Below are 142,418 nucleotides of genomic sequence, written 5' to 3'. Positions count from 1 at the left end.
CCTAGTCGTCAAGTTGGTGGGCCACAATCTTAGCTACACCCTTCGTCAAGAACTATTTGCGGAGCAAGTGGCAGCGAGAGATGGGATATGGCCAAGCTGGTAGCATGCTTAGTATTTTTAAGATAAAGTTGCTGAAAACCAATCATTCCAATATGCATTCCAAAGGGATTGTGATGGAAAAATAGCAACCATATTTTAGGCTGATGCTAAAATGGTCGTGGATTATGCAAAATTTGGTGATGTTGTTAGTTTTGACACTACTTTTGAAACAAACAAGGAAAGCAGGCCTTTTGATGTCTTTGTTGGATTCAATCATTTTAGAGAAACTGTAGTTTTTGGTGCTGCTCTCTTGTATGATGAAACTTTTGATTCCTTCAAGTGGTTGTTTGAGACCTTTTTAGAAGCTCAAAATGGACAGGAGCCTAAAACATTTTATACAGATCAAGATGTTGCAATGGGAAAGGCAGTTGCAGTAGTGTTTGGAGAAGCATGGCATGGATTGTGCACCTTTCATCATGCAAAATGCTGTCAAACGTCTACATGAAGAGGCAAGTGAAGAAGAGAAAAAAGAGAAGAATAAAAAGAAGAAAGCAAAGAAAAAGGAAACGCATGAAGAGGAGACTGACGATACAAGTATTCTATCAGATTTTAGTGCATGCATGTTTGAGTATGAAGACATTGCAGAATTTGAACAAAATTTTCCCCTCATAAGGCAAAAGGTGAGAAAGAAAACTTGGTTGGATAATATATACAAGTTGAAAGAAAAATGGGCTGCATGTTATATGAAGGATGTTTTACATTAGGAATGAGAAGCACACAATTGAGTGAGAGTTTAAACAATGACTTGAAAATACATTTCAAATCTGATTTTGATATGATCAGGTTTTTTAAGCATTTTGAAAGGGTGGTACAAGGAAAAAGGAAGAATGAGTTAGATTCAGAATTTGATTTCAAGGAAAAAGTTGCCTAAAATCTTTATGAGGGTACCACCACCTATGTTGGTGCAGGCTGGCAAACTATATACACCACCTATATTTGAAGCTTTTCAAGGATCCTTAGCAGCTTGCACCAAGCCATAGGATGGTACTAATGAATATCTAGTAGGAGATTTTACCTTTCAGGAGGAGTATAAAGTTGCCGGTGATCCTTAGAAGCAAACAGTTGAGTGCAGCTGCCGGCAGTTTGACAGAATTGGGATATTGTGTGGCCATGTTATTGATTTGATGAATATTAAGTTACTACAGTCACAACATGTGTTGAAGCGATGGACACGAGAAGCACGGAGTGGAACTATACAAGACAACAAAGGAAGAAATATAATTTATTTAATTTACAGGGACCACTCACAAATGATGTTTTTACTCAGTTCTGGTGAAGTGTGCAAGCAGAAATTTTGCAATCACTGTAGTTGGTGGTTCAGCTATATATGTTTTGCCATTTTGCAACTTGAGCATCCTGGGACTTCGCGCTTTTGCCTTTTTGCAAGAAAGCACCTTTTTGGCCTTCCTAGTACTTTATGGGTTTGCAAATAAGCAACCAAGTGTTCAGTTCTAGAAGCATAGTCATTTTGCAAGCAAGCACTCATGGAGCAAAGGTTAGTGTGTTCTAGATTGACAATACTGGAATTGACTTTCTTTTTTCTTCACTGAAGTTTCCTGTTGTTGCCCTCTTGTAGAAGGTCATGTGCAGGCGGTAGTGCCAGCACCTGGGCATGGCCGGTTGCCCTCTCCATGGTGGTGCAACACCTGAGCGTGGTCGTGGCTGTGTCTGGGACCCTCGGCGGTGCCGGCGGCACCGGCGGCCCGTCGAAACCCGAAACCACTTCGCATTAGCGGACGGCAGGTCTAGACGACGGGAACAAGTGAGGTGCGGCACCCGGCGATGGCGTATGGCGGAGAGCGAGGGCCGGCACCCGGCAACCGTGGACGGGGGTGAGCGAGCCGCCACACCGGAGGCGTTGTCGGCGCCAGCGAGATGCTCGGCTCCCAACCGCAGCGCTGTTTTTTTTCTTCTGTAAACTGTAGTGAACGCTGAACATACCTGCTTATTTGTTTATGGGCCAGTCTGGGCTGTACCGCTGTACGTGTGCTGCTCCATTACTGTCCCTGCACCAACGCTGACTCCTGCATCTTCCAAACTACCTGTACCTTGCCTATCACGGAACTTTGACCAAACAGTATCCCGTCATCCATGTCCATGGATGCTCAAGTTGCAAAATCCCTGATGAAGCTAGCTGGCTGATCGAGTGGAAAGCAACACACCCGTCACTACGCCTTCTCAGGTAGATCGCATAGAAACTGCAGATCCGCTTTGCAGTCGGAAAGATGCGGCCGATGGCGATTATCATCAGGAGGAAGCCGCAGCAACGTCGGCCGCTAGTGAGGCGGCACCTGTGCCGCTGTGTGCGGCATTCGTCACGTCCGGCGAGGTTGTCTCTTCCCTGTTTACGTGGAAAAGTCAAAACGCCTAGCGTTGAACAGTCAAACATGGTGGACATGCCGCATGGCTGACGTGGCGGGGCTCGGCTGGGTGGGTGAAGGACTCAAGGTCAACCAATCCATCCGCAGCCCCTCCTGACACGGCGGCCATGTGAAGATCGAGGCTCCAGCTCGGATGCAGCACGCCACCTGAAGATCGGGAGTTGACTGACCTTGCGCTGCCACGATTTGCCTGCACGGGCACGGTGATCTCCAACGTAGTACTCTCCGTTGGTATACAATCGCGCGCCCATCGTCTTTGCCCGCTCTCGTGAAACTTTTGGCTGCCGCTCGCATGTTCCAACCCTTCCAGTTTTGAAAACCGGCATGTCTTCCTTTCCTGCCGCTCCCACCATCAGTTTTGAAAATCAAATTTGGACGAACACCGGTGGTGGTCCTATTTAAACTACCCATGGAGGAAGGAAGCCATCTGTGTTCTTTCACATCTCTCCCTTCCAGCCTTCCTCCAATGCAGATCCAAGCAATAAAAGATCTACGACGGACTTGAATGTTGAGCCTATAGATTGGACTGGAGTACGGGTATGGTGTTGGGTGCAGCTCATTTTTTTTGAGAGTTTTCTTCAATTTTTTTTTGAAACAAACCGGCAGGAGAGCTGCCAATTATATTAAAAAGGAGAAGGATCCCACACAGGCTAAAAAAATTGTACAGAAGAAAGAATACCTCTATGCACAGACAAGAAACATGAAGAAAACTCCTGTAAGAAAACTACTACAAACATACATTACGCTCAGGCTAGCAGCTTGGAAAGGTGCTTTGCTCCCGCCATCATCCATCCTTATGCTTCGTTCTTTATCCGCGTAAACACCCCGGCCACCGTGACTTCCTTTCGCTCAAAAATTGTCTCCATTGATCTGTAGTTATGACCACTGAGAGCCTCGGTTCTTATTTTTTCTGTTGTACGTGTTGATCATCAACAAGAATGATCTAGAGATGGCAAAGATTTGGGGGGGTGAGAGGGGGGAGGGGGGGAGGGGGGGAATGTATGAATCTGCTAATTTTGTCGAAGGAATTGCGGTGCCGGAGAGGAAGGGATACTAATGCGGTAGTTTCAGAGTCTATCGCCGGATGAACAGACGGGGGCAACGCTGCTGCATGCAGCCATGCGAACGAACGCACGCCTCGTCCCGAGAAAACGCGGCACCGGCTCCTAAATGCGTACTAGCTACTTTTCCAGCCGTAACACGTAGATGAAAAACGAACGGAGTATTTGTTTTGGTCACGAAGCAAGCAGTTTAAGCTGCCTGGGAGGAAACGGTGTTGCGGCAGCGGCACGGAGGTGTGGAGGGCCCGTGCGTAAAAGCAGGATCTGACCCCCGCATCGCTCAACTTGCGACTCGGGCAGCGATCAGCGTGGCCACCGCCGGCCTCTCCACTGCGGTTCTTCGATCCAGCCGCTACCGGAGGCAATCTTCGGAAGCCCGGCGGATGGTGGATGGGACGGCATTCAACATGGTGCTACTTCTCGCGATGATTTCTTCAAACATATAGTCGATACTCCCTATATAATCCTGGAGACTGGAGTCACCTTGGTTTCGACTCACGGTATCGCTTTCTCTAATTTGGATCCTACGGATTTTTTGCGTGTGCCATATTGGTCACTTCGTGACAAGATCATCGTGAGACGATGAGAGCTCGTGGCCGATCGTAGTTGGTCAAGACTGGGTGATATGGTAGTATTGGCTCGGAAAGAAGGAAATGGCAGCACCGAGGGACCTCGTCTTGATGGTACCATTTTGGTACTGATTTGTCAGCTCCGGGGAGAAATTCTCATGGTTTGACCTTAACTGGTTGTACCTGGCAATGGTCTTGTTGAAGGCATTGTTTGGGTTTGAGAGATTACTCCGGTGAAAACCGTTGGTCTGATCTTGACTGATTGGACTATGGCAATGATGGTACTTGTACCATTTCCTTGTTGGAGGCGTTGCTTTCAGAGAGTCTTTCTCGTGGTCCAGGTGCTGATGTGGATGTGAACGAATTGAAGATTAAGTTGTGTGTTGTAGCTTGTTGCAACATGGTATTTGATGCCATGTCTTTTTCCTTTTTCTTTTATCTTTTATAGGTTGTGTGCATCGTAGCTATGCAGAGGCCAGGAAATGATCTAGTAGGTTTGTATCACCTTGATGTAACCGTCTAAGATTAATGAAATTTCCCTTATGAAAAAAAAGTAGAACCTAGATTACCATAAGCTTAGGGGTATACGTGGAGCATTCCGCATTCTTGAGGCCGGGCCTTGTGACAGGGCAAGCAGGGGTGGCCAGCCCTTGCCGAATGGTAGGTCCAACGGGATTATAGAACTCTAGAGCAAGGTAAAATCTCATGGTGGTAGATGCACTTGGGGCTGTTTGGTTGTTGCCTAAGCAGACACCAAGCAGCTTTGCTAGGTCTGCAAGCAAACAAGCCCCTTGTGTTTCGTGACGCACCTGGCACCCCAAGCATCAGGGCCGGCCCTTCATCCACATGATCGAGTGGTGCTCCATCTGCTGAAGCGTAGCTGTAACCTTTTGTGATGTCTAGGACCGAATCAGATGGTTGTTATCCTTTTAGGAGTGTATATAGGCTGTACCGAACTGAAGCTGGACTGGAGCCACTTCAATTTGTCGCGTTTGTAGAACTCAAAATGGTACTGATCGAGCTAAGAAAGATGTTCCCTTGTGCCGTGTGCTGTCCTTTCCTGCTTCCGGTCAAATGTCCTTTCCCTTGTGCTCCAGCGCGTTGGTGACCATGGCACCTCGCCTCCTTGCCTTGCAGGGAGAAGATGGAATGAGGAAGAAGAAGATGGAATCGAGATTAGTTTGGAACCCGAGCTGTTATTTTCAGGCGATTTCTGTCTCCTCTAGGCTCCTGTTTGTTTCTGAGATCGATCAATACACGTGGATGACTCCGCTGCGGCCCCCCGACGCAACCCGTTCGTCGGCCGCGATGCACCACGCGGGCGCCAAGGGGCCAAGAAGAGGGCCTGCCGTGGCCGCTGCTCTGGAGGCAGAGCACTGCCCTGCATGACGGCATCGTCGCCGACGTGGTGTTCTGGCGGGGTAGGCCGTAGGCGCCCGGGGTCTGCGTCGAGCTCAAACTCGATCGGGGCTGTCTGCGCCTGCCGCATCGACGCACCCCGCGCCTGTTTCGAGTGGAAAGCGGCACACCCGCCAATACGCCTTCTCAGGTATATCGCATAAAAACTGCAGATCCGCTTTCTCAGGTATATCGCATGCTCGGCACGGAATAAAAGCCCATCGGCGCACGCATCACACTGCAGGTAACTGGTCCAAGCACCGCTGCACGACGCTGGTGCGTGGTGCCTATACGGCGGCCATGTGAAGACGATCGAGATCGAGACACTCTAGCTCGGATGCAGCGTGCCATCTCAAAGACAAAGATGGAGACTTCGACTCACCTTGTGCTGCTGCAGTTTGCCTGCTCGATCGGGCACGCTGTGCTGATCCCAACGTACTACTACAATATTTTTTTTACGCTACTAGGAAAAACAGCTTTATATAGTACCGGTTGGTAACGTACCGTTTTCGCAACGGTACTGGTAATTCGATACTAAAGGGGATTCCTTTAGTACCTATTGACGTTGATTTTTGACACGTATTAGGATCAGCATCAAAGAGAGGAAAGTGGCCAATGCGGATAAGCAAGAAGCTACGGTTGAGGGAATCAGCCGACAGAGCTACAGTGTTTCGGCCAGTTAGCTGAGGGAGTCAATGAAGACTGACCGATTGGGAGCCGGAGCGGCTTGGCCGATGTGGGCCTAAAATGGGCTAAGACGGTGACCAGATGAAGATGAAGATTGGCCCATAGAAAAATAGTGATCGACTCCGATGCGGGTTGTATCGTATGTAAATATTTGTTATTTTTAAATTAGCGATAAAATAGGTGTCTTGTAAGGCTTGTAAAACAACACAATCATCATCAATACAAATCTACTTTTCCACGTAGCTTTACTTTCAAGTCGGCGACTTCACCAAATACTTTTTCTTTTCACGAGTTCATGCGAGTTGGCAAGGCAGCATCAATACGATCTCCGGCCAATTTGTAAGTTCCGCATATCGAGTAATATCTAAGCTTTAACTTCAGACGCATCGCTATTGTTTCGTTTAGATTTATTCACTAGTTATCTATATTTACTAGAATTATAGGTTTTACCTGTTATTTTAGTTTTATCACCAGTTATCCAGCTTGAGTCACAAACTGTCAGTTTTATTAATATTTTTATTTATCATCATATAGCCGATTAGATCTGTTCCAAGTGTTGTCTCCGTAGCATTGTTTAGGTTACTCCAGTAGTTTCTTTTATAATTGCTACGTGATCATCGGCTGTTTCATAGTCGGTCATCTCTACGCTAATTCGGCCGATTCGCTGATACGTCCTTTGAAATAGATCGGAACTTTAGCCGATCGAAACCTTGGAATTTAATACTTTTCTTTCCTTGTCAATCAACAGGTCAGATTGACTAGCACGCCGTGCGAACCGCACTAGGACGATAACCCAAACAGGAGCTAAGCAGATTCTCCCAGATCGTGTGTCCAACGCTGAGAGTCATCGTCCGAGTTTTAGTGTCAACACACTTTTGGCACGCCTGGTGCGACGGAAACAAGATCCAACATGTCAAAGGCTGCTGAAATCTGAGATGACAACGTCATTGAAGTCACCAAGGCAGATCTCAAGGATGACCAGAGGGATGAGTTGGCAAAGGCTATGGAAGACTACAAGATGGCATGCCTGCAATCCTACAGTCATACCAGAAGCAGGGAGCCTATCAAAAAGAGCGCTCTTCCAACTCCTCGCTAGATCACCATCGTCGAGGACTCTAGGAAGATGTCCGAGATGATCCAGCAGTCTGTTTACCAGGCTATGATCGATCAGTCCAAGGTGATGACTCACACGGTGTACAACACTGTCATCAGCTCCATGGCCAATGGTGTGGCACAGGGATATCAAGGACCAGCTTACACACTTCCTATCAGCACACCGGTCAGAGACTTTTCGGTGGCACCCAACACGCTCCAATCGGCTCCACAGCCGATGCACATGCATACCGGGGGGGTACAACGCCATGTTGCCCCTGGGTTATAGTGGTACCCCACCTTTCCAATCGCAAGTACCGCTCCACCCTACACCTGTCCCTTCCGTGCAACCACCGGTGATGACGACGGCGCAGTGGGGGATGACGAGTGTACCTGCTGATTTAGATCCATCCGCTGGTTACGGGGTGCCTCCAGGAGTTCACACCCCAAAATCTTCGGTACAAATGTCATTTCCATCGGCCTCTCGGCCGACAGATCAGCAATATCAATAAGCTGCTCCAGAAATCGGCGGGGGTAGGCGTGCAGGATCCTTTCAGAACTGTAGTGCCAATGTTGCTGTACGACGAGGCAGCAGAGTCACTACATTGAAGGGTCCTGCTTGGCGGTGGTCTTCTCGGTGCGGTGCGCTCTGTTTCTCTCGGTTCCTTGTCAACGTGGAGTCACATCTGGAGACTGTCGGGGGTGCTGTGATAAAATCTTCGCCCTGTGTTTCTTGCGAGTCAAGTGTTAGTGTGCTCTACTGCCGCTGTTTTAATGAAATGGTACGATCGCGTTGATGTCACAATCCAACCGGTAAGGTTTAGCGGTGTTTATTTTTCTTTCTTTTCTTTGTCCTGCCTATGGCCTCCTAGGGTTGTAGTTTTGTGTTTTTTTCTGCTATATCAATAGAATCTTGTACTATCTCGTACGGTTCATTAAAAAAACTATTATATCTCTGGAACTGTTAAGGTATTTAAATTTTACCGTTTTGTAGAGTAAATTGTACATGTTCATCCTTTTATTTCACTGGTGTGATTAGAGTGAACGACCGTATTTTTTTATTTACTTTTTGAAAAGTTAGCTCAGCGGGTTATGCAAAGTTCATACTTCATGATCGTGGGGCAGTTTTCCATGATTTTAGTATGCCAGAATGACATATCTGTCAAAGTAAAGCAAACATGATACCCATGTAAAAGTTTGCAAATTAGATACCCAACGAGTAGGCTCGTCACTGGTATCTATACCCTCTCCTCAATTCCACACCCACTTCAAATGCGGAGGGTATGGGTGAAAAATTATGTACCTGTTGAAGGTAAGTGTGTTGGCGCTAGAAATCGGTCAACCGAATCCCAGCGGCCGACACACGACCCGGGAGAATCTGCTTAGCTCCTGTTCGGGTGAATGCCCTGGTGCGGTTCGCGCGGCGTGCCAGCCAATCTGACCTGTTGATTGGCAAGGAAGAACACGTGTCAAATTCAGTAACTACGATCGGCTAAGTTTCCGATCGAGAGAGCTTATCGGCAGATCGGCCGATTTACTGTGGTAAAGAAATCGGCTACAAGATAGCACGATCCCTGTAGCCTTGTAGATAGAAAAATATTAAAGTAATCGGTACAAGGTACGTAGTAACAGCACTAGGAAAAGATCTAATCGGCAACAGATGGATCTGGCAACAGAAAGTAATGAAAGCCGATACTACCGATTCCTGGCGGGATAACTGGTGATAAGAACTAGGAAAACAGGCAAAAACCTATGAATCTAGCCGATATCGATAACTGATGAATAAAATCTAAACGAAACAACAGCGATGCGCCGGAAGTTAAAGCTTAGATATTACTCGATAAACGAAACTTACAGAATTGGCCGGAGATCAAGATGATGCAGCCCTGCCAACCCGCACGAACTCGTGAGAAGGAAAAGTGATAGCGAAGTCGCCTGCTCGAAAGTAAGTACGAAGAATAAAGTAACTTGTTGTATTGATTGATTGTTGTGTTTACAGATTTTACAAAGGTAGCTATTTATAGCCCCGTACAAATAATCTTCCTAACCGACTAGGACTCTATCTCTAATTCAAACAGAAAACAAATATCTACAAGTACAATCCGTGCTAAACTAATTACCCCACGCTTCGTGGGCTGAACTCCACCTTATCCTTCCATCTTTCCAAGCCCATACAGGCCCACCTTAGTCCACCTTCCTGATCGGCCGATCTCTTATCAGCAAAGGATTGCCGATTGGGAACCTGGCGTATTCACTCTGAAGCGAAGTAAAAGCCACTTGACCGATTCCGCACTGTAGCACCTTTTGGCCGATTCCCATCCGAACTCCTTCAATTTCTTTCTTCTTTGGCGCCGATTCTACTGATGACGAAATCCGGCGTCAACACATGCCCCCCAGTTTCGGAGTAAAACATAGTCTTTTACTTCGAAATTCTTTATAACCTCTCCTCCGAAACGGCCGCAGTGAAAATATCCTTCCGTTTCGCGGTCTCCCGGCTGATCATTGCAATTTTTTGAAACGGGCGCCCACGACAGCCACTACCCCGAAAAACTCGACGCGCCGGTGCAGTGAAAATTCCATCTTTACCCTTTCTTCAGGCACCCTATAAATACCATTTCACCGCAACTCATCTTCAAGCTCGCATCTCCTTTTCCAGCGCGCGCACCTCCTTCTTTCTTCGTTCTTGCCATCGAAGTCTTCCAGTTTCAGCTCCAATCACTTCTTCCCCTTTCCCTTCAATGGCGACTCCTTCCGGTAATTCCCCAGCACGCGGTGCTCCAGGGACAATGCCCCCGGTGGAGGTAGCGCCTTCGGTAACAGTGGCGACAACCGTAATTCCATCCACAGATGAAGGAGCTTCATCAGAGATCCCAATGGCGACCCCCATTGCTACTCCATCATCCGCATCTGCATCGGCGACCACACCGATTACTCAGAATTTTATACCGGAGGTAAATACCGAATCTTTCTTCTATCGGTAACGTAGTTATCTTAGATCTACTCTTTATATTCTTATGCCTCTTTTCCTCTTTTAGGCGGTTAGACATAGAATTACTATTCATCTCACGGGTAGTCCTGGCCTTGTTTGCCTTGGCCCCATGGGAGATCCGGACCCAGCAGACCTCATAAACTTGGAAACTGATCGGATACCTTTCAGATGATCTGATATGAACTTAGATCAATGGGCCAGCACTTTTAGATCTTGGCCGAATGAAACCCCAGGTTGGAGGGAATGGTACCAACGGGTAGCCGCGTCAAAGAGCATTTCGTGGGATGAGCTCAAAATCGGCCAATGTATCAACCTTTCCCTGTCGCAAATGGAGAAAAACGAACCGCTAGTGATGGCGGCTTCCTATTTTTGGTCTGACGCACTTAATGCATTCTTATTTGGACACGGTCCCATGACCCCCACTCTGGCCGATGTGGTCCTCTTGACCGGCCTGGACGTATCCTCCCCTGACACGCCTTTCCAACTTCTGACCGTACCATCACATCGGCTGGACACAAGAAGAATCGGCGGCTGGAAGGGTTTTATTAATGATAATAAGAAGACCGGTACTGTTGATAACAGGGAGCACACCGCTTTCCTGATGATGTGGCTAGAAAAACACTTTTTCTGTGGAAGAGCCGCCGGCCCAACAACCAACACCCAATCTTTAGCCGAGGCACTGTCTAGAGGAAACCACATTCCTCTCGGGAAACATCTTCTGGGTGCTGTGTACCATATGCTCCACCAAATCGGCACAAAACTTTCCAAGGGAGAACCAATCGGCAACCCAGGAGGGCCTTGGTGGTTCGTCAACCTATGGTTGAATCTTTATATGAACAGGATCACTCGGCAGCCAGTGGACCACATGACATTTCCCAATATTGAATCGGCGGAAGACCCTACCGAGCGCCGCCGATGCATGTCTTATGGTGAAGCAGCATCAGCTTTTCCAGGTTGTGCGTATTCCGCTACAAAGGTAGCCGAGTACTTTCGGTGCTTTTACAATGGATTTAATGAGGACGCAACTATCTGGTTTCCATACCAGCGAGACATTCCAATCTTCGAGCTCCCTTCCTGCTTCGATTCAACTTCTGGCCGGTTTGATGAAGATCTCTATGAAGGGTTGATCAAGCCAGGGATCCTACCGGCCAACTTCTTCTCAGGGAAGGATGCCCCTACATACGAATTCTACAACCCTTCTGCTGCAGCACGACAATTCGGCATGGGTCAGCTGCCGATTCAGGTGTACTTTGCTGGCAAAATCAAGTTTAGAGATGATCTCACATCTGGCCTAGATTTCAGTCGGTTACGAGACCGAATCCCAGACTCCAGTACAATTAACTTGAACGACTGGCTAGTAGCTCCATTTGCTGTCCAGCCGTTCAAACTCTGGTGGGCTGATTGGAAACAATTCCTCTTCTGCAACTCAGCATCGGCATACTGCAATCTTCTGGACCCAGCCAACATTGATCCAAACGCCGAGGTACTTCACATAGCCGATTTTTATTCCCTTTTATTCCTCTTAACACGATCGAGTACTAATGATTTTATTATTTTAGGCCGGGAATCGGATCCCTCCAACACACAGCCGCAGCGGACGACTGATAGAGAGTCATCCATACACTACTTATCCCCTTATCGGCTATAACGCCCCGTCTGTTGACGTGATTACTGGCCGATCGAAACAAGTTCATAAAAGGACTACCAAGAAGACCAGTCGCCGAGTCCGGGCTCGTACGGGATCGGCGGATCTTCCTGTGAGCGTATCGGCAGAAACTTCGGCCGTACCACCTCCTCAAGTCATTCAAGGTGCCGATACTCAAATCATGACGCAAGCTGAGGCGGCCGCCGCATCGTTGTTGTTGGAGGCCATACAGGTAAAACTGAGTTGCGCTGCCTCCGATTATTATTTTTGATATTAACTTTTCTTCTATCTTAAAACTGCACAGAGCATCCCTACAGAAGTACCACAATCGGCAGCAGCCCCTCCAGCTATTGACGCGCCCCCGTTTCCTTCCGTTAAGGTATAGAACTTCTCGTACCGATTTCCTTTGGGCATTCACGTACCGTATTTATTCAAACTTCTGACACAGGCCATCGGCACATCAATCGCTCCTCGATCGCCGATTTCTTGTCAGGAGGCTGGTCCAAACACTGCGCCGATTATCGTGGAGTCCTCTTCATCTGATGAACCCATGGCGCAGGCCCCCGAGCAAGGCATGGCGGTTTCTCAAGTGCAACATGAGGAGATTCGCTTCAAAATGGTATTTTTCTGTTTCGGCCTCCATCTTAGCCGATTTGCTCTTTCTTACAGCTGGTTTATTTCTTTTCTTTATTATCTTCAGGAACAGGATACCCCCGACAACAGTCTCTTTTCTTTTGCGGTCACCCTCTCTGACGACGAAGAAGTTGCTTCTCGCCAAGTCGCCTTGAGTTCCGTTCCTGATGACGTCCGAGCCAAACTTTCCAGCATCCGATCCCTCCTTCAAGGGGACTGAAGCGTCCCCACATAAGTAGAGACTAAATGTGATCCAAATTATCAGTCCCAGGAGGCTGATAACACATTTATTCAACAGATAGTTCAGAAACCGTACAACTCCCGAAGGAGCGGGCGGGCAAGCCACACCCAAAGCAAGACTAAAGCGATAACAACACAAATCCAAGTTGCAGTCCAGTCGGACTCCGGGCTGCAATCGGAGCTAAGCGTCAGCGGAAGCATCCTGCAAAAGGGACCAACACCACAGGCAGCGTTGGGTGCAGACGCAACCTCCTACTCGAAGTCCTCGGCGACGAAGTCCGGATCCTCCTCTGAAGTAACAACACAAGGGTGAGTACAAAAGTACTCAGCAAGTCCAACCCCATCCACGGAGGGGGATACAACAGAGTATGCACAAGAATAATCAAGGAGTAAGCTGTGGTTTATTTGCAGTAAAGCTGGATTTTAGACACATGCAGGGTTCCATTTCAAAGAAGTTTCATAAAAACAGTTTAATAAACAATATATCAAGTGGGGTTGATCCTACACAAAGGATCCAAGTTTTATCGCTACCGGACTCCCCGTCCGCCGTAGCGCACGGCACACCGGCCGGACACTTCCAAAATTCCACACACCCACACACGCGGTAGAATACCAGACATTCCCAAAAGCTAGTTGTGTGACCGAGCCGTAACTCGTCCAATGCCGTGGACACGGCTACCCGGATAGGTTTTAACTCTGCAGAGGTTGTACACTTTTCCCACAAGTAGGGTACCGTATCGCGAACACCTTAGTGTCGGTACGGATCCTAACAAAGCCATTACCCACCTTAGCCAACACTGACTAGTCAACGCGAGAGCGCTCAAGGGGTTAACAACCCAACCCCGGGGTCGTAACCGGGACCTAAGTCACCAAGAGCTTAGTCCTTTTCCAAGGCCTCCCGTTGCTCACCAGCACACCTGAAGCCTAGCAGTTTAGCTAGTGGGATTTATGCTAAGCCGTTGCCCATACAACGGTCGAGTGGTTGTACGATGAGGGAATTAGGCAGGATGACACATCAACTCGGTCCTTAGTCATGACGAGATGGATATCTCCCACACTGCTCAACCACTGAGGTACGAGCCTGTCAATCCGGAGTTCCACACAAGAAACACCCATCCACCTCATCCACCACCTCCCTTGACACCCGAAAACCCAACTTCTCAGTTAAACATACTCACACATTTATTTTCCGAGTAACAGGTGTGGTCAAGTTTGAATTTGGATAATGAGTTCCTAAGCATCCTAGCAGTATTTACCACCTAAACAGAGCAACTCATATTTAGAGATAAACATGGGACACCAAGGAATAGTCATAACAATCAAGGGGTGGCTATCCAACCATGTCTTGCGATAAAACAATATGCATTTTATAAAACAGGCCAATAGGTTGTGTCTGAAAAACTGGGTATTAAAATATGCATCAAAGGGTGAGATTGGACTTGCCGTTCTCAAAGCCTTCCGGGAGCTCCTGCTCGCGGTACTGGTCCTCGGGCTCGGGCTCGCGGTCGAACTCCTCCTCGCGCTCCTCCTCGGGTACTCCGCGATCTACGGCACACACAAACGAGCACACAATAAATAAAAGGAGAAAGGGTTTTACCCGATGAGCTCCGAACAGGAAACATGAACGGAAAATAGGTAGGAAGGGTATTTTCGTGGGATTTTGATATGCCTCGGTGGAAATATGTGAGGGAAGGCCGTGGTCGAGTTTTGGGTTAATCGGAGGAGGTTTGGCGCATGAAATGACGGGTTAAAGGAGTATTAGGGGCTTTAAAATGGGGTTTAGGACTGAACCGCGAGAGTAAGGACCTATCTGTAATTATTTTTGGAATGGTTGAAGGACCTATTTGCGAATAAGGGAAACTAGTGGGCTGGATTGCGAGGAGAGGGATTTACCCCTTCTTCTTCCTGGAGACAACCAGGAACTTGAGAGGAACAATGGCCGTCGGCGTTCTGGTGGTGAGAGTGAGGAAGACGAGGTGCTCGTGGTGAGGGTGTGGAGGTGGAGGCTCGGCTCCTCCTTTTATAGGCGGCGCGCGGACGGGCGAGGGCCGAGGTGATGATGGCGGCCGGACTTTTGACCGGTGGCGTGCCGGAGTGGTGGAGCTCGTGGATGGCGTGGCGGCGTGGTCGTCGAGGCCACAGGGGCGGCGACCGGTGACCGGCGACACGACGCGACGCACCGAGCCAAGCGCTAAACGCCAAGGCGCGAGCGGGCGCGGTACGGACGACGTGACGCGGTGCGGGCGCGGCGCGGCACGGGCTCGGCGCGGCGTGGGCGCGGCGGGCGCGGCGCGGCGCGCGCGCGGGCGCGCGGCCCGACGCGGCGCACGGCCCAGCGCGCGTGCGCTGCCCAGCGCCTCGGCGCGCGTGCGCTGCAGGGGGGGTGGCCGGCGCATGCAAGTGGGTGGGGTGCCAGGAAGTAAAAGAAGAGAGAGAAGAAAGGAAAAAGAAAGGGGAGGAAGAAGGAGAAGGAAAAAGGAGAAGGAAAAGAAAGAGGAAGAAAAAGAAAGAAGGAAGAGAAAGAGAGGGAAGGGAGGGGAAAAAGATGGCGAAATTTTCGGGATTCGACTGCGCGCGGTGACGGATTTGACGGGCACGCGGCGAAAATTACGGGGAGTGGAAAATGGAGGATTGACGGGTCGGGGCCAGGACGGCGGGTCCGACGGAAGGGAAAAGACTTGACGGAGCTCGGCGGTCGGAAAAATTTTGGAAAGTGTTTTTAACGAGTGATTTAACCGGGTGTATTTTGCGGGCGTTACAAACCTACCCCACTTAAATTGAATCTCGTCCTCGAGATTCGGCTGAGTCCTGAACAGATGGGGGAATTCCTTCTTCAACGCATCCTCGCATTCCCAAGTGGCTTCTTCCTCACCATGCCTACTCCACTGAACTCTGCAAATTCGTACTGCTGAATTCCTTGTCCTTCTGGTGACTGTGTCCAGAATCTTGACGGGTACTTCCTGATACCGCAGATCTTTCTGCAAATCTATGGTTTCCACCGGTATTTGCTCTTCTGGTACTCTCAGGCATTTTCTCAGCTGGGACACATGGAACACCGGGTGGATATCCGACATTTCTTCGGGCAACTGGATACGGTAGGCCACCGCTCCAATTCTTTTTAGCACCTTGTAGGGTCCGATATACCGAGGGGCCAGCTTTCCTTGCACTTGAAACCTCCGGGTACCTCGGATCGGAGAGACTTTAAGGTACACGAAATCCCCCTCACGGAAAATCAATTCTCGTCTCCTCTTATCTGAGTAGCTCTTCTGCCTAGATTGTGCTGCTTTCAACTTCTCCCGAATTTCAGCTACTCGCTCTTCTGCTTCCTTGATAAAGGCAGGTCCTACCAGGGTGCGCTCCCCCACTTCTGACCACATCAACGGGGTTCTGCACTTTCTTCCATAGAGAGCTTCAAACGGTGATATGCCTAAGCTGGCTTGGTAACTGTTGTTGTACGAGAACTCTGCATATGGTAGACTCTGCTCCCAATCCTTGCCATAAGTAAGGACACATGCCCTCAACATGTCTTCCATGATTTGATTCACCCTCTCTGTTTGGCCATCGGTCTGGGGGTGATAAGCTGAACTAAAGTCCAGTTTGGTGCCCATAGCCTTATGGAGACTCTTCCAGAATCTAGAGGTGAATTGGGTCCCTCTATCCGAAACAATTCTGCTAGGTACACCATGCAACTTCACTATGTTGTCCACATAGAGCCGAGCTAGCTTTTCTCCACCATAGGTGGTCCGTACGGGCAAGTAGTGGGCGACCTTAGTGAGTCGGTCCACTATCACCCATATGGAGTCATTCCCTTTCTGAGTCCTGGGCAATCCCACTACAAAATCCATGCCAATCTCGTCCCATTTCCAAACTGGAATGGGTAGTGGTTGTAGCAACCCAGCCGGCTTCTGATGTTCGGCCTTAACTCTTTGGCAAATATCGCAATGAGCGACGAACTGGGCTATGTCCGCCTTCATCCCGTTCCACCAGTACTTCTGCTTTAAGTCCATGTACATCTTGGTGGATCCAGGGTGGATGGAATATGCTGAGTTATGGGCCTCATCCATGATGGTTTGCCGGAATTCACCTTCCTTGGGTACACAAATCCTATCCTTGTACCACAAGGTTCCCTTTTCATCCACTCTGAAGTCTGGGGCTTTGTTTTCTCCGGTTTGCCTGCGAATCCTCACCAGGTCCGGGTCCGAGCCTTGGGCCTCTCGGATCCTTTCTTCTAGGGTGGGCTGAACACTTAGCTTGCGGCTGGTATTCTGAGGGATGATATGTACATTTAATCGGGCCATTTCCTCTTTTAAGTGGGGGTCCTTAGGTCCGATCTGCCCATGGGGTTTCCTGCTTAATGCATCCGCTACCACATTGGCCTTACCGGGGTGGTAGTGAATTTCTAGATTATAGTCCTTGACCAGTTCTAACCATCTTCTTTGCCTTAAATTCAGATCTGGTTGGGTGAAGATGTATTTTAGGCTCTTGTGGTCAGTGTAAATCTCACACTTATTCCCGATCAAGTAATGTCTCCAGATCTTGAGGGCATGCACTACGGCTGCAAATTCCAAATCATGGGTGGGGTAATTTTGTTCATGGGGCTTCAGTTGACGGGAGGCATAAGCCACTACCTTCCCATCCTGCATCAGGACACACCCTAACCCTTGGCGAGAAGCGTCACAATAAATGACGAAGTCCCGCTGGATATCCGGTAGGGTTAACACTGGGGCGGTCGTTAATCTCCTCTTTAGCTCCTGAAAACTCCTCTCACATGCCTCGGTCCAATTGAACTTCTTGTCCTTTCTGAGTAGCTCTGTCATAGGTCGGGCTATCTTGGAAAATCCCTCAATGAACCTCCGATAATATCCAGCTAAACCAAGAAAACTCCTGATTTCACTAACATTGGTGGGTTGCTGCCAGTTGGAGACGGCTTCCACCTTCTCGGGGTCGACTGCTACTCCTTCTGCAGTCAAGATGTGTCCAAGAAATGCCACCTTCTCTAGCCAAAATTCACATTTACTGAATTTAGCGTAAAGTCGGTGGGCTCTCAATCTTTCCAGCACTACCCGCAGATGTTGCTCATGCTCTTGGACACTCTTGGAGTAAATAAGTATGTCGTCGATAAAGACCACGACAAACTTGTCTAACTCTTCCATAAACACCTTGTTCATGAGATTCATGAAATAAGCAGGGGCATTGGTCAGTCCAAAGGACATCACTGTGAATTCAAACTGGCCATACCGGGTAACGAAAGCCGTCTTCGGGATATCACTCTCCTTAATCTTGAGCTGGTGGTACCCTGATCTCAAATCTATTTTGGAGAAATACTTGGCTCCCTTTAACTGGTCAAATAGGTCATCTATTCTAGGAAGGGGGTACTTATTCTTGATAGTGACCTCATTTAGTGCGCGATAATCTACGCACATCCTCATGCTTCCATCTTTCTTCTTGACAAAGAGCACTGGGGCTCCCCACGGGGATGAGCTGGGTCTGATAAAGCCACTCTGCTGCAATTCACCTAGTTGTTTCTTCAGCTCTGCTAACTCAGACGCTGCCATTCTATAGGGCCTCTTGGCTATAGGGGAGGTTCCAGGGATAAGGTCGATCACAAACTCTATATCCCTATCCGGGGGCATTCCAGGTAATTCCTCAGGAAAAACATCCGGGTATTCACTCACTACCGGAACTCCTTCTATGGCTTTGGCTTCCATGTTAAAAACCATTGGGTCAGTCCCACTTCCCCGGGTGTGGCAGGTTACTTGTACGCCATCCTGATTAATTAGGCGCACTACCTTATCAGCACACCCTATGTGTCCATCATGTAGGCTTAACCAATCCATTCCAAGGATCACATCTATTCCTTTAGACTTAAGTACTACTAGATCTGCTAGGAATTCTACCCCACTTAAATTGATCCTTACCCGGGAACAACCTAGTCGACACTGGATGTCGGCTCCAGGCGTCCGGGTTATTAGGGGTACCTTTAGTAGTACTGTAGGTATGTGGTGCTTATCCACAAAGCTTGATGATATAAATGAATGTGATGCTCCAGAATCGAAGAGTACTGTTGCCAATACTGAGCTGACTAGAAACTCACCGAGTACAACGCCCTGAGCTTCCTGAGCCTCTTGCGCGCTGATGTGGTTGACGCGGGCTCGTCCAAACGACTGTTGGGGCTGTCTCATCTGCTGGCTGTTGTTGTTGTTGTTGTTGTGGCCGGGGTTGTTGCTGCGGACGGGAACACGGTTGGCTCCTGACACCGCTGCCCTTGGCCCAGTCACTGCATTGGAGAAGGCTGATGCAGCTGGCTTGTTGGCGTAGGGGCAGTTGGCAATGAAGTGCCCTGGCTCACGGCAGTTGAAGCATGCCCTGCCGTTGTTGGTGACCTGACTGGCGCTGTTCTGTGGGGCCTTGACAGGGTTCTGGCTTCTGAATGGGGCATTGGTCTGATGAGAACCGGAGGCTTGGGACTGGGTCCTGTACTGCATGGGAGCTTGGGACCTGGGCATGGGGTAACCAAAGCTCCTTGGTTTCTGGAACCTGTCCTGCTGGTGGGTCTTGCTGTCCAGGAACCGACGCTTGTTGTCCCTCCTTTCATCTGCCTTGGCCCTTTCGGTCAGAATGGCCATGTTCATCAGGGTGTTGAAGTCGGGGTAAATCTGAGGGGTAAGCAGGGTCCTCAGTTCTGCGTTCAAGCCCTTCTTGAACATGTCTTGCTTCTTCTCATCTTTGTCTACCTCTTCTGGAGCATAGCGGGCCAACTCCATGAACTGATAGGTGTACTCTTCCACAGACTTGTTGCCCTGGCGCAGTTCACGGAATTCATCCGCCTTGCGCTTCATGGTAGCTGCAGGAATGTGATAGCGGCGGAACTCTGTCACAAACTCATCCCAGGTGATAGTGGAGGCATCCTGGGCGGCCGTGCAGTAGTTCTCCCACCAAGCTAAAGCAGTCCCAGTGAGCTGGTGTGCAGCCAGGAGAACCTTGTCCCTGCTCTCACAGCCGAATGGCTCTAGCTTCCTCTTAATGACCCGCAGCCAGTCATCAGCGTCCAGGGGGTTGATGGACCCGCCAAAAGTGGGTGGCTTGGTGCGGAGGAAGTCTGTCAGCTTCTCATTCATACCCTGTCCGCGGGGCCTCTGGCGAGTGATGGCATTGGCCAAGGCTTCCAGCAGCAGGGTCTGGTTGTTCATGACTTGTACCAGGTCAATGACCGGTGGGGGCGGTGGCTCCTGTGCTCCCACTTGACTTTCCCCCCTGCCCTCGGGCTGATTCACCTCCTGTTCCTCATGGTGCACTATTGGTGGTGGTCCCTGCCTTTCCTGTTGTCTTTCGGCACTGGGAGTGGCACGTGCCTGACTCGGGGAGGTCCTGGTGGCACGCTTGGGAGGCATCTGCAGATTGAGCGAACTTTCATGAGTCTTGGATTTGGATATTAAGGTGATGTTTAGTTAATTATTTCGAATTTTCGAAGAGACAGAATCCACCTCCTGTCGACAAGCACACAGACTAACAAACAACAAGCACAAATGATTTTATTATTTTGCCGGGGCGGTTACAACACTTGGGGTAGGGCCAAAACACGTGCTACACGACCGGTACAACAACACAACTAGGGGGGGGTACAACTCTAGACTCGGGGCAGCTTCAGGAGTACAACTTGGACCACGGACCATGACGACTCCACTCCCTCGGGCAAACTCTGGGCTGGGCACTCTACTCGTGGGACGAATCTGCACACTGCGCGGAGTGGTCTTCTGGCGGAATCAGGAGGGCCAGCACTTCATCTCTCAGGGTCCCACCCGTGGGAGGGAGCTCATTGGCCACCTCAGAGTCCCTTTCCGAGGGCGGTGGTGCTGGTGTGGCATCGGGGCTCTTCCGCTTCCCGGACCCCTGGGCAACAGGAACTCCATCCAAAACTGGGGCCTCGTCGTCCTCCACGATCCGCATCTTCCTCCGCGTGCGGTCCGAGCGGTGGGCCTCCTTCAGGGCCTGCGCGTGCTGGTCCTCAGCCTCTTTGAGGGCCTCGACGGCGAGGGCCTCATTGCTTTGGGCGGCCGCGGCTCGGGCCTCAGCTGCTGCCAATCTCACCTGGAGCCTCCTCACCATAATCTCGGCGTCCTCGGCTCTGCGGATCTGCTGCTTCAAATGAGCGGCCTGCTCATCGCAGAGTTCATCCAAGGTGAGGAGGTAGGCAGCCATATGGAGCACGGTGGGGTCATCCTCGCGCTGTCCACGTCCTTCCAAAGTCCTCACCCGGGCCAGCCAAACCGGGCGGTTCTTCTTGACAGGCGGGTAGAACCTCATCGGTGTGCGTCCGATGTGCCGCTCGTAGATCTGGCACAGGTAGCGCATGGCTTTCCAAGCTGCCGCCTGGTAAGTGTCTTTCCGCCGGAAACCAGTGGCAGACACATTCCAAGGCTGAATGTCGGGGAAGCGACTGCTCCTGCCCACAAAGATGGTCATCTCGCATCGGAGAGTCCCACGGTCCTCATACTCCCTGCTGGAGTACTCCGGGCGCTCGTAAATTCCGAGGCGGTCCATGCAGGCGAACAGCAACCTGGGAAAACCGGGCTCCTCCAGGCAGTGGCTGTTGGTCCATCCATCTTCGGCCATCTGGAAAGAATCGGGGTGTAAATCAGTTTTGCAATTGAGCAGGGGTAGCAAGAAATTTTGTAAATCATTTAATTTGGTCAAAAAGGCTTTTCCGGTCCTAATGGTTACGTCCTACGGCCAACGACGGCTCTGATACCACCTGAAGCGTCCCCACATAAGTAGAGACTAAATGTGATCCAAATTATCAGTCCCAGGAGGCTGATAACACATTTATTCAACAGATAGTTCAGAAACCGTACAACTCCCGAAGGAACGGGCGGGCAAGCCACACCCAAAGCAAGACTAAAGCGATAACAACACAAATCCAAGTTGCAGTCCAGTCGGACTCCGGGCTGCAATCGGAGCTAAGCGTCAGCGGAAGCATCCTGCAAAAGGGACCAACACCACAGGCAGCGTTGGGTGCAGACGCAACCTCCTACTCGAAGTCCTCGGCGACGAAGTCCGGATCCTCCTCTGAAGTAACAACACAAGGGTGAGTACAAAAGTACTCAGCAAGTCCAACCCCATCCACGGAGGGGGATACAACAGAGTATGCACAAGAATAATCAAGGAGTAAGCTGTGGTTTATTTGCAGTAAAGCTGGATTTTAGACACATGCAGGGTTCCATTTCAAAGAAGTTTCATAAAAACAGTTTAATAAACAATATATCAAGTGGGGTTGATCCTACACAAAGGATCCAAGTTTTATCGCTACCGGACTCCCCGTCCGCCGTAGCGCACGGCACACCGGCCGGACACTTCCAAAATTCCACACACCCACACACGCGGTAGAATACCAGACATTCCCAAAAGCTAGTTGTGTGACCGAGCCGTAACTCGTCCAATGCCGTGGACACGGCTACCCGGATAGGTTTTAACTCTGCAGAGGTTGTACACTTTTCCCACAAGTAGGGTACCGTATCGCGAACACCTTAGTGTCGGTACGGATCCTAACAAAGCCATTACCCACCTTAGCCAACACTGACTAGTCAACGCGAGAGCGCTCAAGGGGTTAACAACCCAACCCCGGGGTCGTAACCGGGACCTAAGTCACCAAGAGCTTAGTCCTTTTCCAAGGCCTCCCGTTGCTCACCAGCACACCTGAAGCCTAGCAGTTTAGCTAGTGGGATTTATGCTAAGCCGTTGCCCATACAACGGTCGAGTGGTTGTACGATGAGGGAATTAGGCAGGATGACACATCAACTCGGTCCTTAGTCATGACGAGATGGATATCTCCCACACTGCTCAACCACTGAGGTACGAGCCTGTCAATCCGGAGTTCCACACAAGAAACACCCATCCACCTCATCCACCACCTCCCTTGACACCCGAAAACCCAACTTCTCAGTTAAACATACTCACACATTTATTTTCCGAGTAACAGGTGTGGTCAAGTTTGAATTTGGATAATGAGTTCCTAAGCATCCTAGCAGTATTTACCACCTAAACAGAGCAACTCATATTTAGAGATAAACATGGGACAACAAGGAATAGTCATAACAATCAAGGGGTGGCTATCCAACCATGTCTTGCGATAAAACAATATGCATTTTATAAAACAGGCCAATAGGTTGTGTCTGAAAAACTGGGTATTAAAATATGCATCAAAGGGTGAGATTGGACTTGCCGTTCTCAAAGCCTTCCGGGAGCTCCTACTCGCGGTACTGGTCCTCGGGCTCGGGCTCGCGGTCGAACTCCTCCTCGCGCTCCTCCTCGGGTACTCCGCGATCTACGGCACACACAAACGAGCACACAATAAATAAAAGGAGAAAGGGTTTTACCCGATGAGCTCCGAACAGGAAACATGAACGGAAAATAGGTAGGAAGGGTATTTTCGTGGGATTTTGATATGCCTCGGCGGAAATATGTGAGGGAAGGCCGTGGTCGAGTTTGGGGTTAATCGGAGGAGGTTTGGCGCATGAAATGACGGGTTAAAGGAGTATTAGGGGCTTTAAAATGGGGTTTAGGACTGAACCGCGAGAGTAAGGACCTATCTGTAATTATTTTTGGAATGGTGGAAGGACCTATTTGCGAATAAGGGAAACTAGTGGGCTGGATTGCGAGGAGAGGGATTTACCCCTTCTTCTTCCTGGAGACAACCAGGAACTTGAGAGGAACAATGGCCGTCGGCGTTCTGGTGGTGAGAGTGAGGAAGACAAGGTGCTCGTGGTGAGGGTGTGGAGGTGGAGGCTCGGCTCCTCCTTTTATAGGCGGCGCGCGGACGGGCGAGGGCCGAGGTGATGATGGCGGCCGGACTTTTGACCGGTGGCGTGCCGGAGTGGTGGAGCTCGTGGATGGCGTGGCGGCGTGGTCGTCGAGGCCACAGGGGCGGCGACCGGTGACCGGCGACACGACGCGACGCACCGACCCAAGCGCTAAACGCCAAGGCGCGAGCGGGCGCGGTACGGACGACGTGACGCGGTGCGGGCGCGGCGCGGCACGGGCTCGGCGCGGCGGGGCGCGGCGGCGGGCGCGGGCGGGCGGCGCGGCGCGGCGCGGCGCGCGCGCGTGCGCGCGGCCCAGCGCGCGTGCGCTGCCCAGCGCGCGTGCGCTGCACAGCGCCTCGGCGCGCGTGCGCTGCAGGGGGGGTGGCCGGCGCATGCAAGTGGGTGGGGTGCCAGGAAGTAAAAGAAGAGAGAGAAGAAAGGAAAAGGAAAGGGGAGGAAGAAGGAGAAGGAAAAAGGAGAAGGAAAAGAAAGAGGAAGAAAAAGAAAGAAGGAAGAGAAAGAGAGGGAAGGGAGGGGAAAAAGATGGCGAAATTTTCGGGATTCGACTGCGCGCGGTGACGGATTTGACGGGCACGCGGCGAAAATTACGGGGAGTGGAAAATGGAGGATTGACGGGTCGGGGCCAGGACGGCGGGTCCGACGGAAGGGAAAAGACTTGACGGAGCTCGGCGGTCGGAAAAATTTTGGAAAGTGTTTTTAACGAGTGATTTAACCGGGTGTATTTTGCGGGCGTTACACATCGGCCGATTAGTAGAAGATGCTTCGCCGATTCGGCAGCTCTTCAATGACGTCAGCGGACGAGTACCAGAAGAGGCGGAGGAGGCCCTGGCGCCGGCGGCCTTCATCGAGTCTATGAGGATCCCGGTCTTCAGAGCCCTTCGTCACATGGCCGATCGCGCCAAGCTGACCAAGGCTCGCGAAGAGGAAGATGCTTTCAAGCGTCAGGCTCAAGAGGCGAATCGGCGTATCCATGTCCTAGAAGATTCCCGTCCGGCGATCACAGGAGAGATAGACCGTCTCAAGCGTCGGAGGGCGGAGCTTGCCAAGGAAATGGAGCAAGTGATCAAGGCAATCAGTGCCGAAGAGAACAAACTCCAAGAGCTACCTTCTATTATTGCCGATTTAACACGGAGAGGCAACGCTTTGCTCACGAGGCACTGAGACTCCATCGCAGCGCATCGGAGGTTCCTGGATCGGCGGAAGAAGACCAACGGGTACTTGACTCTGCCGATCAGATCCGGCGTCGGGCCATCACGGCTATCGATACCCTTCTGGGTAATCTGTAAAACACTGACCGTTTTGTACGAATCATTTACTATCTTCTTTGACCGCCCCTCGCGACGCCCTTTCTATTTATTGCCTTCTTATTACCGATGGGACGTAGCTTTACCAGATTTCCACGCATTCTTTTATAAATACCAACCTCGGCGCTTACTCCTAGTAGCATCAATCTTGGCTCTCGGTTCGACTTTTCTGCCCCTTCTCATCGGTGCAATTTCTTCGCTATGGCCTCGTCGTCTTCTTCTTCCTCTGTTAACCAGGTGAAGTTTTTGACCTCTACCTTCCTTTCTTTTTTAGGCCCTAAGGAAGAGAATATCCTTCCTCATTCCTTCTTTGTTTCAGCCTCAACGTCTTAGCCCCGAGCTCGTGCGCGCCATTGAGTGCATTCATTCCGAAGATCCATTAACGTCGGAGGACAAGATGCTGATCGTGGCTCACCGAGAGGAGCTCCGGGACCATATTACCACGGAGGCTCGCGTAGTCTTGGATTCCGTAGTGAGTGAAAGTAACCATCAATCTCCACCTGTCAGGAGCGATCGTTGTGGCGTTCTTGAAGACGACATCGCCACGGAGGCCCGAAAGATCCTGGATTTCGTGGAGAGGAACGGCAGCCGGCGACCTCCCATCGACAGGAGTCATCCACTCCCTCGGCAAGTTGTTCTTGAAGATGCGGGAGCGGGGACTTCGCGCCCTCCCGTAGATCTCCCCCGTCAAGTCGAAGCGGAGATTTCAACGAAGGCCATAGAAGAAGAATACATCCGACTCATGATAGAGTTAGGTCGGGCTGAGAGGGAGCGTAAGAAAAAGAATAATTAGTTGCTGTATTTTTTGTTCTAAGGGCGACTTAGTGTTTTGTCGGCCATGTAATCTGTCGCCCGTACCGAATGCATGTAATCGGCTATTCCAGTCGACTTTATGTATATCTCAAAACCGAATAGTATCGGTCATGTATGATTATGTTGATTCCTTAGGCGCCGACCCATATACTTGGGTAATATCTTTTTAAGTACCTCCCATTCAGAGCTCTAGTGAATTCTTCTCCCTCTATTGTTTCTAAGATATAGGCATTCCCTGGAGCGCATCTGCCGATTTTATATGGCCCTTCCCAGGTAGGAGACCATTTGCCGAATTTAGGATCTTTCGACCCGATCGGTAGTACCAGCTTCCATACCAAATCTCCAGGGGAGAACTGTTTGACTTTGACCTTTTTATCGTACCACCTGGCCACTCTCTTTTTATTCTCTTCGATACTTATTAGAGCCCTCAATCGTTGGCCTGCCAAATCATCAAGTTCTTCCTTCATCAGAGCCGAGTAGTCATCGGCCGACAACTGGTCCTGAAGTGAAATGCGCCTTGATCCTGTCCTTGACTCCCATGGAAGTACTGCATCGTGACCGTATACCAACTGATAGGGGGATAACTTGGTAGCCCCATGACAGGCCATTCTGTATGCCCACAGGGCTTCGGTCAAACACAGGTGCCATTTCTTCGGGCATTCTTCGATCTTCCTTTTGATCAACTTGATTATTCCTTTGTTGGAGGATTCTGCTTGACCATTGGGTTGAGCGTAATACGGAGAAGAATTTAGCAATTTGATGCCCATATCGGTCGTGAATTTCTCAAATTCTCCCTATGTGAACATTGTTCCTTGATCGGTTGTTATGGTTTGAGGGATACCGAATCGGTAGACGATATGATCCCTTACGAAATCGGCCATGATAGCCGACGTCACGGTCCTTAGCGGGACTGCCTCCACCCATTTGGTGAAATAATCGGTAGCAACCAGAATAAACTTGTGCCCCTTGCTCGATGGTGGATAAATTTGGCCGATAAGGTCTATTCCCCATCCTCTGAACGGCCATGGTTTGATGATGGGATTCATGGCCGATGCGGGTGCACGCTGGACATTTCCAAACTTTTGACACTCCTGACAACCCTTATAATATTTGAAACAATCTTCAAGGATCGTAGGCCAATAGTACCCATTATTTCTGATCATCCACTTCATCTTATGTGCTGATTGGTGAGCTCCGCATACCCCTTCATGGATTTCTCCCATTAGAATCTTGGCTTCTTCTGTCCCAAGGCATTTAAGAAGAACCCCTTCGATCGTTCGGTAGAACAGATCATTTTCGAGCAATACGTACTTGGTAGCGTGAAAGCGTACTCGTCGCTCCACCTTTTTAGACGGATCCTTTAGGTAATCGGCAATTTCTTTGCGCCAATCGTCAGCTGCAAGCTCTAAGGCCATAGCGCCTAGAATCGGCCGATACCCAGATGCGTGTTGAGCGAGTTTGTTTGCTTCCTCATTGCGGTCTCTTGGGACATGCTCGATTACTGCCGATCTGAATTCTTTTAACAGCTGTAGGCAATCTTCGTGATGAATTCGTAATATGTCATCTTTGCACTCAGCCCTCCCAGTTAGTTGATCCACGATTAACATCGAATCTCCGAAGACCTCGACAGAATCGGCCTTGACTTCTCTCAATAATCGTAAGCCTTTTAATACAGCTCTGTATTCCGCTTGATTATTTGTGGAGGCGGTTTCTATCGGCAGAGAAAAATCATATCTTGCCCCCCGAGGCGATATGAGAACGATGCCGATTCCCGATCCGACTCCGCATGATGACCCATCAAAAAATAACTGCCAAGGCGCTAGTTCCACGAAGGCGATCTCCGGCCCACAGTGCTGTGCGACGAAATCGGCCATGACTTGACCTTTGACGGCTTTTGCCGATTCGTACCGTAGGTCAAATTCTGATAAAGCTAAAATCCATTTACCGATTCGCCCTTTCAGCATCGGCAGTGACAGCATGTATTTCACTACGTCATCTTTGCATACGACTATACATTCTGCTGACAGTAGATAGTGTCTGAGTTTGGTGCACGAGAAGTAAAGACACAAACACAAACGTTCTACTGGAGGATATCTTGTTTCGGCATCCAGGAGCCTTCTACTAACGTAATAGATTACCCGCTCTTTGCCTTCAAACTCTTGGACTAGAGCCGACCCGATAGCCTTGTCATCGGCTGATAGATATAGTTTAAACGGCTTACCCGTTTGAGGGGGAACCAGGACTGGGGGTGAGACCAAGTATCGCTTGATGTCCTCTAACGCCTTGCGCTGTTCTTCTCCCCATATAAATTCCTGGTCTGGCTTCAACTTCAGAAGTGGTGTGAACGCCTGAATCCGTCCAGATAGATTAGATATAAACCTTCTGATGAAGTTTACCTTGCCGATTAGAGACTGTAATTTAGTTTTGTTCTGTGGAGCGACGACTTTGTTGATGGCCGCTATGGTCTTCTGGTTGACTTCTATACCTCGTTCGTGCACCATAAATCCTAAGAACTGTCCGGCGGAGACGCCGAAAGCGCATTTGTTGGGATTCATCTTGAGGCCATGCTTTTTGGTACACTCTAGCACCTGCCGCAAATCGGCTAGGTGTTCTTCGTGGCTTTTGGACTTGACCACGACGTCATCGATGTAGATCTCCACCAGGAGGCCAATGAGTTTGTGGAAGATATAGTTCATGGCTCTCTGATATGTAGCACCAGCATTCTTCAAACCAAAAGTCATCACCACCCACTCGAATAGACCAAGATGTCCTGGACATCTGAAGGCCGTTTTGGGTATATCCTCTTCGGCCATAAGTATTTGATTGTATCCGGCGTTTCCATCCATGAAGCTAATAATTTTGTGCCCCGCGGCAGCGTCGATCAGTACATCGGCCGTAGGCATAGGGTAACCATCCATCGGTGTGGCCTGATTAAGATTCCTGAAATCAACGCAAACGCGCAGCTTCCCGTTTTTCTTGTACACTGGTACGATATTAGAAATCCACTCGGCATAACGACATTGCCGAATAAATTTTGCTTCGATTAGCCGAGTTATTTCGGCTTTTATGTCTGGTAAAATTTTAGGATTGCATCGCCGTGCGGGTTGTTGGTACGGCCGATACCCTGGCTTTATGGGTAGCCGATGTTCAACAATAGATCGATCTAATCCGGGCATCTCGTGATACTCCCACGCAAAACAATCCTTGAATTCTCTTAATAAATTTGTCAATTTACACTTGTACTCTGGATCTAAATTTGCACTAATAAAAGTCGGCCTTGGTTTGGTTCCGTCACCTAAATCTACCATCTCCAAAGAATCGGCCGACGTGAATCCGTGTCCCAGCTTCCCGTCTTCTCGGGCGAACTGATCCATCTATTGTGCTTCTTCGGAGCCGACTGCTCGGATCGGCTGTAGGCCAAAATCGGTGACCTTCAGGAAATCGGTTTCCCACACTCTACCTTATATGCACCTGACGGTTTCGCAGCTCCATTGCTGTGCGTCGGCTGCTGCGATGCTGTACGCGGAGTCGGCTTTGACCACTTCGATGTTATCGCCGACCCATTGTACAAGGCATTGATGCATAGTTGACGGGATGCAGCAATTTGCGTGTATCCAGTCACGGCCAAGAAGCATATTATAGGACCCTTTGCCATTAATGACGAAAAACGTGGTAGGAAGGGTCTTACTGCCGATGGTGAGGTCGACGCAGAGGGCACCGCGAGCGTTTGACACCTTGCCTTCGAAATCTTTGAGCATCATGTCCGTCCTGGTCAGGTCGTCGTCGCTCTTTCCCAGCTTTCGGAGTACGGCATATGGCATGATATTGACGGCGGCTCCTCCGTCGACCATTAATCTAGTGAGGGGGCGACCGTCAACATGCCCTTTAAGGAACAATGCCTTCATATGTTGTCGTTCGTCGTCTTCGGGCTTTTCGAACGTAGCCATCATTGGTTCTAAAGTCAACCGTGCTGTTTGTTCCTCCATCGCCGATACGTCCTGTTGATCGGCAGGGGTCATGAACTCTATCGGCAATATGAAAACCATACCGATTTCGGCTGCCGATCCATCGCCCGCCGACTCATCGTTGCCCTTGTCGTTTCTTTTGGGGCGCCATACTCGAGGCCTTCCTTGCTCTTTGTCCATCGCGCTCTCTTCTTCTTGCTGTTCCCATTGGCGGAGGCGTTGGACTCTTCGTTTTTGTGATTTGGTTAAACCGTCGGGGCACCATCTGGGGTTTATTGGCCTCCCTTCTTTCCCGGCGCGTTCCCATTCCGGTTCGCGTCCTAACGGGTTCTCGTCCGTTACCCGAGCATCGGCCATGACTTCGAGCCAGCTGTGAACGCTGGCTTTGCTATTTGATCGATCGTGTCGATCGGTTCTGCCCCCCTGCCTATTATGGCTCCTACCTTCTGACTGATCATATCGGTCACTTCTGCCCCCCAGCCGATCACGCATGGAAGGGCGCTGATCCTCTGGGTTGCGCCAATTCCTGTTGGTCGGTTCTTGCCTTCCATCTCTGGAGCGAGACCTGGTGAACGGCCGATTGCCCCGATAGGGACCGTTGCATTCCGGGCAAGTATCGGCCAATGGTAGTCTGAGGTTATTTTCCCAACAATGGATGAAGAATGGGCATCTCCAGTGCTCCTCGTGCCGACGCATTGCTTCCTCTCGGGACCTCGAACGTTCATGTTGGCGTTGATACTTTTGGAGCAGGAACTGGGAAGTAATGCGTGGACCATCTGACTCACCATCATCGGCCTCCATCCGTCGCTTTCCCTTGATGTCTTCAGACGTAACTTGATTTCTGGGATCGACAGCGCCACTCTTTTTTGCCGATTCGGACGTCAGCACTTTTGTTTGGAGAGAATTCCTCCCCGTGTCAACCATGTTAGTAGGAAAAGGGTGCTGGTCGATTTTCATTGGTTTGGCCGGTTTTGCCGGCACTTCAAACTTGAGTCTGCCCTGCTCAATGGCCGACTGTATTTGTTGCCTGAAGATTTTGCACTCGTTGGTATCATGTGACGTGGCATTGTGCCACTTGCAATACTTCATCTTCTTCAACTGTTCGGCAGAGGGTATCGTGTGGTAAGGTGAGAGTTTAATCTGCCCTTCCTGGAGTAGAAGATCGAAGATTTTTGTCAGCTTTAGTTGTGTCGAAACCAAACGCTTCCGGCTCCTTTTTGCCGAACGGGCATGATATCGGCTTCTTTCCCTTAATCCACTCTGCAAGTCCGATTTCGGTGTCTTCTTCATCCTCTACTTCTTCCAGGAATGCTACTTTCTTCTGGAAATTCCTCCTTGGATCGAATGAACGCACCTCTTGCCCGGACAATCGGTGGACGATCTGACTCAAGCTCTCGAACTCTTGTGAAGCATATTTTTCTTTAATGTGTGGCAGCAGGCCTTGGAAGGCTATATCGGCCAACTGTGCATCGGTTAGAGCCAGGGAGTAGCATTTGTTTCTGATTTCCCGAAACCTCTGTATGTACGAGGGTATCGGCTCATCACTTCGTTGCCGGAGGCTAGTCAAATCAGACAGCTTCATTTCGTGGACTCCAGCATAGAAGTACTTGTGAAATTGCCTCTCTAGATCGGCCCACGTGATAATCGAGTTTGGTGGCAAAGTGGTGAACCATTGGAAGGCCGATCCAGACAAGGATGACGAGAACAGCCGTACCCGCAGAGCATCTTGTGTAGCTGCCTCTCCGCATTGGATGATAAATCTATTCACATGTTCCACGGTAGAAGTATCATCCATCCCCGAAAATTTGATAAAATCAGGAACTTTGTACCGATGGGGAAACGGCAACAAGTCATATGTAGATGGGTATGGTGTCCTGTAGGTATAAGTTTGCACCTTCGGCTTCAAGCCGAATTGTTCTTGCATCACTTCCGCGATTTGCGCCGCCCAATCTGGTTGTTGCTGGGGAATAGCTGGCGGCGGGATCGGCACATGCTGATAAATCGGAGGCTGGATGAAAGGAGGTTGATGAAAAGGTGGTATCTGAGTATAAGCCGGTGGTGTAGTAAAGGACGGCTGCTTATAGGCACCACTTGTTTCATCATATAGCATGAGTTCGGACGTCTTGTTGACCTCCGGAGCGATAGGATGGTATGGTGGTATGATCGGCCGAGTGGCCGTTTGGGAGGGTATCTGGAACGGAGGATTTCCTTGGCTAACCGATTGATTCAAACCGGTCGTGTTTAGGGGTGCCCCCCAGGGTAAAGGGATAACTGGAGGGAGTGGTGCAGAGGACGGCTGGATGGAGCCGTATCCCAAAGGAGTTGATGATGTAGAAGCACCGGATCCTCCGACAGAGGATTGGATCGGCTGAGAAGCCTGATAAGCCTGATTTGGTGGAACCGGCTGAAAATACGTAGGTCCCCTGTACCCTTGTGGTATACCTCCCGCAAAGAGTTGACGACAGCATTGTGCACCATGTTTGAAAGTACCGGGGATTGGTTGATGAAGCGTGTGAAGAGATTGTTGAATCATATCGACATTTTATCCGATCTTCTGAAATTGTGATCTGGCGGGAGTAGGGAAAGAGACTTTTTAACAGTTTCCCCGCTCCTGGAACGACTGAAGGATTTCAAACAAGTTCTACGGACTTGCTCCAAATATTGATTCAGATCTTCTTTTTGGTCGTCCTTTAAATCTGCTTCCGTCACTTCGATGACGTTATCTTCGGAGACTTCAGCAGTTTTCGACATGACAGCGGTTGTATTGGTCCCACTGGGCGTGCCAAAAGGTGTTGAATCAAAATCCTAGCGGTGGTGGACCCTGCATCAGCACATGAAGACCTGAGAGATCTGCTTAACTCCAGTGCAGAATACAAATCGGCGCGCGTGGTGTGCGCGGGCATGCCAGTCAGTTTGACCATTCAACTGACAAGGAGATGATAGTCGTTGTGAAGTCCGAGGCTACTGGCCGATCAGGCCAATATGATCTTTGACGAGCGTGAGTAATCCATCGGCCATCCAGCCGATTTAATATATTCTGCAATAATCATCGGCCATGTGGCCGATAGAAAACAAGATGCTATTGAGTTGCCACTCCACCATAGCTAGAGCCACAAACCGATGAGATTGAAACTAAACTCTCCACCAATATCTCTAGATGAAACCACAGCGATGCGCCCGGTAGTTGCAGTCTAGAAATATTTAGCAGGATGTTAATCTGAACCCCACCAACCGATGAATCCAATCATAACGAAACTTAATCCCAACAGCACTCGAAGGGGTAACCAAGATTAAGATGCAACAGGCTATTAAGCGATCTGTCATCTATAATGAACCGATCTAAAACTAATTAAAGCAAACTTAACGGCAAGATGATAGAACAGATAAATACCAGCCGATGCAGACTTAATCAAGGCAGGATAACTGGTGAATACCGTAGATCAAGACAGAAGCGATGCGCCGTAAGTCAAAGATCCAAGATACTCGATAACTGGTAGATGAAACTAGACGAAACCATAGCAATGCGCCCGGTGGTTAAAGCCTATAACACCTGGTGACGGAACTTGCAGCTCGCCGGAGGTCGAGGTCGATGCAGCCCAGCTTGCTAGAAGGAACTCGTCGAGAAGCTACATTACTCCTACTCCTAGGGCAATGACGTGAAGCCGAAAAGGTAAATAAAAGATAAATGTGTTGTATATTGATCGTGTGATGATTACAATGGCCAGGATCCTTAATATTTATAGGGCGGATGGCCTTTGACGTTACATAATTGGCATTTTAATCACGTACAAGGTAAGTCACGTACACAATATTTTCTAATCAAAACTCCAACCCTTCAAACTGATCTATTGTTTCTACTGCCGGTGAATGTATCGGCTCAGAGTGGGATCAAGGTATCAAGCCGATGAGGTTCTTATATTTCAAGAGGAGTCGATGTGGCTTTGGATATTGCAATTAGACACCATTGGCTCTAAAGGCAAGCATCGAACTTCTATAATTAGTTTCGGAACATGAAGCCTTCGTACTCCGAAACTGGGGGGCCTGTGTCGACACCGAATTATTGGACTTCTATAGTTAGTTTCGGAACATGGAGCCTTCATACTCCGAAACTGGGGGGCCTGTGTTAATATCAAAATTTGGAAATATGCTGTGAAAGGAAGGAATCGGCCGATGATGCAAAAAATGACGAAATCTCCTAACTAAGGATATTTGCGAGCTGGCTGTAGAGATTAGGAACATGTGCATGAAGAAAGAGAAATTAAGAAAGCTAGAAGATTAAAGAAGTCAACGCACACATGTACACGGCAAGAGTTCCAACAGTCTGGCATGCACGTGCGGGAGGTTGTTTTATAGAATAAAATATTTTGGAGATAGAGTTGGTTAGGGATAAGCTTGATTAGAGATAGAGTTGGGTTAGTTAGAGATAGAGTTTTGATTAGAAAATATTGTGTACGTGACTTACCTTGTACGTGATTAAAATGCCAATTATGTAACGTCAAAGGCCATCCGCCCTATAAATATTAAGGATCCTGGCCATTGTAATCATCACACGATCAATATACAACACATTTATCTTTTATTTACCTTTTCGGCTTCACGTCATTGCCCTAGGAGTAGGAGTAATGTAGCTTCTCGACGAGTTCCTTCTAGCAAGCTGGGCTGCATCGACCTCGACCTCCGGCGAGCTGCAAGTTCCGTCACCAGGTGTTATAGGCTTTAACCACCGGGCGCATTGCTGTGGTTTCGTCTAGTTTCATCTACCAGTTATCGAGTATCTTGGATCTTTGACTTACGGCGCATCGCTTCTGTCTTGATCTACGGTATTCACCAGTTATCCTGCCTTGATTAAGTCTGCATCGGCTGGTATTTATCTGTTCTATCATCTTGCCGTTAAGTTTGCTTTAATTAGTTTTAGATCGGTTCATTATAGATGACAGATCGCTTAATAGCCTGTTGCATCTTAATCTTGGTTACCCCTTCGAGTGCTGTTGGGATTAAGTTTCGTTATGATTGGATTCATCGGTTGGTGGGGTTCAGATTAACATCCTGCTAAATATTTCTAGACTGCAACTACCGGGCGCATCGCTGTGGTTTCATCTAGAGATATTGGTGGAGAGTTTAGTTTCAATCTCATCGGTTTGTGGCTCTAGCTATGGTGGAGTGGCAACTCAATAGCATCTTGTTTTCTATCGGCCACATGGCCGATGATTATTGCAGAATATATTAAATCGGCTGGATGGCCGATGGATTACTCACGCTCGTCAAAGATCATATTGGCCTGATCGGCCAGTAGCCTCGGACTTCACAACGACTATCATCTCCTTGTCAGTTGAATGGTCAAACTGACTGGCATGCCCGCGCACACCACGCGCGCCGATTTGTATTCTGCACTGGAGTTAAGCAGATCTCTCAGGTCTTCATGTGCTGATGCAGGGTCCACCACCGCTAGGATTTTGATTCAACACCTTTTGGCACGCCCGGTGGGACACGGTTATAAGACTCACATTTTTATTACAAGAAAAAAGCATCTTCGGCAGCTATATCAAGTTCATCGGCCAAATGATTGTTCATGGGCTTGTTAGAATTAATTCAATATAATATTTCAACAGAAGCAGCCGATGTAGCGATGGAAGAAAAGGCCAAGTCAAGTGTGGGTGGAACCAATCAAACTATAATGTTGATATTGGAAGTCGATAAAATATGTCTATCAGCTCATGTTATTCAGAGGAATTTGATGCCAGATTAATTATGGAGGAGACCGATACGACATCGACACCATTATTTCTTACTGCTGATGTTATATATTGGCCAGTTCAAGGGAAACAAGCATCGGCGGGCACATAGTAGCCGATGTAGTTTTTATTATCGGCCAGTTGAAAGGAAAGCAAGCACCAGCTAGCCCATGGAAAGAGCCGATGGAAAATATTTTTTCCAAAGAAAGCAAGTATCGGCAGCCGATGGAAGATTTTTCGGTCGATGGAATATTTTTCAGCTGATGGAGACTTGTTTCAGATGATGGAAGATTTTTCGGCCGATGGAAACTTGTATCAGCCGATGGACAACAAAGAAATATAAAAAGAAGAGAGTAGCCGATAGAAAGTCCCTGCCGAAGGATAAGAAAGAAAGAAAGAGAAAAAGAAAGGAGCAGTCGGCCGATTGGGAAAAGAACAGATAAAAAAACAAGGAGGCAGTTGGCCGATGGGCAAAGGAACGAGTGAAAGCAGTGGGCCGATTGAAATAAAAAGGGAGAGCAGCCGATTGAGAGCAGCCGATTGGAGAAGCTCCGGCCGATGGACAGAGACTTAAGCCAGCCGATGGTCTCGCTGATGGGCAAGAAAAAAGGGAGAGCGGCAGGCCGATGGAAGTCTCGCCGATGGGCAACAAATAAATTAAAAAAAAGAGAAGAAGACCGGCCGATAGAAACTTCAGCCGATGGGCAAAGGGATATACGAAAGAAGAAATAAAAAAGTTACGTCGGCCGATTGAAAATTGCATCAGCCGATAATGCTATTTCATATATTTCAGCCGTAGTTTTTGTCTCAGCCGATGGCGTTGCTTGCTATATTTTAGCCGATGGAGTAAGAGGATCAGTTACAATATTTTTTTTAAAAGAAAGCAAGCATCGGCGAGCATAGTAGCCGATGGATTTGTATTTCAGCCGGGTTTTTGTTTCAGCCGATAGTACTACTGGCTGATGGCAAGTCCGATGAAGTAAAAATTGCATCGACTTATTGAAATAAAAAAAATAGTATCAGCCGATTGACTGCTTGGCAAATAAAGAAAATTGTATCGGCTGATTGGTTCAAGAAAAATAGTATCGGCTGCTTATAGAATTTATTGGATATTAATTTTGAAGCATGAAATATTCATACTTCGAAACTGGAGGGCCTGTGTTGACAACAAAAGCTTGCTGGTTACTGCACCAAGTTTTGGTGTCAACAGACTGATCTATTGTTTCTACTGCCGGTGAATGTATCGGCTCAGAGTGGGATCAAGGTATCAAGCCGATGAGGTTCTTATATTTCAAGAGGAGTCGATGTGGCTTTGGATATTGCAATTAGACACCATTGGCTCTAAAGGCAAGCATCGAACTTCTATAATTAGTTTCGGAACATGAAGCCTTCGTACTCCGAAACTGGGGGGCCTGTGTCGACACCGAATTATTGGACTTCTATAGTTAGTTTCGGAACATGGAGCCTTCATACTCCGAAACTGGGGGGCCTGTGTTAATATCAAAATTTGGAAATATGCTGTGAAAGGAAGGAATCGGCCGATGATGCAAAAAATGACGAAATCTCCTAACTAAGGATATTTGCGAGCTGGCTGTAGAGATTAGGAACATGTGCATGAAGAAAGAGAAATTAAGAAAGCTAGAAGATTAAAGAAGTCAACGCACACATGTACACGGCAAGAGTTCCAACAGTCTGGCATGCACGTGCGGGAGGTTGTTTTATAGAATAAAATATTTTGGAGATAGAGTTGGTTAGGGATAAGCTTGATTAGAGATAGAGTTGGGTTAGTTAGAGATAGAGTTTTGATTAGAAAATATTGTGTACGTGACTTACCTTGTACGTGATTAAAATGCCAATTATGTAACGTCAAAGGCCATCCGCCCTATAAATATTAAGGATCCTGGCCATTGTAATCATCACACGATCAATAATACAACATATTTACCTTTACCTTTCGGCTTCACGCCATTGCCCTAGGAGTAGGAGTAATGTAGATTCTCGACGAGTTCCTTCTAGCAAGCTGGGCTGCATCGACCTCGATCTCCGGTGAGCTGCAAGTTCCGTCACCAGGTGTTCCAGGCTTTAACCACCGGGCGCATCGCTGTGGTTTCGTCTAGTTTCATCTACCAGTTATCGAGTATCTTGGATCTTTGACTTACGGCGCATCGCTTCTGTCTCGATCTACGGTATTCACCAGTTATCCCGCCTTGATTAAGCTTGCATCGGCTGATATTTATCTGTTCTTTCGTCTTGCCGTTCAGTTTGCTTTAATTAGCTTTAGATCGGTTCATCATAGATGATAGATCATTTAATAGCCTGTTGCATCTTAATCTTGGTTACCCCTTCGAGTGCTGTTGGGAGTAAGTTCCATTGTGATTGGATTCATCAGCTGGCGGGGTTCAGATTAACGTCCTGCTAAATATTTCTAGACTGCAACTACCGGGCGCATCGCTGTGGTTTCACCTAAAAATATTGGTGGTGATGTTAGTTTAGATCTCATCGGATTGTGGCTCTAGCTATGGTGGAGCAACAACTCAACAGCATCGTGTTTCCTATCGGCCGTATGGCTGATGGTTATTGTAAATTATATTAAATCGGCCCGATCGGCCGACTCCATCGAACTTTGAGAGAATTATCTCCACCTTGTCAGTTGAATGGTCAAACTGACTGGCACGCCCGCGCACACCATGCGCGCCGATTTGGATTCTGCACTGGAGTTAAGCAGATCTCCCAGGTCCTCATGTGGTGATGCAGGGTCCACCACCTTCAGGATTTTGCGTCAACAGTACCCATTAGAAATGGAAGGGTACAATTAATCAATTGGATATGTATATACATGTAGTCTAAATTTAATTATCCATTGGATATGGATGAGATTGGGGAGGGTAATGAGTGGATAATAATTATTTAGATTTGGGTGTGAACAAGGATAGGTTTGTCCATAACCTTCCTAATGGCAGGCTTAGAACAACTTCAGCAAAGCTCCTACTTGAATCCCTACTCAAAAAGTAGGAACCAAGTGGGTTTGCCCATACCTACTAGTGGCAGGCTTATAGCAACTCTAGTGAAGCCAACTCTAGCGAAGCCCCTACTTGAGTCTCTACTCAAAAAGTATGGACAACTGAGTTTGCCCGTACCCTTCCTAGTTGTAGGCTTAGAATAACTTCAGCAAAACTCCTACTTACTGTTAATCTTACCCTAATATTTTTTAGGGAAAAAAAACTTCAATAACCTATCTAAAACTTCCTAAAAAATTAGATTGGCAGACGCGGAAAAAACGCTGCTCACCCCGCGTATTTTCGTGACGACCTGGGTTCCCCAATCCCGCTTCCCGCGGGCCGCGTCTCACCCGCGCTTGGCCCCGCATTCGCAATAGCGGCGGCGGGAGAACTGCCCCTCGCCGACATCCTGATCCGCCTCCCCACCCTCGCCGATTTCGACCGCACCTGCGCTTCCTGCCCCGCGTTCCGCCGCGTTATCACCGGCCACTCCTCCCTCCGCCGCCTGCATGCGCTCCAGCCCCCGTCGATCCTCGGCACCCGCACGTTCTTCGGGTTCCACCCCGCCGAGGCGCCCAACCCCTCTGCCCCCGCCGGCCCCTTCTGGATGGTGCGGGATTCTGGATGGTGCGGATCTCGTTCCTCCCCAAACCGGGATTCTGGATGCTGCGGGAGCTTCTCATGTTTTCTGGATGGTGCGGGAGTTTCTCATGTTTCCACGGTGAGAAGGACAAGCGACCCCCGGTTGATGCTCACGCCCTCACCGGCGTCCACGTCTCAAACATCATCCTCAACTCCGTCGCGCGCTGCTGCGCCACCGGGCGGCCCGAGGGGAAACCACGCCACCGCACCCGCTCGTGGCGTGCTCCTGGTACCAGATCGCCGACCACTCTCCGCTAGCTCGGCGACTGATTTTGACGGATGGAGGAAAATCGCGGTGCTGCTGGAGATCGCTACGCGAGGGAGCTCTGGTCACGGTGGTGGAAAAAAAAAAAGCAACGGATCCTACCAATACGATTGATAGCTTGGGCTTATATATTTTTAGTTAATTTTTTTTAACATAGTCTATGATACCTCGTTTCGGGGAAAAAAAAATTTAGGAACTTTTGGAATTACTCTAAGAGAAAAAAAACTCACTCCAAGGTAAAAAAAAATCGCTCCAGTAGGGTTCCTAGCTGGGTCCCTACTCCAAGGAGGACCTACTTTTCTCCTCTTAGCCCCATCTCCCGCGTGCGTGTAGGGACCCTCCTCTTTTGTCGTTGGTCGTTTCCTCTACGCACGCCAAGCCGGAACAAGCACCGCCGCCGCTGCCTTGCTCCTCTTGCTCCATTGCACGGGACCGCCGCCTTGCCCCCCCCCCCCTCTGCGCCACCGCACAGGCCCGCCATGTCACCCCCTCTCCTCCTGTGTCGGATCTGGCACGGGGGAGGACGGCATGGGTGAGGGAGCGGCGCCGTATTGTTAGAGTAGGGGTTATTGCTGGAGTTGCTCCTACCAACGAGTGAAATAAAAGGATGGTACCTATCGTTTAAAAGCATATCACTCCGTCATCTGAGAGCCAACCGCGCTGTCCATGGCATTGGCACTGAGACCAACACCAGTGATCAAAGGAAGCCCCATACAATTTCATCTGAAGTTTCCCAACCCAAGCTGTTTGGCCTTGTCGTCCCGGGCCTGTAAAGCTTTACAATCATGATCCAGCTTAGCTTCGAATTTGTTGATGCCCAGGATTAAAGTAGATAGTCCTTAACTGTATGATGTATCGAACTAAAATTGAAATCGATATCTTACTGTGCATTTATGCGGCCCTAAACTAGATTTATCATGCTTTGAGCAGTGTCTAGCTAAAAATATGTTTCTGTATGTAGTTTGCGCCTTTTTTTGGCTCTACATGCATCATCTGCTTCGTTTAGAATTTTTTTTCCTACTCCAGGTGCAGATATCTCGAATGTAGAGGTTGTATGCCATGATTCAACTATTCTGAAATTTCTCGAACATCTAGTTATAAAATGACCTGAAGTATGAAGTCTGGCAGTCATTTGCTGCTATTACTAGCATTTGAGCTGCATGCTTATGCACAAAAAACAAATCTATGCAAGTCGAAAAGTTAAAACATGGTGGGGAAATCAAACAACTAGCTAACCAAGAGACAGTTGACTCTGGTGAAACCCACATCTGAGCAGATCTAACGTGGTGTCAAGGCACTAGAGGGTTTAACATAAAATCAATGAGCATCTTAATTTTGAATGGTAAGTATGAAAGTATGAACACAGCATGAATCTAGACTGAGATGAGATTCCAGGATCATCCTTTGCTGCATGATTTATTGATATGATACCACAAACATATATGATCAAAACTGACTGCAATCAATCAATTTTATATACAACTGAGCTCATATACAATCAAATTGGAGACTAGCATATGATCAGAAGTATCTATGAGCTAAGAATGTTCAGGAGAGCAACCCTGCTTTGAATCAACCTCCTGAACAGAAACTCAATCCCATCTTCAAGATCTCCTATGCTGCGCTCAAGCGCCTGCAACTGCCGCTCCTCACAAGCAACCTTCATTTTCTGGAACTTCCTGGAGACGAGAGACCATTTGCTGCCACCGGGGCTGCCAATTTGCTTCGGCAAGAACTGCGACATAGATTCAAGTAGAGAGACAGCCGTCTCTCTGGCTTCAGCCAGCAGCATGACCAGCCTGCAACTGCAACCTTCAGCAGTAGCTTTGCTGCCCATCTTCTTCAAAGGCTTCTGCGACTTCTTTGCCAGACGGATGAAAGACTCAATCTTGAGCTGGACAGACGCATCGTCTCCCCTCTTAAGAACCAGACGCAGCTCCTGGACGCTTGTCTTCAGCTCTGCCAAGCTCTCTTGCATGGTGTTGCTGAGATCGATCAGTGCAAGGGACCTGTCAAGTTCTTCCTCTATTGTCTTCCTTTCCCGGGTCAAGGCTTGGTTGCTGGGCAAGCACATCATCTCCTCTATGCAGCTGTAGACATCACCAAGCCTCCTCAAGCCATCGCACGCTGTGCCAATGGTTGCAGAAGGCGAAGAGATGTGCATTTTCAGGGTCTGCAGGTCCTGCTCCACATTGAGCTCAGTGGAGTAAGGCAAAGAGGGCAAACTCGTAGACCTTTGATGGCAAGCCATATCAGTAGTGGATGATGTGATGAGGTACTTCTGTTTTCTGTATAGAATGGAAGACAAAGGAGGGCTCTGTTTTGTTTGTGCTCAGCCCTTGTGATGCACTATATTTATAGTCAGGAAGCAGAATGCAATTGGCAAGCCACCCCAACCACCATCTTCCATCTATTCTCAATAATGAGTAGCTCCCGTGCTGTGGCATAATCATCGGTTCTGTTCAGTGCAACAAACACCAATAACTGACCCTAACAGCATGTGTTGTCTCAAGCAATTGGTTGCAAGTCATATGCACGAGCAGCGGAGCAGGTGACTCAAAGTCCAGGTTGGCAAGCTACAAACAGAAGGAAATTAAATCTGACATGTGAAGGATATGTATTTGTTGAGTGACCAGCTGATTTCACCTTCAAACAGCTGTTAACTGATCCTCAACTTCTGACAGTTCCACATGCTGACCTGCATCTCAATCCTTATGAGGCAGTGCTGCCGTGCATCTGTTGTCTTGAGCACCATACTCTGCCTATACATCACAGTTGTTAACAAATTAGTAACAAGTAATCCCAAATATGATGAATCAGATTAACGGATAAATTAGTCCTATCAAATCATGCTGTTGTCTTGAACATGGATTGCCAAGCATTCGCATGAGTGCTTAACTGAAATATAATACAGATCAGCAAATCTCAAGCAGAGCACTGCAGAAGAAAAGGAATGCCAATTATGTAACTGTCTAACTGATTTGTCAGTTGAAAGAATATTCAGTATCTTATAGTTGCATTGCACCTGCTCTCAACCCTCGTGCAACATTGTTGGCATGTCCCTGCTATATGCAACACAAACCGCCACACATGCGTTGCAATTCTTAACAATTGTTCCTGCCTTTTCTTTTGATGGACGAGCTCAGTTGATGGATACATTTTCAGTCTCAAATCAAATTAGAGCATACAGGATTTGCAGAAACTATTCAAAATGTCTCTTTTTTTCATGTGAAAAAGAGAACATGAGCTCATGGATCTTAACATGGGACATAGAAGATCATGGATCAATAAAAGTTAAAGTAGATAATTACCAGCTTGGCCCCTAAAAAAAACTACCATCTTCTTGCTAAATTTATGGGATAAGGCAACAATCACTAATACTTAGCATTGCCAATCCATCATTCTAGGCTATAGGATGGGCTAGATTCCTGAGGGCAACATTTTGAACAACAGACTTGAACAAATTGACAAGTTGTTAGCAACAGGTAAAGACGACTAAGCCTCCATAAACGAGTATAATGCTCAACCTCCATAACCGTGTTCAACACTCATATTGCTGGCAAGTTTCATCTGCCAGAGACAAGATCATCACAAAGGGATCAGTAAGTTGAATATGATCCGAACCAAATAAAATATTAGGGACTATTGCACACTGTCTCTATTGCAAAGATCTGACCTGTTGATAGCATGTGAGGAAGTGACTTGACTATGTCTAGTTCTTGCGCACCTATTGATATATACAATAAAACCGTGCATGTGCATACTAGTCAGGCTAATTATGACTTATGAGCTACAATGTACTATCACATGGCCTATTGTCAATTGCTGTGAGGTAACATGGCCATTTCAAAGATCAAAGTAGTGCTTGGCTGTGTAAACACACAGCTAAAAGACAATTAGTAAACCAATGTTTGCCTACGTAAGTGATTATTTCTTAAAGAAATTCGAAGGAAAAGTCTATCTTGAGTTCTTGACTGACACACTTCATGTTTCAGCCTTTTTAGGGGAATTTTATCTCATTTATAGTTCCTTATATAGTTATATCCATCATGTACCTGATATAAACTAAATTAGAATAACATTCAGCTAATTGAAATCCCAGCTGGCAAGTTTTGCTGAAATCAGAAATCATAGTGGGGACATGTTTAAAACTTTTCTTCTTCAACTATTCAATTTATGTACAAACTAGAGGTTTGACAGTTCCTTTAAAAGGAGGATGCGCTAAGAATGTTTAGGAGATAAACCCTGCTCTGGATCAATCTCCTGAACAGAAACTCAGCACCATTCTCATCTCCCATGGTGCGCTCCATGCTCGCAAGTCAGAACTGTTCCTCCTTGCAGCCAACCTTTCCTTTTCGGAATCTCTTGGAGACAAAAGACCAATTACTTGCATCGGTGGTGACAATATTGTTTGGCAAGAGACCCGATGTGGATTCAAGTAGAGAGATAGCCATCTCTGGCTTCTGAAAGTAGCCTGGTCAGTCTGCAGCCTTCAGAAGTTGCCTTCTTCACCATATGCACAAAACACACAATTTTGAGCTGAATAGATACATCATGTCCTCCCTCTAAACATGTTTGCAGCTCCTGGATAATCATCTTCACCTCTGCTAAATTTTCTTGTATCACATTGCAGAGATCAATCAGCAGTACAACTATTCCAGCTCCTCCACCATTTTCCTTTGCTGGGGCATGGAGACGGCAGTTTGATTGCTGGGCAGGGATATGACTTCCTCTATGCATGTATAGATGCCTCCAAGTATCTTCAAACCATCACACATTGTGTCGATGGAAGCGCATGAGGAAGAGATGCAGGCCTCGAAGTTCTGCAGCTCTTTTGCTCCTTTGGCCTCAGTGGAGAAAGGCTTAGAAGGCAAACTCGTCCTCTGATGACTAGCCATGTTTGCAGTCAAGGCTGCGTGATGATATAATTCTGTATAAGATGGAAGATAAGAGAAGAACAATACTCTGCTGGTGCTGAACCACCGAGTACCCTATTACAGGCAAAAACCAGAAGCAATGTCAATGCCAAGCCCATTGGACAAAGAATCTCAGTCATGCTTTGTTAGTCGTCAATGATAGACTACTGGAGCATTTTTCTTCAGCTGCATAACCATCTGTCTCCAAGGCAAGTTGATATTGTTTCATCTTGTTACAGAAACAGATATCAATGAGTGAGCTAAAAACATGTGATGCCTCAGCTATTGGCTGCACGGCATACACATGTTGCTTGACTTAAAATCCAGATTGGCAAGCACAAGCAAAAGAAATGTGATGCAAGATATGCAACGGAGTATTTGTAGAAGGAACAGCTGTCACCTTCTAACAATATGCCAATTAGGGTTATCAACTTCTGATGGTTGCACCTGCATCTGAGTCCTCGTGCATTCTTGTTGGGATGTCTCTTCTATATACAGCATGATCCACCACACATATATTATAATTCTTGTTGGAAGCAAAACCTGCAGTTCTCCTTGTTAGAGCACACTAGCTAGTTCTCTTCAAATGGCATATAATTAGATTCCACTTGTACAGTCAAACCATTTCCTCTTTTTAGGGCCATTTGCTGCTCCTGGATGCTCATATTCAATTCAGTGAGGTGCAAGCAAATGAAGCTATGTAACTGGTGTTTGTTGAAAGTTACCTGTAACATGATCCACGACACTATGCATATGCGTCTGAATTCTTTAAGGATATACTTTTGCTGTCATGTTACAATTATTTCAGGCAAAACAACCTGCCCAGCGGGTGTCCTATTTTCTGTTGTTAGTAAAAGGAGCATTGACTCTGATTTAGGTACCTACTTTCAAGTTTAGCATGAACTATCCCACCTCATGGAGCCGCGCGCTGGCATGTCCCAACCATCCATAACAAGATCCATGATAAAAGGATCTCTTGACAATCTGAAAGGAATTCATTAATAGAAAGACTACACATATAATTGAATCCTTACACAATTAAAATTGAGTTGAACAAGTAAAGGTTGTGATGCAGCCGCATTTCAGTTTCCGGAAGAAGAGAAAAATGATGGCACTGTACTATATGTCTATATTCATGTCTGAAGCTCCTAGCTATGGATTTCTCAAAACTGTAACATGAATTAATCTTTGGATTTGGCACATAAGGTAAAGTAAACACATCATGTACTGCATCATGCCGCAAGAAAAAGAAAAAAAAGCACATGCTATGGGATTGACAAACAATTGCTGGTAGGATAAAGTCTGTTTATGCAATGTCAATGTGACATCCGTCTTATGAACATCATATATCCAAGGAGGACGAAGATCTACAGTTGTGAGCGATGACAGGAGATTACCTGTGTTGCGCAGGGCAGGGATTCGATTGCGCTCCCTACTTCCGAAAACTCCATATACATCCCATTTGCAACCGCAATTTCATCAAATGCTGCTCCAGTGCTCCTCACAAGAAACTTCCCCCTTCTGAAATTTACTCGGGCTCAGCAAGAAGCTCACCACGCTTTGCTGGGCAGCGGCGGTCACCTCCCCTGCGCCTGAAATCGTCTTGGCCGTTTGGGAAGTCATCCTCGCCTCAAAGAAGCCTCGCATTGCCGGTTCCGCGCAGATCTAGAGCGAGTGAGGAGAAACGGCTCGCCGGCGGCGAGACCTGAGGAGACGAAACGGTTGCGGGGAGGTCGAATGGCACTGGAAAATGATGGGGCCACAAAGGTTAAATTGTTTTTAAAGTAAGGAAATTTCAACAAGGGCATTTGGTCTAGTGGTATGATTCTCGCTTAGGGTGCGAGAGGTCCCGAGTTCAATTCTCGGAATGCCCCATTTTTATTTGTCTATTTTGTTTTTTTTTTTGCAGAAAACACGTTATTATATCTGTACTGATGCTACCGTAGTTCAAAATTTCGAATACAAACAATAAATATGAAATCGACTTCGACGATTCTTTTATTAAAGATTCCATAAAGGAGCTAGCACACAATGCAAAAATTTATGCCTTGAGCGATTCAAAATATCAGCTAACAAAAAAACCACATGTAGTGTGGCGTGCTCTTTCATATAACTTACTACAAATCTACCATGTGCATAGACGTTTTGCTACAAATCACATTATGTTGAAAAAGAACAATTTTTCGAGGCATGCAACATCATGAAAAATTGAAAATGTGTTAGGCTACTCTGAACAGAAAAATTCCTGCGTAGTGCGTACCGTATGGAATTGGAAATGTTGCATGCTACTCGAGAATGGCAGTTCTTTCGAATTGGTAAGGTAAAAACCGAGTTTCTGCAAAAGTGAAAAAATTGACTAAATGAATGGCCAGCTTGGCAGCTTCTTTCCTGCTCATCTCGTTGCTTCCATAAAAAAGAAAGACAAAAGTGCACGAGGTGTGTGAGATCGTACGAGACAAAGGCCGCTCTTTCGTCTCATTTTTTTTTTCAAAAAAAAAAAGGCTGGATTCATGTGAATCTACGCCACAATACAGTTGTTCCTGTCCTCCGTTCCATTTTCGAGACAAGTACATCGGCATGCATTGACACGTAATCATGAGATGACTTAACAAATAAATTGTACAATAGATTGTACAATAGGTTGTCTTTTTAAGTTGTCTTACAATAATTCTATTCCCTTAATTTGTGTATAGAAAAAAAAGAAATATTATAAGTTTTATGCAACCACAACTCGTACAATAGTAAAGTAGTCATCTCGTAGTCCTAAAATCTAGCCTATGAGGTGGTTGTTTCGTGAAACAATGATCTCTTTCTCTCTCATCATCCTTCCTCCTCCACATCAGCAAAAATCCTACATGGCATTGCATTAGACGACCTATGAGACTGCTGAAGTGTAGCAATGTACTTGCGGCTGAAGATGGACTTCACAAAACCACCACCCATATCGTTAACAACTCGTTTCCTTTACCGTTTCCTCCCTTTTATTCATTTTTAATTTTCTTTTCCATTTACGAGCTTAGGAAAGGATCAATCTACCCTTGCTTATACATGTACGATGCAAGTACCTGGTGGGATTGGATCGATCCTGCACATATGCATCTTCTCTGCCCCCCCCCCCTCATCTGCCCGTCCTCCTAGCCACTGTCGCCCCTACCCCCACCAGCCTCCTACTGGCCTCCACCCTTGTCGGCCACCTTGTCTCGTCGCCCCTGCCGGCCTCCTAGCCATCTGCGCTCCTGCTCGCTTTGTGGCCGCCTCTGACCCCCCTTGTGTTGGAGGTATGCCCTAGAGGCAATCATAGAGATGATGATATTCTATTTGTATCCATGATTTGTATATTGTGTTCATTGAATATCCATTAAAGGATACTTGAATTGATTTGCAATTATGTGAATTGTATGTGAAACTCTTTACTTGTATGGTTATTCTAAAGTTGTCCCTAGTTGGAGTTCATGTGAGGACACACATGAATATTAGACTAGCACATGTATTAGTTGATGACTATGTTTCACAAGTCATGGACATGGAGATGTTGAACTAATAATGTGGACACATGTGGAGATATGTGCTAGGACTGACCCAACACGAGAAGTAGTTCTCTCTTTAAACAACATATACGCTTTGTCCTTAGACCTGAGATTGTTGCATGTATTCAAGATGTGGATCGACCTACTTAGGGGCTATCAAACGCTACGCCGTAACAAGGTAGTTATAAAGGTAGCTTTCGGGTTTGTCAAGAAGCATGCTATGAGACATGGTCAATCAAGATGGGATTTGCCCCTCTCTGATTGAGAGTGATATCTCTGGGCCCCTCGAGTGATCGGATCCGAAAATGCATGGCCATGCTACGTATAGTTAAGAGTTAACCTACAAAAGGATTCCGAATCACAGGATCGAGAAAGAGCGGTCGGCTTGAAGCTAGACCAAATATCGTGAGGCAAAGGGAACAGCATGTATATTATGTTGTGATGGTTCGTCTGATATGATCTTCGTGTGCGTATAGGAGTTGGCACATCTTGCTAGAGGCCGCTACTGACTATTGGGCCGAGTAGGAGTACTCGGGCCATGTCTATACGTATCCGAACCCATAGGGTCACACACTTAAGGGGTTGGAAGCCCAATTCGGATATGATCAGAGTTAGATTAGGTTTAGAAGTACTAATGGGCCTCGGACCCAGAGGCCCGTTAGGAACCTCTATAAATAGAGGGGTGGGGGCGCCCTAGGGTTGACACCTTTTTGGCGAAACACATCTGCCGCGCCTCCCACGCCCTCGCCTGTTGCAACTCGCGGATCTAGCAGTCCGGCTTGCGACGCTTCCTCCCTGCACGTGTGGATACCTTGGAGGTGTTGCGCCTGCAGCACTTGGACGAGCCGCCGACGAGCCACGACGAGCCGCAGCACGAGGACGATCTTGTTGCACGTGGACGAGCTGCTGAGGAGCTGCTGGACGTTGACGTGATCGACTACGTACGACTACGTTGATCGACTACGTACGACTACGTTGATCGTCTTCACTGCATCAACGCAAATCTACATCTTCCGCACCAGTAGTGCGTCGAGTGGTAATCCCGTGATCCTTATACGGCAGTTCTTCCTGGTTTTACGCGGTAGAAATTTTGATTTGCGCTAGTGTAGCCTACCTCGTATCCCAACACCTTGCACGCTGCCTCTGCTGGCCGCTGCCACCTGATGGCCTGGCCGCTGCCCCCGCTGGGCACCGCCGCCTGATGGCTAGGCTGTTGGCCCCCGCTTGCCGTCGCCACCTGATGGCCAGGCTGCTGCACCCTCTGGCCGCTGCCGCCCAATGAAGGATTGATTGGAACTGATGTTGTACTGGACAGAGGTGGACCATGCTCTTCTTGCTGGTGAAGAAGATGCAACTGCTAGTGCTTCTGTAGAGTTTTCTTATGCTTGTGCAGGGAGACAATTTTATTGTGCTTGTGCGGGAAGAGATTTTTGCAGTTCTGTAAGCCAATAGAGTGCTAGCCGGCAGGGCCGTCCCAGCATAAACCGAGGCCTGTACGGAACTAAAATAATATATAGTATAATGTATTACATAGAAATATGATACATTAAGAACCATACCTATTTAATCTTGGTTGCATAATCTTTACCTGAAGAGCATCGCTCTTTTGGTGTTCCTTGAAATGAAATTTTCAATAATAAACTCATATTTAATCTTCTCCAATATGTCACTCTCAAGTGCTATCATGGCCAAATCATTAAATCTTTCTTGTGTCATCGTTGAAAGACTTCAGTAGCTTCAATTTAGAAAAGCTATGTTCTGCTGATGCAACAATCACAAGAATAGTCAAGAGAACTCTATATGCAATAGTAGCATTGGGAAAATAATCATGTTACTTCAGAAACTTTAGAATTTCAACAGGACCCATATTTTCTTCTGGAAAGAAATCTTGAAGAAACATTAACTCCACATACAGTTCATTATCATCAGATTTACCATTTCTTGTAAGGGCCGCCTCAAGACTTTCGCAAGAAGATTTGAAGTTATTCTTATCCAATGACTTCCATGTGTTCGAAGTAAATAAGAAATCAAAAATATTTCGGTAACCTTGATACTGTTCAAATTTGGTTGTAAGTGAGGAAATAGCTTGATCAACAATATTTAGAAAATAGTTGATTCTAAATGATTCCTCTGCAGACTGTGTGGAAGCATTTGTATCATCTGGGTTCTCATCTTTCTTACGAAACTCTATACCAATATTCTTCTCAAGTGCAATTCCTTTGGTTGTCTCCAATGCATCTAAGAAACCAGTTTCATGTACCTTTTGAAGAACGCAATCAGCCCCTCCACTTCCTCAATAGCAACATCAATAAGCATATCTTTTGATTGCAACTGTTTGCTTACTATAAATTAATAGCATATAATACTTCATACCAAATTACTATTGCCACTATAAATTCATACTCTCCAAGTTGTATTTGCCAGACCTTTAGCCTCACCACTTGTTTTTACATCATTTTCAATATTAGATACCTGAGATTAAAAGAAACAACATATCATTAGATTTAGACAGGGTCAAATGAATTACGACATTATCAGTATAATATGAAAATATTGAATACCTGAAGTAGAGCCACTCGGATATCTGCACATTGAAATCTAATAGCTTTAACACTTTCAACACGACTCTCCCAACGTGTAGCTGACTGACTTGAGAGTCCACCCTATTATGTTATCTTTGAGAATCTGCCATTTCTTAGTGGAATTAGCAATGTTGTGTAGATGCATTGGATGATCCAAAAAAATTCTTTAGCTCTACCACAATTCTTGGCCATGTCACAAAGTGTCAGATTAAGGCTATGGCAACCACAAGCAGAATAGAAAGCTCTAGGATTTACGTCCAAAATTTTTGTCTTTACCCCTTTGTTGCATCCTTTCATATTTGACCTATTATCATAGCCTTGTCCTCTCACATCATCTATATTAAGATCAAGTTGCTTTAGCTCATTCTGTAGCACATCAAAGAGTCCTTTTCCAGTCATATCGCTTACATCTGAAAATCCTAGAAAGGATTCTTCAATGGAAACATGACCAGAAGATGTATTCATATATCTTATAATTAAAGACATTTGTTCTTAGTGACTTGCATCAGGGGTACAATCAAGAACGACATAGAAATACTTTGCACTCTTTATTTTCTTAATAATTTCAGACTTAATAACAGAAGCAAGCATGTGTATCAACTCATTCTGAATCCTAGGACCAAGATAATGAACATGCGTTTCATCATTTTGTAATATGACGAACATGCTCTTGAATAACTGGATCAAATTCAGCCAACATCTCTACCAAACCCAAAAAGTTTCCATTGCTATCATCATATAGTTTGCTGTTACTACCACGGAATGCTAGATTATGCTTGGCAAGAAATTTTACAATGGCCACAATTTTGAACAGAACTTTTCTCCAGTAGTCCTTTTCTTTCTCAACTTGTCGCTAAGCAGTTTTATCAATAGTTTGATCCTTTTGCAGTCTACTACGTGGCTCATACCAAGCGGTCATATTTACAACATGATCAGCACTTGTCTCATGCTCTTTAAGTCCAGTCTCATGCTCTTTAAGTCTAGTACCAAGATGTGCCCAATCACTATACCCCTCATTTGCCAGATAACCTTTTCGGTTCCCTTTTGTGAATAATTTACAACTGAAGCAAAATGCTCTATTGAGCTCTTTAGAATAACAAGCCAATCCCTATCGCAATGCTCTCCATTTGATAGTACTCTAGTATAGAATAGTGCAGAAAACCTTCTAGAATATCTATCCCTAGTACCTTTCTAAATTGATAAGTCTCTTTTATGTCCCTTTTTTTGCTAAAATGTCCATTTATTTTAATCAAGGGAATCCCAATACCTAGGATCAATATATCAGGCTGAAAAGAATCATCAACATCCTCAACGAGATTAGTATCCAAATTATCGCCATTATTATCGATTTGCTCATTTGTGTTGTCATTAAAAGCTTCATGTATCTCAACATTATTTTCAGTCTCTGTTTGCCCATCTATAGGATCACTGTCAGCATCATCATCAATTAGATGACTCTAATTAATTGTCTGATTATTGGAGGACACTCGCGATTTTTTTCTAATAAATCTATCCATAGCTCCTTTTTTGAGATTGAGTTAATTCTTCCATCCTTTGTTTTTTCTTACGCTTTTGGTGACCTGATTCAAATTTTCTAGATCGGTTTGCAGAACACATCATTACTAGAAAAAGAACCTTTAGTACCGGTCCCAATCCCTCTTCTAGTACCGGTTGTGCAACCGGTACTGACCATCCAGTACTAGAGTTAAAAAAAAGAAAATCACCCTCACCCCCACCGGCCCGCCCCCCTAGCCGCCTCCTCCTCCTCCTCGGCTCCCTCCTCCTCCGCCCCTCCCCACGCTGGTCCCCTCCACCCCCGCCTCCTCCTCCTCCTCGGCTCCCTCCTCCTCCTTGGCCCCTCCCCACACCGGCGACTGGAGGGAGGAGGTGTGGGGAGGCCGAGGGAGGGTGCGCAAGAGGGAGAGGGAGGGAGGGAGCTGGTGGAAGGGAGGGAGGGAGAGAGGCACGGCGCCGGTGGAGATAGGAGTGGGAGGGAGAAGAAGGAGGGGGGCGGCTCTGGAGAGGATAAGGCCATGCCGGTGGGATCTGAGGGAGGGAGGAGCCGGGCATGCGCATGCGCAGGAGAATAAAGAAGCGCGCGTGGATCAAAGCCGTAAAAAATCTAAGTGTTGGGCGGTGAAACCCTCTAGTACCGGGTGGAACCCCCATTTGGTAATAGAGGGGGTCCGCGAGATCTCAATTTTGAAACCGGTACTAATGCTAACATTAGTATTGGTTCCAAAAACAATCGGTACTAAGGTTAGGGATGAGAGGTCATTTTCTAATAGTGCATGGCTTTGATCTTGATTCTTGGAACATTAGTCTAGACCAATCCATACACATGTACACAAAACATAAGAAAATTTTGATTCACTAATCCACGTGAAGCAATTTAGAATCGATCAAGTAAAGAAAAATAATATTATCTTGTGATTAGCTTGTCTTGTAGCACTCCTGTCCAGGAACCAGAAGGTCTCACGGAGTCAAGCTCCACAGCTCCACGCCTCCTGCTTCAAGCCTCTAGCGGACGTGCAATTCAACGATTGACGATGACAACTACCAGTTAGCAATAGTAGCGGCTGGCGCAACTATGCCCTAGATTGAAGCGATGACGAGATGCACTATTGGAAGCCGTGGAGCTGGGGAGACGAGCGGACAATTGGCAAACAGGCACTACGGCCGCCGACGGGAAAAAGAGCCTTTGGGCTTCGGCCTTCCTTCGTGAGTCAAATGAATAGGAAAAATAAGTTTTGGGTTAGAAATTAGTGAGCTTGATGTACTGTAGACCTGGAAAATGGAGGCTCCCAAAAAATGGAGGCCCCGAAAAATGGAGGCCCTATACAGTTGCATGGGCCGCACACCCCAGGGACGAGCCTGCTGGCCGGCAGCGATCGCGCATGCGTCCTAGCCGGGAAATTTTTTTATTTTTATATATTTATTTTTATGATTTTGCAGAAATAAATAGTCGAACCAAGAATTTGTAAATAGACTTATATCGCTGGACCAAACGACGATAGGGGTCCTTTTGCCGATTGAAACGGCGGTTCACCGGTTGAAATTGTGGAAGGGTACCGGCTGGTACGTGCTGCCGTGTTTCGCCGGTTGAAATGACCGTCATATCATCGGGGCGGAAGGCGGTTAGGCCTGCAAACACGAGCACAAGGCAGCAGCTTTAGCTCTTATTGTTTTCCACTCAGGCATTGATTGCACACATTGTATGTCCCACCCAAACTTTCTCCTCCTTTTATCGGGCGCTGGTCTGCTCGTAAGTGATTGCTGTACAGTGCTCCAACAAACCTGAAGCGACTACTCCAGTGCTCCTGCAAGCACGCAGCTGCTCGTAGCAGCAGCTTTTAGCTGCTATAACCAGCCTGCAGCCTCAAGAGGTGTTTGGATACGAGGTGCTAAATTTTAGTAGGGTCACTTCGGATGTTCGGATGCTAATTAGGAGGACTAAACATAAGCTAATTACAAAACTAATTGCACAGATGGAGTCTAATTCATGAGACGAATCTATTAAGGCTAATTAATCCATCATGAGCAAATGGTTACTGTAACACCACATTGTCAAATCTTGAACTAATTAGACTTAATAGATTCGTCTCGCGAATTAGACTCCATCTACACAATTAGTTTTGTAATTAGACTCTGTTTATACTCCTAATTAGTATCCAAACATCCGATGTGACAGGTGCTAAAGTTTAGCAGGGGTATCCAAACACCCCCGTTGTAGCACTCATCTATCACTTGTACAGCTAGTGAAAAAGCACAAAGCGAGCAGAGCCACTGCAAACGGCAGGAAGGCGCCGCCTGCCGCACGCTACAGCACGCAGTGAGTGGCCGGTGGGCTGTGGCAGCCTCTGCCACCATGCATATGGGGACTCGGGCGGGGGGCCTGTTACCGCCAAATGAGTTGGCGGAGGCGGGCGGCATTAACCGCCATTTCAACCGGCGGCACAAGTCTACTTCTATTTATTTCTGCAACTTCCAACTTTTTAAAAGAAATATGTTTGAGCTTTTGACTTTTCATGCTGAGAAGCTACCATGAAAGTCAAACAAATAGCCCTAGCTACGATGAGCGGTTGGGCTTAGGACATGAGATGGAAGCCCGTGGTGGAATGGACCAGTTACTCTTTTGGACCTATTTCAAGCTTGAATTTATACTTTCTACCCCTGAAAAAAAGTCAAACATACTTGTTTACAACCTTAAAAAAATTTCAAGATATCTATAGGCTTACCCTTACCTTTCCTAGTCTTACTCCTCTTTCATCATTAACCTGCTTGCTTCTTTGTACATTCACATTTTAGAAAATGTTACTTCCGTGTAAGATGATAATTTTATCTACCTCAATTTTCTACTCAACTCTAAAACAAGTATTGTCTTGGCTTCCACCTCATGACTACGGGAGTGGAGGACGATAGTCAGTGGAGTGGAGGACGGTGGCTAGAGGCAGAGCATTCAACCATCGAAGGTGGGTAAGATACGGAGCGTAGAAGCATGGCAACGATGTTGAGCTCCTAAGGTGCATACGAGGGCAGCGGAGCGCGCCGGCTTGCGGGGCAGGCATCCATGGCGGAGCCCATCGGGCACACAGGAGAGGGGGAAGAGGTGTGGCGGGAACCCTCTGTGACTTTTTTTTTCTTTTCTCTTTTTTTTTCTCTTTGGAGACTTTGTTGAAACAAGTTCTACATAGTTTTTTCGAATCTTACTCGTAACTCTTTCTTTCCGATTTTTGCTTTTCATGTTCTTGTTGCTCATCATATTTTTAAAGATTTTTTTTCTAAATTTCATCACAATTTTTTTCCAAATTCAGACTTGTGTTCAAAAATTTCTTGCAAATGTTTGTTTTCAATTTTTTTCCATTTCCTCTTTCTCAGAAATTTGTTATCAAAATTTGCCACAAATGTTTGCTTCAATTTTTTTTGTTTTCCGCAAATGGCTGTCACAAAAATTTGTTTCATTTCTTCTTTCTCATAAAAGTTTCTTTGTTTTAAAAATTTGCTCCGCATAATTTTGCTCCCTTATGTACCCATTATCTGCAAATCATCCTTTATTGGTTTATGCAAATGCATGCAAACGAGTAGAAACGACCGACAAATGTCCTGATTACTTATATTTTTGAAGGAAACAAAAATGATACGATTTTAAAACGTGTGACGTTAGTATTCCGAGAATATTTGAAATGAAGCTACACGATTAAAACACATCGTCGCTAACGATATAAAAATGTGTTTAAAATGATATTTCAACATTAAACACGTCAAGCCATTCCATCGACAGCTCACCTACCGGCGACGCATTGATTATTTTAAGTAAATTGGTAATAAAATATTATAAAACAATAAAGCATCAGGCTCAGGCATATAGACAACCAAAGCACGTACCCGTAGTTGACTTTCATTAACTTGTTAAAGATGCTTTCAATAGTTTCCTCATCAAGAGTTCCTAATCTACGCAAACCAAAGCGGCACTTCGCCACTTCGGTAAAGAAAGATGAATCAGGAGATAGAGCACTCCTACTTGCCCATCGGAAGGCTCAAGCTGCATATAGCTCCTATTGGAAAAGGTTTCACTCTCACTGAATTCAGTAGGCATATAATCCACACCAGCCGTTCTTTAATCTTTCTGTTCTTCTGCAGGTGAAGTCGGGACCTTGCTCTTTGTTCATGGCTTCCCTGAGGTATGGTACTCCTGGAGGCACCAAATGGTTGCGGCTGCAGCAGCTGGGTTCCGTGCTATTGCTCCTGATCACTCCGGATATGGCCTCTCTGAGCCACCTCCTGACTTAGCACAAGCATCATGGGAGGGCTTGATGAAAGCTCTCCTGGCCATTCTTGACTTCCTTGCCATTTCTAAGGTGTGTCTAAACTACTTAATTTCTGCCATGTCTGCATTGAGGACCATATAATAGTTTGTGCAGATTGAGTTGTCAATTCTTATATATCTTGATGATTTTAACAAAGATGATGAGCAGTCTTCTCTTCAAACTTTTAAATTTAGTCTCCTGTACATCTTGATGATTCTGACAAAAATGACATGCCATCTTCTCCTAGAGATAATAACTACTCCTTCCATTTCAAATTATAAGCCATTCCAACTTTCTTAGAGGGTCAAAGTATATCTCAAGTTTGACCAAATTTATAAAATAAAGTACTAACATTCATGATATCAAATAAGTATCATTACTTTCTTCATTAAATATATTTTTCTAATATATATATTCGGTGCCATAAACTTTTGTGATCCTCTCTATAATTTTGGTCAAACATAAAATGGTTTGACTCTCTAAGAAAGTTCGAATGACTTGTAATTTGGAGTGGAGGGAATAGATCTATGCTATATGAATACAATTTGGTGTGTTAGATGTAACCTAGGAACTTAGGAATGCTATACAATGATTACATAGAGAAAAAAACAGAGAGAATGACTTCAATAAGGCAGGCAAAATGAATCAGTTGAAAAACTAATTCCAGATACCTTAATACCATATGCCAACTTCAAATCAACATTAAGTCTAAATTAGTCCTACCCGATAAATTGATAGATATGATGATAGTCATATTAATTCATTATAACTTGTTGATCATTGAGCACTATGTAATTGTGTCCTAACTCCTTCCTCTTCAACACAAGTCAGGTCTTCCTTGTTGCAAAGGATTTTGGTGTCAAGCCAGCATTTGATCTTGCCCTCTGTCAGCCAGACCGCGTATGTGGTGTTGTTACCTTTGGAGTGCCTCCTCTCGTGGAAAGCCTTGGTTTCAGCGGACTTCCTGAGGGATTCTACATATACAGATGGAGGGTAAATATATAACTGAGCATTTTCTTTCATAAGTTCTATTCTTGCCATTAAATTGCATAATTGCTAGATGCTCCTCAGACTTCCACAAACCACAACATTGGCACTAAAATCTGAAACCACGTTATGGCCTAGTCCTTTTATGAAGACGTCGTATTCCTGGGCTTTTGTATTTGAACTCTGAAAAACATTTATTGTGTGGCTGTTTTACCTAATTAGGAGACTGGAAGAGCAGAGTCTGATTTTGGCCGGTTTGATGTGAGGAGGATCATGCGCACAATCTATATCCTCTTCTCCAGGAGTGAAGTTCCTGTTGCCAAGCAAGGACAAGAGATTATGGACCTCGCAGATGACTCAACACCGATGCCTGAGTGGTTCAGGGAAGAAGACCTCTCAGCTTACACCAACCTGTATGAGAAATCAGGTTTCATCACGGCCTTACAAATTCCATACAGGTAAGAAATATATACCAATACCTAGTTGAAGCCATGACAAACATACATGTCTATTATAGTATTATTTAGCCTTTCATTGATATGTCAAAATTCTACAAACTAAGGTTGTCATTAACAAGCATATTTTTATATCTTAATAGGACCAAACCTGCAAAAGCTGAATATGCTAAGCCAAGGTTTGAAGTGCCAATGTTTGTGATCATGGGTCAGAAGGACTACATCCTCAACTTTCCAGCACTGAAGGACTACATGTCTAGTGAGAAGCTGAAAGAAATCACCCCAGATCTTGAGATCACTTACATACCAGAAGGATCCCATTTTGTTCAAGAGCAATTCCCTGAACTTGTCAATCAGCTTATGATAGACTTCCTTTGTAAACATGCATGAGGTAGAAGCAAGGGCGTAAATGAGGTGGGCAGAATATTCAGTGACAGGCGACCAGTAAGGCACCACCAATAGATTAGATGCATTGCATTGTTTTTCTCGATAAGACTTGACTTGATACCTAGAAATCCTCAAGAGATAGCCACTTCACCTCATCATCGTTCATGGCTCAAGTCACTACTTGACCAAGCTTAGTACCTCGTTGCAAATCTCTTACTTGATCTCTTCATTCATTCAAGTCATTATGAGTTTAGCTTTGCTTTTGACATCAACAATAATATCCCATTTGAAATCCGCTTCAAATGTTTGTTCTTGATTGATAAAGAGTTTCTTATAAGTTGCAAGCTTCCAACAACAAGGCCAATAAATAACTCATGTCCTTCTATTATATGCACATGAAGTCTTGCAACTATCCATTTATGAATACTGTTATTCTTTTCTTAATGATCTCTTTACTTTATCAAACAAGCTATCGTATAATTTGGAGACTTGTAGGTCAACCTTCATAGAACACATCCCCAAGTTTCACTTTACTCTTGCTTGCCGTTGATCTTTTATTTGTATCATGGGATCACACACTTGCTTGCTATCTCCATTGTGAGCCATGTGATACTTATTTACAACATGAGTCAATATTACAATATGAGTATAAGAATACAATCCTACTCACAATCTTAGGCAATCCGAAAAAATTCGGGATGTTACATTTATGCTTGTTTAGAGACAGAAAAATATGAATCACAGATCTAGGTGTCCCACTTCCAACACGTTTTGTCCCCTCCTTTTCTTGTTCATATGGGGCCACTACCGATTCAAACAATCGAATGTGTCTTGTTCATAAGAAAGTCCATTTCAAATTAACAAGAAGACAACACTTACAAGCGGTGAACAAGAAATATGCCCATATATAAATAGAAAAATATGAATCACAGATCTAGGTGTCCCACTTCCAACACGTTTTGTCCCCTTCTTTTCTTGTTCATATGGGGCCACCACCGATTCAAACAACAAAATGCACCACCGATTCAAACAATAGAATGTGTCTTGTTCATAAGAAAGTCCATTTCAAATTAACAAGAAGACAACACTTACAACGGTGAACAAGAAATATGCCCATATATCACAATATCACTCTGAGGCCTCTTGTTCAAATCACTGGTACCGTGATGAAAGTTCTTGCCAACCAAATATTACTATAAGTGGCCAACACATGAGTAACATTACCTTAGAGATACTAGATCTTAGTACTGGCAGTATTCCTGGTCTAATACAGAGAACTAACAAAAGCACAGTAAATTTTTCAGTTATTGAGGGAGAATGGAGAATTCCTATAGAAAGAATCACCACAATGACTGCAAGAGAGGTTTTAGCAGCAACTGGAGTAATCATGATGTATACAGCTATTGCAAAGGCTATGGCTAAGGATCCTACTGCATTCAAAGATAGCCATATGGATATATTATAGTGCATGTAGCGCATCGGCAACTCAACTGTAGGTGTTCCAGCGAACACAAGGCTTAGGACAGCTAACGATGAGCAGAAAAAGGCTAATGTGTTTGCCATCATGAAACCTTGAAATTGTTTTACTCGAGCTAGAGTTGGCGTTCCTCCGTTAGTGTGGTCATCAGCTATGTAGCCCCCAGGTAACGCGAAAGTAGCACCAAATGCCATCGTTGTAATTAATACTAAGCCAACGCTAAGGAATTGTGTTGAATTTGACACTATTGCAGAGCCCTTTTCCTCATTCTCTGCTTCAGATTGAGGACTATACTCTTCCATATCAGCATCCCGTCGAGAAATGCCACGAGTAGCGTTGGCAGCTATTAGTGTTTCCTGTATCAAAATTCGTGAATTCTGCAGAGAGGATATATAGAAATATTAGTTTGCTTGAATTTTGTTCAAAGTTTATGAAACATGTGAGAAATTTTATTTTCCACTTAACTATATTACCAGGAGACAGTACAGTCCTGTGGGAATAGTGTTAATAGAAAATTCTAGCGGGGTATGTTTCTTGTTGTTTGGTAAGTTGAAGTCCACCTTGTTATTGACAAACAGGCGAGCGAAAATCATCCAATCCCCAACCTCTACAGCTAGATGTAGAGCAGTGTTCCCCTCAATGTCATGCTTGTTCAAAATTGTTGACAATGCCGGCGTTTGGCATGCATATGCAACTATACTATATCTCTTCTTCTTGACGGCAACATGAACAAAAGTTCTTCCATCAGAGTCACACAATCCGGCACATCCAGGAAACATTGTGACCAAAACTTTGACTGCTGAAAGTCTACCTGCCGAGGCTGCAATATGTATTGGAAACGACCCTTCTCTGTCCGGTTGAAATGCTGAATATGCATCTGCTTCCAGTAATTGCCTGGTAAGTTCCAATGGTTGTTCAGATATGTTCAGAAGTGTTGCAATAGCTTTTCCCTTTTTAACTGGCACTGCATAGAGGGGAAGCATTCCACGTGTCACACTTTCTAGTGACAACGCAAAGTGCAGCGGCGTGTTTCCATGTTCATCTTGCTGTTTAGTGAGTTGCTTGTTCCATTCCAGAAGCAATTTTGTCATCTCTGAAAGGTTGTCCAACGGAGTCTTATTAGTGTTATTATTTAGACGACAATAGAAAAATAGTGAGATAAGGATTCCTCTCCCCTATATCTAGGCGAAGGATGTTCATATTGCTTTCGGATCGGAACTCCAGGGATTACAATTTCAGTCTGTTGTACACCTACCGGTTCTAGTTGTGTTTTGACTGACTCACCAATGAACAACATGACCACAACATAGGACAAAACCTTTAAGTCTTTTCAACCTTGTCATTCTGCATTACAGATTAATTCTTATTTGGTTGAAACTTGGAAGAACTCGTTTATGGATTAGCTCTACGATTAATATTGACATCTCGGCGCAAGTCCTTTTCAATTCACCATTTCAAATTTTCTATAGAAAACTAGATCAGCCCCATATTTGAGTCTCGAATTTGAAAATTAACCCACTAATCTTTTACTTCATTATAAAATAAAAAATGGGATGGATCTACATTTGTTGAATCCACTAATTTATTAATTGATTTATAAAATTAAAAGATTGTAATGGGATGGATCTACGTTTGACTACATTAAAAAATAGATATAGAGGATGGGTTTATATTCTGTCAGCAAAGATTATAAATTTAAAGCACATAATTAAAAGAGCACATCTACCTTTGCCACTTATAAAACAGCTTGATCAAAGATTCATGAGGCCAAACTAAGGCCCACTTCCACGTTTTTCCTAAATCTTCTCTCATTCCCTCTCGGACCAATTTAAAATTGCCTTATATCTACTCCCTCCGTTTTTATTTATAAGGTGCCTACGCATGTCAAGATTCAAACTTTGCAATCTTTAACCAATAATTTAACTAAAAATTATTTTTATACTTTACCATGATTATAAGTTTATAACCATAAATAATATAACCTAGTGAACTAAATTTCTGGGAATAAATAAAATAAATTAATAATGAAAGTGTTATTTGGAATATCGTGTCAAGTCATACTATACTGTAAAAATAGATGGAGGGAGTACAAAACAAAATTTAAAGAACACGACTTCTTTAGGGAAATGTGAGTAATTAGTATTGTGCATGTACCTTCGCTTCGAAGAACCGCGGCATGCAAGGCATTTTGTCCACCCGGTCCGGAGCAGGACAGCTGGCTGTCCCTCTTGTGCAAGTCCCGTGCAATGGCATACCGGCGCAGCGCGACGGCTAGGTACAGCGGCGAGGAGCCGGCGCCGCCGTCGGGGACCCTGGCCAGACACGGGTCCGCCGTCATCAGCACGTCCACCGCCCGCACGTCGCCGGCGCGGATCGCCTCGTGAAGGGCCGTCTCCCCGACCCCGTTCTCCGTCCTCAGGAGCGCCCTCACCCTCTCTTCTCCGGCCAAGCGGATGAGAAGGGTGAGCATCTCGACGTTGCCCGCCCTGGCGGCGCAATGCAAGGGCGTCTTCCACCCCTTGTTGCGTGCTTCCAGGAGGTGCCTGGCCTTGCCGTGGATCACCTCGGCGCTCCTCAGGTACCCGTCGCCGTCCCCGGCGGCGGCCACCACGTGGAGCGCGGAGTCGCCGTCCGAGGTGACGCCTTGCAGGAGCAACGACGGCGACGACGATGCTGGAGAGCTCGCCGCGGCGGTGCTGGTGCCCCGGTCGATTTCGACGACGATGGCTGTGTCTTGATCTTCGCTGTTGAGGAGGCTCGTCAGCTTCGTGTGGCAGCCGTGGCATGCCGCCACGAGAAGCTCGGGGTTCATGGGTGTAGGTGGAACGAATTCGATCTCCACGGCATTATTCAGGCTGCTAGATCGCTCAGCTGAGGTTATAGAAGCCGCCATGTTTCCAAATGGCGCGTGCTGGTGGACACGACACTGGTAGAAAACTGAGCATTAGTCCCGGTTGGTAAGGGTCATATCTCTCGGATATCCATCCGGGATAAACCAACCGGGACAAAAGGGGGGGGTCTTTAGTCCCGGGTATTTTAACCGGGAGTAAAGGACCCCCTTTAGTCCCGGCTCAATTCCAACCGGGACTAAATTGCGCTTGCATGGCACTGGTGACGCCTGAATTTTTCATGCATGCATCACGTATACGTATAGTAGTACCGCGGCCCTTTTAATTTGTTAACCTTGTAGTTGAGATTTTTTTAGAATGAATTAAATCAACTAGTATTTAAACGAATGGGATTTGTAATTATACAACTACTATATATATACACAATCCTTATACACAATTCATATACACAATTCAACTAGCTTAATTAGTACAAATCGATCATATATACAAATAAATCAAAGTATCTTCCTACGATCTTCCCGTCGTGGTGTTGCTGAGAGGAGTGTCTAATTGTCGTCCATCGTAATAAAATTCTCCTCTTGGATTTACCACCTCGTCCATTATGAATCCAATGAGACCTTCACATATTGCCGCTACTCTTTCTTCCTTCAAGAGTCCTTGTTGAATATTTAACATCTATAATTTGGAAATTTGTCAATGTTACATGAACAAATACATATAAGGAGCTAGAAAATAATTAACTAGTAATATATTTATTTTACGTACTTTAAAGTTGTGCGGCGTCATCTTCGGTCCCTTGGGTCCCAAAAAACTGTGCATGTGCTCACAGATGTAGTAGCCACATAGGTTATTCCCGGGTTCCTGTCTTAAGCACTTCAGTGCGGAAAAAAATAAGTTATGAAATATTCGTGTTATACAATGTAATAAATGTGCAGACTTCATACGTACCGGGAAGTCTGTGTTCCATGTAAGATTTTCTTTGAATGGACCTTTGTGTGTCCTTATGAATTGTTTCCATGCGCTGCGGATTAGAATAATGAATGACATAGTGTAACAGGGATAAAATTTAGGAAATAAATTTTTGCATAGAGATAAAGGTCCAGAATTATTACAAGCCTAGCATGTCTTGCAATTCTTGGTAGTCCACCGGATCTTTCCGTAACGAATCAAAGACAGTGACGTGGCTTCTTTCAGGCTCAATTATAATAAGGATCCAGTGGAAGCTGCGTGCGTAAAATGTTCATGCATATTAGAGCTAACTAACATGTAGAGATAAGGAAAAAGACATCGAAAGTAGACGGTATACACACACTTACTTGAAGTTGTATGGAAGTAGTATGAAATCCTTGAATGTTTGTTTGTGTAGGAAATTGTATATTTCGGCAAAGGTTTTTTCCGGCGCTAATTGTATCTGTTGTTGGTTAACTACAGATGGATCCATGAAGCCTACATGTAGGTACGCCTCTCGGCGGCATGTCTGAATTAGCATCCTACATGAAATGGAAGATGAAGTTAGTACGGTGACGCACGCCAAAATTTACATGTAGAGATAATAAACGGACACTTACAGAATCCAAGCGCTGATCAGAGAGACGTCCAGGGCATCATGATGGTACACTTCGTATATATCCTTGAAGTCTAGCCACAGCACTTTCTCCCCTTCACCGTGAAAATCTATCGGTTTTACCTTCATGCCGATCATCTCCCTCGATTTGGCGGATGCCGTCATGTACCATTGATGGAATTCGTACATCTTTGTTGACAGCTTCCATACCATTGCCGGCTTCACTAGAGGCTTGCCTAGCTCATAAGGCCATCTCGGCTCAGGGGGCGGTGCAGTTGGCGTCTCGACTTGCCCTATGCATTCATCAAGTCCCAGACCTGTTTCTTCCATGAACTTCAATATATTTGCTTGTTGATCCAAGGGCATTGCTTTTACCCGTTGAGCATCTTTCTTTGACAAATGGCTGAGGTCGGGGACTGAACCGCTGGAGGATGATTTTCCTTTTCTTTTATCCTTTTCATCAGCCTTTACTAGAGCCCGTTCATAGTTTGACAAGAGTGGTATCCTTTTCTTGGCTCCTTCCTCCATCCTGATAAAAAAGTTTAAATCCCGCCGACTTACTGGCGGTGGCTCCATCTCCCTTGCCTTTTTTAATTCGGCTTGTTTCTTGAACCACTCACTGGCCTCTCGTTGGATTTCTGCCCACTGTTCCGCATGAGACATTGCCTCAAAGCGTTCCTTGCGAGCCACTTCAGGGTCGACCTTTGTTTTCTTCTTTCGAGGCTGTCTTTGCTTGGGAGGCGGTGCTCGTGACTTCTTGAGTGGTGCTGCAGGTTCCTTCGAGGGGGCCGCTCTTGGTGCCGGCGACGGTGATCGGGGAGGGGTGTTGTTATTGTCGTCGTCGCTCCCAGCACCAGGATGTGGTGGAGATGGAGACCTTGATATAGATGGAAGCGACGGTCCTGGAGCAGGAGATGCCGGTCTCGAGGTATGAGGAGAAGGTCGCTGCTCGGGATCTACGGGGAGCGGTCTTGAGGTCTGAGGAGATGGCTCCGTGCGGGAAATAATGATGTAGCGTTTCTTCCATAGAATGATCCCATGAAGCGCATCTGCCAATGTCTTTTCCCCGTCGCCTCCCGGGAAGTCGAGCTCTAGACCTTCATACTGGGCATCTACTATTTGCTCGACGCAGACGCTGGCGTAGCCTGTTGGAATGTCCATGCCATGACTGCTCTGCCCTGCCAGCGTTGGTAACGCACTCCCGTACGCTACCTGTACATATAGCAGAAGTAAACAAGTTGAACTCCGATCTCGAGGCCTGGATCAATTGACAAGATTGCATAAATATTATGTATAAGTATACCTTAATAGTGAGGTTGCCGACCGGTGCATGCAGCTCACATGAGGTCCGTTGCGTGATGGCATCCACGGGGAACCGTTGCTCCTCCACGGGTAACCTGGGCGTCTGCGCATCGGGGACCCCTGTAGAAGCACAACTGCTCCCGAGGCGTTGAGAAGGGCTAGCGGTGTGAGGATTCGGCATTGCTCCAGATTGTGCCAACTCCGCAACTGCGTCGGCCACCCGCCGATTGATTTCATCCACCATTCGTTGTTCTAGCATCTGCCGCCAGCTCTCCTCCATCTGTTCCTTTCTTCGCTTCCGGCTTCTGTAAGAGGCGCTGTCGCCTCGGAAAGCGAACTTCCACAGAACCACCCCGAACCCCTGGCAACGTCCTGGGTGCTCTGGATTACCGAGGGCCAATGTGAGCTCATCATTTTCTCGGTCCACCCTCAACCTCCCAGCCTTGGAATCTTCAATGTTCTTCATGAGATGTTCGGCCTTCTCACGTATTGTGTCATTGAAAATCAGCGTCCCATCCTCTTGGCTTAGGGAGCCTCCATGAGCGTAGTACCAGTTCTTTGATCGTTCGGGCCATTCAATAGTTGCAGGTATGATTCCCCGTTCGATCAGATCTTGTTCCATCTTTCTCCACTTGGGAATTGCTGAGCCATACCCACCTCGCCCCAAATGATGGTGGTAGCCCTTCTGACTAGCATTTGCAACGTTGGTCGTGATCTTTTTCACACCTTCTTCACTCCTCTTGTATTCAACAAATGCATCCCAGTGGTCCCTCAACTTGGGCCACGCGTTGAAGTCTGGAGTTTTGCCCTTCTTGATGTAGTGGGTGTCCAGCATCTTCTTGAATGTCTGGAATTGAGTAGCCATCTTCTTAAGTGTCCACGCTTTGACATCCTTCTCCCTATAATCTTCGGGGAATGTGAAATGCCTCTTCACGTCTTCCCACAGCATATTCTTTTCTGTCTCTGGAAGGGCGTACGGATTATCGCTTCTGCCCTTCCATTCTCTGATGCTGATAGGCACGTTGTCCCGGACGATTGCCCCGATTTGACTAACGTACTTCTTTGCGACTTTCTCGGGAGCAACCGGCCTGCCCTCATCTGTAACTTCGGTGATGACAAGCCTCCCTTCCATCACCTTTGTACGACCTCGGGTCTTCTGCCCTTGTGTCGATCCGGAGGGCTAACAGTTTAAGATTCGTTAATTAGTACGTACTAGTAGCGGTGGCGTGAAACAATACAAGAATGGTTGTATATACCTCGCCGGAACCTTCCGCCACGGCAAGTTGTTGCTGCGGCTGTTGCTCTTCATTCACATCGGCAGACATGTTGAGGAACATGTCCGCCTGGGTGCCCTCTTCATCCGTGTATGATAGTGGAACGTTGTCGCCACTACCATCACCAGCGATTATCTGCTCCATGATATACCTTGCGGTCTCATCGTCTGCCATTTCAACTATTGCTGCAAACATACATGGAATCATACATGACAGTCATAGAAATCGTCTTAATACAAATTTGTATATAATGACAGTCCGGAATCATACATGTATATAATGAAATCATAAAATAACATGAATCGTACAAAGTCCGGAATCTTTATACAAATTTCTATGAATTTATACAAATTTCTATGAATTTCTACAAATTTCTATGATTTTCTATGAATTTCTATGAATTTCTACAAATTTCTATGAATTTCTATGAATTTCTATGAATTTCTATGAATTTCTATGAATTTATACAAATTTCTACGAATTTCTATGAATTTCTATGAATTTCTATGAATTTATACAAATTTCTACGAATTTCTATGAATTTCTACGAATTTCTATGAATTTCTATGAATTTCTATGAATTTCTATGAATTTCTATGAATTTATACAAATTTCTACGAATTTCTATGAATTTCTACAAATTTCTACGATTTTCTATGAATTTCTACAAATTTCTACGAATTTCTACGAATTTTGACGAATTTCTACGAATTTTGACGAATTTCTACGAAGCGGGACGGCGGCGGTCAGGGCGGCGGAGGCGGGACGGCGGCGGTCAGGGTGGCGGAGGCGGTTCACCGGAACCACGGGCGGTGCCTAACTGGAACCACGGGCGGTGCCTAAGCTACTACGTTGTGATGGGCGGCAGGACGGCGGCGATCACGGCGGCTACTCGGCGGCGATCACGACGGCTACAAGGCGACTCTCACGGTAGCTACTCGGCGGGACGGCGGCGATCACGACGGCGGGACGGTAGTTAACAACCTAACTACAAATCTAACTTAACAAACTAACTAGAAATCTAAAAATCTAACTTAACAAAATTAGAAATCTAAAAATCTAACTTAACAAAATTACAATTCCATCTAAAAAAACAAAATTAAAAATTAAAAGAAAACCCAGCTCTCCCGGCGCACCGGCCGGCGCGGCAGACGTCTCGCGCGCGGGGCGGCGGCCGGGGCGGCGGGACGGCGGCGGCCGGGGCGGCGGGACGGCGGCGGCCGGGGCGGCAGGACGGCGGCGGCCGGGCGGCGTGCGGGACAGCGGCGGCCGGGGCGGCGACGAGGACGAAGACGACGACGGCGGGACGACGGCGGCCGAGGCGAAGACGACGACGGCGGCCGGCGAGGGGCGACGAGGGGCGACGAGGGGCGACGAGGATGGAGCCGGCGACGAGGGGCGATGCAGCCGGCGACGAGGTGGCCGGGCCGGGGGCTGGGCCCGTCGACGGACGAGGAGGGGATCGAGGAGGGCCGGCCGGGGGACGACGATGGCGCAATGCGGGACTTCGACGGCGCAATGGGGGACGACGACGGCGGCGGCCGGCGAGGGAGGCGGACGGGCGGAGAGCGCGGGACTTGCGAAAATTTCGCTAAGTGTGGAACTGGCGGGGGGTAGAAGGGAGTACAGTGCTTTTAACCCCCCCTTTTATCCCGGTTCGTAATGGCACCCGGGACAAAAGGGCCTTTTGTCCCGGGTCCCGTCACCAACCGGGATAAAAGGCCCCCCCCTTTTATCCCGGTTGGTGACGGGACCCGGGATAAAAGGGTGCGCTCCCAGGGCGGGAGACGAAACGTACCCTTTTATCCCGGTTGCCGTTTGCAACCGGGATAAAAGGGGGGCCTTTTGTCCCGGTTGCTGTTAGCACCCGGGACAAAAGGTCCTTTTTCCTATTTTTCTTCTCCCGCCTGTTTTTTGGAAATGGATTTTATTTAACCTTTTCACTGCATTCCAGGATGAAAAACAAAACCTTCTTAGATTTTGTACATGCAAAAATATATTTAATTAACGAGTAAATTGACAATAAGTATGAAGTAATCATTATTTCTATACCAACTCATGTAGCCTGTAAAATATTTATTTTACTGCATTGCTGTGATCAATAAATTATTCAATTAAATTATTTGAATGCGCAGAAAAATCCATGTTAGTATGTGGTTAACAATGTTCATGTATATCTAAAAAATCTTCACCTAACAAATTTAATAACACATGAAATCATACATAGGGTAAATTACAAATTGTATCAATTAATACACAAAGGTCATGCACATTTAACGCATTACAATACAACGTTGTAAAATTTCTTCTTCATGAAAGTTCCTTGATCATGATCGCGGCGTAAGTACGGAGCCTCTTCTTTGGACAGCAGGATGCTTGGATCAACTTCAACGTCGAATGGAGGCATGCCATCACACTGATCATAATCATCTGATTGGTCTGTTTTATCCTCGACTCCCACGATTTTTCTTTTACCTGGAAGAACTATGTGGCACTTTGGCTCCCATGTCTCTTCTGGATTCCTCTTGGGTTTGCTGCACATGTCCTTCACATAGAACACCTGATGCACATCATTGGCAAGTACGAATGGGTCATCACTGTATCCAGTCTTGCTCAGATCTACTATTGTCATTCCGTACTGATCTTTGGTGACGGCAGTTAGCTTCACCCAATTGCAAAGAAATAGAGGGATGTACAGCGGTCCGTATTCGAGTTCCCATATCTCCTGTATGAAACCATAATACGACTCCTTGCTATTATTTCTGTCCATGGCATCTATGCGGACACCACTATTCTGGTTCGTGCTTTTCTGGTCCTGGGCTCTCGTGTAAAATGTGTAACCATTTATCTCATAGCCTTGGAATTTGACGATTGTGGTAGCAGGTCCCCTGGCTAACCAGGCAAGCTGTGGGTGAATCTCAGAGTTACCCATAACTTGTTGGCGCAACCAGGAGGGAAAAGTTTCCATGTGATGACGGGTAAGCCAAGCATCGGATTTGGTCGGGTTTTTGGAAGCTACCATCTGCCTGTGCTGCTCGATATACGGAGACACAAAGGATGACTGTTGTAGAACAGTGTAGTGTGCCTTGTCGAACAAATTAGTATCATTGCTCAAACTTGATTTCCTTCCAAGGGTGCCCATTCCTCGGAGCCTCCCCTCGTGGCGTGAAGTTGGAACCCCAATCGAGTCAATTGAATCAATAAAATCAACACAAAACTCGATCACCTCCTCTGTTCCATATCCCCTGGCGATGCTTCCTTCTGGACGAGCACGATTACGAACATAGTTTTTTAGGACTGCCATGAACCTCTCGAAAGGCCACATATTGTGCAGGTATACAGGTCCGAGAATACCAATCTCTTTTACTAGGTGAACCAGTAAGTGCGTCATAATATTGAAGAAGGATGGTGGAAATAACAACTCAAAACTGACAAGACATTGCACCACATCGTTCTGTAGCTTTGATAGCTTGGATGGATCGATTGCCTTCTGCGAAATCGCATTGAGAAACGCGCATAGCTTTACGAGCGGCAACCGGACATTTTCGGGTAGAACACCCCTCAGTGCAACCGGAAGCAACTGGGTCATCAACATGTGGCAGTCATGAGCCTTGAGATTTGTAAACTTCTTTTGTTTCATATTTATTATTCCCTTTATATTCGAGGAGTACCCAGACGGGACCTTCATACTATTCAAGCATTCAAACATGCTATCCTTCTCCTCCTTGCTGAGAGTGTAACTGACAGGACGTAAGTAGTGCTGTCCATTATCTCTCTTTTCCGGATGTAGGTCATCTCGTTGCCCCATGGCTTTCAGGTCCTGTCGTGCTTCCAATGTATCTTTTGAGGTTCCATAAACACCCATGAAGCCTAGCACGTTCACGCAAAGATTCTTCGTCAGGTGCATCACGTCTATTGCGTTGCGAACCTCTAGGATTTCCCAATAAGGTAGCTCCCAAAATATTGACTTTTTCTTCCACATGGGTGCATGTCCGTTATCATCGTTCGGAACAGGTTGGCTACCAAGTCCCTTTCCAAAGACTACATGTACATCCTTCATCATCTCGAACACACGCTTTCCATTACGGTGTGCAGGTTTTTTACGATGGTCTGGCGTCCCTTTGAAATGCATCCCGCTCTTTCTCAGCTGGTGGTGAGCAGGGAGAAATCGACGATGACCCATATAGACGACCTTCTTACAGTGCTTCAAGTACATGCTATCTGTGTCATCTAAACAGTGGGTGCATGCCCGATATCCCTTATTTGTCTGTCCTGAAAGGTTACTCAATGCAGGCCAATCGTTGATGGTTACGAACAACAGTGCTCGTAGATTAAAGATCTCTTGTCTATCCTCATCCCACACACGTACACCTTCTTCCTTCCAGAGCTGTAAAAGGTCATCAACCAACGGCCTTAGGTACACGTCAATGTCGTTGCCGGGTTGTTTTGGGCCTTGGATAAGCGCCGGCATCATAATGAACTTCCGCTTCATGCACAGCCAAGGAGGAAGGTTGAACATACAAAGGGTCACAGGCCAAGTACTATGACCACTACTCAACTCACCGAATGGATTGAATCCATCAGTGCTTAAACCAAACCTTATGTTCCTTGCTTCACTTTCAAAGTCTGGGAATGTTCTATCAATTGATCTCCACTGTGCCCCATCTGCGGGGTGTCTCAGCATCTCATCTTCCTTACGGTCTTCTTTGTGCCATCGCATCAACTTAGCATTCGCCTTGTTCCTGAACAAGCGCTTCAAGCGTGGTATTATAGGGAAATACCACATCACCTTCGCGGGAACTCTCTTCTTGGGAGACTGCCCCTCGACATCACCAGGATCATCTCGCCTGATCTTATACCGCAGGGCTTCGCAGATGGGACAAGCATCCAATTCCTCGTATTCATCACCACGATAAAGGATACAATCATTAGGGCATGCGTGTATCTTCTGAACATCCAATCCGAGAGGGCAAATAATCTGTTTAGCTTCATATGTTGTGGACGGTAATTCATTATTCTCGGGGAGAATCTTCTTGACAATTCTCAACATCCCCTGAAATGCCTTACGGACACACCATTTTTTGCCTTCCATTGCACAAATTCTAGTGTCGTACCTAGTTTTTTATGGCCCTGCTGGCAACCTGGGTACAACAATTTTTGGTGATCATCTATCATGCGCTGCAACTTTGCTGCTTCCTTCTCAGTTTCGCAATCTCTGTATGCATCTCGTATCACCTGACCAAGGTCATCAGTAGGGTCATTTTCTGCAAACTCATCTTCATCAGCCTCGCCCATTGTAGTACCTGCAAAAGCTTGGCCTGCAACCCAGTCCGGAATGGTGTCATCTTCCTCCTCCTCCTCGCCATCTTCCATTACAACCCCTAGTTCACCGTGCTTGGTCCAAACCAAATAGTTAGGCATGAAACCGTATTTAAACAAGTGGCTGTGAATAGTCCCCCAGGAATCCTTTGAATACTCCTTCCTGTTATTGCATTGGAAGCATGGACAACATACGAACCCATTCTCTGGCTTGTTCGCTTTTGCCACTTCGAGAAAATAATGCAAGCCATCAATAAACACCTTTCTCCGCCTGTCTGCATTATACATCCAATGCCGGTCCATCTGCATCGTATTACGCACGAAAATGGATTACACTTGACAATGGATTACGCGTGAAAATCGATTAAAGATCCAAACAACATGGTACAATACAACAACATGAAGATCCAAATACACATATTTAAATTAAAGTCCCAAACACTGCATAAGTTGTTCAACTTGAAGAGGGCGGCACCGCACTTCGTCATTAAAGAGGTTAGATGCTACGGAAAAGGGGACACGGTCACGATGTCCGTATCCACTCTTTCTCGGTCACGATGTCCGTATCCACTCTTTCTCGTAGAATCGAACCTCCTTCTTGACATACGTTGCTGCTCGGCGGAGAACATCCTCGGCGAGATGAACACGGTATGCAAGTTCAACAAGTAGCAGAAGTCATCTATGTACAAAAATTCTTTCCTTACCACTACAGAAGTTGTTGAACTTGAAGACCGTGTTCATTTCGCGAGGATGTCCTCAGCTAGGCGGCACCGCACTTCGTCATGAAAGAGGTTAGATGCTACGGAAAAGGGGACACGGTCACGATGTCCGTATCCACTCTTTCTCGTAGAATCGAACCTCCTTCTTGACATACGTTGCTGCTCGGCGGAGAACATTCTCGCCGAAATGAACACGGTATGCAAGTTCAACAAGTATATGGATTTAAAAAACCATATTGAATTTGATAAGATAAACCGTCTAGACAAGGTAGCATATGGATTTAAACCACTGCAATAATGCATACTATATATGACACATCAATCTCCCTCACATTCTAGCTCAAAATACCTCTCCATTTTTCTACTTCATCATCACATTGTAGCAAATAATCTTTCCATCTCCAAAGAATAAATCAAAGCATAACACGAGGATGAAGTAGCAAACCTTCGCATTACTTGTGTTGCCCGAGTGAAATTCCCACGAAAATGAGGGAAAAAACTTCGGGCAGCACCTCCCTTGCTTGGGCACCACCGGAGAGTAGGTGAAGCTCAGCTCTCTATCAATGTGCTGGACTGCTCGGGCTGGAGGAAGAAGAAAGTCTCTGTCTCGGGATATAGTGGGGGATGAGTTTTAATCCCGGTTAAAAACTCCAACCGAGACAAAAGGAAACACCTTTTGTCCCGGTTGGAAAGTTAGTCCCGGTTGGAGGATCCAACCGGGATAAAAGGGTTTATCCCGGTTGGATCAACCGGGATAAAAGGGTCCCGCCACCGACGGCCCCCCGCTAGCCGTTGCAACCGGGACTAAAGGGGGGCCTTTAGTCCCGGTTGCAATTACCAACCGGGACTAATGCTCCCCTCCAAATTCCCGCACCCCGGCGCACCCCCTTTTGTCCCGGGCCACTTTTAAACCGGGATAAAAGGGGGTGGATCGAAAGTCAGTTCTCTACTAGTGCGACATGCATGGATATCAGTGTATCACTCTGTTGCAGGCTTGCAGAATGCAGCCTATGGACTGTGGTTACTCTAACTTCAAGTAAGGAATATATGCTTTGTACATGAGAATTTACGAGTGCAATCATGTCCGTTTGCTTTTCCCCTAGCTGGATTGCATCAAACGTAAGCAAATATACCTTGTTTTTATTGCATCAGATAGCACGCAATGAATGGGCCCGGTAATAAACTATTCAAGGTAAAGAGCTAATTGCTCTACCAAATCCGGCTTGGTTTGCGGGAGCCAGTAAAAAAAAACTGGCTTCATTAGTTTCTACTCCTCCATGTTCCAAATGGGTCATTTTGACTTTTCTACGTTCATAAATATTATTATGCACTTAGACATACACTATATCTACAATTTGGAATGGAGGGAGTAGTTTATTTGAAGGAGTGGAATATTTCCTAGAAACTGTTTTGTGAAAAGAAACCTTCTCAAACAGGGTCTAGATTTTGGTTCCAGCAGGAACTAGGTCGCAAATCAGATTTCAAGGTAAAGGGAATATTTCATTCAAACCTATTGTTGATAGATATTGATACTTGAAAACCAGGTGCCAATCTAGGGAATTTATCAACTGCGATTCACTTTACCTTGTGAAGATGAGCTGCTGTTGCCGGCCATCTCGTTGGCAATGATGCAATGGTGACGGTGTGCGTGGTGAGGTGTTGGCGGAGTTGTGGACGAGGTCGTTGACGGCGAGCGGCGATGACGAGCGCGGTGGTGGCGCTTCGCGTCGCTTACAGCGTGCAATAAATCGGGTCTTGCGTCTAGGGATGTAGGTGGTTATGGCGGAGCACGGTGACTCAGCCGTTGGGCCGAGTCCGGTGGAGATCAAACTAACATTCTCCCCCTTGATCTCATCTTTCATTTAAACTCAGACTTGAACTTAACTTAGCACCCATTTCATCATAAATCAGTATATAGAGCATGTCTCGTCATAATAGTTAGTTACGTACTATCAAATTCGACAGCTACAACACACATTTCCACTTTGAAACGGATTCTTGTTCTAGGCCTTTAGTATCCAGCGATCATAGGCTTTCTCCGTAGACCCATGCCGGCTAAGTGTTCTCTGAACACATTGGGCAGTAAGCCTTTTGTAAGCGGATCCGCGAGCATTTCTTTTATTCTTATATGCTCTAGACTTATGGTATGATTCTGGATTTTCTCTTTCACAACATAAAACTTAATGTCAATGTATTTGGCAGCACCACTTAACTTATTGTTGTGAGCATAGAATACTGTTGGCTCATTGTCGCAGTATATCTTGAGCGGTCTTTGGATGCTGTCTACCACTCTTAACCTGGGTACAAATTTCTTTAGCCAATTTGCCTATCCCGAGGCCTCATAACATGCTATAAACTCTGCATACATAGTGAATGATGCAGGGACAATTTGCTTGGAGCTTTTCCACAATATGGCTCCATTTGCGAGAATGAAAACATAACCTAATGTCGAATTTCTATCGTCTACATCTCCCGCAAAATTTGAATCTGAGTACCCTTGTATCTCTAGGGAATCAGTTCTTGTGTACATTAGCATGAGGCCTTTTGTGCCTTGCGCATAATGCAATGCCTTCTTTACCATTTTCCAATATTCTACACCTGGATTGTCTTGATATCTGGATTTCTTGGGGTATCGTGCTCCCCTTAATCATCTCATCCTTCAAAAAGACAACGTGTCTCGTTTCTACAAACTTAGTGTATCTGTCAGGACAGTAGAAACGATAATCTTTTGACTTCTCTAGGTAGATAATGAAATGGCAACTAACTGTCTTAGGATCTAAGTTCCCAATATTAGGGTTAAATACCTTAGCCTCAACTGGATAGCCCCACACACGTAAATAATTTAATGAGGGCTCTCGTCCAGTCCATAACTCATACGGTGTTTTAGACACCAACTTACTTGATACTTGATTAAGAATGTGAATAGTGGTTTTTAAAGCCTCCATCCACAAACTAATCAGTAAAGTGAAGTAGCTTATCCTACTTCTCACCATATCCATTAAGGTACAATTTCGTCTTTCAGCTACTCCATTCTGCTAAGGCTCGCCCGGTATAGAATATTGGGCAACTATGCTATTTTCCTGTAGAAACCTTGCAAAAGGTCTAGAAACTTGGCCATATGGGGTATGTCGACCGTAGTACTCCCACCCACGGTTAGATCTTACTATTTTAATCTTTAAACTATGTTGATTTTCTACTTTAGACTTAAATATCTTAAATTTATCCAATGCTTCTGATCATTATTTAATTGGATAAATGTAGCCATAACGAGAATAATCATCTGTGAATATTATAAATGAATCATAACCATCCAAAGATGTCACAGGAAATGGTCCACAGATGTCTGTGTGAATTATCTCTAAAATTCGTGCGCTTCGTTTGGCGTCTTTCTTAATTTTCTTGACGAACTTTCCTTCAATGCAATCGATGCATTGCTCTAAATCTGAAAATTGTAAAGGTGGAAGAATTGATTTCTTAATTAATCGTTCAATTCTTCCTCTTGAAATGTGGCCTAAATGACAGTGCCATAATTTTGAAGATACGTCATCAATTTTTTTTCCGCTTATTTCTTACATTCATATACGATGAGACTTTCTCATTCTCAGCACTTACAACATTCACGTTCTCACAAAGTAATAACAAATATAACTCGTCTTGTTAGAAGGAAAGACCAACACACTTATTATTAAACTTGATTTTACATTGTCCATCTCCAAAATGACAAGCAAAGCCATCATTATCTAAGCGTGATACACTTATTATGTTTCTACGCAAAGAGGGTACATAAAGAACATCTCGAAGATGAAGTACAAAACCATTGACTGATTCTAATGGGAGTTCTCCAATGGCTTCGACTTCAGCTTCAACTCCATTCGCTATTTAATGCTTCTTTCTCCTCTTTGCAGGGTCCTCCTCGTATGGAATCCCTGTAATGAATTTGTAACATGAACAGTTGCACCTGAATCAATCCACCAAGTAGATTTTGCATAACTTAAATACAAGGATTCATCTACAAATGTAATAAGGTCCTCACCTTTCTTACACGGATGCTTCAGGAAATCCACACAGTCCTTCTGGTAGTGTCCTTTCTTCTTGCACCATTTGCAAGTGTCCTTGTCCACCACCTCCTCATGGTTTGATCTTTGATGGTGATCAATCATCAGAGCCTTCCTTTTGCCATAGAAGAGGACGCATTGTTCCACTGAGGTTTCCCTTGTGGCTTAGAAAGGTCCTTTTCTTATTTTGCCTCACGTAGTTGATAGAATCACCACATAAGCTCTTGATTCTGTCCTCTTCTTGCACGCACATGGCAATCATCTTCTCAATGCTCCACTTTTCTGGCTGTTGGTTGTAATTAACAGCGAAAGCCTCAAACTCTTTGGGCAGGGAGGCAAAGATCAGATGGACTACAAACTCATCCTTGAGCTCTATGTCCATGGGCTTGAGTTTGGAAGCCATGTTGCTCATTCTTAATATATGCTCCCTTATACCACCACCAGTATACTTTTGAGTAACAAGCCTCTTGATAAGAGTGCTTGCGTAAGCTTTTGAAGAGCCAGTAAATTGACTCTCCACCTTTCTTAGGTACTCCCTAGCGGTGGTGCATTATGGGATTGCTCCCCTTATAGCCTCCATAATGGTGCTCTTAATCACCATAAAGCACTTTCTAGTCGACTAGTCCCACTCTACACGATCAATGTCGTACTTCATTCTAATTGGTGCATGATCACGCACCCGAGCGTTAAAATCATCTTCGCTTTCATTGTCGGCCCTCACGGGATCCACATGAGCTATGGGATAAGGATCAGTAAGTGCTACATCAATGTTTGACAGTGCAAGCGCCATCTCAACTGACTCTCGCCATGAGCCATAATTTCCTCCATTGAGGGGCTCTACGGCTGAGATATATCTTATAGAATTGCCTTGTGAAGATGAGTTGTTGTCGCCAGCCATCTCGTTGGTGATGATGTAGTGGCGACGGTGTGTGCGTGGTGAGGTGTCGGCAGAGTTTTGGACGAAGTCATTGACGGCGAGCGGCGATGACGAGCGCGGTGGCGGCGCTTCTCGTTGCTTACAGGACGCAATAGACCGGGTCTTGCGTCTAGGGTTGTAGGTGGTTATGGTGGAGCACGACGAACTTTGGTCACTGTGCCCCTCCCCTCCGGCCCCCACCTCTCTATTTATGTGCGCTGTGCGATGGGGGCCCGCAACCATGAGTTGGTTGTGCACCCCCGATCAGGGCGCGAGATAAGGGTCGGACTGGGCCGAGTCCGGTGGAGATCAAACTAACAATTGTGTCTCACTTTATCTGGAATGTTTAGGGGTTGGAACTTGCTGGTCCATGTGGTTATGTAGGAATGATTTGCTTTTAGAAAAAAGATAATACTTTTCACTTTTGTAGTTTATCTACCTAGTTACTCCGTATAAACTGATAACTTTATACTTCGACTATCCTCTAAACATTAGCATAGATTTTAATTTGGTTGCAGTGCCATCTTGATATTTGGTGTAGGTCGCCAATAATTTTATTTTTACATGGACACATGGATGGCAATCTATTTTACAGATTACTTGTTGTAGTACGTTGATTTTTTTCCCATCATATTGTAAGGTCGTTTCTTGTTTTTTTTCACTTCTATTTAATAATTTTGAAATTAATAAAAGATCCTATTTTGAAAAAAACCTATATATTTCAAACATAGAAAAATGATAGAATAAAAAAGGAAAATAAAAAAGGCAAACCTGCCACTCATAAGCCTTACATGTAGGGCCCGCATCTTTACTGTCTAGTGACCAATGTCCACTAGTCCCAACCAGAGTCAACCACCGAAGCTCCCAAATCTGTGTAGGTGCAACCGTGCCGAGTCCAAAGGAACTAAACAGAAGTGGCCAGGAACATGCAGCAGCAGATTGAGCACAGCCATCTCCCCATCCGAGGCCTCAACCTCCACGTAGCCCAAGCAGGCAAAGATTCCTCTTGCTCGCCGTTGAGCTCAAGATTTCCCTTTTTTTTCTTTTCTTTCAGACATAGCGCTCAAGATTCGGCAAGCCGACGACTGTCGTTTTTTGTTTCAGGGGAGCTGGGGATGGTGGTGTTCTTGCACAGCTTCCTGAAGATATGGTACTCGTGGCGCCACCAGATGCTGGCCGTGGCCGCTGCCAGGTACCGCACCGTCTCTCTGGACTAGCGTGGTACGGGCTCTCGGATCAGCCGCCGGAGCTGGAGACGGGACGACCTGGTAGAGGATCTCCTCGCCATCCTGGATGCCCTCTCCATTCCGAAGGAATTACTGCTATTTTTTGAAAATCACTGTTCGGATTCCACAGGATCTGCTCTCGATTGGGGAAAAATGTTCTTGGTAGTGTATTGTGGTGGTCCTTTTAGCAGAACACCGAGTCATAGTTCTGGACATGATGGGTGGAACCATGGAAGAACGTTGTGACAGAGCTAAATATTTTGAAGGGTTTGGAATCAATTTCTTAAACCTCGGATGACTCGCAAGGAAAATTTAGAAACTTTTAATGTGGATAAAGGAGGGTTTTGTGGAAGTAAAGAATGTATACAACAAAGGAGGAAAAGGAGAGAAACGCTAGCAAAAGGGACGAGGTGTGCTGAGCGGAGAGAGGAGCCTCGCCCCTCACCGCCGGTGACCACTCCGGTCCCGGCGTCCACCTCCTCCCCCTTTTCCACCGGTGTTCACCACGGCCTCAGCTTCCTGGCGTTGGCTGCCCTGGTCACGCTAACCCCCGTGCCACCTTCGACGTCTATACCTTTACCACTACATCCTCGGGTTTCTTGGTAAGAAGCCTCCCCTCTTCCCGCCAAGTTCGTGGCCTCATCTGTGAGATGACAACGGAGGTTCTCTATGTGTCTTCAAACTAGGTGATGACTATCTCTCTGGTTCACCATGGTTGCCTCCTCTAACCTCTTCACTGGGAACGTCTAATCTCCCTGTGTTTTTTCTTCTTGAGCTGTGACCCTCTGCGCTATGGATTTCTCTAAAATGGACTTTGAATTGGGCAAAACCTTTAGTGCTAAAGTTTTTGATCATCTGGGATCTCAAGTTAATGATAATGGGAACTCAGCAGGAGAGGGTTTTCCCCTGCTAGTTTCATTCAGCAAAAATAGATTCCAATTGACCAAAGACTCAGTGAATATCTGTGTTCAATCAATCTTGGGGGAATGACTGCTAAATTCGTTGCAGAGCAACTGGAAGATCAAATTTTTAAATTCAAAGTTCATTATCGGTAAGTGGGCTTTCTGGTCTCTGATCTCTATTATATTGAATGCGAATTTTACAAGCTGGCATTCTTTCTTTGCAATGATGGGGGTTTTCAAAAGGCTCTTAAATTTGCCAAAATGGATTCTGGTCCTTCTTATGCCTGGCAATCTCCTCGCTCTAGGAATTCTAAGGCCACCTATGTTGATGTGGTTAAAACTGTTCTTTTACCCCTCTCGGGTGCTAAATGAACTCCCCTGGGCAAAGGAGTTTATTAGTCCACCAACAAGAACCGTAGCGGAATTTCAAGGAATGCTCAAGAGAATCTTAAACTAAAGAGCTCAATGTTCTCAAGATTGAAGTTTCCCCGTAAATCGGTGTTTCAAAGGTTGAGTTCGAATCCAATTTCTCCAGATAAATTCAAATCCAGGAAGAGTCAAAGGGCTACATTGGACGTGGACCGAGAGGCCCAACTTTTTCGAAGCCCGCTACTGTTGCAGACCTTTCCATTAACTGCAGGCGTTGCTTATCTCCCAACCACCCTTCATCCGCATGCAAAACCCAGATCAGGTGCTAGCGCTGCAACCAAGAGGGCCACGTCTTCTTGAAGAAGTGTGGCTTTTCACACTCTACAAGATTTTACGGCACGATTTAACTCAGTGACCAATTGTAACTTCTTATCAGTTATTCCAACCACTGCTTGGTCTCTGATGTTGGGCTCCTTTGGTTTAGAAAGCAGAATCCGCAGCATTCTCAACCCAATAGCCAAGGCCCGATAACCTTCCCTTCCATAGAGGCACTTGGACGAGCGGTTCATGGAATACAAACAGTTCCCGACCCTTCGGCTATCTCGCCCTCTCTGTCTCCTCCCCTAGCAGTGCAAAAAACCCCCTATTTCCAATGTAGCTAGTGATGCCGACGACATCCTCAAGTCGGAAGCCATGGCCTTCCTCAATGTAGACCCTACACCGTTGATGCTGCCGGGCTTCGCCAGGGTGCTCGTTCAGGGGAAGCCCAAGTTCACCAGGGTGGTCAATCAGCAGATGGCTCCGGCCAAGAGGACATGGTGGTCGTCACCATCACCGACCTCCCCCCTGGTGAGATCCCATTCGCTGAAGTGAGAAACATCATTCTTGGTCTGCTTGAGGGGCAATATGAACTCCGAGTGATGGACATTCAGAGATGCCTGTTTCATAGGGCTCAGGCATATGTTCAGATGAATAGGGTCACTGATCGAGATGCCTTAGTTCACCACAGCCCGCATCAGTTCCAAGGTCTGGATATAGAGGTTGTCAATCACAATAGGGGCCCAAATGCTCGGAGGGTTCTTTTTAACAGGGAATGCTGGCTTGTACTCATAGGTTATCCAATAGACACACGCAATGTTGAAGATATCCGCGACACAATCAGGTCTTTTGGAAGGATGATATGCTGACAGAAAGACAATATCTTGGCCAGACTCATTATGAAAGCCAGGGTCACTGATTTAGAAGACGTTCCCCATTACATCATGCTGACAAAAGGAGATGACTTTGAGGGGGTTTCAATCACCGTCCAATGCAAAATCATCCAGCGAAACCTCCTGGGTGGACAGCTTCAAGATGAAAACATCCCACCCCCAGGCGTTGAAGATAATTTCATCTTCCCGGGCATTGGTCCAATGCAGGTAGCACCATCAGCAGCAACAAACTCAACAGGACGAGCAAATTCAGCATCTCCAGGCCACAGAGCTTATCCCTAATCTGAATGAAAATCCAGTTGAAGAAGCCTAGGAAGAAGTTCAACAGAATCTGGACGAGGCTGTAGAGCCGATGGAGGAAGATGGCAATGAGGAATAGCAAGAGGAAATGAACCTGCAATTGAGCCTCTCGGTGCCACGAGCTTCACAGTCCTCTTCCTTGAGCAGTGGTGCATCTCAGGACTCTGAAGCCAGTGTGGCTCAGAAGGCCCATGGGCAGGGCATCCAAGCCCAGCAGGAGCCCAATCCAGTACAGGAAGACAACCCCCAACTGGAGGTAGATCAGGGCCCTCTAAATGTTAATGAGGGTGTGGGCTAGGAGGATCAACAACAAGCCTTGCAACCAGTGGAGGATAATGATGAAGTTAACATGATAGTGGATCAGGATTATCTGCCTGAATTCCTCCTAGCCATCTAGTAGCCAAACAGCAATGGGCCTCACTTCATTGTCAACCTTAACATCAATATGGCCCTAACCAGCATGAGTAGCACCTTTAGGGGCTGATCCAGGATGGTCTGACAGGATGAACAAGATGAAAAATGGTCCCAAACCTTGCCCTGACATCTACAGATTGTGGGCCAGACACTTCTCCGTAGTGGGGAAACCTGAACAAGTCACCCAGATTCCAACAGATTGGGTTGCTTTCTTTGTGATGATGCTCATGTCACTGGCACATTTCGAATGGGCCAAAAACTTTCTGAACTCCCAGGTCTGGAGATTCATGTTATCCTGCTCCACCACCTTCTCTACCTTATCCTTTGCCATCCCAGCATCCTATCCGGTTGGAGAAGAACTTAAGTGTATTTCATACAATAATAGCAACATGGTGGCTAACTCCAGCTCCTCCCAGCAAGGCTCCAAAAACATCACTCCCCAAGTTGAAATTGAGGTTAGGAGAAGCCCTAGGATTAGAAACCGCAATGAAGGCTTCAAGCATTCAAGCTATGACAACAGAAACTGCCTTGCCTGCGTGGCCACTCCTCCAACCCTACCCACCAAGACCATGAAAAATATTGGCTCAGATTTCTGCAGGATTAGCAGTGATGTCTTAACAGATGACAACCTCAATAACAAAGGCAGAAGTAAACAAGAGATTGGCAGTCAGAAGTTTACAAGGAAAATCATCAGCTCCAAGAAAGAGAAAGCTAAGAAAAAGATCAAGGATGCGGAGATCCAGGAGCCGCTCAAGAAGCCGAAGAATTAGTAGAATGATATCTACTAAATTCATCATCAATGTATCTTTATCTTAATGGGTGTTATGGATATTTGGTTATTTTGTAATGCCTTGGGGGTGTGGACTCTTTTAACACCCACAATTGCTGTCTGGTGGGCTTTTGTGGACTTAGCAATGCTTTCTTGGTTGGTATCTGTGTTATATTGGGGCTGAATCTCTATTTAGCACTCTCTTATACTTCCTCGTTATTTATGGGTAATATCCGCATCCTTAGCTGGGATAATACTCTAGGTTGGGTCTTTATTTGGGATCTTTCCGGATGGAAAAACATTTTCACTACGGTGCATCCGATCGGCCTCCCAAGACAATCACATGAATCAAGACACGCATAAAAGAACTTGGAACATCTTATCTTGGAACATTAGGGGGATCGATGCTTCTGAGAAATGGGACGTGGTCAAGAGCAAAATCTATGAATCGAAGTGTGACATCCTTTGTCTGCAGGAAACCAAAAAAGAGTCCTTTGATATTGCTTTCATCAAAAAGCTCTATCCCCCACACTTGAATGACTTCATGTTCTTGCCCTCAATTGGAAACTCTGGAGCAACATATATACTTCCAATTTTGCTGGTGCCTTGGAGTTTGAAAACCAATTTGCACAGTCAGTTAAATTTTCATATGACCTGACAGGAGATAATTGGATCGTAACAAATGTCTATGCACCATGCACCTTAGAGGGAAAAGCAGCATTCCTACACTGGTATAAGCACATAGATATGCCAGATGATGAAAAGTGGCTCATTGTGGGTGATTTCAATCTCAGAGGAAGCCAGAGGATAGAAATAAATCAGGCGGCAATATCCAAGAAATGTTGGCATTCAATTCAGCTATTAGCAGTCTACAACTAGTCTACAACTAGTTAAACTGCCATTAAAAGGATGCAAATTAACATGGACAAAGAAGCAACAAAGTCCACTCCTAGAGAGACTAGATTGGTTCTTCACCAGCAATTCCTGGACTACTGCTCTCCCAAACACATATGTCTCAGCGTTGTCCAGAGACACTTTAGACCATACACCCTGCATTATTTCAGCAGGTACCAATGTCCCAAGGCCCAAAGTTTTCAGGTTTGAGAATTTCTGACTTGAGCATGAACATTTCATCCCGGTCCTGAATCATGCATAGAGTTTACCAAATCTGAATGGGGACAACACCAAAAGAATAACTGCAAAATTTAAAAATCTCCGAAGAGTTCTGAATGCTTGGAAAGCACAGCTTCCAAACCTAGCTGCGGCAATTAGAAACTGCAAAGATCTAATTCAACTCCTTAATGTTATGGAGGAAACTAGGGATCTGACTTTAGAAGAATGGAACTTCAGACAAGTAATCACAACAAACCTCTAGAACCTCCTTCATCAACAAAGAATATATTGGAAGCAAAGAGGGACATTCAAGTGGGTCAAATTGGAAGACGAATGCACTTAATTCTTTCATGCCAATGCATCTATGAAAAATAGGAGGAACACAATCACATCACTCATTGACATCTCTAGGACAAAAATTTCAGATCATGAGGCTAAGGCTACTGTGGCGGATCCACTTCGAATTTGCTTGATTAAACATGATTAGGCCGCTTGATATGCGACACTCATGCCTTAACCAAGTAAACACGAAGTGCTGTCGGATTTCATCCGATTTAACCACTTGAACAGGACCGAATAGCAAACCCACACGAAGGTGAGCGGTTCCAGAGAATACAACAAGTCCACTGAGTTAAAAAATTAACCATTTAGTTTGGCCATAAAACAACATCAGAGTTTACAAGGTTCAGAAGAAAAACAACAGAAGGTAAACAACTAGCGGAAGCTAACTCGTCGGGGTCGGACATCCCGAGTGAGGCCATCCGGGACGTCAGTGATCCCTCTCCTCGCCGTCCGAGGAGGGATCCCACTCAACCGTCCAACCCGGAGGGAGTTGGGGCGGCCAAGTGCCAGCGGAGGAAAGCTCAGAGGTAGCAACTTCACCTGAAAAAGAAGAGCCACAACACGGCTGAGCTACTAAGCTCAACAAGACTTAACCGACAGGGAGTACGCTACTCCACCACTTCTAGACATGCAAGGCTCTTTGGCTGAGGGGTTTGTTTGCCAAAAGCGCTAGGTGTATCCCTACTTTCAAGTTTTAGCTCCGGTTCTGAGTTCACTATCCGGTCTAAGTTTGCAACCTATTCTAAGCAACCATAGAACCAACCAAAAGGTGTATATATATCATCATCAAGACCATGTCATCATCATGTTCCTTTATTACTCAGGGTGACATAGCGATCAAGCAATCTCAAACTGTGAGAGGCAGACGAATCGATTTGAGTTTCTTAACCATGCATGGCGAATCTAATCTCACGACATCCGCGCACCACAAGGGTCGCTTCCTGTGTCGGCCGTCCCCATCAATTCCCAGGCGCGTGTCAGGTCCAAACTTCCCTTGGCATGCAATGCTCCACAGTCCCGGTCTCTACTTTACTGTGACCGCACTTGCACCCACATGATGCACCATGGGAACCTCGTTCCAGGGACAGCAGGGGTATAAGCCACGCCCTAGTTCAATCAGGTACTAGGCTTCCCCATCCCATACTAGGTATGAGATTAGTACTTTCAAACACTTAATCACGAACACCACCACTGTCGGGCCTTAGCAAGTTTCATAGACAGACGGGGCGATCAACCGACCACCAAAGGGTTACCCAACACCTTGCCCCATCCATCGTCCTTATAGTTGTTACAGAAGAGGAAACAACCAACTCCTACAACTCACGAGTGACAGGAAATCACTCGGCTTTTACCATTTCCTATTTGAGCAAAGCATCTACTCGGTCCAACAGCTAGTGTTCAGATCGAGGGAGCTAAGTTATGCATCTATGGTTCCAAACAACTCCTATACGTAAATGCACAAGCATGATAAAGAAGGCATGCGCAAGTTTGGTAAAACACAGGGGATTCATGCATCCGGGGCTTGCCTTCGAACAAGGAGGAGGGAAGCTGCTCTTCTGCTTGGGCGGCTTCGGCTTCTGGAGGCAGGAGCTCGGCTACACCTTCATCTTCTGGCGCCGGGTGCAGCTCGTAGAAGCCGTCGGCGAGACGCAGCTCTACACGAATGCGATGCATTAGTTAGCATTTAGATGGTTATTTCAACAGCAACACTTGCAAGTTTGAGCCCAGAAACTTGCGACAAGCTACAGGAGGGTGGGGGTTTCGCTTGGGATGGTGGAGATCAGGATATAAGGGTCGGATGGGAAGGAACTTATGATCTGACCCTTAATCTAGAGGAATAGATGTGCTAGGGGTCCTCAGACTTAACGCTGAAAAGTCCCCAAGTTTTACACATACACCCTCGGTTCAAGGAAAAAGATACAGCCGAGCCCTCGGGCGAGGCGGAGAAAGGTCGGCGGAACAGACAGGGTCGGGCGAGACGGAATCGGGGTCGGGCGGATAGGAGGGGTCGGACGAGGCGAACAAAGGGTCGGTAGCTTACCTTCATCTTACAAATGAGGCTTGGGGTTAGGAAAGAACAGGCTTGGGCGGAAAGACTAAGGCTTGGGACAGCGGCGAGGATGTCCGGTGGTACTTCGGCGGCGGCGGTGCTTCTTGTGGACCACAAGCAAGCTCTTGTGCAGCACAGGGAGCAGTGGCTGGTGGATTGGGGAAGGTGGTGTTTGAGCGGAGAGGAGAGTTCCTCAGACTTAGGCGGTGGCGCTATGAGCACGAACAGGGAGCAAGCGGGAGGGTAGCGATGGCGAAGGGGAACTCCGACGGGGCTCCGGCATTCCCTTTTATAGCTGTGCGGAAGAGAGAAGGGGGAGAGCGGCACGAAGGCCGGGGAAGAAGCGATGGAGTGCTCTGCCGGGGTGGCGATTGAGCGACGAGGGCGGTGGAGCAGGGCTTCGGGGATGACACCGGCGGTCATTGGGCACCGATGACAGGGCGGCGCAGGCGCGGGTTTGCCGGTGATTGAGATTTGGCGGAGGCGGGCGTCGTTGTGCGGTGGGTCTGATGGAAGTGATCGGGGAAACGGTGCTAGAAACGAGGGCGCACAGGTGAGAAGACGGGCGGCTGCGGTCGCGCGGGCAAGCGCGGAGCAACAGATTGTTGGGGCGGAGCTCTGATAGGGCGGGAAAAGGAGCTGTCGCTGCTGTGGTCTGGGTTGGCGGAGGAGGAATCGTCGCGTAGCGAGGACCGGGGCGGCGCGACTGTGGAGGGGCGACGGAAAAGACGGGCGGCATCGGGCTCTGTAGCTGGGATCTGGTGATGTGATGATGGGCGCGGGCGGCGAGGTGCTGCAGAAAGGGTAGCGGAGGAGCTTCCGCTGCGATTGGGGAAGGGGGCGCGAGAATCCATCCGGTCGTGGCCGGTGACTAGGCGGAGCGGTGGGCGTCAGAGGAGTTGAGCCACGCGGCTAGGGAACTCTGAAGCAGGCATGCAACTCGAGTGCGCCTATCGCGGGAGATTCTGGAGAAAGATCTCGTGGGTCCATCGGTCAGTCTCGGTGGTCCACGCCTCAGATTGAAGGGAGGCGTTGTGGGAGGGCTTAGAAAGATCCGGCGGTGGGTTGGGGTCGGCGGGGTCGGAACTGGGGGAAACGGCGAGGGGTCGGGTCAAGGGGGTCGGGACCGAACTGGGGGTTGAGCACTTAGACTCGGTAAAGCTGAGACAGGGGATCAGGGACTCGGATTAAGATTAACGTGGAGGATTTTTAACCGAGGTCGTTATAGCTACACTACTCTGGAATACCTATAAAGAAAGGATGGGAGTCTTAGAATTCACGCATATGTACTTCAACTTGGGGTCTTTGCTTAGCCATGATGACAATTTGGATTCGATGAAAAGCCCCTTTACCAAAAAAGAGATAGATAGGATAATAGCTGAACTACCAAGTAACAAGTCGCCAGGACCTGATGGTTTTAATGGAGAGTTTCTCAAAAAATGCTGGGACAATCTCCCAAGACTTCTATAAGCTCTGTGAGGATTTTTATGAAGGAAACTTGTACCTCCAAAGCATAAATGCCTCATTCATTACCCTAATCCCCAAAAAAGATTGCCCCACAACAGTTGGAAACTACAGGCCAATCTCCCTCCTCAACTCCACGATCAAACTCATTACCAAGCTTCTAGCAAACATGTTACAACAAGTAATTTTGAGGATCATTCACACTAATCAGTATGGATTCATTAAATCAAGATCTATTCATGATTGTCTAGCATGGGCTTTTGAGTATCTGCATATCTGTATAACAACTAGAAAGGAACTTGTGATCCTCAAGTTGGAATTTGAAAAAACCTTTGACAAAATTGAACACCAAGCCATCTTACAAATTCTAAGGCATAAAGGCTTTGGAGAGAAATGACTCAAATGGATCCAGGCAATTCTAGGATCTAGGACATCATCATTACTTCTAAATGGAGTACCAGGAAAATTATTTCACTACAGAAGGGGAGTAAGGCAAGGGGATCCACTATCCCCACTTCTTTTTGCCCTAACAGCTGACCTGCTGCAATCCATCATTAACAATGCTAAGAATCAAGGACTACTTAAAACTAGCAATACCAGAGAGGGTAGGGACAGACTTCCCAATCATACAGTATGCAGATGACACCCTTTTGGTAATGGAGGCATGTCCAACTCAGCTCCTGCACCTCAAATGCCTTCTTAACACTTTTGTAGCATCCACTGGGTTGAAAGTTAACTACAACAAATCTGTCATGATGCCCTTGAATATCTCTAAAGAAACTCTACAACACCTGGCTTCAGTCTTTGAATGTCAAAAAGGAACCCTCCCATGCACTTATCTAGGTCTCCCTCTGGGCACCACTAAGCCAAACATTGCTGACTTCCTCCCCCTTATTCAGAAGATAGAAAAAAGGCTTGCCAGCATATCAATATTCCTTAGTCAAGGGGGGAAATTGGAGATGGTCAACTCAGTATTTTCCGTATCACCAATATTTTATGCAGCCACACTGAAACTACACAAGGGAATGATACATCAATTGGATAAATATAGGAAGCACTGTTGTGGAGGAGGGGCAGAATTGCAATCTAAGAAACCACACAAAGCTGCCTAGACCATGGTATCCATCCCCAAGAAGCAAGGTGATTTAGGAGTAACCAACCTCTCCACCCACAATGATGCCATGTTTCTCCAATTCCTTCACAAATTTTACACAAAAGCAGACATTCGTTGGGTGAAACTTGTCTGGGATAACTATTATAATAGTGGCAGGTTGCTCGGATAGCGAAGAAAAGGCTCCTTCTGGTGGAGGGACATAGTCAAACTGCTTGACACATACAAAGGGATTGCTTCCCCTATAATTGCTGATGGTTCCACTATGTTTTTCTAGCATGACCTGTGGAATGGTTCTATTCAATCCCAAGCTTGTCCTTACATCTTCTCTTTTGCCAAAAACCCCAACATCTCATTCAAGGATGCTACCAACCAGACAAGCCTTCTCCAAAATTTTAACGTGCCAATTTCAACCTAGGCACATAGTCAACTAATTTCCCTACAACAATCCATTGAACGAATGCCTATTCTGCAAGGAAGGATAAATGGGCTTACATTTGGGGCAACCTTCTCTTCTCTGCACTCCAAGGCATATAAAGCCATGATTGGTCATAGGAATGTACATCCAATATTTTCTTGACTATGGAGATCTAGGTGTCAGATGAAACATAAGGTGTTTTTCTGGCTGCTGCTCAAAAATAGGCTTAGCACATGAGAACTTTTGAGAAGGAAACAAATGGACATGGAGTCATACACTTGTAATATATGCATCCTGCAAAAGAGAGAAAGTGTGGGACACTTATTCCTTAGATGCAACTTTGCAAAAGCGTGTTGGAGCTCAATTGGTGTCTCAAGTCATCACCACAAGGTCAATTAACTCCATTTTCAGACAAATCAAAGAAAAGCTAGCAGTACCATTCTTCATGGAAATCATCATCTTGATGACTTGGTACATTTGGACAACTAGAAATGATTGGATGTTCAAAGCTATAGACCCTTCAGTTCAGCAATGCGAGGAAATTCATTTCTGAATTCTCCTTAGTCCTGCACCGAGCGCGGCCAACTCTTGTACCCAACATGAATGTCTAGTTACACACTCTGTAAAACTGCTGTTCTGTTTCCTTTTTTCTCATTTTTCCCCTTGTTTTCTCTCTCCCTTTGTAATCGCTTTATGCTTCTTTTATTTTAACCAGTAGGGGATCCCCTCCTGCTTCTTAAAAAAAGGAGGATTTTGTGGAAAATTTGTGCAATACCATCAGAAAGTCACAGAATGAGAAATTTCTTTACAACAGTCTTCCATGTTCCAGCTGTAGATTTAGATGCGGGAAAAACTAAGAGGAAGACAATTGCCAGTCCAATCTCTTCGCAGGTTTATGCAAATCTTCTTCCAAATAAGGTGGAAAGTTGAGTAGATCAATTTGAACCCTGTTCTTTTTGGCGGTTATTGTCCAAAGCTTTGCTTATTTTGGTTAATATGTGCCATGTCTTTATCATGTCATTAGTTCAGTTGCATCAATCTGTCATGCTGGTGTTTAAACAGGGATATAGGCCCAAGCAGGAATCAAACTTGTGCTCCTAGTCAATGTTCATCACTACAACACCTATATTTCGTACAAAAATTTAAATATATTATTATTTTCTCATGGGCAATGCTACAGTACACCGATTACCTTCTAGGTGGTAAGAGTTCAAATTAATCTGAGACCCTTAAATATTCAAAAAGGCAAAACAAATAGAAACAACCGGCTCCCCATTAGAGCAAGTACATTGGTGTTGTCTAATAGGCGGTCTCATGCATTAACATGTAATCATGAGACAACTTAACAAATAAATTGTACAATAGGTTGTCGTTTTAAGTTGTCTCATGATAATTCTATTCCCTTAATTTATGTATAGAAAAAAAAGAAATATTATGAGTTGCATGCAACCACAACTCATACAACGGTAGAGTAGTCGTCTCGTAATTCTAAAATCTAGCCTATGAGGGGGTTGTTTCGTAAAACAACAACCTCTTTCTCTCTCATCACCTTCTCTCCTTCACATCAGTAAAAATCCTATGTAATATGCATAAGACGATCTATGAGACTGCTGAATTGTAGCAATGTAGTCTTAGTCTCTTTCCTATCCGGAATCATCGGCCCTGGACTCCTAGGACTGCTGCACCCCAATGGGCCCCATGTCGGTCACAGGCAACCGGCATGATTATCGTTATTGACCGTTAAAACCAGCCACTCACTCCGCAGACGCCCCCGACCACTGACAGCAGGTCCCACCACCTCCGAGCGCGCGAACCTGTCACCCGCAGACGGTGACAGCCGGAGAACTAGACGGGCGGGATCGCCGTCCCTTCCCAATCGGACGCCCGGGACGCTCCCAAGCGGGACCCTGCCGTCTGCGTGTGACGTGGCCCCCACGGGCGGCCGGGCCCACATGGCAGCCGCCTACGTGCCGCGCACGGACCCGCCGAGGAACAGCGCGGAACACAAAGGCTGGTTCGACTCGGGCACGTTACCGGATTCAAAGAAAATCCGAAGGAGAGAAAAAAAAAAGAAATCTAAAAAAAAATCGCCGTCGAGGCGAGTCGCCGAGCCGCCACCCCGCCCGGCCCGGCCTTCTTCTCCAGCGACGGCGCCCGCGGCGGCGGAGCCCTCTGGGGGATCCGTTACCCGGGTCGATCCCTCCTGAGCCCCCGCCGCCTCCCCCAGGCCGCGCCCCTGCGTGCAGGCCGAGATGCCGAAGAGGATGGAGAGCGTGGATGATCTGATCGAGGAGGCCAAGGTGCGCACCGTCTGGTGGGCGCTCTGCATCTTCGCCATCTCCTACTTCCTCACGCGTGAGCACCCCCTGCCCCCCTCATTTTGAGGCCCAATTGCTTTTCTGTTTCCCGGAAGTTTTTTTTCTTTCCCCGCAACACGGGCGCTGATGAGGGATTAGATTGGCTTGCCGCGGTTGCCCCGTCCCTCCATTATTATCTGAGGGACAGAACTGCGATTGCTAATGGGTTAGCGTAGTTGCAAGAGATTTTGGGTAACGGCTGCTGTAGATGCTGGATCGTGAGGGGATTGGCTGGAGAATGCGTTACAAAAGTAGAGACCTTTTGCTAGCCTGGCAGCTGTAGCTTGTGCTTACACCATTTTAGAGATCCTGAATCTATCCGATGGTGAGCTGTGATGGCTGTTACGTGGCATTTTTTTTGGATCTTAGTTGCTGTTTTTCTGCTTGCATTCAATTAAGTCACTACTGCTGCTGCTCTTTACTAGGGTTACAGTGATCATTAGTAAATGAGCTTGTTTGAATTAGCTTGGAATGCTTATTAGAGCTTAAACTTGAGTTAGGTTGTACAGAAATTAATTGCCTATAGGTCCCAAACTTGTGTACCATTCTTAAAGTATTTGGTTAGTTGCAGGTGGAAAAGTAGCTTCAAATAAATGATCATTTTTTAGCCTCACAAGGGTGGAAACAGAAGTAAAATAAGTCAGTATTGAGCCATGTCCAATTTTGTTTATATGCTAAACAGTCATATATTTTATACACTTTTACTTGTCAAAATAACCTTCTTTTCTTTCTGTGTTTCACTTCTCACTCTGTGAATGTGTTGGCTGCCTGTAAGTCCCTAGTAATTTTTTATATTTTGTCTCTTGTTGACTTTGTGTGCAGAAATTTCTTTATGTTTGTATACTTCGCATATTTCTTCTTAAATGAATCATCCTGTGCCCATGCTAAGATCGGTATCATTTTGTTTCAAATAGATACAAGTAAATCAATGTGGACAAATGTGCCCATGTCAATCCTTATACTTGCATTTCTCCGATATCTCTCCTTCAAAGTGGAGTTCCGTTGGAGGGAACAGTCTGCACGTAAGCAGACATATTTGTCTCAAGTGTCAAAGAGGCAGTTGTCTTCTAATGATCATCGACTGTCAACTGTGCCACCAGTTTCAAGATGGAGACGGAAAGTTGGCTCACCTTCGGTTGAGGCTGCTTTTGAAAGTTTCACTGAGAATATTTTGAGGGACTTTGTTTTGGACTTGTTCTATTCAGATATTACTCCCGACAGGGAGGCCCCGGAACTGATACGGGGCTTAATACTCCATGCTCTTGGTGAAGTATCAGGCAGGGTGAAAGAGATGAATCTAGTTGACTTGCTAACAAGGTGACTTAAGGCTTTGTTTACTACATAGTATACCATTATTTACTCATCATTCTCTGTTAAAGTTCTCTCCCCCCCCCCCCCCCCTTCCTATTTCAGGGATATGGTTGATTTGATTGGAAACCATTTAGATGTTTTCCGGAAAAATCAAGCTCTGATTGGTGCTGATGTTATGAGGACGTTGTCTTCCGAGGAAAGAGATGAGAGACTGAAGCAGCACCTAATAGTTTCACAGGAACTTCATCCAGCACTATTATCTTCAGAGCATGAGTACAAGGTAAGAGCTAACAATTTTGGCCTTCATGTAATCCAAATACAACAATTAATTAATATGGTTGTTAGGTTCTTCAAGAAATTGTGGGGGGCATTATGGCTCTAGTTTTGAGACCACAAGATGCTCAGAGTCCACTAGTTCGCTGTTTCTCCAGGGAACTCATGACCTGCCTAGTCTTGCAGCCAGTGATGAACTTCGCTAGTCCAATGTAAGCTCTTAAATCTTAGTACTTCACTTTATTTGTGTTTTGCATACCAAAGCAGATATTTCACTTTGGGTCATGATATTCAAAGAAAATTGTACATTTTGTTTCTGAAGTCCCGTTTGTTTTTTTTAAATCTCTGCTTAGTAATCATACACTGCTGATTGTAATTAGTAGATGTAAGTTTTTGTTAGCTATGATGGTTGATTTATGGAAATGATTCATCTTAAAGCAGTATATCGGTTGATTATTTGTAACTGTAAGTACCAATCTTTGCTTTTATGTTTGTTCTTTTTTCAGCTATATGAACGAGTTAATTGTCTACCTTCTAAACAACAATGATACGAGCAATGTAGGAGGCAATACAAACATGTCTAATACTGGAACTGTGATGGTAGTGCATGATCGTTCGTCGTACAAAGGCGGTTCACAAGGTTCTCAAAAGGAATCAAGGAATTTGACTGTAGAACCAAGTGGTTTAGTTCCAGGAAATAATTCCAGCATGAGGACACTTGTTACATCTGAAGGTGGAAAGTCAAAAGTGTCAGAGGATGACCATGACAGTGCCATCCAGCCTCGCCAACCAGACTGGGCGGTGCGATTGAATGCAGCTACTAAAATAAAATCACTGGTTCTTGCCCCTGAGAATCTTGAGAACATGTGGGCAATAGGAAGAAATTACCAGGAGAAAATGAATAAAACAGACAATTCATCAAGATTGAAAGGTTCTGGAGGTGATAACAGTCCAAGTGCAGGGGCAGTGGGTAAAGAGATCTCTTCAAACTTCAATGAGAGAATTGCATCTGTTGATGATAAATACATGGTCAACTTGATGCAAAGTACCAATAGGAATGTTCAATCCGCTTTTGTCACAGGCAGTCATCCCCTTGCTTTACAAAATAAGAATGAAATGAAACCAAAAGAGATGAATCAAGTTAATTACAGCAGCAAGGAAAAAACACATGAAGCAAGCAACAGTGCAAAAGCTGAACTAAAGCGGTCTAGTAGTACTCCTGATATTGAAAAAAGATATTTGGTCAAAAGTAACCAACCCATGGTTTCCAGTGAAAGTGGAAATGCAAGGAAAAATCAGGATGAGAAAGTCGTTGGTCTTGCCTCTCATGGTGAGGTAGTATTGCATGCTCCGAAGATAAGATGCCGGGTAATTTTTCTGACCCTTTCACAAGAACTCATTCTGGTATCATTTTTCTTATTCGCAGTCATCATGTTGCTTGGTTTTACTAATAAATTTGATCACTCTGTTTGTACGGCATATTTTGATTTGAAAAGGTTAAATTTTATTAGTCAAATTATACTCATATAGTGTCCAGAAATTGTATCAACATTTTCGTATTTCAATGTTTTGTAATGTGATGTTGATTTAGTAGCAATTGACAATATATGTAAGAGAAATCGGTAGTCAACACCTACTTTTGAAAGCTTTTTCAGATCAATATAGACCCTACAACAATGGATGGAGATAGTAGTATTCACTACAATTTCTTTTGAAATATAAGTCATAGTGCCATTATTTCATTAGGATTATCTCATTCCTGTGTGAGATAAGTTTCAGAGTTTGTACAATTACAGGGCAAATTGATTGCTGATTCTGTTGTTTTGCATGTTGTTGTTTCTTTGTTTTTTTGTACATAGTGTTTTAAACATTTATGGGCACGGAGTTTGAATTTCACTTGCTCTCAGGCTGTGCCTTTTTACTCCTAAGAAATCAATCATTAGTCGCGGTCCTTGAAGACCTTATATTACTTCCCATATGTGTTCCCATTCTCATCATTCCATAAGGAATCTGGCTATGGGCATCACGATTCTTTTTAACCCTATTCGGCATTTGCTGTATAGCATACAAGCTTCAGTGGTTCCATTAACATTAGTACCAGGTGTCTGATGAGAACTGTCACGTGTACTTTTTTTTTGGCTTAATTTGTATTCACTCCTTTTTAAGAGAAAAAAATGTGGTGCTCATTGTAAGGCTGAGCGTGAGGCCCAGCCCACATGGCAATGAGACATTTGTGGTATATGGTGAGCATATGAAGTTATTCAGTGTCATATGGGCAACTATAGGTATGTTGCGGTGTGTGTTTTTTCTGATAATTAATTTCTACAGCAGGTTCCGTTTCTGCATGATTTTTCAGGTCTAACAATTTTACATCACCTTCGGTCCTCTTGTTCTTGATATAATATGCATCTACTTATGTGAAGTAATATAAATTCTTAACATCTGATGTGATTTGTCTTGGTTGTGCATTTATTCTTTTCAGGTTGTTGGTGCATATTTCGAGAAACTAGGTTCAAAATCTTTTGCAGTTTATTCTATTGCTGTGACTGATGCAGATAACAAGACCTGGTTTGTGAAAAGAAGGCATGGTTTTACTTTGTTTATTTTGAAATTTGAAAATTAATTGGAGTGCTGAAGGAGTAGGAGGTATGATGCTGACCTATAGCCTCTGTTTGTAGATACCGAAATTTTGAGCGTCTTCATCGACAACTGAAGGAGATTCCTAATTATTCATTACATCTGCCTCCAAAGAGTTTTCTTTCATCTAGTGTTGATGATTACCTTGTGCACCAACGATGCATTCTCCTGGACAAATATCTTCAAGTATGATTTGTTCTCTAGCATTTTTCCTCATATTTTACTTCAGATGTGTTGACGATATTCATTTTGTGTTCAATAGGATCTCTTGTCTATAGCGAATATTGCAGAGCAGCATGAAGTTTGGGATTTTCTAAGTGCATCATCAAAGGTATGTAGTTTAAGCAACAAAATCCTTATAAGCCTTGTTGTTAATAACAAAAGAATGTGCACGCCTTCTTTAATACTTCATTGAGGTGCTTAGCAGTTAATTTCTTTTCCATTTTCTAGAATTACTCTGCTGGAAAGTCCACCTCTGTTATGAAAACTTTGGCTGGTATGCTTATCCCTGCACTTTTCCCTTTTTCCCCTTAAAATTTATGAACTTGTGATGTTCTTTTCTTAAATATAATGATTTGTTTTGCAACAGTTAATGTTGATGATGCGATGGATGACATTGTTCGACAATTTAAAGGAGTTTCAGATGGTTTAAAACGGGCGGTTGGCACGCCACCTTCTAGTGCCACTGCACAATTCACAGATAATAGAATGTCTCTATCTTGGAACCACGAGGAGACAGATAACCAAAATTTGCATCATAGAAACTTTGAAAGGGCTCGTAGCCTTTCTGATGGTGATAGTAACTATGAAGATCTCACCTCATCTGCAAATAGCGGATGCCACTCAGACAATGAGGTGAACAATAAAGGGCATACTTCAAATGATACTAAGCACATTGAAACATACTCTGGTTTGGATACACAAGTCAGCGGACAGATACAAAAACCTGTGAGGGCATATTCTGATTCTTCAAACATGTCATCTCTTAATACATTCGAGGATTCAACAGGAATTCCTCCTGAGGTACACATCTATTACTACATAATTTATTTGATGCAGATCACAGGCAACTTCTATTCTTATTTTTTTCCTTTCAAAATAAACCTTCAATGGTATTTGACAGTGGATGCCAACAAATGTTAGCGTACCTTTATTGAACCTGGTTGAAAAGGTATTCCAGCTAAAGCGACGCGGTTGGATACGGTTAGTTCCTGCTATCATGATTCACGAACTTTATCTAATGTGTTCCTTAGAATTTGCTTACTAGTTTCAGACTACTGTTAAATAGCAAAAAGACAAGTACACAACCCAAGGCATTTGATTGACCTGATTTTACTGGTTACTAGATATCAGTATGGTTGTCAATATATTTTGGCAATGTTATTTCTGATGTTTGTTTGCATGATAATGAAATTTTGGTGGTGTCCCTTCCAGTATGCCATTTGCATTCATAACTTATTTGTATTTTCTCACAGATGGACAAAGATTCATTTTCAATTTGTTGTGGGAATCTGTTTTCCCCTGATCATAGCCCTGTGCGGACCAATTTTAAACATTTTCACCATCCATGTTTTGATGACACAATTTAATCATCCTTTTGCAACCCAGTTGTTTCTATCTTTTGATAGCAGAGTATGATGTTTTACTTGATATGTTATGGCATCCTCAGGAGACAAGTTCTTTGGATATCAAAACAAATTTTGCAGTTGGTCATGGAAGATGCAATCGATGAATGGATTATAAGACAAATCAATTGGCTCCGAAGAGATGATGTCATTGTTCAAGTAATACGTTGGATTCAAGATGTAAGGAGGCTATCTATTTTTCCTTCGCTAGATTTATCTTGGTTCTCTTTTTAATTTCAGTTTGAAATTTGCTATTTTCATTATGCCATGGGGAGGCCTAAACTGTTTGATTGAGCAAACCATGTAAAGAGTTGTTCCAAATGGATAGTGTTTCACATGGACCAACCCTTGTAATATATGTAGTCCAATAATTTCTTGGTCCTTTGAGGTTCATAGGTTTTATGACAGAAGTGCAGTTCTGTGGTACCAAATCTTTGCATGCTTAGGTGCTAAAACAATAGCCTAGTATTATGGTCAATCACCAATAAGTTTCGTCCCAAGATTGGTTATTTCTTTCTGCTCGGAGCCAACAGGGATTCTTTACCAAACTTCTTTTAATGGATTTTCAGGCCCTTTTAGTTCGTGTTTCTGTAAGGTTTATTTTTTTATGCTCAAAACCCACATCTCTCACTCTAGTCCAAGCCTCCAAGGTGAGGTGGTGGTTTTGTAATTGGACTATTCATTCTCTCTTAATACAAAGACACGCAGCTCTCCTGCATGTTCGATAAAAAAAATTAAGTAATGAAAATTTGACCTCCCTTTTTTGTGCATCTAATGGATTTTTCATTCACCAGACCCTTTGGCCTAATGGTATATTCTTCACCAAGTTGGATGGATATAAAGGGAATTCCGGCATAAGTCAATTTGACAAGCAGTCATCTGGGACTGGGACTTCGAAAAAGAGCTGTGCAAACTCGTTTGAGTTTCAACTTGAGGCATCTAGAAATGCCAGTGAAGTTAAGAAACTTCTTTTAGGTCAGTCTTTAACTTGTTTTGACTCATTTCTTTGGTCGCCTTTCTATGTTTACGTTTTCTCCTGAAAATGTTAAGGATTGATGGATGGTATATGTGTGCAAATTTATATGGTGTCTTTCGAGCAAAAAAATATGCAAAATCTGGAGTAGTGTGTAGAAGCAATAGTTGTGAATATATGATGCATTGGCGAACGTTTTCCAGACTCACTTCATACTAAAAAAAAGCACCAATACTGTGTTCTTCCAGACTCACTACTTCCAGTTAAAGGGTACTCCTTTCTTTGTTTAGACACTTAACTGGATTTCAAGAAATGCACCATTTAGCTACCGTTTATTAGACACATGCCTGTACCACCATGTCATCCAACTAATATGATTTGCTAAGGAGAATGCTAATGTGATTTGGAATGCCCTTTCAGATGGAACTCCATCTACCTTAGTCAGCATAATTGGGTACAAGCAGTACCGACGTAGTGCAAGGGACATGTACTACTTCCTCCAAGTAAGTAAAACTCAAAATCCTATTATCCTAAGGTTTCTGCGACACATGAGTCTGATTAACATGATACATTACCCTGTGGTTGCAGTCCAACGTCTGTGTTAAGCAACTATCGTACGCGATGTTAGAACAGGCGATCGTAACAATCTTCCCAGAGCTTCGTCAACTAATTGACGAAATCCACGAGAAGGGCCGCAAGGAGCAAGCCTCATTCACATACCAACTCTGAACTGACCCAAGAGGCCGTCTCCTTGAGAGACATACTACTCCAGAAAGAGTCGTAACATTTTTGAACCAGCTTCCTTTGCTCTGCGGTGAGGTCCTGAAGCTGAAACACAGCTGGTTGCCTGATTGGCAAATGCATATTTCTCGACGGAGCGAAGTTGGATCAGGGAAGCACTTGGTGCTTGACCAAACCTTTTATACCCCACAATGGTATGTACAGATGTATATCAGAAGCTGTGTAAATTAGTCCCCTCTGATGTAGTAACCCCGAACAGCTTATAGCAACATCATGTAGGTGTTGAATGTATCGCATCATTCTTTAATTCGTTGTCTTACCCAAGTTTTAATCTGTCATTTTGCTCTCTTAGGCTGAGGGTTGTAAAGTTCCGGAGATTCAAGTGTATAGATGTACCGTTTATGTTGCCCTGCTCATTGTTTCGCTGAGGAAATCAGATCATTAAAGTGTAGCAGATATTCTCTGGGCAAGCCATGCTTCCGTGATGTCCTGATCATACCCATCTCAGTTGTGCTCTTTCTCAAGTCTCCAGCTGCTGTCGTTGTTGGCTGACTGACTCTTAACAGGCAAAAGCTTTGGCATAATCTTGGAGGATTGAGAGGTACCTCTAGATGAAGACATGAACCGTCGTAATCTTGGGTTTGTTTGCTCCTTAATCTCTCCGTCATCGGTTAATTGACTTAGACTTGGGATGGACCCCGTGACCACTTGTAACAGATAGCAAAGTGCAGACAAGGCCAGTTGATCCTTGCACACTGCGCCTGCGACCATCTCGCGTGAAAGAAACCACAGGACCGTGCACTTGCAAGGAATTTCTGCGCACTTGGCGTGCATATGTTTTGGCTCGGCTAGTAGCTAGCTGCCACTTTCTCCATGGCGTCTGCTTAGAGAGGTCCCCCAAGCAAAGTCCCTAGCTACGCCCCCAGATGTCGTCCTCAATGTGGAATTGAGGCCCAAGGTGACGCCTATAGTGCCTATTGTCTGTCGTGCGAAAGAAAAAAAATGTTGAGTATAGGTGTGGGTATGGATAAAATCCGTTATGAAACCGACACCGACAGTCACTGACACGTAGACCCGTGCTTTGCACTATAGTGGCTTGGGATTTAGGGTCGCGGTCGATGAAATCTTATGAGCAAGCACGCGTGACAATGATTCTGGAATGAAAAACAAAAGGAGAACAAGTCTAAAAAGAAGGTTAGGTTAGGCATGCATGGCTGGTGCACGCTAAAATTGGTTGCACAATGAATTTGGGACACTGAGATACACGTTTATGGTGACATGGTATGTGCCGTGGTATGGACGATGTTTCTCGGCACCATTAGATTCTAATCGATCGAAGATGTGATCAAGTGGTGGTTGCCCTATCGCTCTCTGGCTGGCTGTTCCTAAGGATAGATATTAATTTGATTATTGTATTTTGGTCATTGCACCTACAGTTGGCCGTTTGGATAGAGGCATCAGGGACTTGTTTGGTCTAAATGCACTCGATCGATCGATCCGGCGGTGCAAAATGCGAAATGTGCAATTTTGAATCTCTGACAGGTGGACAGACAGCAGTGTTGGTACAGTAAGCAGCAGTCAGATCCTTGTACAAGTGTGTCGTGCTCTTGACGATATCCCCTCGTCTCGAAACTTTGCACCAATACGAGGGATTGATCAATGTCTGTATCCAAACAAAGTGAATTGTCCACTTTTCCCTATCAATTTACCTTTCAGGAAGCAAAGGTTATCGGATTATAGCGCGGCTATCGTCCTTCCTCGCATTCACCGAATATACAGTGCTCGAAAGTCGAAACACATGCAGTGTTTGCTTTCAGCAGTGTCCGATTATGATGCATGCACACCGATCACCCGTGTCGTTTTCATGTTGTCAACAATCTTATATGCATCCATCTCTGCAGCAGACGACGATTCTTTGCATCCACGATCAGCAGCTGGGGTTCAATTCCATGGCCCCCATTGATCCAGTACACATCGTGTGTCGATGGATCGATGGACCCAAGAAGCAAGAACTAGCGTCATTCCGATCGGGTGACCCGTCGCCTCGCTTTCGATCATACCGATCCCTACGCACGGAATGAACAGTAGCTAGCTATCCAGGGGCCAATCGACCGATGGAGAAGACATGGTGCAAAGCAATAAAGCCGGCCTCTAGCTTTAATCAATAACCCACGGCCTATGATCGAGTACGTACGAGATGACATCCGATCCCGTCCCGGCACACGCTCGACAGGACAAGACCCGTCCGACCTGCTCCAGCTTCCATCCAAGAATCCACGGAGTAAGTGCAGTACTCTTGCCCTAATTTCTCTGCACAAAAGAAAGCATGAACCAACCTAGCTGGACGTGACGATGACGCACCACGTGGCGTCATCAACCTCACCGGCCGGCGTCGTCTCGTGCTTCCTACAGTACATGTACATGTGTACCACACCTGCACGTACATGCATATGTGTGTGGCGTCTGGAGAGGCCAGAGATTTTCTGCACTGTTTGGAACCAAGTGGATCGAGCACGCGTGCAAGTTAATAAAAGGGGACATGACACGCGAGGGAAATAATGTGCATGTCGGAAAATGCATGCATAGATAAAATGGATTTTTTTATAAAAAAAATACTGTTTTGAAAAAAACAAAAAAACATTAATGGGATACACGCACAGGTGACAGGTCCTACCGTGGCCATGATACATCACGCAGATGTCGTCGATTCGGTGGTTCGGGATTATTCAGAGATACGTGCAGTCACGTCCACGGATCAGGCCAACCACTGGATCCATCCATTTGATCGCCTAATGCATAGTGCACCATTGCTGTGCATCTTCATTATCTCTTCTTCTTCTTCTCATTGATCTTTTAGGTTTTATATCTCTTCAATGTTACGCTTGGAGGAACCGTGTTCCCGTGTCACGTTATTATTGCTCACAACCTCAAAATTTATAAAACTAAATAAAATCCACACGCGGTCCATTGTTATTGGTTTTTCTTTTTCGAGTCACATTGTTACTTACATTGTTATTGTCGTTGTTGTTTTAAGATGCCCAATATTGTACCATTTCGACGCTTAAAATTATGCACAATTGCCGTTAATTTGGAGAATCGGAATTTCGCAAGATCTCCAGTAGTTAAAGTTAGAGTAAAAAGTATCCTCAAAAAAAGTTAGAGTAAACATGAAAAAGAAAAGAGAGATACCATAGACCTAGTGGATTTCTCCAAGGGCATGATGATGACAAATAAGATAAGGTAAACTTATTTATAATGATGAAGCTAATTTATAAAAAGTCTCTCTTGCATCGATCTTGAAGTGCACCTCGTGGACAAAAGTGATCATCATCAACCCATGCATAGTTCAAATGTGCCATAGTTGACCAGCTATCCAGTCTTGTGTAGGGACCTTTTTATTTGAGTGAGTATGTAGGAGGAAGTACAAGCACGCATGTCCTACAAGGCTGCGCGCACCTGGGCGTGATGAAGACCGGATTGGGACGTCTCTCACTGCTCTGGTGGTCTTCTTGATCCAGCTGCCGGTTACTCCCAACCAGATAACCTTAGCCTAGAGCGCTAGAGGTCCCTGTCCTATTCTTCCTATTTGGACATGGACTTATGATCCGCTCAACTCTCCTATCTCTCTGCATGGTGTGCACAGCATGCAGATATTGAGATATATATGGGCATTGGGTAGTGTTCCCAATGATGACTTCTTGGCAAGGGTGTCTTCCACAGACTCAAGTGTAGGGCAATCAACCATCAACATTGGGCAGCCTTTGGTTGATTCTTTTGTGCTTTGCTTCTCGGGTGAGCTGGTGTTTCACGATTCACTATCCACACACATATGCGCAATTAATCATAACTTTGTTTTTGAATGACTTTAGTAGATTTATCGTGAAACCAATTATTATAAAGTATTAAAATGCAAAAATGATGTTAGTAGAATATTTATCTGAAACCAATTATTGTACAATGTAAAATTTTCTATTCAAAATAAATTATTTTTAGAGATATTGTCGATCAAAGATTAAAAAAAATTCTAGAACTCATGCTTGGTTTTTTTTCTTCAAATTCATATGGAATAAAACACTACTGGGAAAGCCCCATCACTACTGGTTGGGAATCCCTTTAGGACTGGTTTCACAACCGATACTAGTTCGGTACCTAAGGGGGGCCTTTAGGGGTATTAAAAATTTTAAAAAAAAGAAATCCCCCTCCGGCCCCACCACCCCTCCCCCCACCCCCCTCCCCCCGCTGTCGTCCACTCTCCACCCCGCCGCCCGCCGCCCCGCCACTGCTCCTCACTGCCAGTGAGGGGCGAGCAGAGGGGGGAGGGGAGGAGAGGCAGAGGAGGAGAGGAAGCTAAGGGTGAGGGTGCAGAAGAGGAGGAGAGGAAGCTAAGGGTGAGGGTGCAGAAGAGGAGGAGAGGAAGCTAAGGGTCGGGTGAGGAAGAAGCTGAGAGAGGAGAGAGAGATAGAGGAGGGGGGTGCAGACGGATAAGAAGCGGCAGCGGGTGGAGCATTTTAAGTACCGGGTGAGAGTCTCCACCTAGTATTAAAGGGGATCACAGGGGCCATCTTAAGGACTATCCGTTAGGTCCGGTATTAATGCTCACATTAGTACCGGGTCAAAATGCAACCGGTACTTAAGCCTCGGGACGAATGCTCAGTTTTCCAGCAGTGAAAGCCCATTTGATTAAAATATCAAAGAGATGTGTATCCGGCAAAACTGCTTTGTTCTGATTTAAGACCCTGGCGTATATTTAAAGAAGAAATCATCTGGAATAATCGCCGTCTAATGAAGCTTGTGCCGCAGCAAGATCGACACCGAAAAAGGCGCCGGGCATCATGATCCATCAGTCGCTGGGGACACGAAAGACCTGCATAAACTTATCTCTCTGATACCTTTCCGAAACCTGTCTCGCATCTGATCTCCAGCAGCTTTACGGAGGCGCACGAGTACGTGCTTTGTTATCTGCAGTTAGCATCAGGTGAAAATTGGAGACTATCCCTCGTCACATCCAGATAGATTTTGCTCGGCAGCATCGAGATCTGCCGATTGGACTCCAACTTCCATCGTGTTCGTCGATCATCTTCCAAAAGAATGATAGGTGCGCCAAACAATTAATGCGTGTATGCACTTTCAGCTACATACACAGCACAATGCATGCAAGGGCTTGTCATGTCATTGGACGCATCAACACAGGTGTAGTAGCTGTGCGTGTGGCCTGTGGGGTCCGGTGGTTAGCTACGAGAGATCATGTCATGAGTCATTGCCCGCCAACCACCGGATTTCCAATATAATGACGCGCAGATCTCCTACGTGTGTTGTCGTAGAAAGAATGGATTTATTTATAAATGATATTTCTTTGAAATTATCATTGCACGATGGATAGATACCGCTAGCTAGCTGAAAACACAGGCGAAACCGAGTGGTTTTCCGAAAACTATTAGTTTGACTATGATGTAACAAAGCATGCATATACGCGTGATTTGAGCTAAAAAACATTCAAGTTGATCGCGATCGCTTGCGACACGATCGCACGAGGCGACGAGAGCTTCCGAAACGGGAAGCTCGCCGGTAGAAAATTACCCGGAAAGCGCTTCACGGCTTTCTCCTTCGGTGCAGGGCCGGCCAACTAATCGGAAGAAAAGATACGGAGCGCGACGTGCAGGAAAGAGGCCCGGCCGCCTGAGAGCAAAAGACCATCAAAAGTATAGTAGGGTGGGGGGTGGGGGGGATTAGCGGCGTTGCTAATGTTCCTCTCTTTCAGCTTTGATTTTAAAAGACTGCTCAGATCACTGGCCCTGTGCACGAACCATGCATCTCGATCCATAGTTGAGCTGTGCGATCTGAGGCAAGAGCACTGCTCATGTGTTCGTCCATCATGCATGTGCACTTGTCTTAGTCAAAGTGATTTCACTAAACCATTTCCTGTACTGTAGTTCTTTTATCGGCGTCTCTCATCTTTCCTTTCAGATGGTTTTGGAAACTTTTAGTTTGCGAGTTGCACAGCAACTTTTATGGGTTGCAGTAAACCGAAAGGTGTGCAGCCATTGTGCGCGCGTGAGAGACTCACGGTATATATGATAAGCATTAGTATAAGGTTATAGAAGTCGACTAAACATCCCGATGGGATTCAAACACTCCGGACTTTTGTGTGGACTATAAAAATTTAACTACTCAGATCCTTCTTTTTTTTCCCTGTTTTTCCTCGTCTAATAAAAATCTACAGCAAAGCTCTTGCCGTCTTTTCAAAAATAAAACAATCCAACTATCTCCATCAACACTACTATTTGGAGATTATTTGGAAAGAGAGTGATTATAATCTACATGAGAATTTAGGAATCTAAACAGCATGTATGGATCTCACAGGGATTACAGAAAGCGCTAAACATTCCTATGTGATTCAAATACCCAGAATTTTGTGTGGACTATAAAAATTTAACTACCTCAGATCCCTTCTATTTTTCCATTTTTTCCCTTGTCTAATAAAATCTGCAGCAAAGCTCTTGCCGTCCTTTCGGGAAAAAAATCCCATTATCTATATCAACACCACTGTTTGGATATTATTTGGAAAGAGAGTGATTATAATCTACTCCCTCCATTCCAAATTATAGGATGTTTTTCCTTTATTAGATTCATAAATTTTATTATGCACTTGTATATACCCTATGTCTAGATGCATAATAATCTACTCCCTCCATCCCAAATTATAGGACGTTTTTCCTTTATTAGATTCATAAATTTTATTATGCACTTGTATATACCCTATGTCTAGATGCATAATAATATCTATGCATCTAGAAAAGTCAAAATGACGTATAATTTGGAACGGAAGGAGTATATGATAATCTAGAAATCTAAACAGCACTGATTATTATTAGCCAGAATGATCCTTATCCACTATCGAGATTCTTATAATGCATATGAAATCCAAATAGGTCATCAGTATTCAAGGATGTAAAATCATTTCATAATACGTACTTATTGTTTTATATCTTCTTCTACTTTTTTTTTTGCTATACTTGTTCTACAACTCCAAGGTAACTTTTACCTATGTTTTCTTATTCTGCCCCATGCACATTTTAGAGTGAGTTGGCATAATATCTTAAGGAAAAAAAACATAGATGTGTACACTATACAACAAATAGGATGGTCCTTTGCCCTCTTTAATTATTGTCCACACTATACAACAAGTATATTGAAAATGAAGTCCATAGTTCCTTTTACAGTCTAAGCAGAAGCTGTACCAACGGAATCCGCCGCGTGTTATCAGTAACCACATTTCGAGAATGAACTAAACAAGCAGGGCGCAAGTAGAATGTACAGTACTACGGAGTACCTTTCACCAGCCTAAGCGGACTCTGCATGGCCGATCATCAAAGCTACTCCAACGTGATGCAAACAGAGGCAAGCTCTCAACAACCTTCAAGAGAGCCGGTGTTAAATGTTAAATTCTCTGCCGATGAAACAGCCGTGGGGGCACCGACAAGATCTCATGCATGGAGTCCTTGCATTCCCAAGGATCGGAGTGCAGGCTAGGAAAACGATAGGCCAAGAACTGCTTTCACATCGCCCCTGCACGCGTGCCCGGCCGACGAGATCGACCGCACGGACGTACCGACGCCCATGAAACTCCTCGTCCCTCCATTAATCCCAAAACCCTAGCTAGCTAATCTCCATCACCAAACTGTATGCATGGAGCAGAGGATGAGAGAGAGAGAGAAGGAGCCCCGACAATGGCGGACCACGCCCACGCCGCACGCCCCCCTCACCTGCCGACACGCCACCGCACCCCATCCCGCACGGCCACACGCCGCGCCTCGTGCGCGCTCCTCCGGCGTGCGCGCTCGGCCGCCGCAGCCGCAGGCCGCACGAGATCCACGCGGGCCCCCACCGGGGTGGGAGAAGAAAGGAAAGGAGAGGAGATGGCGCGAGACAGGCTCCACGCGGCCGGTTCCCCCCGCGGGCCCCGCACATATTCCTTACAGGCGGGCCAGCCAGGCGGCGGGCGGGAGGCGCCAACGGGGAAAGTGGCCCGTGGGCCCCGCGACAGCGACGCGCGGGCCGAGCTGCCGACCGCCGGTTGGCCGGGCCCTTGACCTTTTCCCCGTCGGCCCGGGGCCCGCGACGGCGACGCGCGGGCCAACCGGCGGCACCCCCCACCGAATCCCTCGGGATCCTCTGCGGCCACGCGCACGGACGCCCTCGGGCTCCTCTCTCGCTGCGTTTGTGGCTGCTGGGGTCAATCAATCGTCGACACGTGTCCCCACTAGCGCTGTGTGAACGGAGTAAATGGGTGGGGCCCGGTGGGCCACGCGCGGGTGCGCGGCTCCGTCAGGGTGGTTGGCACGTGGGGAAGCCCACCACCAAAAGCGACCGGGCAGGTGCCGGCGGCTATGACGGGTGGGACCCGGTAATCGTAGGGCCCAGCTGCCAGTGAGCGCGAGCGGGCGAGGGGCAGGTGCGGAGCGGGCTGGGGCGACGTGTCAGCGTTACCACCCCATGCGACGCGGCCCGGCCGTGCGCGCCGGGGCTGGAAGATTTTTTTTTATTATTTTCCGTTCATTTGCGTTCTCATGTCTCTTAATTGGTACAGCACCATTAAATATGGCCACTGTACAAATATCTTCTTTGCATAAGCACATTTTTTTCAAGAAAACTACTTTCTTTCCTTTCTTTCAATACCTCCTTTGCTAGATTATTATATAAGATTAATTTGGATTAATATGCCAATTTTCACATATACTAATATATATATATATTTAGGTACAACTACCGATGTAGCAGTATAATAGAACTGCAAATTTGTGTTATCGAAATTGTTGGGAAATACTTTGGTTTAGTATTACTATATATCACGACAACCACACCAAATTGCCAGCAAAATCGATAAAGACGTGTGGTAGGTCAATATAGAGAATGCGTCTTGTAGCAAGATAACAAAACGATAAAAAGCATGCATGGAAAGGTGGAAAAAAAGGGACGATGAGCGGGAGGCTTCACTATGTTGGGAGTGGAAAAGGAATGGAATAGGGATTAGGGTTACGTGGCTGGAACTTCAAGAGGGCGGATAAATATCAGCAAATGAGACAGATCCGATTGCGTATAAGAAAGGGTTTTGGAAAAGAATATGCACCAAGCAAAGTGATAATGCTGCACCCAATTTACACTTTCTATAGTGTAGAGGGCCCACCTCGCTTTGATTCCCTCCGTTCTTGATCTATTACATTTTCATCTATGTTAGCACCACGCCAATGGTAACACTAAGCATTAGACAACATCGAATGTCTAGAGTTTAGTCTATGACGAATAATAACAAAAGTGTGATAACTTCCTATATTGCAAGAAAAATAAAGTAAGCCTGTAAACGGCTTACTATGGCCATGCTAAATATATATGATGAAAATATGTGTACAAGTGATTGTTAAGCTATAGCTACCGTGGAAGCAGTGGATGGAGAGAGAGAGAGAGAGAGAGAGAGAGAGAGAGAAGATGCGATACATATACTAATATTTGAGTAGATATCAACTACATTTATATGTTTTAGAGTGGTAGCATAATTTTTGAAAATTTTGATGCATTGGGGGTAGATAGAATTAATCAAAATCTTCAAAACAAGCATTGTGTTTACAATTATAAGAATGCATTATGTTAGTTCCTCAAAAGGAATACATTCTGTTAGTATTTGCATGACTGACATATCCATGTTCATCATTTACAAATAAAATATAATACAAAAGACACATCATTTTCATGCAAGGTTGGACAACCTTTTCACTTCCGTTGCTTTTGCAACCTTTTGGGCCTTTTTTGAGGAAATTTCAACATCGATCTATCTACCCAATACACACCCAGTTATATCAAAGAATATGTTCAGGAATGTTCTTGCATGTACCTACAATCTTGCATGTACCTACAAATGTGGATCATGTGTCGTGTTATCAAGGTTCAATTATATATAGATATGTGCAAACTAGGTTGGAATGCGGGAATGGATTGTTCTTAATGAGTAATCACAAAAGTTATTCTATTCTATAGCTAGATGCATATGTTACTTGTGCTTAGTTTCTTGATGCAGTTATTAAATATTGTGCATTTGCCAACAGGTCAAACTGATAGACTATGACTAACTTCGTAGGTAATGTCATGCGTAAGAGGCTGATGATGCTGATTGTCAACATTGACATGAACATCACTCCCTTTTTGTGTGCACAAGCAGAAATGATATGTTTCTGGATCATAGGACATCCTTTTCTTTGATAATTACATAACTTTTCAGCTCTATTTCTTATCATATATGATCGTGGAACACATTGGCTTCGTAATGGATTATATTGATGAAACATGGAAACTATAAATTAATACATACACACTAGAGCTAGCTAGCTAACCTAGTCGCATAAAGAACAATATATATTCTTGAATATTTGTCAAAACATATTTCCCATTATCACTCATACAAATAGATATCTAGAACTATTGATTGTAATCAAGTGAACAGCTGAGAAATAATATATTGTCAAATAAAATGTCATTTTGCATTGCAAAGTTTGTTGATGTGCTAGCTGAAAATGAATATACCAGCTTCCTGGAATAACAATCAATTCCAGGATGTAGGCAACTGGTTTTGGATTCCTGAGCTTTCAATCGCTTTACCTCTGAAGCCTTCCATCACCTGACATAAGAGAAAAAACCCAAACTAATATCTTAACCACTAGTGCAGAGACAAGACTATCATGCATGATGCTAGCTTCACTTAGCAGGAAGATTAAGATGTGAAATAGACTAGTGCATAAACAAATACCCTAACAAACAAAAGGCCACGCATCAAAGACAGTCAATACATGCCCAGAAGATTGGGCTTTGGAGAGTGAGAGGGCAAAAAGGGAAAAAGCAAAAGGAACACAAGCATAGCTCTCTCTCACACACACACATACAAGTATATGTATAGTACAAGTAGTGTATTAAAATTGTGACCTAGACAGGTTCCAAAAGGCAAAGGAAAAAAAAGTGAGATAGCAAAGGCCTAGACGTGGACATTTCCTAGTTCTTCTGACACACACACAAGCAGCTGTGCCAGTCAGGGCATGCAGGAGGTCAGTGTACATTGGCAGACCGTCTGTCATCCATCTCTCACCATATCTATCTCAATTCATGTGCCCTATGGCCTACGTACACACCTTGTGCCAATAGTACACACACCCTGACATATAAATCCCTATCAAACCTCTCTCTCTCTCTCCCTCTCTCTCTCTCTCTCTCCCTCTCTCTCTCTCAGAGTAGTACTATGGCGGCTCTCTCTCTCTCTCTCTGCACAACTCTGCAACTAATGATGAGGAGAAAAAAGTGTGTCAAATCACATGGACTTTCAAAGTTCAAAACATTGTGTGGTACCTTTCCTATGGAAAACACTCCTCAATTCAGTTGGTTCAATAATGGTTTCTTTGAAATGATTTCTTGTATGGCACTACTACTTTGTTTATTCGTCAAAATATCTCCTATGTATAATATAGATACAACCTTGTGCTTGCGGAAAATAAAAATTTCTTTCTTTTTGTACAATCTTCTGTCGAAAAACTGAGGATGAGGCCACCGTAGTTAATTTCTAATAAAACTGTATCTATTGGCAATCAAATATTAGTGTTGATTGAGTTTGTAACAGTACGCAAAATTAATCCGCGGTTAATATTTGAGTGATTGTGTTGTGTGCTCAAACTTGTCAGCCAAGGCCAAAACTGTACAGATGGGTGTGCACACCTAAATTGCTTTCATTGGCAGATGAGAGAGAAAGTAAGGGAGAGAGGGAGAAAAATCTTGTAGCTAGCTAGAAATCTAGAGAGAAAAAAAATAAAAAAGGGGAAGTGGGGGAAAAGTTGTGTGGGGGTTGTGAGAGGATAATATTGGAAGTGGGAGGTGGGTATCCCTCCTCCACTGCCCTTTTTCATCCCTCTTTCTCTCTCTAAAAGACTTTGCTAATTGGCCTGCTAGCTGGTCTCCCTCCCTCTCCCTCTCTCTCTCTCTCTCTCTCTCTCTCTCTCTCTCTCTCTCTCTCCCCCTATCTCTTCTCTTTCCCTTTCAGCTGGAGGAGGTGAGAGAGGAAGCAGGGAGGAGTGATATATAGGCCGGTGCCTTCTGTAGAGAGAGAGAGAGCAAAAGGGAAATAAAGGAACTCTTGCAGGTACTCAACACTGACATGAGTGATCTCATGCTCTTGATACCTTGGTACTCTTACATCAACCTTCTTCTTGCTCCTCCTATCTCCCTTCCTCTTGCTGCCTCTTTCTAGCTAGGATCTTCAACGACCTTCTCTTTTTTTTTATCTCCTAGAGAGAGAGAGGAGAGAGAGACGCAGTAAGATAATTTTCTTATGCGAAGCAAGGGACAGCACGTGCAGGAGCTCATGAGCTGCATCAATTCTTGAGGTAATATGAGAAGCAGGTAGATATATAGAGAGAGATGATGAGAGATAGATGGTGCGCGAGCTGAGTGATGTGTATGTGTGTGTGCTTGTGTTGACATCTGTGCACCGTTTCTTTGTTAAATCACTTGATGAAGATGGATGCCTGCCTTTTTCTTATTAATATATTTTTTTCTGATACTGATGCCTATTCCACATCTCTCTCATCCTCTCTCCTCTTCTAGAGCTACAGCCAGATATATCCAGCTAGTGTTCTTCCTCTTCTTCCATGCATATATACCTGCTGCACCCTGCATCTCTCTCTCACTCTACACCTCTCTTTCATGGATCCAGTTCTTCCACAATTTCCTCGAATCCTTGCTCTGGTATTTTGTTTCTTTTTATTTTGGTTAAAATTTTGTTTCCTTGTTCCGAAGTGTTAACCTGTTCGATTCTTCTTCTTAATTATTGGCACGCAGGCGAAACCACAAGCTTGTGATCTTTCACTGAAGCTAATTGAGGAGAATTTCGGTGCACTGAAGCACAAAGCCAAGATTTTTGGGCGGCGTCGATCCATCGGAGATGGCGGCGTACTACCACGGCGGCGCCGGCACGGACATCCAGGCCAGCACCGACGGCCTGCAGACGCTGTACCTCATGAACCCGAGCTACACCGCCGGCTACGCTGACGCCGGCGCGTCCCCTCCCGGCCCGGCCAACATGATGCTCCTCAACTCGGCGGTCAGCACCATGACCCCGGCGTCCTTCGGCCACCACCAGCAGTCACCGTCGGCGGCGCAGCAGCACTTCGTCGGCATCCCTCTGCAGGCGCCACCGGCGGGCTACAACCTCTGGGCCCCGGCCACGAGCGGCGCCGCCGACATGTCGCCGCCGCAGGCGCAGACTCCCGGCGCCGCGGGGGTCAGCGCCGTGCTCAGCCTGTCGTCCCGCGAGGCGCCGCCGGTCACGGTCGCCGCCGTGGGAGGCGCCGACGAGGGGAAGTACCATCTGGTGGGCGCGTCGGCCACGTCGCAGGGCCAGATGGTGATGAGCTCCAAGTACCTCAAGGCAGCGCAGGAGCTGCTCGACGAGGTGGTGAGCGTCAGCAAGGGCGTGGAGGAGGCCAAGGCCGCGACCAAGAGCCTGTCGGCGGTGAAGAAGAAGGAGGACTCGGAGGGCGTCTCCGGTGGCGGCACCGAGGACGGCGGCGGGGCGAAGAGCGGCAGCGCGGCGCCGGAGTTGTCCACGGCGGAGCGGCAGGAGCTGCAGATGAAGAAGAGCAAGCTTATCAACATGCTTGACGAGGTCAGTAGCATAATTCAGCAGGATTAATTGTTCATTTTCCCATTTGATATTTTTTCTCCTTTTTCTAAGATATTTTAGAAAAAAAGAAAACTTGTTTCAATTGCTGTTGAATCATTGTGAGTTCTTGATTTCGATGAACTTTTTTTTTGTTATTATCTGCGAGAATTTAATATTGCGTCTAAATTTGGTTGGCAGAGATATTTGGTGGTGTTTTGCTGTTTGGTTGCCTCTACAGTTTTAGACAGCGTTATATTTAAAGGCTACGAGCCATTTGCTTTTCGGTTATCTTTGTTTTGCTGTTTCTTTTTCTGAAAGATGAGTGACACAAGTTGTTGGAACAGTGTCCAACTTTAAATTCAGTTTCCTGGATATATATTCCAAACTTCCATCCACTTTAATTTAAATCATTCTCTTAATCAAACATGCATATTGTAACAATTTGCTAGTTCCAATTATTGGCCCTTTAATTGTGTGATTTGCACCTCTCAAAAAATAGTTATTATGTGATTTATTCCCAGTCCCCATAATTAGATTCTTGAACACCTAGCTTGTGACCACTTCTTCTTTTTTTACGCACAAAATTGTCTACGGCTACGGGTTTACACTAAAAAAAAATCAGTTCTAACAATACGGTGAACACGGTATATTTTTTAGGAAGAAGCTGAAAACAATATAAACCGAATAAAGTGTGGTAGAAGATAAGTTGTACATGAATATATGAAACTAAATTTTATTAGAAGTTTAGTTACAAATGAATATATGAAACTAACAAGTGGCAATGAAGAAAACCATATCCTCTACCATCTCATCTAAATGAAACATAGCAAGTGGAGGTTTGTTAACAATATTTTTCAGATAGGATCGATGCTAGTTTATTCATGCACCCATGATTGTACAGATAAAATAAAATGAACTAGTGCCATTCTTTTGGCTGTCCTTTTTGTCCATGCCAGTACGAACAAGCTTCAATTCTTTGCTTGATCAAATGTGTGTCTCTTTTTGTCTGCAATAGCCTGCTTAATGAGTGTACACTGTACTCTAGCCACCAGTACAAAAGATTAAAAAACATTTTTTGCGATGTAATAAAAACTTAGGAGCGGTTGCATGCGGCTGTGATTTGCACCGATCAGCATTGATAGAGTCCGTTAACGAACAAACAGTTCGTTGGATCATCACTAGGACACTAATCAACTACTTAATCAGCTAGCACGCCCTGATTAATGATTGTTTAATTCTGATGTTTGTTGGGTCCATGTCGATGTGTGCCGTGGCAGGTGGAGCAGCGGTACCGGCAGTACCACGGGCAGATGCAGGCGGTGTCGGCGTCGTTCGAGGCGGCGGCGGGTGCCGGGTCGGCGCGGACGTACACGGCGCTGGCGCTGCGCACCATCTCGCGGCAGTTCCGGTGCCTGCGGGACGCGATCGCGGCGCAGGTGCGCGCGGCGAGCCGGGCCCTCGGCGAGGACGCGGACGCCGCCGTCGCCGCCGGCGGCCGCACTGTCGGCTCCCGCCTCCGCTACATCGACCACCAGCTCCGGCAGCAGCGCGCGCTCCAGCAGCTCGGCATGATGCAGGGCGGCGCGTGGCGGCCCCAGCGCGGCCTTCCCGAGCGCTCCGTCTCCATCCTCCGCGCATGGCTCTTCGAGCACTTCCTGCACCCGTAAGCTATTCATTACTTATCTCCCTTCAATTCTCACTTCACTCCACTCCGCCATTGCTATAGCTCCATTGCTCATCATGAGCCTTGTACTCTCTTGTTGCTCGAGAGCTCGACACGTGGGGCCCGCGAGCCCTACGAGCAACTCCATTGCTCGCTCTTTGGCTCTTTGCATTTCTTGCTCGCTTTCGTGTCCATGGCGATTGGCGACATATGCATGCAATGCAACTGGTCTCGCCTCATCGTGTCGGACGCTGATTGGTCCTCATGGATCCCTGTGTGTTGTCACGCAGATACCCCAAGGATTCGGACAAGATCATGCTCGCCAAGCAAACCGGACTCACCAGGAGCCAGGTGAGCCAGTAAAACCGTGAATCCTTTTGTTTTAATTCCTATCGTCCGTGTTCTTGCTTGATCGATTTTACTGCTATTGCGATGGTTTAAGTAAAACTGTGAAAAATTTGATCTTTATTAGGTGTCCAACTGGTTCATCAACGCGAGGGTGCGGCTGTGGAAGCCGATGGTGGAGGAGATGTACCTGGAGGAGACCAAGGACCAGGACGGCGGCAACGACGAGGGGAAGTCCGGCGGCGGGACCAAGAGCGGCGACACGAGCAACGGGGTCGACGGCGTCACGCCGAGGGCGGACGGCGGCAGCGGCGCCGCCATGTCGAAGGCCGCGGGGCGCGTGGGGGCGGAGGGCGCGTCGTCCGCCAAGGGCGTCGGCGGCGGCGTCCACGGCTCCACGCTGCTCGAGCTCGCCGGGGACCAGCACACGGCGCACCCCGGCTTCTACGAAGACGAGGGTGACGACGCCGACGACGTCGAGCGCAGGCTCAAGAAGGCGAGGGGAGACGAGCCGGGGGCACCGTTCCACAGCCACCACGTGCACGACATGGCGGCGCTGCACGCGCAGGCCGCGGCGGCGGCGAGGCAGCAGCACGAGGAGGTGAGCCACCGTGAGCTGCTCATGAAGTTCATGGAGAGCGGCGGCGGCGGCGCCGGCGCCAGGGACCAACACCACCAGGACGGCGGCGGGTACTCCCTCTTCGCCCCGGGGCCGTACGGGCAGTTCGGCTCGGAGCCGTTCGCGTTCGCCGGGAACGGCGGGGTGTCGCTGACTCTCGGCCTCCCGCACGGCGCTGGCGGCGGCGCCGAGCAGACGGCGTCGTTCCTCATGGGCAGCAGCGCCGGCGGCGACGGCGGCAGCCACGGCGGCGCCGGCGGCTACGACATGAACATGCAGAGCACCAAGTCCTTCGCGGCGCAGCTCATGAGGGACTTCGTCGCCTAGCTGGTAGCGTAGCAGCGGTCCATGCCATTAATTAATCACTCCATCCATCGATTAATCGATTTAGGGCTTGTATAGAAATAAAAGGTTCAGGCCTAAACATGCTTACATGTTTAAGCATGCAGTTAAGCTTGGACTATAGGTTTTGGGCATGAAAAGATGGGATATATTATGGGGCGATGTATATAGGTATAGGATGATAGCCAACTAGTTGATACCCAAATTAAACATTGTACAAGATTTTATATGTAGATGATCATAGGAATTGGGGGGGTATACAGTACAATATGTGAAAGGGGTATATTGGAATTGGAACTTGGAAGTGTATGTGGTAGAAGTTGGCCAATTAGTATGTAGTATAATTCAGTATTGGTTTTGGCTACTGCAATAATGTATATGTAAACCTAGCACATTGAAAACTCACTGGAAGCACCATGTGCTGGATGACATTGTGGATAGTTCTGCCCCTGTAGGATATATTCATATATGTTGGCTTCAGTTAGAATCAAGTGATCTAGTACCTCTGAATGTTGGCATGCAACGAGTGATAACACAAGAATCAGATAAGAGTAATGCTTCAGAGGCTCAGAATCAGCTCAGACAATGGCTATCTAGTTCTGATGTGAGGGACTTGTAAAGGCGGTATTCCATCTTTGTGCGTGAAATAAATCAACCCAAGAATTTCCATTCTGAATAACAGTACAAAAAATCCACTAATATACCACCAAACAGTGCTAACTAATTAACAAACAAACTAAGATCATACAAACAGAACACTGCCTAATGATCACTCATGTCGCCGTCTTCCTTCGTCCATGCATCGTGTGTTGAGACTTTCTGCGATCAGGGGCCAAGGATGATGCCACATTTGCCCAGATTATGATGTCACTGCGAAGCAGGTGGTGCACTGGCATATTGGTGATGCTAGTCATGGCAGAAGTTATCTGAACACCTCCTGCTCTTAGCACTTGGAAGATGCTTGAGGGTTTCCTCCACTTTGCTCACGGGATGCGACCTGTTGCGGGGATAATAGGTTGGTGCACCAAACCCAGAGGCTTGTTCATGTTGTTAGCGTTCTCTGCTGCTCCGCCATCACAATTCGGTTCCAACAAGCGCACAAGCGATAGAAAGATTTCCATTCTGGTTACGTCCCGGTTTGCCTGCATGAACAGCCTCAATCAGCATCAACAAGGAGGTTGATAAATCAGCAGCAAAGCAAATCCACAAGAAGTAGCAATCATCAGCATTATTTCAGCTCTAATGATGGAATGAACCTTTTGAATGTTACTTTGGGTTTTCAACTGACAGAATGCCTAACCAGTACATTGAGCTATATTACCTCAACAGTAAATCGTGCCCAGATTTTACTTTTACGCATTTCCATTACACCCCTCAAGATAGTCAATCCAAGTCCTTTGATAAAGTCAGCTATCTCCAAGAAGATTCCTCTATCCTCACAAAGCATCTGCAGCGACAAACAAGTTGCCACAATTACATGTGTCCCTTATGGAACATCATATCATCAAGAATAACTAGAAGAATAGCCATTACCTCTACAAGCATCTGACGAGGTCGGTCAAGATCCTCAACGATGATTGGGCATGTCATTGACTGAGAGCCAACATCAAAAGCCCAGGTTGCCCCACCTTCAAAGTAGTCTTTCCAAAGGGGTCCATTTTCACCACCAAGTATCTGCATGAAGACGACTCTTTGTATAAGGACATTCTCCAATTACAGAGGATTAAGTTTGCCCTCAAAAAAAAATTACAGAGGATTAAGTTAAATATTTGAAGGTTCCACCTTGTCAAGTAAGCTATAATCCACTTTCTCTGTCATAAACCAAAACCAAGACTAAGATTGTAAAGAATGTGGATACCTTAGATTCGGTAGAATCCTTGAGCTTGTCAGCATTCTTTGTCACACTTTGTAAGAAAAGCATGTGCTTAACTGTTTTCTCCAACAAACCATCAATGCTACACTATTGACATGAATTGGATGACAAGTGTTAGCACACTATTGCAGATACTTTGAAAATCAAATATGCAATTCAAATGTTTAAATTATCACAAAAGAAGTTGTGACGGCAAGAGGATACCTTTGCTCCATTTGGTACAAGCTCACGAAGCTCCTTTATCCGGTCCTGTATCAGCTGTCGGTCCTTTGGCCGCGGCTTAGGACTCTCTCCTGGTCGAGATCTCTTTCGATTTGCCTTGCTTGGCGTATCAACACCCTTGCTGTTAGAAGCTGACGTACTTTCACATTTCATATTCTGACCACTCTCAATCCAAAGACGTATCTGAGATTTGTGCATTCCATTATTTTGGGAAAGACAGCCATCCTCAGGTTTCTCAAAGAAACATGGTTGTTTAACAAACTGCACTGACTCATGCTTAATTAGCACTGAAGGGACGCCGGAGGACTCACATTGCTTCAAGTCTTTTGGACCAAGATGAGATGTGCTAGGAGCATCTGTCAATGCAGTCTTGCAAGAAGCACTATCATCAGGACACTGTTTGCCACTTGGATTGATGTTTGAGATGACAGCATCCAATAGTTGATCAGTTTCAGTTAGTGAAAACATCCCAGAACAGTGAAGCTCAGTGTCTAGTGAACTGAAGAGGGGTGAGTTATCTAGATATGTTGATGGTTCAGGCACATTTCTATCTGAATTCTGAGACTCTGCACCACTCCAGCTGACCAAATCAGCACCCACACTGTGGGTGAACTGATTAAATTCAGCACCAAACATACCAAACAAGTCATTATCTGCAGCAGGCTCCACAAGCAATGAGGAAGCTCTCTCGCTGGGCATTCCTGGGAGCTCGCATACATCTAGGTTCTTCATTCCCTGTGTGCTGACATTAGCGCTTGGATCATTAACTCTATTAATATTTTGGTCAGGTCGTAAATGGTTTGACCTACTTAATTGATTCTCTTGGCCCACATTCAAGCTGCTAGAAACCTGGCCATCAGATTCAGAAGCTGGAGCTGAAGGAACTCGAAATGACCCTCTTTCAGGATTTGCCATTTTCTTAGATATTTCAGAAGATTGGGGAACCTTGGACAGAACTTGAGATTGTTTCTGCTGCAATGTTCCTGAAGTGTGGTCCAATACTTGACTCGGAACACTGGTACATAAGTTAGCCCCACTTGATCTAGCACCTACAGTTAGAAAATCAAAATCCCCATGACCATTTCTATCATTGGATACCACATACCTTCCACGATGTATATTGATATTTGTATTCTCACAGGCAGAAGGGTCCTGGTGCACAAGGGATCTCAAAATAACATTTCTAGCCAAATCTGCTGATGAATGTGCATTGTTACTGAACTCTAACTCTCCAATGCCATTCATCAAAAGTGACTGCTTTTTCACCGAGGTCAAGCTAGGGGAGATCAAACCTGAGCTCATAGCAACACTCTGTGTGTTAGTTCCAAGTCGACTGTCACGGTAGGATGCTTGTTGTATAAACCTAACATCAGGCTTGGCATATACAAAGTTCTCTCTAACAGGATGACCATTCTGCTGCGCAACCTTAAGCAAAGATGCATTCAGTAATGCATTTGGTGGTGTGCTAGTTGACACAGTTGCAGTACCAGGACAGCTGTTTTGTTCAGAAGTCACTGGAAATTGACTGCAGATTTTTGAGCTGCTGTCATCAGAGCGAACATGAATCACGCCGTGTACAGAACGTGACTGACCATGCTGACTTGAAGCATTTTTAACTGAAGCAGATGCAGCCATACTTGAACGGTTGTTTAGCTGAGAGCACAACTTCTTTGCAAACATCACAAAATTTGTGTTCTCCATAACCTGCCATTTTTTCAACTTTTAGACGTAGATTATAGAGAGCAAACAAAAACCCACTGATAACATCACACTGAAGTTTTTCATGACCTTTTCTGTTCTTGACAATAATGTTTAACAGCATGCGCAACAAACGATAATAATGTATATTGCGAAGTTTTTATATGCAAAGGTTTCTAACTATTCCATCATGAAACAGGATACCAGAGATGTATGTGTATGCCATCCCTGAAGGCATAGATGAAATGTTGCCATGAATTTGCAATCGACATTCTCAAATTAGCATAATAACAGGTTTCCAGATTTGCAGTGGCGTGGTTCAAATACCATGTTTAGCAGTTTGCATATTCAAAATTTTGAATGGCATGTACTCATTTGGGAATGCACTGTTGTTCTTTTCAACTTTCCACTACCATCCACAGCTGGAGAATTGCCTTTCTGGAGCCTAGTGTGGCAGTTATATTCTTTATAAAGGGATCTCGATAAATACTGGACCACAATCAATAACATTTATGGATTAGTGGTGCCTTATGACCTAGTAGTAACAAAAGGTACTGAATTTCAAAGTGTAAAAGTTGAAAGTTTTCTCTACTTTTTTAGCATGTATCTAGAGCCTTGAAGCCTTACCAAACCAGTAGAACCCAACTGCAGCACACCCCGCGGTAGCACAGGAATAATCGCAATAGTCTGCACGAGTATTTTGAATGAGTTCCAAAAGCACACCGCCAATATATAGCATTCAACATCCAAGTTCTGCTCACCTGAATGCCAACTCTGAACTGATTGTTCATCTCAGCAGCCACCTATGAAGTTGGAAACATGGTGTAAGATCTCCAGAACATTGTAACAAAACACCAAACCAAATTGAGAAGAGACAGTTATAAGATCTTCACACAAATGACTTCGTCATCTACTCAAAGACAGCCTATATTGTTTTTCTTTTTGCCAGGAAAGGCAATCTATATTACATACTCCTCAAACACCCTTCTCTTTTTTCTTTCCTCCTCTATAATTTACAACAGGCCCATGTGTCTTTATTTTTGCAGAATGAGCTGTCCAAAATAAAAAGCAGCTCACTAAATGACAAAAGTTCAAGGAGTGACCCCCACAGTGCTTTAAATGAGGTGGCAGCAAAATGGAGCCAGACAAAACTGAAATTGGGTTCGCATTTATTTCACTCGAGAATTCAGAATTCAGAAGGGAAGCACTCCAGTACTGCCCGTACCTCGGAGGAGAGCTCGTGACCATTGGCAGTACCGTGGACGATCCATTGATGATTGCCACTAAACGCAGCACGGCCTACGGTCCTGCCGGAAACAAAAACACAAGCGCACCCGCCATGAATGATGAATCCAAGGAGCAGTCGAGAGCATTGTTGCATTCTAACAAAGAAATGATGGGGTAACCAAACCAAGATGGTGAAGATTTTATCTAACCAAATGAGGGAAAGTGAAGAAAAGGAAGAAACAGTCACTGGCTTGCTTACCCTTGTCCAACGACATGAATCTCCGACGCCATAACTTTGTTGACAAGCGAGCAGATGGTGTCAGCAGCAGGAACAGAGCACCCGGTGTCACTGGGCAGAGCTTCAGAAGACTCAGATCCGACAGGGCATGACGTGTGGCCACAGTAGCCGTCCTCCCACACCAAACGCCTGCACATTTCCAAGGATAGAAATGAGAAAGGGAGAAAACGTGGTAAATGAAAAGGAGAAAATTCAACCAAAGTTAGGAAGGAGAAGCTAAAGTTCAAAGCATAGACAAACAATCCAAGATTATCAAATGAATAAGTCGACTCCCCAAGTATTCAACTTTAGGAATCTGAAATTTGCAGGAAATGCTTGCGAACAAGACTCCAAATTTTCGGTTTTGAGCTCGAATATCCCCTTGTGCCAAACTTTTCAAGCTTCCAAAACAGAGTAGGCAACGGGAATGGGCATTTCCGGAGAAAGACAACCAGAAATCGAACATCTCGAAGAAGAATGAGCACAAAGGCTACAAAGTTCAGATTTTTACGAGATTCAGCAAGAGGACGAGCTTATAAACATAAAAGAAGGAAGAATTTGAGGAAACAGTGGCGGCAGCGGGCGGCGGCTTACACAGGGTCGGCGGCGCCGATGGCCTTCCAAAAGACGGCGTAGGACCACCCGATCTCCTCGCACAGCCGCCGCAGCGCGTCCCCTACCGCCATCTCCCTTCCTCCCCACTCTCCTCCCGCCGCGCAGCTAGAACCCCAGCACCCTCCGCGGCAAAACCCTAGCTCTCCGGCTCGGACCGTGAGGGAGACCGCCGCCCGCCGCTCGCACTAGGCGCCGCGGCAGCTGGCGCGCCCGGCCTGCTTCGCGCGGAGACCGCCGCCCCTCCTCGCCGCCGCCTCCGGAGCACCCACGCCTCCCCTCGCCGCCGGCGCGCGGGCAGCAGCCATCACAGGGCGGGGCCGGCTGTCAGCTCCTTCGCCGCGCGGGGGTCGCCCTCGTCCCAAATACAAGGCGGGCGCCTCTCACAAACAGCGGCGGCGGCGGCGGCGCCGGTGACGGCAGCCACGGTTGCGGCGAGCCTTCCCCTCGGATTCAGCGTTGTCGCTAGCAGCTGCTGCTGCTGCTGCAGGCGGATGCTCTAGCTCAGCTGACGGCGGTTCAGCCTTGCTGCTGGCTGCTCTCCACTCTCTGGTCTGCTGCCCCTCCTCCTCGCCTGTGGTGGTGTCACTGTTGTGTGTGTGTCTCGCTCGCTTTCGTCCTCCTTGCTTTGTTTACTTCCCTTTTCTTTCCTTTTTTTTTCGCCTTCGCGGCTCCCGAGACAGCCATCATTCCCTCCACAAAGGGCAAAATGGGGAATCACTTTAATTCTATACCAAATCCATGTTTAATGTTTTGATTGCCTGAGTCCTTTTGTTTTGTTACATTTGTCATACGTTAAAGCATTAAACTTTCTCGTGCTTCCAATTTTTGGATTCATTCACATGCCAAAGGGATTCATGATTTCAAAACAAGAAGGTCTTAGAGTATTCTCAACTCTCATGCAAGTCTGTGAAGTTGACAATGGTTCAAATAAAATTTCAACTAGTTTAGTGCATAGAATGCAGTGGACAAAAGCATATCTACGGGAAAAAAAATCAAGATCCCTGTGAAAATCTTTCTTGCATTTCCATTTTCATTTTAATTTCCACCTGTCAACTTTTAGCAAAGCTTTACACCAGTACAACACTGCTAAAAGTTGTTCCAAACAAGACAATCCAGATAACATAAACAAAACATGCTGCAATTGGAACATGTCATGTGGCAGATTCACAAACCTAGCTAGAGTATTTGATCTAGTTGCTTTTGTGAATATACTCATACATGATACACATACTGACATACACCCCTCATCGTACAATGTGGAGCATTTACAATGATGACGATATGGACCTTCAGAAAGGTGTTCTTGGAGGGCAAATTATGCGGTCGTGTATGCTTTTGAGGGGGTGGTGGGGTAGTTTAACATTTAACAAATACTACTATATAGTAGAGTAGTATTTCTTTTCTTGCATAAAGATGAGAGGAAAGCAAAGGGTAGAGATAAGCCATTCAGATTGGCAGAGGCTGTCCCTTTTGCTCGATTGGAACCTTTTTCCAGTAAAGGTGTATCAACTGAATAATTGAGGTGATGCTTGGTAATCATTTCATTAAAATCTAAATAAGCATGATCACCAGGTTTACTAGCTAGGAGAAGTGGAGAGCTTTTGTTCCATTTTGTATGGAAATTGAATCGTTTCATGCGAAATTCCTGCATTTTCCTATTTCGGATGAGCCCTAATCATGATTAAGTCATCTATCTCTATCTCTTCTTCAATCTTGTATTCCCTCCATTTCAAATTGTAGGTCGTTTCTGTTGGAGTATAAGTGAATTATCCGTCTCTCCTCATCAGCTTAAGCTTTTGAGTTGAACTAGTTGATGCATGCAACTCAATATGATATCAGGGCCAGAGAACTCGAGTTTGAATCTTGGCGGGCGCGATTAAAATAAAATAATTGCAGCCTATGCGGCCTATGGGTTGAATTGTTTGGTGCATGCAACTCAATAGTTTTGACTTTTTTAGTTCATAGATATTACAATTTAGATCTACAATTTGGAACGGAGGGAGTAGTACTGGTGCTCGTCGTGGTTAGATACACTTGACTAGGAATCAAACTGGAGACGCCCACGTCAATCCATTGCTTACTAAAATTCTCCTTTTTGGGAGAGGGTTAATCCGGTCTCATCAGTTGGTGAAAAGACGCTTCTCTCCTTGTACCACGAGATATTGGACATCGTGTGTTCATACTTCAGATTCTGCAAAAGCAGTGTGTAAATGCCTGAGAACATTAGGTTTGCTCAAGATCTATCCATAAACAAAAGATATATCCCTTTCAAGTGTGATGTTCAGATAACAAAGTGCTTGGTTCTTGACCAGTCCAACAAATCTGAAAGGGAAACGCTATCATGCCATAGCTTTGGATCCGTTTCTGTTTGCTTCGCTGTTCAGTCACAAACCTAAAAAGCTTTGTGGACACACACACAAAATGCATCACTTTCTCGAGCTATCGAAAAAAAATGATATAAGAAATGCCCACCATATACATATTAGTTTGGAATTAAGTCACGATTCCGAAAACGTGTGTCATTTCATTGTTTAATAACACTAGCTAGGTGATGACATAATCCAATCCAAGAAAGATTACGATGGCTCGACAGTGGATGCTTGCACTTGTGTTGTTTTTGTGTGGAAATAGATGTTGGTTCTAGAAGCTTAAAAATCACATCTCTCGTATGGAGAAAAGTAAGGCCACTCTTAGTAGGAGTTTCATAAAGAGTTTTATCAGCATTAATTTTTATGCTACATCAATAATTTTTTTAACTTGTCAAGTTCTTTACGATGAGAGAGGATGTAGTTTCATAAAATGAAAGAGGAATTTTATCCCCATAAAACACATCAGGTATAATTACCAAGTTTGCAGTTTTGATATTGTGCATTGAGACTGGCCTAATTAACTAGGCCATTGTGGTTTCATTATTAACCTTGTTTTTATCACAATTAAAGCAAGCAGTAGATCGTTGATGAATATTCAATGGATACGGCCTTCTATCCAAATCACTTGATATTTTAGCTCTATATCTTCCGACATGTGGTTTACCCCTATCGATCATATATGCATCTTTCAAATATCACAACACATGAACCTTCTTTTGATGGGAACCGTCACTATCGAGACCGACCTCGACAACTATCTACTATTTATATTTTAGACAAACAGACCTAGCGTGGTAACAATAAATAAAATAACAAATTGCATAATACAAAAATATTCACACATGGCATAGGAAGAACGAGAGGAATTGTTGAGTGCCCTGGGCAAGAGGGATCTGTGCAAGGGAAAGTGCCAAACATGGATGTCGAATTGGCAGTGCACCAACACCAGAAAAACCAAACCAACCCACTCGTAGCGTAGCCTACCAGACACGATCCGTATGAGAATCTTGACCTTGGCCGCTTGCAAATAACGCGAGCAAAGAGCATCGGCTCGTTCGTTCCCTAGGCGCAGGGGCAAATAAACCACCCGTGTTTCGTGATTGTTCGAGGGCTGCGCTGCGTAAATGCGTAACCGCGCTGTGCCCCGAGAGGACCCAAATCCGATGCCGATGATCCTGCTGGGCTCGGCAACGATTAGCTATGAGTGAACGAACGACACCAGTGCGTGAACCTGGGACCCTTTTTATCGCCTGTTATTTTTTCCTTTCTCTCTTCCGATTTGACCAGCCAAGAAATGACATATTTCTGCACTTCGGTACGATCTCGAAAAGAAAATTTTAATTACTATGTTTGATTACAACATAAATGAGATATAGGAGTATTATGGAATCACTCCCTTCGTTCCAAATTATAAATCGTTTAGTTTTATTTTAAATCAATCTTTTTTTAGTTTTCACTGAATTTATAGAAAAATACATAATTACTTAATGTGAGGGCACTTATTTTTAACGAGGGATTTATGCCATGTTTGGTCGCTGACCATACCTTAACTGGCCATGCCTAAGATGCGGCTTGGCTAAGCTGCGGCGAGCATTTTCCACGTCAAGCTTTTGGCGAGTTGCGTCCATGCAAATAACAGAAGAGACACCAAAGCTACCAAACATTTCTTCAGTTCAGTGGCAACCAAACAGAAGCTAAGCATAGGCGTGGCGAGCTGCGGCATATTGTTTCTTGTATTCCATCCAAACGGTCGTTCTTGTGTTTTCCATTTTCTTTATGATTTGATTTGCCAAGGTACTGCAATCCTTCGTATTCGTTATCATTGTGTTTTGAGAATCATGTTCCAAAATGGACCATCAATGAATGGGAAATGCGTGTTTGATTGATGTGCAAACACTGTCACACATTTTTTTTTGCCCTATCATGGCTAAGGTGTGGCTAAAAATTTGTTCACCACACGTTAAGGTAATGTTCGACAAAGATGACTACATCACATGAAGGGTACATTAGGCTAAAAAAGATGTGGTAAGCCACAATTGCAACAGAGAAGCAAGGACACGACTAAGAAACGTTCGAGCCTGTTCGGCTGGACTTATAAGCCGGCTGAAAAGCTGAAACGGCTGATTTGTTGTGAGAGAAAAATACTGTTCGGTAGGTGATAAGCTGGCTGATAAGCTGAAGCGAACAGGCTAGTTGGTATCCTAGCTTTTGGTATGGAAAGTTGTGGACACGAACACGAGCTTTACAGTTGCTAGGTTAGTATGTTACACTGTGAAATCTAGTTTTGTACATGGTTGCAGTAGGATTTTGCTATATCTACGATGCCTCAAACTAAGTAGTAGTACTACCATGTGTTACATGAAGTGAGGTTTATGCTTTCTCGAGAACCCGCATCTGGTTTGCGCTTCCGATCGCGAGCACCCAAGCTTGGAGACTTGATCTCATGGCTCAAGGCAACTTTTGCCATCACCACACCACACTTTGGCTCTGTTTTTAATTTGGAGAGGAGCATCAACCCAAAGTCCCGAACAAGCCTCGAAGCCTGGTTGTTCAGCTGCAAATTCCGAGCATGACAAAGCATCGCGCGCAGCTCGCTGAACTGCGATGTTCTCCCTGGTGGTGCCTTAACTTTTTGAGACGGCGCCACGGAGGATCGGAGCCATGTGGACTGGAGATTCGGTGGTGGTGGTAGCTCTCTGATGGTGACCGTGACGCATCGTGTGGCCGGGGCCGGGGCCTTGCTGGCTTCGTTTTTGGCAACCGATTCGCCTCGGTTAAAGCCCCTAATCATGGGCGACAGGAAAAGGCCGTGACACAACGCAAAGGGCGCGGGCAGCAGCAGGACATGGACACATGGATGGAGAAGGGGCATGGCCATGGCCATGGCCTCTAGCACCTACTACACCTACGCCGTGACGCAACACAAACGCTAGTGTATGCTACGCTCTCTCCATCCCGTTCCCTGCCGCTGCCGGCACAGTCCGTCGACCATTGCTGCTGCGTCGAGGGGAGAGAGAGAGAGAGAGAGAGAGATCGACAGCATGCAGGGGATCTTTTACAGGGACGACAGCATGAATCTCCAGACAGTGAAACACTCGCTCGCATGGTCGCATGGAGATTATGGAGGCGTCAAGGCAAAGCAACGGGGCCGGCCGGTCGTCGTTCGTCGGCTTCCGGTCGCGGTAAAAAAGGCGCCATCTTTTATCTTATCCCCTTGTTGTAAAAAGGGCCAGCAAGCAACGTCGACGCATCTTCTTGCTCCAGCCTCCAGGAAGGAGAAGAGCTAGCCCACGACGTGCCGTGCCGTCCCGTTCGGGTTCAGCAAGCTGGGAGCAGGCGCCCATTGGCCGGTGGAGCCACTCATTGCAGCTCGTAGGTGTCTAGTCTAGAGCTAGCCCTCGCCATAGGCGCGGCTACCCTATCATGGGGTGGATCATGAACCCGCCGCCGGTCGTCACCCCGACCACGGTGCCTAGTAGACTGTAGGAGTACCATGAACAACTCTACGCTTGCGGTGCATTGTAGCTAGCCTCCTACTGCAGGCAACAGGGATCGACCTGTCTACAGCAGCAACAACAAAGTGGTCAGAGGTAATAAGCAGATCATCGACAGGCGTGCGGTTGTTTCTAGCCCAGGATCCCTGCCAATCTGGTGCGGAACCGCAACTGGACAGACGGAAGGAGATGACAGGGTCACAACAAGAGATCCAGCAACAGTGGCAAGTACATGGCCATCTTCTTCCTTCACTCGCACTCTCCCTCCAATCAAGCATCATACAGCTAAGGATATCTCCGCTTCCGGTTCCATAGATGTGAACTAAAGTTACGTCCACGTGGCATGTTACTATAGCAAAATATACTCTGTATCATACATGTGATCGTGCATGCACGACAAGTTTACATGTTAATTTGCAATTTAATGGATCAAAGTGATACAACTATACAAATTGTCGAGATCGCAGTGCGAAGATCCTCGGCCCATATCCGGGCCCGCTGGCCCAGCAACCCGGATCGATAACGATGAACGGCCCGGATTGGATAGGTTCCAGTCCAAATCCCTTTGCATGGCATCACACACATCTGACATCTCTCACTGCAGCATTGCTCGCACTTGCTGCTCATGGTCCTCCCTCTCATCGTTGCTCTGCTGATCTGCTGTGCTCGCGAGGGCAGGCAACCTGGCAAGGGCGAAGCAGTTTCATACTTTCATTGCATCATCACCGCCGTGAAACAGGCACCACCACCCCTATTTACTGTACATTACCACCCGTGCTGCCTACACTGCTGCTGCCTGGCTGGGCCCGTCCGGTGGCAGGGATGGAGCCAGAGGCCCACAAGGTGGCACGGACACAGCCTGCCCTGCCTTGCCGGTACGTGTGTGACTGTGTGAAAGAGAACGAGATACCCAGAGGGACAGGGCAGACCGGCACGGCAGCGGCAGACGCAGGCAGGCCCACCCACCAACACATGCCCACCCAAAAAAGGTGACGTGGCGTACACTAGTGTAGGGCTAGGCTCTAGAGCCCTCTCCATCTCCGTCTCTCTCTCTCTACCACACGCTGAAAACTGAACCCCATCAGTGAGGCCGTATTGTACGTGACACAGTCGCACAGACACTCGTTCCAAGCTCCATCTCTCAACCCCATGGGCTCACCACCGCCAATCATGACGGCCCATAGTATAGTACACTACCGCCGCACAGTGCACACACCACATCCTACCCACATCCAATGGGTAAGAGCCTGCCTAGAACAGGAGCCAGACCACCAGCAGTGGCAGGACACCCTAATGAATCCCTGCGAGCACGGGGCGGGACAGTGCCGCGCAGGGTAGCAACAGTGACCTACGCGCACGCGAGAGGCCATGCGCCATGCCCTCTCGGCTCGGCTGGCTGGCTCTTTGGAGGGAGCCAACACAAGGACACGGGCCGTCGACGTGTGGGTTACAATAACCACCCAACAGCAACTGCCATCAACCACCTTTGCGAGCTATACTCCACACGGGGAGAGCAGCAGCACGCACGCGCGTGCATGATTGCTCGATGCAGCATTGCATTGCATTGCATGGCAGCTAGCCAGCTACACTACACACCTCAACTCTCAACTCGGAAGCCTGAACGCTGTGCCTAGTTTGAATGAGAGCCAAAAGGGCATAAAAAAAAACTTCAAAAACAGATCGAGGGCCTTGCTGGAATCTTTATCCAGAACTACTGTTACTCAAGCAAACAAAGTGGTTTGTAATAATGAACAAGGCCTGCATTTCAGCATCAGGCCGAGGCTGCCAGCCGGAAGAAGAGCAAAACCACCGCTAGTGTTACAGACTGCGGTGCTATGTATACCTCTATGTACTGCTACTTACTACTCCGGAGTAATTGACAGCGGGCAGTTTACCTCGATTACCAGCCGTATATGGGGTTCTGCACCTGGGGCGGCAGAAGGCGGAGGTCCAAGCTGTGCTGCTTGCTGTAGTCGCGGGTTCCGGGGACGGCGCCCGTCGACAGCCGGAAGAGCTCGCTGCCCGTCAAGCAGTAGTGCGCGAACGCCAGGCCGCCTTCCACCACCTCTGACATGTTGGGCACCGAGGCAGACTTCCTCATCCTCCTGCCCGCGCTGTTGCCGTCGCGCTCGGTGCTGCTGCTGCTGCTGCAGTCGCTGTTGCTGCTGTTCAGGAACCTGTCGAGCTCTGAGTGCTCCATGAACCGCTGGGTGGCGGCCTCCCACGACAGGTCGTACCGCTGCTCGGGTGTCAGGGGCTGCGGGTCGCGCGTCATGGCCTCCTTCACCCTGGCCACGAAGTCCTCCGAGGTCTTGTAGGTCAGGCAGTTCGGGAAGGAGCGGAAGAAGTCGTTGGAGGGGTGGTCCGCGCACACCACGAACTTGCCCATCGCCAGCGCCTCCGCCGTCGCGGTGCACAGGACGTCGCTGATGCTTGGGTTTATGAAGACCTTGTACCTGAAAGTGGAACGGGAGAGGCATATAACAATCATTAACGTCATATCCACAGATATAATAGGAGGGATGTTTATAAAGGGTAACAATTGAGTGGTTGTGGACTTTTACCCGTGAAGCGAATCATCTGCATGGTCCCGGCCTTTATGAAAGTTCAGGTTCAGATTCAACTTCCTGGCGGCCGATTGCACTTCGTGCGAGTCTTCACCATTTCCGTAGATGTCCAACTTGAAGCCTTCCAAATCGCTCTTGTGCTTGGCAAACAAATCGATCAATTCTCTGTAACCCTTGGCCCAGACCATCTTACCTAGAAAATAAGCTCCTTTCGAGAAAGATTCCTGGCCAGACTCCCGCTGTGCTGCTATTCTCTCTCCGACCTCCAGAAACTTGGGGTTAACACCATGCACATTGCAGATCATTGACTTGGGCAGATCTTGAGTAGCACCTGACAGCCGCAAAATCTATCCACAGCATCGACACCATCAGCCCATAAACAATAAATAACCTATAATAGTCTCCAAACATACACAACATGTGTGGCTCAAACATCAGGGGGTGTAACATAATTCGTTGTGTACCTTGTGGCAATAAGCTCTGGCAACCAGGTTGTTGATGTGCTTAACAAAAAAGGCCTGAATAGCACCATTCTTCTCCCTCTTGATGTACTCCAAATAATTTGTATGTACGACACCGACGACATGATTGAATTTGTCTGTCCATCGTTTCCCATGATGATACCAGTTGAGGTGCTCGGGCTCTTCCAAGATTGCAATGTCAGCTTCCTTTGATGGTATAAACTGTGAAGTGTCCCCAGCAGGAATTATACTTCTCCTTTCTTTCTGAAACTGTTGTTGGGAAAAATCATCAGTAGATGAGTTATGCACATAGTGTTCAAATATTGTGCTGAAAAAGGAATCCTTACCTTTCCAGGGTAAAACGATATTTTGAAGTCTGTCTTGAAACCAACTCTTTCCTCCAGCCAATTCCTCATATAGTTTTCTTGTTCTTCTGGAGAATTAAAAGTCATGCTATTGGGATAGACAAGTTCTTGATCTGACTTGCAAAGCCAGGGCACTACCAAGGTTACATTTTGCTTGGAAGATTTAGCCAAGTATGCCGCTCGAAACAAAGGATTCACAGCCGTCCCAGTCATCCAGGGAAGACTGGCAGTAGTGACTATGGCAACATGTCTCTTGTCAGATAGGCTAGATTTCCTATCAAGCCAAAATCCACCATCATCATGGTATCCTGTACTTTGTAGGACACTAGCTATTCTTAGGTCGAGTTCATCCCCAACATTGTCATTTCTCAATGAAGAAGGCTCACATGCTGACAGAAAATTGTATGCGTCCTTGCGCTTGCTGCATAAAGACTCCACCAACTTGTCGCATAAATCTATAGCACATGAGAAAGAAAAATCAGTTCAAACCAAGCTAACATTGTAGCTAAACAAAAAAAAGTCAAAATCAAGCATCTTTACCTCTTTTTATACCAAGTTGGTCAAACAGTGGTACAGATTGCTTTAGAAAATAGGCAAAAAGTTCTCCTAAATCCAGTGGTGGAACATCCTGCATAAGGGCTATGCTGATTACAAAAGTGCAAAGGCAGACAAGATTATGGATAATGCATCAATAGTGGTTAAACTGTGTTCCAACTAGATGAAATGTTCAATTTAGTTGATAAGGATTTATTGAGATATACAAAAGGAATTTAATTAATCCAGGGTTTAGGAAAAGTGTTACACGGAATGAATATATTACTTCTCATACATACGGAAACAATGTGGCCATTCAAAAATCCAGTAGTACATGCTCAAGCAACAAACTGAAAGGAACATTTGACAAAATTATATTGTCCAGATTAAACATTTCTTTCAACTGTCACAAGTCATTCATCTAGAGAGAAGTAAGGCTCTAACCAATAGAAAGATGCCAGTAAATGTGAAAAAGGTTTTGGTAGTGAATCTACTAGGCTACACTGTGCAATAAGAAGTGAATAGGAGATGACTAACCTCAGATGCTTCAGGCGCAAAGCTCATTGATTTCTGCAATAAGAAGTGCAATGGTGAGTCAATTTAATCTGCTACAGGAAAAAGAGCAGTCTGCATCACATCACATGTATCCCACAATAAATTTAATTAAGATCGGCATGTTTGCAAGCAATTGTAAATTACATGATTGTGCAGATCTGCAGATATTAAATATATTGGAGATTATGACTGACTTCCAAACGACTGACTTTTTCTTTGTTGAATTTCAATCCCTAAAGTCTATAAGAGTTCCCTTTTATATAAATCTGAACATGAAGAAAATCAAAATCGGTCAGACTTCCAGGCTTCACCACTAAACATCTATTTGTTTTTTTCTCTCTCAAATACGCAGGAGAGGTGTGTATCTTTGTATTAAGAGAGATGAAAAAAAGTCCAACATCTCTTTGTTTTTCTACTTCATTTCTTTAACATTACTATTTCAATACTCATCGAGTGCTCCTTCCAGCCTCATGTGTTCCAAACATGTGACATTTCTAGTGCCACGACCTCTTAGACCATCACTTGATCAGACTAATTCCTTGAGTTTTGACACCTTAATTTTCCGATTCTCTAGCACAACTTTCAACCATAAAACTACTTTTAAGCAAAATGACAAAAATATATGCATAATTCCAGATTAAATACGGGTTAACGAAGCAACTCAATTTGAATCAGGTGAGAGCTTATTTCCATTCAATTTGCAAGCAGTTGCAAGCGCATACTAGAAACAGAAAATTTTAAGCCGTGTTGGGTTTGGAGGAGCGTTGCTTGTTTCTCGAGGTTTAGCATCCAAAACTACAAATTAGCAGTGAACTGTTTCCAAGTTTGTGGGAAGCCTACCAAGCTGAGCTTGAATTTGTGCAGCATGTCACTAGCTGTCTGTCCCTGCCTCCTCCGCTCGAGCTCCCTGAGGCGCGCCTTGACCATCCGCACGAGCTCCCACTCCTCGGCCTCCTCCTCCCACCTCCAACTGACGGACCCCCTCGTGCCCCTCCACGACTCGGCCTCGAACGCCTTCCCGATCGCGGACAGGTCCAGCCGCGTCCGCGACGAGGAGGCCGAGGAGGAGTAGGCCCGCCGGAGCCGCGCGAACAGCTCGGGCTCCGGGACCGGCGCGTTGAGGAAGGTCTCGAGCTCCCCGGCCCGCGCGCGGATGAGGCGGAGGTCCTCACGCAGGCCGCGGGAGAGGAAGGACAGAGCGCCCTCCCCCGTCCCCGTCCCCGCCCCACCGCCGCCGCCCCGTCCCGAGGCCGCAGCGGCCGGGCGGGTGTCGACGCCGAAGCTGGCCATGGCTCGCCGAGGAAGTCCGGGTCGGGCGGGGGACGGAGACGGGTGGGTGGGGCTAGGGTTCCGCGCGCTGCTGCGAGAGGCTGCGGTGGTGGTGGTGGCGGAGGCGGTGGTGGATGGGGGGAAAAGGATGGGGGAGGAGGATGAAGATTGAAGACGAAGCAGCAGTCGAGGAGATTTCGCGGGCCCCGGCGCCGGCTGAGGTGGCGGGCACGGTGGTGGTGAGGTGGACCCGGCCGGGCCCAACGGGGAGGGCACGCGCGGAATCGACGGCTGGGATGGAGGAGGTGAGGTGTCGACGGCGATGGATGCTTCCAGCTGGCGTCGATCTTGGCCGCTCAGCTAGCGACTGGCCCCTGACCTAGTGACCTACTAGGACTGTCGGCTCCTCCAGGGCCATGAATTCCATGTGAGAACAAAATGGTTGCAGCAAGATTCGTACGATGCAAATGTGAACCCGTTTGGAACCTGGGAACATCACATGAATTTCATTCGAACTTACAGTTCTTCACTAGACATATGAAGCGAAAAACAAAGTTATTCCGAACGCAAACACTGGTTCAAACCTGAATTTCTTTCCTGACTTCTACAACAAAAAACTGTCAGAACTTTGCATGGCTTTTCGGCATGGAAATTCAAGTTCAGGAAGAAAAACACTCTACTCATTTCAGCACCAACAAGAGAAAGGACTGAAGTGAACATATTACATATCTGGACTGTACACCAAGTTTAGAATAAAACCAAGACTGAAAGCAACGCTAATTCGAGTTGTGCACGGCAGCACAGTTGGAACCTTGCACGCTTGGCGCTCCTGCACTAGCAAAAGACCGAAAGCAACGGCTGTGTGGTGTTCTTGGCAGGAAGCTGTCGAGCAGACGTCGAGGCGACACGGGTTTCGAATCCGGTGCCAAGTAGTGAGTGATGGTGTCTCAGCATATAAATGTATGGCACAGGAAAAAGTCGCTCCGCGAGCCGCGAAATTGTCGATTTATCCCCCGTTGCACATGAAAGAGGTTGAAATTCTTGCTTCATGAGTCGCTTTGGATGCAAAGATGGATGAAGATGCTGATGCTTATGGGTTTATCCGTTTCTTCAGTCTCCCCTGCTACTTTGTTCCAGGCCAGTTGATTTATCCTCCATCAGGAGGATAGTATCGGAATCTCTGAGGTACCCCGGGGTCCCTGGCCCAACTTTCCGCGAGTCTACTACAGCCACATGTGAGTTATCTGAAAGATCCTTAGAACTCCAACATGATGCCTGTCTTCATATAATACCAAGGGTGAGATTCTTACTCCAGGCATAAACCCAGTATATGATACGAAGTACTGTCAGTATTCCATTCAGCAGAGACCATTCCATTTCCAACATGTTAATTTCTAACAGGCTTCAAACCAAGTTCTCAGACGTGATAGCAACACCAAACTTGTTGGTTCGATAGAGTTTTCAATCTGATCTTTTTTGCACAAAATTTGACTGAAAGTTCAACTCTTCAACCAATTACCAACGTTCCAGAATTTGCATGGTATAATTGGTGATTTACTGGTCTCTGAGCTGCAGAGCTTCGACTGGTAATTCCAAGCATATGTGCAGTATCTGTCTCCCCTGCAAACGTGGTTGAGGTTTGAAGCCTGGACTTGAGTAGTCTTCAGTCAGCAACAGTATCAGAATCTTTGAAATTTCCTAGGTCCAACTTTGGATTCTGTCATAGGCTCACAGCCATATCATAAGAGCTCCAATCAGATGACATTCTTCATATTATAACTCAGGGAGTATGGTACACAATAAATCTGGATGTTGAGATTCTTACTTTAGGCATGACTCCAACTCCACATTCTGGCCGTATAAGCACAATAGACCATTCCATTTTCAATAATGTTAGCAAAAAGATCTCTCACCACAAAAAATGTCAGAAACTCAGCAACTTCTAGACCTTAACTTCTAACCGGCCTCACCAGATGTGATAGCAACGCAACTTGTTGGTTCCATTTCCATGGAGTTTTCCATCTGATCCTTTTTTGCACAAAATTTGACTGGAAGTTCAACTCTTCAACCTATCACCCATGTTCCAGAAGTTACATGGTATAATTGGCAATTTACTGCTCTCTGAGCTAGACTGCTGGTTGTCAAGTTCATGTGACAGCTTACAGTCTGAGATGAGAATTTGGCACAAAATCTACACACAAACATTCCAGGTATCTGCTAGAGGCCTTCCTCGCATCCAGACATATGGTTCAATCAATGCCTGAAGACTGAAGTACATGACAATCCACCCATAACAGTCATCGTCAATGTCATCAAGAATTTTTCAGATTTCATCAGCCAGGGGCTCTTGCTGCTTGAATGACAGAATATGATGTAACAGCAACACTACCACATTGCCATGTATCCCATATCAGCTTCTCAGACCAAGAATCAACGCACCAGTGCATGAAAGACAAGCAGATGCATCTCCGGGCGCAAGCTGGACTGCTGATGCATCAATCGGACTGAGACTGCCGACTTCGAGTTCTCATGCGATGCTGTACCGGCGCATGAGGCCAGGCACCCGTTCGGCGACGTCGACGCGGCCGTGCACGCGGCACGCCCCGAGGAGCGCCGCGAAGATGACCCTGTCCGGTCGCGCCTCCATCCCCGCCACCAGCAGCTCGGCCTCCTCCACCTCCCCGGCCCGCCCCAGCATCTCCACCATGCACGTGTAGTGCTGCAGCGCGGGGCGGGGCAGCCTCGCGAACACCTTCCTTCCCTCGCCCACCATCCCGGCCCGCGCGCACGCCGCCAGGAGCACCGTCACCGCCCTGTCGTCCATCTCCGCCTCCAGGCCGGAGAAGAGTCCCAGCGCCTCGCGGCACCGCCCGTGCGCCGAGAACGCGCCGGCCAGCGCGGTGCGGGCCGAGAGCGTGCGCTCCTCCGGGGGCGTTTCGTCGAACACGGCGCGCGCGGAGGCCAGGTCCCCGCAGGCTGAGTAGCCGCCGATGAGGGACGCGGCGAGGAGGGTCGGGACCCCGCGGCGGAGCAAGGCGGCGTGGAGGGAGGCCACGAGGGGCAGCGACGGCAGGGAGGCCGCGCGGCGGAGGAACTCCGCGTAGCGCCGCCGCAACCGCATTGGTGGACGCTTTGTGCGGCGTGCAGGGGAGGTCGGACGGACGCTTGAGCTTCTCCCCTTTTTTTTGTGCAGGTCATAATTCATAAATATGTCGAGATTGGCCCATGGACCGTCAAAGGCCCGTGGACTTGATACAGGCCCATCAATAGTAGCAACAGCCTCCCTCGCTCTGTCCGTGCCCAGCCTGCGTGCGTTCCTCTTCGTCTTCTAACGACGATGAGCCACCGGCGGCGGATTCTGAATCCGGTGACGCGGACCGAGTGCGCCGGCGCCTACTCGGCGCGCCGCGTCTACCTCCACTCGCACCACAACAACCTGTTCTATCCGAAGAAGATGGAACGGATACAGGTGCCGCCGCGCTCCACGCTTCTTTTCGGCCGGAGACTGGACTGGTTCCCGCTGTCTGAGAGCAAGATGATGTATTTCGACCACCACTCGCGCGCCACCTTCGTCTACGACGCCGCCGCGCTCTGCGTGGACAGCACCGTGCCCAACTTCCGCGTGAACGGGCGCGTCCCCATCGTCCTCCCCGTCGCCGGCGCCGATGAAGACGACGGCATTTACGTCATGGAGAGGTCGCCGAGGCCGTTCGTTGATTCGGAGGAGAAATACACGTCCCAGTTCCAGGCCTTGGTCCGCCTAGTCCTGCTAATTGGGTTGTAACCCAGGTTATAACCCCACCAATCTATTCTCACAAGAAAATAAATATAACCCACCCCAAACCAAACCTCCACCATCACACACCACACCACCCCAAACTTTCCATTGCATAAGTTATACAAACTGCTTGCTAAATATGGTTACAACCCAATAAGAACCCATTAGGTACCCAATAAAAACTCATTAGGTAGTTTTTTTGTTTGAGTTTGTATGCAACTCTTGACAGAGGGTCCACATGTAAATCTAGCCACACTATTTTGCACAAAGTATTGGACTGTCAAACTAATTCATCTGCAACAAGTTTCGGTCAAATTTTCTAAAATTTGAAGGTGTGAATGCGAGGTTTTAGTTTTAGGGTCCGACTCTTTGACGCGGGGCCCACATGTAAGTCCAGCCGCACTACTTTGCACAAAGTAGCGGACTGTCAAGCTAATTCATCTGCAACAAGTTTTGGTCAATTTCTCCAAAATTTTAAGGTGTGAACGCGAGGTTTTAGTTTTAGGGTCCGACTCTTGACGCGGGACCCACGTATAAGTCCAACCGCACTACTTTGCACAAAGTAGCGGACTGTCAAGCTAATTCAACTACAACAAATTTCGGTCAATTTCTCTAAAATTTTAAGGTGTAAACACGAGATTTTAGTTTTAGGATCCGACTCTCGACAGGCGAGGTTCCAGGCTTTTGAATTCTTAACGGGTCTCAACCCACGGGTTGAGAGCATTTTGGACCCCAAAACAATACCAGAACCCCAAACACCCTCCAAACTATCTATTTGTAAAACCTAACCCAAACCAAACCATTTATTAGGCGAACCCATTACAAATCAATCCAAATGAGCTCATTATAGAAACCAAACCAATAAAACCAATAAACACAACCCAATTAACAGGGCTAGGTCCGCCGCAATTCTTCCCAGAAGCCCTTCGTATCCAACGACGACGCCAATCGCTGGCGCCGAGACGAGCTTCCGCCGCCGCCCTACGTCCGCGACGCCGGCTACCGGAGCACCGCGATCGACTCCTGCGCGCTGGCCGGGGGCGCGGTCTGCGTGTCCACAGAAGGCATCCGAACCTATTGCTTCGATGTTGGAAACCGAGCCCTAGCACTCCACTCTCTCACGCCGGACGGAGGAGGAGGAAGAACAGTAGACAGACACAGAATCAGCGACAAACGCCGCGGCCGCCGCACGGCCTGTATCTTGGCTTTCTATTGATAAAAACGGACTCGACTCAGGTTACAGAGAGGATGTACATGGCCTTTTGTAGCCCACAACTGACAGCACAACGCCCACACGATCATCGAGCATCCCGCGCACGCACGCCAGGCGACCCGGACTCTCCCACGTTCTGGCCAGGAACGACGTCCGGGAGAATCGGTCCTCGAACTCATCGATCCGAGCCTGGCGCTCCTCGCTGCCGCCAACGTCCACACAGCCGCCCATCCTTGACCTGCAACCCTAACAACCACGCGCCGCACGCGTCTAACTTGGCCACGGACCCGAACGCAAGCGCGCACTCGCGCCGTCCTGGCCGGACATGGAACGCGCCCGCACGAACGTTCCGACCTTGACGCTGTCCATGGTGCAACCCCGAGCTCCAACTCGTGCACCACGCACCACGGACACCAACTGATTACTCTAGACCTGAACTCGATCAAACCTAACAAGCTAACTAACCTGAACGCACGCACGCACACACGTTCAACTAACAAGCTAAGCTAACAGACTCACGCGCACACGCGATGCACGCCAGGCTCTCACCGTGGCGTGGTTTATTCTAACATTCACCCCCTAAACCACGACGCCACCGCACCTCCCGCCCTACAGGAGCGTCGGCTCATCGTCGGCGTCGGCGAACAGCGCCTCCTCCTTCCTCGGCTTGGGGCACTCCCTGGAGAAGTGGCCGCGAACGCCACAATTGAAGCATCGTCCCTTGCCGGAGCTTCGATGATGCCCGCTTGCACCGGAACGGACGCTGCTCGCTCCGTCGTCGTCGTCGCTGCTGTCATCTTCATGGCCGCCGCTACGGCCTCCCTTCTTGACACGCCCGCTGCCGCCGCGCGCTCGCTCCTTCTCACGGCGTTCCCGCCGACGCGCGTCCCACTGATCCATGGTGAGGTAGAGCTTGCCGTCGGCACGCACCGGTGGCACCTCGTCGTCCTCGGCCTCAGCTTCCTGCGCCGCACGCAACCGCCCACTGGCGTCCTCCAACGATAGTGTGGCGAGGTCCGCCGTCACTTGGATCGCCACAGCCACCTGCCGGAGCGACTTGGGGACGACGCGCAGGAGCTTCTCCACCACCCTCCGCGGCGGGATCGTCTCCCCCACCGTCTCCAACGCCGCGACGATGTTCTGTAGCCGGAGCGTGAAGTCGTCCACGCCCTCGCCGTCGTTGAAGCGGATGTTCTCGAATTGCCGGAGAAGACGTTGCGCCTCCGTCTTCTGTACTTGGTCGCTGCCCACGCGCCGATCCTTCACCGCGTTCCACGCCTCCAACGCGGTCGCCTTCGCCGCCAGTGACGCCACCATCTCTGATGGCACGGCGCTCGTGATGGCGTCGAGTGCCATGCGATCCTCCTGCAGCGACACGCCACCGGGATCAATCGCCCCCCACAGGTTGCGGGCCTGCATCTTCACCTTCATGACCAGCGACCACTGCGTGTAGTTGCTCTTGGTTAGCATCGGCCAGTTCGGCGCTCCGCCGATCTCACGGATGACGCGCACGATCTCCTCCTTCCCGCTGCTCTCGGCGTCCTCGCCGCCCTTGCCGCCGAACGGCTTCTTCGGAGAGCCTGGAGGAGTCTTCTCGTCACCGCCCGCCATGGCCGTCGCCGTCGCACTCCTGCGCGGGATCACGCGCTTCTTCAACGCCGGCTGTCGAGGTGGGCTGACCGACCCGCTGTAGAACATACACTAGCGAGCAACGCCCTAACCTTGCTCTTGATACCAATTGTTGGAAACCGAGCCCTAGCACTCCACTCTCTCACGCCGGACGGAGGAGGAGGAAGAACAGTAGACAGACACAGAATCAGCGACAAACGCCGCGGCCGCCGCACGGCCTGTATCTTGGCTTTCTATTGATAAAAACGGACTCGACTCAGGTTACAGAGAGGATGTACATGGCCTTTTGTAGCCCACAACTGACAGCACAACGCCCACACGATCATCGAGCATCCCGCGCACGCACGCCAGGCGACCCGGACTCTCCCACGTTCTGGCCAGGAACGACGTCCGGGAGAATCGGTCCTCGAACTCATCGATCCAAGCCTGGCGCTCCTCGCTGCCGCCAACGTCCACACAGCCGCCCATCCTTGACCTGCAACCCTAACAACCACGCGCCGCACGCGTCTAACTTGGCCACGGACCCGAACGCAAGCGCGCACTCGCGCCGTCCTGGCCGGACATGGAACGCGCCCGCACGAACGTTCCGACCTTGACGCTGTCCATGGTGCAACCCCGAGCTCCAACTCGTGCACCACGCACCACGCACACCAACTGATTACTCTAGACCTGAACTCGATCAAACCTAACAAGCTAACTAACCTGAACGCACGCACGCACACACGTTCAACTAACAAGCTAAGCTAACAGACTCACGCGCACACGCGATGCACGCCAGGCTCTCACCGTGGCGTGGTTTATTCTAACATTCGACACGGCAAGGTCGAGCACGTCCCGGAGCTCGGCGTCCTGGTCGGCTTCTGGGCAAGCGAGTGCGGCCACCGTCTCTGCGCCTCGGGCCACCTCTCCTCGGCCGTGGACAGTGGCCGGCCGGTGCTGCGCGCCTGGCTGGACCTAGATCCGCCGGGCGGCGACTGGCACGTGGTCAAGGCGCCCCAGCTCATCGGCCTCGGCTCCGGCAAGTTCTGCGTCGCCCAGTTCTTCAAGACCGTCAAGCAGGAAAGATCCTGCACCTCTTACCACGATGAAGAGGGGCTAGATGTTTGCTGTGTTCACCGGCGTTGAGGTGGTTCGCCGCGGCTGCGACGGCGAAGACGGCGTCGCGGAGCCAGGGAACCGCAAATTTGAAGGAGGGATCGGGTGATCAGGCACAAGAGCATGCGCTATGTGCTGACCAAACAAAATGCAATGCTACCGTCGAGTTCATGCTCTGATCCTGAACTTTACAATTTCGAAATGTAGACTTTATCAAATGGATGACTTGAAACCATACAAGTTTTTACGATCTATATCGGGTTTCTTAAAGAGAGCTTTCCTTTCCTCGCTCGTCAGCATTTCGCGGCTCTGCTCCTGCCTCTGCGTGTTTCCACGTCGTCCCACAGGCCACAGGCGAGCGCATGCAAACGCTGGGAACACTAGAGTGCAGCAAGCGGAGGACGAGAAGCCTCCGAGGCTGCATGGTGCTCTAGACACGGAACGACATGCTGCAATCGCCCTAGCATAGTAGGCAGCATCGAATGAGTGCACGAAAGCAGGTGGAGTATGGCATTCGTCCGCGTAGCATAGCAGGCTCTAGCTCACAAACGGACGGGCTCTGCTGGCAGTGACTGCTGGTTAGAAATCAAAGAGTAGCAGGCGGAGCGGCGCTGCTCTATCCTCGCCTCTCATCTCTCCTTTTCTCCCTCCCTCCCCCCATTGAATCCAGCCATCCATCTCCTCTCTCGACTAATGGCGTGTCCTCCCTCGAACATCCCCATACCTCTCCGACATCTTCCACTGCCGCCGCAACAACCCCAGCGCTGCGCCCCCGGCCCTTTGAGGTCCCGTGCGAGGCACTGCACGTCCTCGCTCATCCAGTGCTGAGCAGCTCCTATACGAGAGAGATAAGATAAGGCAGTGGAGGGGACAGAGTTACTGATTATATTAAAAAAAAATTGGAGTCCAAATTGGGCAATATAACAAATGAAAAAAAAACAAGAATCCAACTCTAAGCAACTACAACAAACACGCGCTGCACCACTCAAAACGCTATAAACTCCAAGCCACTACTGCAATGCTATTTCAATGCTACACATCAATCAACCATCACAAACTTCACAACTCAACATCACTGTCAATTGCTACTTGTCTACTACAAACACGCAGCATTAGCTTGTATTATGGCCCTCAAATAGCTGCATTTTCCACTGCCTCTTGTAGATCATCAATGCCCTCCCCAACCATACCGATTAGGGCATTAATCATCGCATCGGCCTCGCCATCATCAAGGTTGAACATCTCGTTCAGAGCAGCTGTCACCTCCACTGGTAGGGGCCCATTGAACGTGGCGAGGAACTCTTGTAGTGCAGCCTCAATTGGTTGAGGCTCATCCTTCAGAAGCCCAAGCTTGCAACAAAGATTACGCTGAGCTTGTTGCATTTGAGTCATCGGAAGAGTGGTGGAGAGATGTGCGCTACGTCGAACTGAGGAAATAT

At 46.5% G+C, this 142,418-nt stretch overlaps 8 protein-coding genes, 1 non-coding gene and 1 pseudogene across 17 annotated transcripts; 4 read left to right on the top strand and 6 right to left on the bottom strand.

The window, feature by feature from the left end:
• Positions 1-40,718: 40,718 nt before the first annotated feature.
• On the bottom strand, positions 40,719-45,976 carry LOC101762949. 5 transcript variants are annotated; one of them, XR_002678748.1, is made up of 4 exons: positions 45,648-45,976; positions 44,651-45,234; positions 41,981-42,096; positions 40,719-41,910 (listed from the first exon to the last, which is right to left on the bottom strand). XR_002678748.1 is itself a non-coding variant. In XM_022828938.1 (3 exons), exon 3 carries the CDS (start codon positions 41,583-41,585, stop codon positions 40,866-40,868), a length of 720 nt encoding a protein of 239 aa, XP_022684673.1. In that variant the 5' UTR covers positions 41,586-42,096; positions 44,651-45,234; positions 45,648-45,976; the 3' UTR covers positions 40,719-40,865. The 5 variants fall into 5 exon arrangements, 2 of the variants coding, with proteins under 2 accessions (XP_022684673.1, XP_022684674.1); XR_002678746.1 differs by having other exon boundaries at positions 41,981-45,234; XR_002678747.1 differs by having other exon boundaries at positions 40,719-44,325.
• A 76-nt stretch (positions 45,977-46,052) lies between these two features.
• On the top strand, positions 46,053-46,124 carry TRNAP-AGG. The gene has a single exon. It is a non-coding gene; the product is annotated as a tRNA-Pro (tRNA).
• A 9,657-nt stretch (positions 46,125-55,781) lies between these two features.
• On the top strand, positions 55,782-58,328 carry LOC101774821 (bifunctional epoxide hydrolase 2). Its single transcript, XM_004978690.3, has 5 exons — positions 55,782-55,926; positions 56,000-56,217; positions 56,998-57,159; positions 57,376-57,611; positions 57,752-58,328. Exons 1-5 carry the CDS (start codon positions 55,854-55,856, stop codon positions 57,996-57,998), a joined length of 936 nt encoding a protein of 311 aa, XP_004978747.1. The 5' UTR covers positions 55,782-55,853; the 3' UTR covers positions 57,999-58,328.
• A 1,608-nt stretch (positions 58,329-59,936) lies between these two features.
• On the bottom strand, positions 59,937-62,365 carry LOC111258236 (serine/threonine-protein phosphatase 6 regulatory ankyrin repeat subunit C-like). The gene is made up of 2 exons (XM_022829189.1): positions 61,627-62,365; positions 59,937-60,565 (listed from the first exon to the last, which is right to left on the bottom strand). Exons 1-2 carry the CDS (start codon positions 62,363-62,365, stop codon positions 59,937-59,939), a joined length of 1,368 nt encoding a protein of 455 aa, XP_022684924.1.
• Positions 62,366-70,245: 7,880 nt separating this feature from the next.
• Positions 70,246-72,086, bottom strand: LOC111258202 (annotated as a pseudogene).
• Positions 72,087-91,198: 19,112 nt separating this feature from the next.
• On the top strand, positions 91,199-99,549 carry LOC101774018. The gene is made up of 15 exons (XM_004978689.2): positions 91,199-91,517; positions 92,434-92,836; positions 92,933-93,110; positions 93,176-93,315; positions 93,610-94,471; positions 95,586-95,686; positions 95,782-95,926; positions 96,003-96,071; positions 96,191-96,236; positions 96,330-96,763; positions 96,864-96,943; positions 97,410-97,545; positions 98,160-98,340; positions 98,759-98,841; positions 98,927-99,549. Exons 1-15 carry the CDS (start codon positions 91,415-91,417, stop codon positions 99,065-99,067), a joined length of 3,102 nt encoding a protein of 1,033 aa, XP_004978746.1. The 5' UTR covers positions 91,199-91,414; the 3' UTR covers positions 99,068-99,549.
• Positions 99,550-111,029: 11,480 nt separating this feature from the next.
• LOC101771307 (BEL1-like homeodomain protein 1) lies at positions 111,030-116,222 on the top strand. Of its 5 annotated transcripts, none has more exons than XM_022829205.1 (6): positions 111,031-111,248; positions 111,398-111,492; positions 111,947-112,772; positions 114,047-114,432; positions 114,723-114,783; positions 114,905-116,222. In XM_022829205.1, exons 3-6 carry the CDS (start codon positions 112,050-112,052, stop codon positions 115,721-115,723), a joined length of 1,989 nt encoding a protein of 662 aa, XP_022684940.1. In that variant the 5' UTR covers positions 111,031-111,248; positions 111,398-111,492; positions 111,947-112,049; the 3' UTR covers positions 115,724-116,222. The 5 variants fall into 5 exon arrangements, with proteins under 5 accessions (XP_004978744.1, XP_004978743.1, XP_022684940.1 ...); XM_012848499.2 differs by having other exon boundaries at positions 111,031-111,292; XM_004978687.4 differs by lacking the exon at positions 111,398-111,492 and having other exon boundaries at positions 111,030-111,248.
• Positions 116,223-116,343: 121 nt separating this feature from the next.
• Positions 116,344-122,267, bottom strand: LOC101773610 (transcription factor LHW). The gene is made up of 10 exons (XM_004978688.3): positions 121,630-122,267; positions 121,018-121,185; positions 120,757-120,838; positions 120,293-120,334; positions 120,159-120,218; positions 117,816-119,537; positions 117,597-117,698; positions 117,272-117,412; positions 117,060-117,185; positions 116,344-116,880 (listed from the first exon to the last, which is right to left on the bottom strand). The coding sequence occupies exons 1-10, from the start codon at positions 121,719-121,721 to the stop codon at positions 116,722-116,724; spliced, it is 2,694 nt and encodes an 897-aa protein (XP_004978745.1). The 5' UTR covers positions 121,722-122,267; the 3' UTR covers positions 116,344-116,721.
• A 6,903-nt stretch (positions 122,268-129,170) lies between these two features.
• Positions 129,171-133,285, bottom strand: LOC101770913 (digalactosyldiacylglycerol synthase 1, chloroplastic). Its single transcript, XM_004978679.3, has 7 exons — positions 132,836-133,285; positions 131,978-132,010; positions 131,447-131,534; positions 130,889-131,361; positions 130,545-130,811; positions 130,078-130,427; positions 129,171-129,969 (listed from the first exon to the last, which is right to left on the bottom strand). Exons 1-7 carry the CDS (start codon positions 133,283-133,285, stop codon positions 129,414-129,416), a joined length of 2,217 nt encoding a protein of 738 aa, XP_004978736.1. The 3' UTR covers positions 129,171-129,413.
• A 553-nt stretch (positions 133,286-133,838) lies between these two features.
• On the bottom strand, positions 133,839-136,518 carry LOC101770502 (putative pentatricopeptide repeat-containing protein At3g13770, mitochondrial). Its single transcript, XM_022829091.1, has one exon. It carries the CDS (start codon positions 136,467-136,469, stop codon positions 135,792-135,794), a length of 678 nt encoding a protein of 225 aa, XP_022684826.1. The 5' UTR covers positions 136,470-136,518; the 3' UTR covers positions 133,839-135,791.
• Positions 136,519-142,418: the final 5,900 nt, after the last annotated feature.

The sequence above is a fragment of the Setaria italica genome, chromosome VIII (genome assembly GCF_000263155.2).
Source record: "Setaria italica strain Yugu1 chromosome VIII, Setaria_italica_v2.0, whole genome shotgun sequence".
In the NCBI taxonomy this organism is placed as follows: Eukaryota; Viridiplantae; Streptophyta; class Magnoliopsida; order Poales; family Poaceae; genus Setaria; species Setaria italica.
This window is presented reverse-complemented; position numbering and strand designations above follow the sequence as displayed.

Bases quoted from the DNA above. Each gene is read 5' to 3' on its own strand.
- LOC101762949 (XM_022828938.1), bottom strand. From the start codon at position 41,585: ATGGCTTGCCATCAAAGGTCTACGAGTTTGCCCTCTTTGCCTTACTCC.
- LOC101774821 (XM_004978690.3), top strand. From the start codon at position 55,854: ATGAATCAGGAGATAGAGCACTCCTACTTGCCCATCGGAAGGCTCAAG. The intron at 55,927-55,999 runs GTTTCACTCTCA...GTTCTTCTGCAG, and splicing joins TATAGCTCCTATTGGAAAAG to GTGAAGTCGGGACCTTGCTC. The intron at 56,218-56,997 runs GTGTGTCTAAAC...AACACAAGTCAG, and splicing joins ACTTCCTTGCCATTTCTAAG to GTCTTCCTTGTTGCAAAGGA.
- LOC111258236 (XM_022829189.1), bottom strand. From the start codon at position 62,365: ATGGCGGCTTCTATAACCTCAGCTGAGCGATCTAGCAGCCTGAATAAT. The intron at 60,566-61,626 runs GTACATGCACAA...ACAACCTTTCAG, and splicing joins CGCGGTTCTTCGAAGCGAAG to AGATGACAAAATTGCTTCTG.
- LOC101774018 (XM_004978689.2), top strand. From the start codon at position 91,415: ATGCCGAAGAGGATGGAGAGCGTGGATGATCTGATCGAGGAGGCCAAG. The intron at 96,237-96,329 runs GTATGCTTATCC...GTTTTGCAACAG, and splicing joins TGTTATGAAAACTTTGGCTG to TTAATGTTGATGATGCGATG. The intron at 96,764-96,863 runs GTACACATCTAT...GGTATTTGACAG, and splicing joins CAACAGGAATTCCTCCTGAG to TGGATGCCAACAAATGTTAG.
- LOC101771307 (XM_004978687.4), top strand. From the start codon at position 112,050: ATGGCGGCGTACTACCACGGCGGCGCCGGCACGGACATCCAGGCCAGC. The intron at 114,433-114,722 runs GTAAGCTATTCA...GTTGTCACGCAG, and splicing joins TTCGAGCACTTCCTGCACCC to ATACCCCAAGGATTCGGACA. The intron at 114,784-114,904 runs GTGAGCCAGTAA...GATCTTTATTAG, and splicing joins CCGGACTCACCAGGAGCCAG to GTGTCCAACTGGTTCATCAA.
- LOC101773610 (XM_004978688.3), bottom strand. From the start codon at position 121,721: ATGGCGGTAGGGGACGCGCTGCGGCGGCTGTGCGAGGAGATCGGGTGG. The intron at 120,839-121,017 runs GTAAGCAAGCCA...TGTTTCCGGCAG, and splicing joins ATTCATGTCGTTGGACAAGG to GACCGTAGGCCGTGCTGCGT. The intron at 119,538-120,158 runs GTAAGGCTTCAA...AAAAAATGGCAG, and splicing joins AGTTGGGTTCTACTGGTTTG to GTTATGGAGAACACAAATTT.
- LOC101770913 (XM_004978679.3), bottom strand. From the start codon at position 133,285: ATGGCCAGCTTCGGCGTCGACACCCGCCCGGCCGCTGCGGCCTCGGGA. The intron at 132,011-132,835 runs GTAGGCTTCCCA...TTCTTATTGCAG, and splicing joins ACAAATTCAAGCTCAGCTTG to AAATCAATGAGCTTTGCGCC. The intron at 131,362-131,446 runs GTAAAGATGCTT...CATGTGCTATAG, and splicing joins CCAACTTGGTATAAAAAGAG to ATTTATGCGACAAGTTGGTG.
- LOC101770502 (XM_022829091.1), bottom strand. From the start codon at position 136,469: ATGAATTATGACCTGCACAAAAAAAAGGGGAGAAGCTCAAGCGTCCGT.